This window comes from Macaca fascicularis, chromosome 19, assembly GCF_037993035.2.
Source record: "Macaca fascicularis isolate 582-1 chromosome 19, T2T-MFA8v1.1".
Lineage (NCBI taxonomy): Eukaryota > Metazoa > Chordata > Mammalia > Primates > Cercopithecidae > Macaca > Macaca fascicularis.
In genome coordinates, this window is record NC_088393.1 from 23683210 (window position 1) to 23790408 (window position 107199).

The 107199-nt window shown below is 39.8% G+C and overlaps 1 protein-coding gene across 1 annotated transcript; it reads left to right on the top strand.

The window, feature by feature from the left end:
* The first annotated feature begins 41232 nt into the window (after positions 1-41232).
* Positions 41233-91377, top strand: LOC135964385 (uncharacterized). Its single transcript, XM_015440454.4, is given in 6 exon segments — positions 41233-41410; positions 61497-61623; positions 62513-62608; positions 88224-90688; positions 90690-91030; positions 91032-91377. Coding segments are annotated over 6 exon segments (3315 nt in total). The 5' UTR covers positions 41233-41407; the 3' UTR covers positions 91315-91377.
* The last annotated feature ends 15822 nt before the right edge of the window (positions 91378-107199 follow it).

A 107199-nucleotide genomic window follows, 5' to 3' on the forward strand; every position in this document is an offset into this window, starting at 1 on the left:
TCTTCCCGTGACGGCCGCGTTGACCAGATGTCGGCCTCGAGCCTTGGCCTTGGCCTTGGCCACGAGCCTGAAAGGTTTAAGGTCGACCAGGTGGCTGTAGCCGGCAGCAGCACCACGTATGTCCAGCAGAGGGCGAGATGTTGGCTCACTGCAGCCTCCACCTTGCAGGCTCGCCCAGGTGATCCTCCCATCTCAGCTTCTCAAGTACCTGGGACTATAGGGATCTTCCTCTGTTTTTGTTAATTTGCTTTTGTTTTTGTTTGTTTGTTTGTTTGTTTTTTGCCAGTTTCCAGTTCGTTTCCACAATACTTTGAGTTGCTGTTTTAGTTTTTGTTGTTATTTTCTCTCTCTCTTTTTACATTTTCTTTTCTTTTTTTTTTTTTTTTTTTTGAGACGGAGTCTCGCTCTGTCCCCCAGGCTGGAGCGTAGTGGCCGGATCTCAGCTCACTGCAAGCTCCGCCTCCCGGGTTTACGCCATTCTCCTGCCTCAGCCTCCCGAGTAGCTGGGACTACAGGCGCCCGCCACCTCGCCCGGCTAGTTTTTTGTATTTTTTTTAAGTAGAGACGGGGTTTCACCGTGTTAGCCAGGATGGTCTCGATCTCCTGACCTCGGGATCCGCCCGTCTCGGCCTCCCAAAGTGCTGGGATTACAGGCTTGAGCCACCGCGCCCGGCCTTTTTTAAAATTTTATTATGCTCCTTGCGAAGTTGCTGTTGTTTTATATTTACTATTTTTTTTTTTTTTGAAGTGAAGTCTTCGCACTCTGTCACCCAGACTGGAGTGCAGGTTCGTGATCACTGCTCACTGCAGCTTCGACCTCCCTAACTGGGACTTACAGGGATCGCCCTCCAGCCTGGATAATGGAGACCCTGCCTGAGAAAGAGAAACAGAGACAGAGACCGGTTAAATACACACACACACACACACACACACACACACACACACACATTTTTAAAAAATTAAGTACAATTAATTGTTATCTTGATTACCTTTTATCTTTCTTCACTCCCATTTATTTTGTGTTATTGTTTGTAATAATTTTTGTTATTGTTTGTTATTTATTTGTCTTTTTTTTTTTTTTTTAAGGCAGGGCCTCACTCTGTCACGTAGGCTGCAATACAGTGGTACAATCTTGGCTCACTGTGGCCTTAAACTTTTGGGCTCAAACCATCTTCCCAGCTTAGCCTCCCCCCAAGTAGCAGGAACTACAGGCATGTGCCACCACACCTGGCTAATTTGTGTTTTATTTATTTATTGTAGAAATGGGGTTCCACCATGTTGCCCAGGCTGGTCTAGGCTAGTCTCAAACTCCTGAACTCAAGTGATCCATCCATCTTGGCCTCCCACAAGTGCTGGGATTACAGGCGTGAACCACCACGCCTCGCTCTATATCTATCTATATCTGTCTATCTTTTTAGTAGACATGTGATCTCCCTATGTTGTTCAGGCTCTGGTCAAATATATTTTTTAACTTTAATTATTATTATCATTATTTAATAGAGATGTTGTCTCACCAAGTTGCCCAGGAGAGTCTCAAACTCCTGGGCTCATGCTATCCTCCCACCTTGGCCTCCCAAAGTGCTGGGATATAGCCATGAGCCACCACACTCTGCTCCATCTATCTATTTATCTATCTATCTAATCTATCTGTCTCTATTCCTTTAGCAGATACGTGGTCTCACTATGTTGTCCAGGCTCTGGTTATATATATTTCTTTTTAAATTTCAATTATTATTTTAATAGAGGTGGGGTCTCGCCACATATCCCAGGATGGTCTCAAACTCATGGGCTTAAGTGATCCTCCCACCTTGGTCTTCCAGACTCCTGGGATTACAGGCATGAGCCACCTGGTTATATTTTTGATATGTTGATTCTTTGCAGTTCGTGTTCCAGTCCAGATGCGTAGTGATAGTAAAGGGATTGAAAACAAAAATTTTGACACAGATCAATCTCACGAACTTGCCTTTCCTTTCTAGTAGCACAAGCCTCATCAAGTGAAGTGCTCCTCATCTCTGGTGGTTTTAAATATTGTAGAAAGCATTGCCCTATTTAACTCCATGCACTGAAGATTTTTTCTAGTTCTGGAATACAAGTAAATCTTGATGTATGTCCTTGATCAACCACAAGAAAATCAATAAGGCTTTTTCCTTATTCTACCTCCCTTTCTTGAAAGGGAGGGCCTTGATTTGCATTGCTGCCTATGCACAGTGATTTGTCTAATTTTTGTTTTAACTGGGAGAAGACTGAGCCTGACTAGGCTGCAGGGCTGTAAGGCCCTGCCCCCAAATTAAAAAAATATTTAGGGGGTACATGTGCTTGTTTGTTAAATGAGCATACTGCATTCTGCTGGGGAGTGGGTTCCAGTGCAGCCAATATCCACATAGCAAACGTTGTATCTGATAGGTGATTTTTCATCCCTTGTCCCCCTCCCATCCTCCTCCCTTTTGGAGTCCCTGAATGTGTGTGCACTGTTTAGCTCCCACGTATAAGTGAGAACATGAAGTATTTGCTTTTCTATTTTGGAGTTAGTTCACTGAGTATAATGGCCTCCAGCTCCATCCATGTTGCTGTAAAAGACACGAAATCATTCCTTATGGCTGCACCATTGGATAATTTTTGCTTTGTTATTGGTCTGCCTTCCTTCCTTCCTTCCTTCCTTCCTTCCTTCCTTCCTTCCTTCCTTCCTTCCTTCCTCCCTCCCTTCCTCCCTCCCTCCCTCCTTCCCTCCCTCCCTCTCTTTCTCTCTCTCTTTCTTTCTTCTTTCCTTCATTTTTGTTTTCTTTTGTTTGTTTGGTTTTTTATCTCAAATTACACAGACCAAAATTTATTTTTTGAGACAGGATCTTACTCTGTCACCCTGGCTGCAGTGCAGTGGGCATGATACTAGCTCACTACAACCTCAAACCTCCTGCCTCAGCCTCCCCAGCCTCCTAAGTTGGGGCCCAGCATGATGTGTGGGTAACCACCTTGCCAAGTCTTTTTTTTTTTTTTTTTTAAGGAGATGGATTCACCCTCCCCATGTTGCTCAGTCTGGTTCTCAAACTCCTGGCCTATTTTAACTTTTTTTTTTTTTTTTGGCAGGGAAGAACGGGGCAACTGCTGCATAGCTGTTCTACATAGGGAAAATCTGTTTTTATGGGAAAGGGGAAAGGAGATACTTCTTGAAATTTTCCTCTTCAAATCCAGCTTCTGGTTGTTTAAATGAACATCTGTTGTAAACTAGAAAATATTGAAAAATAAGAACAAAGATAAAAAGCACAAAATAAAGTTTCTCTTGTCATCACCAAGGGTGTCCCTTTGACCAGAAAGGGAAGTTTTAGTACTCAATCATTCCTCTCTCTGAAACCACCATTGCAAAATTATAACCGAGACAGTGAAAAATATCTGACCTAACCAACTGTATTTTGTTTCTAACCTTCAAGTTGCCCTTGCTCATTCCTGGGAATAGGCTGAACTAACTTTGGAAAGAACTTCGTTTATAGATTATAGTTTAAAACAAAGATGATAATAACCCTTACAAAACAAATCTCCTTCTTGCCTGGGGACTAAACTGCCTTCATAGGACTAACAAATTAGTCACAAGATTAAAAATTATGGTTTAGGAGTCATGCAGTTGAAGGCTACAAGATTCTGACCCTCTAAACTGCTCCTAAGATCAGTGCTTGAAATATTTTGCAGACTCTGCACTTGATGGATCAGCTGGCACCACCCAGATTGATAAACTGGCTCATATGGTCTTGTGGCCTCCACCCAGGAACTGACTCAGCACAAGAAGACAGCTTGGACTCCCTATGATTTCACTTCTGACCTGACCAATCAGCATTCTCGACTCACTGGCCTTCCCCCACGCCCCAAATTATCCTTAAAATCTGTGATCCTCAAATGCTCAGGGTGACAGATTTGAGTAATAATAAAATTCCAGTCTCCCACACAGCCCACTCTTTGAGAATTACTTTGTTTGTTGCAATTCCCCTATCTTGATAAATTCACTCTGTCTAGGCAGTGGGCAAGGTTGGGATATTATGACACTAGAGATGTACAGAATTCCATTGAGAAGCAAAAAATTTATCGGGCTATCTAGTGACCTTGACCTAGGGAAACTGCCCAACGCTTATAAATATGTAATGTAGGGGCAAAGGGAGAGGTTTCCCTTTGGCCCTCTGAAGGTTCACTGAGAAATCAACTCATCAAAGGCAGATGAATAGGAGAAAAGGCAGACACGTTTCTGGGACATGTGTACAGAGCTTTCAGAATGAAGACCCCAAGACAATGGGGAAATTGTGCTTGGACTTTATTTATTTATTTATTTATTTATTTGAGATAGAGTCTTGTTCTGTCACCCAGGCTGGCGTGCAGTGGTGTGATCTTGGCTCACTGTAACCTCTGTCTCCTGGGTTCAGGTGATTCTCCTGCCTCAGCCTCCCAAGTAGCTGGGATTACAGGCTCGTGCCATCACACCCAGCTAATTTTTGTATTTTTTAGTAGACACGGGGTTTCGCCATGTTGCCCAAGCTGGTCTCAAACTCCTGACCTCGGGTGATCCGTCCACCTTTTATGGCATCAGCAGCATTAAAAAATATGTGTAGTTATTTCTTGAGTACCCCCTTTCCTTCTTTCTCTCTCTCTCTCTGTCTCTCTTTAAAATAAGGTCAGGCAGATCTAATCCATTTCCAAAGCCTGAATTCTTTTTTTTTTTTTTTTTTTGAGACAGAGTCTCACTCTGTTGCCCAGGCTGGAGTGAAGTCTCACGATCTTGGCTCACTGTAACCTCTTCCACCTCCCAGGTTCAAGCGATTCTCCTATTTCAGCCTCCCAAGTAGCTGGGATTACAGGTATGTGCCGCCACACCCAGCTAATTTTTGTAGTTTTAGTAGAGGCAGGGTTTCACCATGTTGGCTAGGCTGGTCTTGAACTCCTAACCTCAGGTGATCTGCCCGCCTCAGTCTCCCACAGTGCTGGGATTACAGGTATGAGCTATCGTGCCCCAAAGCCTGAATTCTTAATCCAACATTGGATCTCTATCCCAAATCCTGTAGAGAACCAGTAAGTTGATTTCTGGACTTGTATGCCTCATGGACATTACATATTAATAATGATCCAACCCTAAAGCCGGATTTGCTTCTTCCTCATTCAACTCAGCTGTGACCCAGACTTACTGGCTCAATAAACTGTACCACTGTTCACCTAGGATACTGGGAGAGTTTACTCAATCTGTATCTCCCCATGTCCTAAACAACCCATAACCAAGTCCTTCCATTCTTCCTCCAGTATGTATCTCCAAAAACTTCTTTCCATTTCCACAACTACCCATAGCCCTTTGTGGAGCCACTGGCTCTTTGGAAGGACATCGCAAAATTTGTTCAGGTTTTCAGGTGTGAGGCTGAAGCCTGCTAACATTCCTGCCCCGGATTTTGTGTCAACGAAAGTGTCTCTGCTGGGGGTATTGAGACCACACTCGCTAGGTTTGAATGACTCACGGGAAGGATGTATGGAACCCCACAAAACTGACACCCCCAACAAGGTCAGACATATACTACTGCATGGGCCAAGGCCTCCACCATAGATCACCACCGTTGTGAGCCTAAACTGCCAAAGGCACCAACTCCAGGGAGACTCTTGGGAAGCCAGCCTTCCTCTGCTAAAGTTGAAAGTCACAGGAACCTCCACCCACAAGGTCCCCACTGCACTGTGAAGATGCAAAGAGTGAGTGGGACAAAGAGAAGGCATGGAGGGGAGACTTCCTGGCCAGAATGAGTTTCCTAGGCTCTGGTCACCACGCCAGTGTCTCAGCCCATCAGACAGCACTCTTTCTCCTCCTCTGTCCACAGACCCCTGAAGAACACACACGGCAGGTGAGAAAACCAGAGTGTGAATAGAATAGAGTCTGACATTCTCCTTATGTGAGTGTATCCTGAGCACATAGACGGGAGGTTTATTTGATGGTGGCATCATTGTTTATCTGCAGCTGTATCCTAGGGAAGCAACTCTCCTGTTTTCTTTTTGTTTGTTTGTTTGTTTGTCTGTTTGTTTTTTTGAGACGCAGTCTCGTTCTGTTGGCCAGGATGGAGTGCAGTAGATCAATCTCGGCTCACCACAACCTCTGCCTCCCAGGTTCAAGCGATTCTCCTGCCTCAGCCTCCGGAGTAGCTGGGACTACAGGCACACACCATCATACCCGACTAATTTTTGTATTTTTAGTAGAGAAGGAGTCTCACTATGTTGGCCAGGCTGGTCTCGAACTCCTGACCTTGTTATCTGCCCGCCTCAGTCTCCCAAACTGCTGGTATTACAGGCATGAGCCACCGTGCCAGGCAATTCTCCTATTTTGATTGAATAGAACAAGAGCTAATTTCAGGAGGGAGGCTATAGAAAGCCCGATTCTCCCACAGGCTGCAGGCTAGAAATGAATATGGCTTCTTGGGCAGTGGGAATTCAAATGAATATGGCTTTTTGGACGGAGAGAATTCCTCTGGCCTTCACATTTTCGGGAGCATCTCTCCAATCCTCCCTTGAGGCCACAGAATACATTTCCCCGATATTTCCTCAAGTGCCCTATGTATCCTGTCAAGCGACCCAAGGATGACACATTGAGTTGAAAATCCACGTTGGTTATAACTGGAGATTTTAGATTCAGGCCACACCTCACTCTATGCCATAGAATGAGCGTTTCTAGAAGCTAAGCAGCAGAGCTGGGCTCCGGAGAAAGGAAAGGGCTGAGAAAAGCACAGGCGGAGAAGAGACCACTTTTCTTACAGGGGACTTCCTTATCCTGCCAACTCAGGGAAGCGGGGCCCCTTGTGATCCACTGCTGAAAGCCACCTCATGTTTGAAAAACGGATCCCTCCCAACTTCAGTGGAAGGACGTGACATGTAGCATGAGGGATTCTGTTCCTTCTGACGTGATCTGTTCCGTGGGGCTTATGGCTGGAGTTCGCGCACACCAATGGCTCCTTCTGCATTGGGTTCCATCATCTCTACCCTGGAACATGGGCCTTGGCGAATTCTGGCTCTTAAGTCGCTGTCCAAAACCCCATCCCGTGCTCAGGCGCCCTGAATGACAGTCTCTTCCACCTCTCCAGAAACGTTTCAAATCTATCCTCCATGCATGGTCACCTAAAAACGCAGAAGCACAGAACACTCAGTCGCCATTCACCTCACTGCTTTCAGAAGAGAATGCTCAAGGTCTCTTGCTGACTTTGTTTTTCTTTTTTTTAGACGGAGTTTCGCTCTTGTAGCCCAGGCTGGAGTGCAGTGGCGGGATCTCGGCTCACTGCAACCTCCGCCTCCTGGGTTCAAGCGATTCTCCTGCCTCAGCCTCCCAAGTAGCTGGGATACAGGTGCCCGTCACCATGCCCGGCTAACTTTTGTAGTTTTAGTAGAGACGGGGTTTTGCCAATTTGGTCAGGTTGGTCTTGAACTCCCGACCTCGGGTGATCCACTCGCCTCAGCCTGTCAAAGTGTTGGGATTACAGGCGTGAACCACTGCTCCCAGTCTCTTTCTGAATCTTGACTCTGCGGGGACTGCGCGTAAGGGAGACTCGCGTCCCCGCACACGGGCCTTCCTTAACCGAGGGGGACATGCCAGGCTGGACGTGTATCCTAGGAAGCCCCCGCTGGGAGCTCCTTCTCTGAGACTGGGTCCCGGAGCGTGGTGGAAATGATCGAGGTGCAGAAGTTGGAGGGTAGTGGCCCAGCTGCTTCTGTCCCAGGGGTGGCCGCGCGGGCCTGGGGGTGGCCATCTGGGTCCCAGCCCTTCCTTCCCTGTGGCGGGGGCGGGCGGGATGCATCCTGTTCCACCTCTGCGCCCTTCTCCTCCCCGTCCCCCTCCAGGTGGACCAGCAGACCGCGGGCACTGGTGGGAAAGTGGGCGGGCTTATGCCACCAGCCGCCCCCACTCGGCCTCCCGCGTCTAAGGCTCCAGCGGGGCGGGACAATCTCAGGTCGCGAGCGCCACACTTGGCTGCAGGGTGGACCTGGTGCGCCACTGCCTATGGCCACCGGCTGGTTTCTTAGTCCGGCCACCGGGTCAACCAGATGTGGACTGCGAGCCGCGAGCGTTGCACTTGGTCACCAGCTCGAAATATGGAAGGTCAACCTTAATATTTAATATCAAACATTTAAATATGTACGCACGGCAGTGCCTCCTAGATCCGGCAGAGGAGTGTGAACCGGACTCGCTGCGGCTTGGAACCCACGCCCCTACTCCCGGGCTTGCCCAAGTGGCCCTCCCATTTCTCTCTTCAGAAGAGGTGGGATTCCAGGCATCTTCCTGTGATTTTTTTATAGTTCCACTTCCATTTTCAATGGAATGGAAATGGAATTTCATTTGGAATTTCAAAGGAGTACTCAATGAGTACTCCTCAGTACTTTGAGTTGTTGCTTTTCCTTGTTCTCTGTCTCTTAACGCTCCTTCCTGCACATTAAAGTTGCGGTTTTGATTTCTTTCTTTCGTCTTCTTTTTCTTTTTTCTGAGTGAAGTCTTCTCACTCTGTCACGCGGGCTAGTGTGCAGTTGGGTGATCACGGCTCCCTTCGGCCTCGACCTGCCTGGGCTCAGGGGTTGCTCCCGTCTCAGCCTCCCAAGTGGCTGAAACTACAGGGATCCCTTGAGCCTGGGAGGTGAAGACTGCAGTGAGCCATAGTTGCGCCATTGCGCTACAGCCTGGGTGACAGAAGAACCTGCCAGAAAGAGAGAGAGGGTATAATTAATTGGGATCTTACTTACCTTTTGCCTTTGTTCACTCCATTAAAAAAATTAATAGTTTGTTCTTTCTTTGTCACTTGTTACTGTTTGTTTTTATTATTTATTTTTATTTTTAGACAGGGTCTCACTTTGTCACCCAGGCAAAGTGGTGTGATCTTGACTCACAGCAGCCTCAACCTCCCAGGTTCAAGCAATCCTCTCATTTCAGGCCCCCAACTCCCTAGTAGCTGAGGCTACAAGGACACGCCACCCGCCGGCTAACCTTATTTTGTGCTTTGTACATTTTATTTTTGTAGAGACAGGGTTCCACCATGTTTTCTGTGCCCAAGCAATCCACCCACCTTGGCCCCCCGCAAAGTGCTTACAGGCGTGAGCCACCGTGCCTGGCTTGCTCGCTCTATCATCTGTCATCTATTTATCTATTCTGTCTATCTACGTATCTATCTATCTATCTATCTATCTATCTGTCTATCTATCTATCTATCTATCTATCTATCTATCTATCTATCTACCTTTTTAGGAGAGATGTGTTCTCACTATGGTGTCCAGGGTCTGCTCACATATATTTCTTTTTTAACATTATTATTATTTTATGAGATGGCGTCTCATTGTGTCGCCCAGGCTGGAGTGCAGTGGTGGGATCTTGGCTCACTGTGACCTCTGCCTCCTGGGTCTAAGCAATTCTCCCACCTCAGCCTCCCAAGTAGCTGGGACTACAGGTGTGCACCACTATGCCTGGCTAATTTTTGTATTTTTAGTAGAGACGGGGTTTCTCCATGTTGGCCAAGCTGGTCTTGAACTCCTGACCTCAAATGATCCACTCACCTCGGCCTCCCAAATTGCTGGGATTACAGGCATGAGCCACCATGTCCATGCCGGTCATATTTGTTATGTGTTGATTTTTTTCGGTTTGTGTTTCAGTCTGAGTGCATAGTGATAGTACAGGGATAGAAAACAAAAATGTTGAGACAGATCAATCTCAGGAAGCTGTTTTTTTTTTTTTTTTGGTGGGTGGTTGTTTGTTTTTAGGGGCACAAGCCCCACTGAGTGAAGTACTCCTAATCTCTGGTGGTTTTGAATATTGTAGAAAGCATTGCAGTATTTATCCCTGTGCACTGAAGTTTTTTTCTTTTTTTTTTTTTTTTTTTTTTTTTTTTTTCTTTGAGACGGAGTCTCACACTGTTGCCCAGGCTGGAGTGCAGTGGCGCGATCTCGGCTCACTGCAAGCTCCGCCTCCCGGGTTCCCGCAATTCTCCTGCCTCAGCCTCCTGAGTAGCTGGGACTACAGGCGCCCGCCACCGCGCCCGGCTAATTTTTTGTATTTTTAGTAGAGATGGGGTTTCACTGTGGTCTCGATCTCCTGACCTTGTGATCCGCCCGCCTCGGCCTCCCAAAGTGCTGGGATTACAGGCTTGAGCCACCGCGCCCGGCCTTTTTTTTTTTTTTTTTTTTTTTTTTTTTGAGACGGAGTCTCGCGCTGTCACCCAGGCTGGAGTGCAGTGGCCGGATCTCAGCTCACTGCAAGCTCCGCCTCCCGGGTTCACGCCATTCTCCTGCCTCAGCCTCCTGAGTAGCTGGGACTACAGGCGCCCGCCACCTCACCCAGCTAATTTTTTGTATTTTTTAGTAGAGACGGGGTTTCACCGTGTTAACCAGCATGGTCTCGATCTCCTGACCTCGTGATCCGCCCGTCTCGGCCTCCCAAAGTGCTGGGATTACAGGCTTGAGCCACCGCACCCGGCCGAAGTTTTTTTCTAGTTCTAGAATACAGATGAATCTAGATGTATGGTTCTCGATCAATCACAAAAGGATCAATAAAACTTTTTCCTTATTCTACTTCTCTTTCTTGAAGGGGAGGACCTTGATTTGGATTTGCTACCTACAGACAGCAATTTGTCTATATTATTTTCTCTTCTTTTTCTTATCAGGAGGGCACTGAGCGGGAGAAAGCTGCAGGGCCACTTCCAATGACAGGAAAGGAAGTGTGTGCGACAATACACTGGGAGAGAAATCTGGGGAGGTGGCAGAGCAGGAAGCACCAGGAATCTGTCTGCCCACATAGGCAAAAGGGAAGCTGGCAGAATCTGTCTGATGGAGGGATTTGGGAACTCTGGAGTCTATGGGAGGCCTGCTGCTGCCAGGCGGAAGCCTGGAGGATACATTGTAATCAATGCCAGTTTGCACTAGCTCTTTGTTTCCCCCCTACCCTTTCTATGCTCCCCTCAGGCCCAAGTCACAGCAGTGGAAAGGCTGAAAGGCTTCTAAAGAGAGTATTTGGGAAGGTTCTCCTACAAGTCAGGTTCTTTAAGCTGAACCTATTTTATTTCTGGTCTCATATTCACCAGAATAAAGAAGATATTCCTTAATGACTTGATGGCCTTACTTTATTTTCTGCTCACAGGTTTGAGCTATAAAAACCAATTTTTCTTCACACATGAAAACTATGTATGTCAGAACATGCTTCTCTTAGTGTACTCTTGGGGGTATAGTTTAAACAGCAAATAAAATTTTGCATGTATGGAAGTTTCTTTTTATATTACTAACAGTACAAATATCTATCAATATCTTTACCTCTATGTCTTCTACTCTGTATGAATATAAAGAGCATGATAGTTTGATCTGGATATAGATATTTGTAGGTAGATAGATAAACACAAACATAAAATTATGAGTTTGTCTATGTCAATATTTATGTATACAAGATAAGTTCAAGAGACATTCTCCTCCAGCAAAAAAGTGATGTCGCAGACATAGACTTACGTTCACCTATATGATTCTATACCATCTCAGGCTGGAACCCAGCTATACAATGTCATGTATACAAATCAACAAAGCTGAGCATTGAGGGACATGGCCTAGGAAGTAAGCTTCCAGTACTGTTATGTAAGGTTTTATGTGTTATGCCCAGACCGTTTGTTCCCCAAAGAAGACCACCAGAGTCCAGAGTCAAAGCCAAGCGGCAAGGATCTTTTACTGCAAGTTCGAACTTGGTCCCTCCATTCCACAGCATACAAGAGGGCCTCGAACAATGCGAGTGCTTGCTTTTTATAGCCCGATGTAAACAGGGTATGTAAAGTTACAGGGGAACAAGGTAATTCTCTCGGTTACAGCATTACAATTGGTTAATATTATACATTTAGCATTTTTTTTTATTGGTTCCCGCTGCGTCCTTATCGGAGATTTCCCAGGTGGTGTTTTTCTGAAGTTTGAAAGAAATATGGAGGAATGTTTGTGCTGGGCTCAGGAAGTTGAGAGATATATGGTGGGTTGTGTTTGTGCGGGGCTCAGGGAGTTGGGAGATATGTGGAGGAATGTGTTTGTGCTGGGCTCGTGCTGGGTTCAGGGAGTTGGGAGATATGTGGAGGAATGTGTTTGTGCTGGGCTCGTGCTGGGCTCAGGGAGTTGGGAGATATGTGGAGGAATGTGTTTGATTCCTTTCATATGGAAAGCTTGGAATTTGAAGGCCCTGCTTTTTTCTTTTCACTGTATGCCTCTGTTGTTTATATCCACCATTTGGGGTCTTTCTTGATGCTTCTGCTTTCCCAAATTAGCTAAATGGCTGATTGTATTTGCCTGGGCTGACCTAATTGGCTGATTAAAATCACCTGAGCTTAGCTAATGGCTTATTGAATTCACCTGGTCTGGATGGGTAGGAAAGGAAAATGAACTTTGACCTACTTTTCTTCTGAGGCTTTTTTACCAGGCATAAGCATAAATGGACGTTAGCTAGATACACCTATGTGAACCATTCTGGGTGTATATGTTTCACTAATCACATATCATATCGATAAATACATATACAAAACAAAGCAAAACAAAGCTAGGTAAGAGGTCATTTATATTGGCTATTTTTCCAGACCAAGTGAATCAAATCAGCTTGTTAGCTCAGTGGTGATTTACCTAATCTAAACCATATATTGCATCACATTCTTCTTTTTTTTTTTTTTTGACAGAGTCTTGCTCTGTCACCCAGGCTGGAGTGCAATGGTGTGAGCTGGGATTACAGGCATGTGCCACAACGCCTAGCTAATTTTTGTATTTTTAGTAGAGATGGGGTTTCATCATGTTGGCCAGGCTGGTCTTGAACTCCTGACCTCGTGATCCACCCACCTCGGCCTCCAAAAGTGCTGGGATTACAGGCGTGAGCCACGGCGCCCAGCCACATCATTCTTATAAATGTGTAAATGTTCTTGTTACTTGGCACTCGAATGTTTTTAATTCAGGGTCTAATTAAACCTGCTCAGTGGAATTCTAACCATACAGCTAGGACAAGCCTGAGGTGTCTGACACCAGGGACCCTAGCCTTTTTCACATAGAAGCCTTAGCCTGGAGAATAAGAGCCACCATGGACACTTCAGCACATGTTCACTATCGCCTGGTTGAAATATGGCCAGGGTCCAGCTTTACATGACAATGAATGACTCCCCTGGCCTTAGTGCATTTTTATTTCCTAGAATAAACTAGAAACAATGTTTTCTTCATAGATGTCAAATGCAGCAGGTTCTATTTAAAAACATCCTTCGGCCTGGCGCGGTGGCTCAAGCCTGTAATCCCAGCACTTTGGGAGGCCGAGACGGGCGGATCATGAGGTCAGGAGATCGAGACCATCCTGGCTAATACTGTGAAACCCCGTCTCTACTAAAAAATACAAAAAACTAGCCGGGCGAGGTGGCAGGCGCCTGTAGTCCCAGCTACTCGGGAGGCTGAGGCAGGAGAATGGCGTGAACCCGGGAGGCGGAGCTTGCAGTGAGCTGAGATCCGGCCACTGCACTCCAGCCTGGGTGACAGAGCAAGACTCCGTCTCAAAAAAAAAATAATAAAATTAAAAAAATAAAAAAATAAAAAAAAAATAAAAACATCCTTCCATATGTGTGAGTCTACATATAGTTTATAAGACAGTTAATGGCCGGGTGCAGTGGCTCAAGCCTGTAATCCCAGCACTTTGGGAGGCCGAGACAGGCGGATTACGAGGTCAGGAGATCGAGACCATCCTGGCTAACCCGGTGAAACCCCGTCTCTACTAAAAAATACAAAAAACTAGCCGGGCGAGGTGGCGGGCGCCTGTAGTCCCAGCTACTCAGGAGGCTGAGGCAGGAGAATGGCGTAAACCCGGGAGGCAGAGCTTGCAGTGAGCTGAGATCCGGCCACTGCACTCCAGCCTGGGCGACAGAGCGAGACTCTGTCTCAAAAAAAAAAAAAATAAAAGACAGTTAAGATTATACATGGAGAAAAGTATTTTTTATCCCACTATTAGAATCAATACCTATCAATACTTCCATTTTGCACATTTTTGTTCTGTATGAATATACATACAAAGCTAAATATGTTTGCATATAGATATACATAGGTAGAAAGGTAAATAAAAACCCATGCAGGATTACATGAGTATGTTTATGTGAACATTCATGTATACAAAGCATGTTCTGAGAAGGCATTTTAAATGCTCTAGTATATATTAAGAACACAAATGTATATTAACTTCGGTACTCTATGGCACAATAACATCTCACAATGAAACAGAGCCAAGCAATGTTGTTTGTATAAATGTAAACAAAGCTTCAGGTTCAGGGAATAAGTCTAGAAAGTAAGCTGACTGTACAGCTATGTAATGCTATATTTCCAGGCTAGCATTTCAGGCTATTGCTCTGTTTCTCACTGTATCAACATGCTATTTACATTCACTATGTTGGGCCTGACTTGATGAATCTGCAGTCCCTATTTAGACACTTGCATAATTGGATCCACCTGAGTCCAGTTAATTAGCTTATTAAAGTTGCCTAGTTTGAGCTAATTGACTGATTGGATTCACTTGAGCTGAGCTAATTGACTGGATTCGGGCCGGGCGCGGTGGCTCAAGCCTGTAATCCCAGCACTTTGGGAGGCCGAGACAGGCGGATCACGAGGTCAGGAGATCGAGACCATCCTGGCTAACACGGTGAAACCCCGTCTCTACTAAAAAATACAAAAAATTAGCCGGGCGAGGTGGCAGGCGCCTGTAGTCCCAGCTACTCGGGAGGCTGAGGCAGGAGAATGGCGTAAACCCGGGAGGCAGAGCTTGCAGTGAGCTGAGATCCGGCCACTGCACTCCAGCCTGGGTGACAGAGCGAGACTCCGTCTCAAAAAAAAAAAAAAAAAAAAAAAAAATTGACTGGATTCACCGTTTCTAAAGAGAATGTGTAGAAAAATGACCTCTGGCCGGGCGCGGTGGCTCAAGCCTGTAATCCCAGCACTTTGGGAGGCCGAGACGGGCAGATCACGAGGTTAGGAGATCGAGCCCATCCTGGCTAACACGGTGAAACCCCGTCTCTACTAAAAAGTACAAAAAACTAGCCGGGCGAGGTGGTGGGTGCCTGTAGTCCCAGCTACTCGGGAGGCTGAGGCAGGAGAATGACGTGAACCCAGGAGGCAGAGCTTGCAGTGAGCTGAGATCCGGCCACTGCACTCCAGCCTGGGCGACAGAGGGAGACTCCGTCTCAAAAAAAGAAAAAAAAAAAGAAAAAAAAAAGAAAAATGACCTCTGATTTACTTTTATTTTGGGGCTGTTTTAGAAAAAATTACAGATTAACATTACCTAGACATATTTACATAACCCTGTGTGTTTGTATATGTTGATCTATCTATATATCTCATATTTATATCAAAATCTACAGAGAAATGTGTCCAATAAAACTCACTTTTTTTTTCAATGTTGAAGTAAATGCTCAAGTTATAGCCCTTGGCTTTTATTCTCTTACCCTAAAAGTCACTACTTCAGCAAAGAAAACAAAAATACAAAGATTGAGTCCTACGACACATTTAAAATGATTATTTGAATTTATGAAAGCTTTAAAGACAATTATTCAGCAATTTTCACATTTGAGTGAGGGCCTTTAAGCTGAGGCTATTTTCTTTCTGGTCCTATGTTCACCAGAAAGAGAAGGGTCACCCTTGACCTGGCAATGAATGTCTTTCTTAACCTTAGTGTATTTTTGTCTTTCAGAAGTAAACAACAAGGAATGATGCTTCCTTCCTTTGTATTTTTAGTAGAGATGGGGAATCACCGTGTTGGCCAGGCTGGTCTTGAACTCGTGACCTCGTGATCCACCCATCTTGGCCTCCAAAAGTGTAAAAAGCAGAAAGAAATATGTAAGAGCATAGTTCCATTTTTGCACTATTTTTTGTGTAGTTTATGGGAAAGTTAAGTTTATATATCTATAAAAGCATCTTTTTATGTCACTATCACTATCAATATCTATCAATATTTCCACTTTATACATCACTATTCTTATTTTTTATTGAGACAGGTTCTCACTCGGTCACCCAGGCTGGAGAGCAGTGGCGCCATGTAGGTTCACTACAACCTCTGTCCCCTGGGCTCAAGTGATCCTCCCACCTCAGCCTCCCAAGTAGCTGGGACCACAGGCATATACCACCACATCTGGCTCTTTAAGACCCTTGAGTCCAAGCAATCCACCCCCCTCAACCTCCTGAAGTACTAAAATTACAGGTGTGAACCACCGCACCTGGTCATACCTCATTATTTTTTATAAATATAGATACGAAGATGGATGCATCTGAATATAGACATAAGTAGAGAAACATATACACATATTCAGGATTATATGACTACATCTGTGTAAATATTAACGTATACACATTATGTTGGCCAAAAGACATTTTCAATACCTTAGTATGTATTATAGCTAAAGATGTAGAATTACTTCTCTACTCTGACACAATAGTATTCCAGAACGAAACATAGACATACAATGTTGTTTGTTTAAATGTAAACAAAGCTTCCCCTACATGAGAAAGATTTGGGAAGATGACAGTACCCTAATGTAACAGTTTATGATCATATTAGCATTTTATGGCCCTGCTTTTATTTTCAATGTATGAATGCGCTACTCCCATCAACCACTGTAATTCTGCCTTGAGGAATTCACCGTTGATGTTTTGATAATTGACTGGTTGGATCTATCGTTTTTAACTGGCTGATTGGAATCACCTGGCCTAAGCTAATTGTCTGATTTTACTCACCTGAGCTGAGCTAATTGACTAATTGGATTACCTGGGTTGAGCTAATAAATGATTGAAATCACCTGGGGTGACCTAATCAGCTGAATGAATTAACCTGTCTTGAGGGAAATGAGTAGTAAAATAATGTCTTACTTTTATTTTGAGGCTTCTTTACGAGATACACTCACAAATGGAAATTACATAGACATATCTGCATAACCCTGTGATTTATATGTGTTAATTCATCTTCATATTTTGTATCTGTACTTAAATCTACTAAAAAAACTATCCAAAGAAAACTTAAATTTTCTTTCAACATAGTGGACTAACTTTGAGTCACAGACTTTAATTTTTTTTCTCTACCTAAAAAGTTACTTCTCTAGCCAACAAAACAAAACAAAAAAATCCCCAAATTATCACGCTATGTCATATGTTCATACAAAAGAGCCCCTGAATTTCTGGAAGTTTAAAGAAAATTATTCAGCATTTGCAAGTTTGGGTAAGGTCTTTAAGCTGGGGCTAATGTATCTCTTGTCTCAGTTCACTAGAATGAAAAGGGTCATTCTTGGCAGTAAATGACTGTCATGGCCTTAGTACAGTTTCTGTTTACAGATGTGAGCAACAAGGGCCAATTCTTTCTTCATATACATTAAATGCAGCAGAATGTATGTCAGAGAATACCTCCATTTGTGTACTCTCGTGGATGTAGTTTAAAAGGCAAATAGGACTTTACGTGTATGGAAGTTTATTTTAATTGCTATCAGTGGAAATACCTATCAATACTTTCACCTTCTCTATCTTTATTCTGTATGAATATGTATAGAATGATAAATCTGGATATAGTTATACATAAGGCAATAAACACACATACAGAATTATATGTTTGTCTACATAAATGTTCATGTATACAGAAGACATTTTTTGAGAGGCATTTTTAATCTCCCATTCTGTCTGGAAGATGAAGACCCAGACTTACTCTCACCTATATGGCTCCATACCATCACAGACTGAAATGCAGACATATAATGTTATGTATAAATATCAACAAAACTTTATGTTAGGGGGCAAAGCCTGAGAAGGAAGCTTCCATTCCTGCCAAATAAGGCTTTATGTTGACCTTAACATTTTAGGGCCCTGCTTTTCTATTCACTCTATGACTGTGTTGTTCATGTCAGCCATTTTGTGCCTGCCTTGATGCACAAATTCGTTTTTCACATTTAGCTAATGGGCTATTCAGACTATCTCCGCTGAGTGGATTGGCCAACTGAATTTTCCTGGCTGAGCTAAGTGGCTTGTTGAATTCACCTGATGTGTAGGAGTTGTGAAGGAAAATGACTTCTGACATACTTTTTTCCTGAGACTTTTAACCAGACATGCATACACGGACTTTGCATGAACATACACAGGGGACCTATTCTGTGTGTGTATGTTTATCTATTCACTAATCTTATATTTTTATCTATATGTACAAAAAAAGCCCCCAAGATAAAAACAGGTCAGAAATACTTTGAATTTTCTTTCCCTCCAGGCCAGATGAATCCATTCAATTAACTCAGTGAAGATTGATCCAATCCAAGCCACACACATCACATTATTCTTTTTTTTTTTTTTTTTTTTTTTTTTGAGACGGAGTCTCGCTCTGTCGCCCAGGCTGGAGTGCAGTGGCCGGATCTCAGCTCACTGCAAGCTCCGCCTCCCGGCTTCACGCCATTCTCCTGCCTCAGCCTCCCGAGTAGCTGGGACTACAGGCGCCCGCCACCTCGCCCGGCTAGTTTTTTGTATTTTTTAGTAGAGACGGGGTTTCACCGTGTTAGCCAGGATAGTCTCGATCTCCTGACCTCGTGATCCACCCGTCTCGGCCTCCCAAAGTGCTGGGATTACAGGCTTGAGCCACCGCGCCCGGCCCACATTATTCTTATAAATGTAAAAATGTCCTTGTCACCTGGCACTCAGTTGTTTGTAATGTAGTGTCTCATTAAACCAGCGTAGTTTGGTTGTAGTCATGCATTTATGAGGAACCGGAGATGCCTGAAAACATTGAGCCTGACCTTTCTCACAAGAAAGCTTTGACATCACCAAAAAAATTTACGTTTGGCACTTCTGCGCACGTTCACTACTGTCTGGTTGAAATTTGGCCAAGTACCATATACCAATATATTTGTGTTCAACATGACAGTCTATCTTCTGAAAACAGACCTAATTTTGTTATTACCATAAAAACCATATTACAGCCACAAAGAAAAAAATACAAAAGTGTATTTTTACATCACACGCTCAGAGTTAAGAACAAGAGCCCTTTTCTTGATGAAAATTTAATAGGAAGAAATGAGCATTCTGAAATTTGAGTTATAGCCTGTGAAATGGGGCTAATGTATCACTGGAATAAAAAGATCATTCTTGGCCTAGCAGTGAATGACTTGCATGACCTTAGGGCTTTTCTAACTCCCAGAATTGAGCAATAAGGATCACTACTATATATACATGTGTGTGCGTGTATGTATATACACACATTTATACACATTAAATCTAACAGGAGGCATTTCACAATCTATCTTTATTTGTGTAGTATTCTAGACATAATTTACAGGACAGATAAGTCTATATATGCATTGAAGTTTTTTTTTTTTTACTTTCTGTATCAATACCTCCCAATACATCTATCTTCTATGTCTTTATTCTATTTGAATATAGGTACCAAGATGAATACATCTGAATATAGACATACATGGGTAGATTTTAAAAGACACAGAAACAGAATTATATGTCAATGAGGTAACTGACTGTAAATGTTACAGCAGCAGAGAGACTGCAGTGCCACAGACAGGGAACAGGTGTAGCAAATGAAGACTACTAAGAAGAAAGACGAATAAACTTCTTTAACTAAAAAATAAATGTCATGCACGTCCATGTGAAGAGACCACCAAACAGGCTTTGTGTGAGCAACATGGCTGTTTATTTCACCTGGGTGCAGGCGGGCTGAGTCCGAAAAGAGAGTCAGCAAAAGGAGATAAAGGTGGGGCCGTTTTATAGGATTTGGGTAGGTCAAGGAAAATTACAGTCAAAGGGCGGTTTTTCTCTAGTGGGCAGGAGTGGAGGTCACAAGGTGCTCAGTGGGGGAGCTTTTTGAGCCAGGATGAGCCAGGAAAAGGATATCATCATCTTAAGATAATATCATCGCTTAAGGCAAGGACCAGCTGTTTTAACTTCTTTTGTGGTGGAATGTCATCAGTTAAGGTGAGGCAGGGCATTTGCATTTCTTTAGTGATTCTCCAGTTACTTCAGGCCATCTGGGTGTGTACATGCAAGTCACAGGGGATGCGATGGCTTGGCTTGGGCTCAGAGGCCTGACAATAAACACCAAATTTCAGACAAGACACATCATAGGAACATGTTTGAAAGACACCCAGAATCTCTAGCGAAGACAATTGTTTTCAGACTATGCCAGGACAAAGCTATGTAATAAAGATTGTGACAGGTAACTTTTTAAAATATGTCCAAATATCAATTAAAGATTACAATGTATACAAAACAGGGCACTACATTCCCATTTTCTTTTTTTTTTTTTACATTTTTTTTTTTTTTTTTTTTTTTTTGAGACGGAGTCTCGCTCTGTCGCCCAGGCTGGAGTGCAGTGGCCGGATCTCAGCTCACTGCAAGCTCCGCCTCCCGGGTTCAGGCCATTCTCCTGCCTCAGCCTCCTGAGTAGCTGGGACTACAGGCGCCCGCCACCTCACCCAGCTAATTTTTTGTATTTTTTAGTAGAGACGGGGTTTCACCGTGTTAGCCAGGATGGTCTCGATCTTCTGACCTAGTGATCCACCCGTCTCGGCCTCCCAAAGTACTGGGATTACAGGCTTGAGCCACCGCGCCCGGCCTACATTCCCATTTTCAGAAAAAAACCTTTAAAAAAAGAAAATAAATTGGGCCCGGTGAGGTGGCTCACACCTATAATCCCAGCAGTTTGGAAGACAGCAAAGGGTGGATCGCTTGAGCCTCGGAGGACAGCATGGGCAACATGGCAAAACCCTCCCTCTACTAAAAATTTGTAACTATGCTACAATTATTATGAACATGCAAATAACTATGCAAATAACTCTTCATATGACCACGTATGTTAAAGTTTATATATGTGTTGCATTGTTTTTTATTAGTCTGTGTTTTTACTTTTATACTCACACCAAATTATTTTAATTTTGCAGATATGTAATAAGTTTTTAAATCAGGAACTGTAATGCCTTTAACATTGTTTCTTTCTTTGAAGATTGTTGGGTATTTTATTGTCTCATTGGATTCCGTATACTTTTGGAGTTGCTGTTTCTATTTCTTCAAAATGTAGTGTGAACTTTTTTTTTTTTTTTTTTTTTTTGAGACCGACTCTGGCTCTGTGGCCCAGGCTGGAGTGCAGTGGCCGGATCTCAGCTCACTGCAAGCTCCAGCTCCCGAGTTCACGCCATTCTCCTGCCTCAGCCTCCCGAGTAGCTGGGACTACAGGCGCCTGCCACCACGCCCGGCTAATTTTTTGTATTTTTAGTAGAGATGGGGTTTCACCTTATTAGCCAGGATGGTCTCGATCTCCTGACCTCGTGATCCGCCTGTCTCGGCCTCCCAAAGTGCTGGGATTACAGGCTTGAGCCACTGCGCCCGGCCTAATGTGAACTTTTAAAGAACATTTCATTAAATCTGTAGGTTACATTGAACAGTATGGATATCTTCAAAATATTTATCTCAACCTTTGAACAGGAGCGTGCTCATAAGTGTGTTAATATCTGAATATTAATAATTTTTTCAGTTTTTTTCTATTATTGTTTCATACTCTCATTTCATTTTGGTCATAGAAAGTAATCCATAAAAATTTAGTTTTAAAAATTATGTTAAGACTTCATTTTGGCCTAACAGGTGGTCTTTCAAGGAGAATGTTTTATGAGCTGTTTGGAAGGGTATGTATCCTGATGTTGTTGAGGAGTGTTCTCTATACCTCTGTTAGTAATGATTGTTTTAACTTGTCTTCAAGTTCTCTGTTGTCTTGCTATTGTTCTGTCTTGTTTTATTTTTATTATACAAATTGGGGTATTGAAATATGCTACTGTAGGCTGGGTGCCACGACTCACGCCTGTAACCCCAGCACTTTGGGAGGAAGAGGCAGGCAGACCACAAGGTCAAGAGATTGAGATCATCCTGGCCAACATGGTGAAACCCCATCTCTACTAAAAACACAAAAATTAGCTGGGGGTGGTTGTGTGCACCTGTAGTCCCAACTACTCGGAGGCTGAGGCAGGATAATCACTTGAACATGGGAGATGGAGGTTGCAGTGAGCCGAGATCGCACCACTGCACTCCAGCCTGGTGACAGAGCAAGACTCCATCTCAAAAAAAAAAAAAAACAGAAAAGAAAAAGAAAAGAAATATGCTACTGTAATTATATTATTCTCTATGTTTCTTCACTTCTGTCAATATTTGGCTTATATGTTTTGCAAGCCTAATGTGAGATAAACACACACACACACACACACACAAATTTGTTATAGGTTCCCAGTAAATAAATCTATTATTGTTTAATGACTTGTTTTGTCTCTGTGGAGTTTTGACTTAAAATACATTTTATAAAATATGACAGTTTTTGACTTAAGATACACCTCAAGGCCGAGTGTGGTGGCTCATGCCTGTAAAACTTTGGCAGGCCAAGGTGAGTGGATCACAAGGTCAAGAGATCGAGATTATCCTGGCCAACATGATGAAAACCCATCTTGACTAAAAATACAAAAATTAGCTGGCCACGGTGGTGTGTGCCTGTAGTCCCAGCTACTCAGAAGGCTGAGGCAGAAGAATCTCTTGAACCCCAGAGGCGGAGGTTGCAGTGGGCCGAGATCACACCACTGCACTCCAGCCTGGCAACAGAGCAAGGCTCCATCTCTAAATAAATAAAGATACAGCTAAAGTAACATTAATTGGACCTCTTCTGCTCTCATTTAATTAATATTTGCATGGAATATCTACATCCATCTTGCCACTATCAGTCTTTTTTATCATTAGATCTGATCTCTGCTGACTCTATTATACAAAGGCAAGTTGGATCTTGGTTTTTACAATTATCTAATTCCTTTATTAAAAGTATGTCTCTTAGGCCGGGCGCGGTGGCTCAAGCCTGTAATCCCAGCACTTTGGGAGGCTGAGACGGGCGGATCACGAGGTCAGGAGATCGAGACCATCCTGGCTAACACGGTGAAACCCCGTCTCTACTAAAAAATACAAAAAACTAGCCAGGCGAGGTGGCTGGCGCCTGTAGTCCCAGCTACTCGGGAGGCTGAGGCAGGAGAATGGCGTGAACCCGGGAGGCGGAGCTTGCAGTGAGCTGAGATCCGGCCACTGCACTCCAGCCTGGGCGGCACAGCGAGACTCCGTCTCAAAAAAAAAAAAAAGTATGTCTCTTAATTGGGAAGTTAATTTTATATACATGTTTAAATAATTTTCTGAACAGAAAGACTTAATAATGTTATTTTATCATTTTATTTGTGTCAGGCAGGGACCCGGACCCGACATGGCGGCGCCACTGAGCGTAGCAGGCCCTTTGTTCCAGCAGGCCCTTTGTTTCGAGACTTCCCTCCCTCTTTGAACACACCCTCAGACTTACATACATCAGAGGTTCCAGCTGGGCAGCCACACTCCCCCATGACCTGCAGCTCACCTGCATCCCACAAGTTCGTAAACAGCAGTTTTGGTTAACAGTTTCCAAAGACCCCTTCCTCGTGACCCTTACTCAACTCCTGCTTTAATAGTTTCAAGACCCCCTAGGCCCTGTTTGCACAACCAGCTTCCCTACCTCTCAGGCTATAAGAAGCCCCTACCCTCCTCCCTCAGTGCGACTTCCTCGGCCCACGCCTTTGGACTGAGGAACCTCGCCCACAAGCCCTAATAAAAGCTATTCTCACTGCCATTTGCCTTGTGTCTTTGTTCCTGGTTTGGCTCCAGCCTCAGTTTACCTTTACAATTTGATTGTTGTATCTTTGTCTCTCATTTTCTCTCTTTGAGTCTTCCTTTGTGTCATTTTGATTCTTGTATTGATATGCTTTATTCTTATTTTGTTTTGCTTATCTGTATTTTTTGTGATACCCTGAAAATCACATAAATCTCTACAAGATATAATAATATATTTTAATCTGGTAGAAGTTGAACTTCAGTTGCATACAAATATTTTTCTCTCAAAGTTTTTATTATTTTCTAAATTTTTTTGAAACTATGGAAAGTACTTAAAAATGTTTTCTGCACTATTATGATTATGCTAAGAAATTCCATTTTTTTGGTATGTGCATATCTATCCAAGAAAATAATGGTTTTTTTTTTTTTTTTTTTTTTTTGGCTGGGCTCAGTGGCTGACGCCTGTAATTCCAGCATTTTCAGAGGCCAAGGTGGGCAGATCAAGAGGCTAGGAGAAATGACATCTGTACTAAAAATACAAAATTTACCCAGGCATGGTGGCAGGCACCTATAATCTCAGCTACTTGGGAGGCTGAGGCTGGAGAATTGCTTGAAACTGGAGGGCAAGGTTGCAGTGAGCTGAGATCACGCCACTTCACTCCAGCCTGGGTAACAAGAGTGAAACTCCATCTCAAAAAAAAAAAAAAATATATATATATATATATATATATAAAATGTATATTTTTATATGATTATGTGTCATTTTCTTGAGTCATTTTATTTTCAGTAAAAGAAACTGCCTTCAGCATTTTTTTTTAAATTATACTTTAAATTCTGAGATACATGTGCAGAATGTGCAGGTTTGTTACACAAGTATACACGTGCCATGATGGTTTGCTGAACCCATCAGCCCATCATCTACATGAGGTATTTCTCCTAATACTATCCCTCTCCCAGCCCCTGAGTGTGACGTTCCCCTCCCTGTGTCCATGTGTTCTCATTGTTCAACTTCCACTTATGAGAGAACATGCTGTGTTTGGTTTTCTGTTCTTGTGTTAGTTTGCTGAGAATGATGGTTTCCAGTTTCATCCATGTCCCGGCAAAGAACATGAACTCATCCTTGTTTATGGCTGCATAGTATTCCATGGTGTATAAGTGCCACATGCTCTTTATCCAGTCTATCACTGATGGGTACTTGGGTTGGTTCCAAGTCTTTGCTATTGTGAATAGTGCTGTGTCTTTACAGTAGAAAGATTTATAATCTTTTGGGTATATACCCACTCATCGGATTGCTGGGTCAAATGGTATTTCTGATTCTAGATCCTTGAGGAATCACCACACTGTCTTCCACAATGGCTGAACTAATTTACACTCCCACCAACAGTGTGAAAATGTTCCTATTTATCCACATCCTCTCCAGTATCTGTTGTTTCCTGACTTTTTAATGATTGTCATTCTAACTGTTGTGAGATGGTATCTCATTGTGGTTTTGATTTGCATTTCTCTAATGACCAGTGATGATGAATTGTTTTTACATGTTTATTTGCAACATAAATGTCTTCTTTTGAGAAGTGTCTGTTCATATCCTTTGCCCACTTTTTGATGGGGTTGGTTTTTAAAATTTTTTCATGTAAATTTGTTTAAGATCTTTGTAGATTCTGGATATTAGCCCTTTGTCAGATGAATAAATTGCCAAAATTTTTTTCCCATTCTGTAGGTTGCCTGTTCACTCTGATGATAGTTTCTTTCGCTGTGCAGAAGTTCTTTAGTTTAATTAGGTCCCATTTGTCAATTTTGGCTTCTGTTGCCATTGCTTTTGGTGTTTTAGTCATGAAGTCTTTGCCTATGCTTATGTCCTGAATGGTATTGCCTAGGTTTTCTTCTAGGGTTTTTATGGTTTGGGGTGTTACATTTAAGTCTGTAATCTATCTTGAGTTAATTTTTGTATAAAGCATAAGAAAGTGGTCCAGTTTCAGTTTTCTGCATATGGCTAGCCAGTTTTCCCACCACCATTTGTTAAACAGGGATCCTTTCCCCATTCCTTGTTTTTTTCAGGTTTGTCAAAGATCAGATGGTTGTAGATGTGTGGTGTTATTTCTGAGGTCTAGGTTCTGTTTCATTGGTCTATATATCTGTTCTGATACCAGTACCATACTGTTTTGGTTACAGTAGCCTTGTAGCATAATTTGAAGTCAGGTAGCATGATGCCTCCAGCTTTGTTCTTTTTGCTTAGAATTGTCTTGGTTATACGAGCTTTTATTTGGTTCTATATTAAATTTAAAGTAGTTTTTTCTAATTCTGCGAAGAAAGTCCACGGTAGCTTGATGGGAATAGCATTGAATCTATAAATTACTTTAGGCAGTATGGCCATTTTCATGATATTGATTCTTCCTATCCATGAGCATGGAATGTTTATCCATTTTTTTGTGTCCTCTCTTATTTCCTTGAGCAGTAGTTTGTAGTTCTCTTTGAAGAGGTCATTCACATCCCTTGTAAGTTGTATTCCTAGGTATTTTATTCTCTTTGAAACAATTGTGAGCAGGAGTTCATTCATGGTTTGGCTTTCTGTTTGTCTATTATTGGTGTATAGGAAAGTTATAATTTTTGTGCATTGATTTTGTATCCTGAGACTTTGCTGAAGTTGCTTATCAGCTTAAGGAGATTTGGGGCTGAGATGATAAAGTTTTCCTTTTTTTTTTTTTTTTTTCTTGAGACGGAGTCTCGCTCTGTCACCCAGGCTGGAGTGCAGTGGCCGGATCTCAGCTCACTGCAAACTCCACCTTCTGGGTTTATGTCATTCTCCTGCCTCAGCCTCCCGAGTAGCTGGGACTACGGGTGCCCGCCACCACGACCGCCTAGTTTTTTGTATTTTTTTAGTAGAGACGGGGTTTCACCGTGTTAGCCAGGATGGTCTTGATCTCCTGACCTCGTGATCCGCCCATCTTGGCCTCCCAAAGTGCTGGGATTACAGGCTTGAGCCACCGCACCCGGCAAAGTTTTCCAAATATACAATCATGTCATCTGCAAACAGAGACAATTTGACTTCTTCTTTTCCTATTTGAATACCCATTGTTTCTTTCTCTTGCCTGATTGCCCTGGTCAGAACTTCCAACACTACATTGAATAGGAGTGGTGAGAGAAGGCATCCTTGTCTTGTGCTAGTTTTCAAAGGGAATGCTTCCAGCTTTTGCCCATTGAGTATGATATTAACTATGGGTTTGCCATAAATAGCCTTATTATTTTGAGATACGTTCCATCAATACCTAGTTTATTGAGAGTTTTTAGCATGAATGGGGTGTTGAATTTTATCGAAGGACTTTTCTGCATCTATGGAGATAACCATGTGGTTTTTGTTATTGATTCTGTTTACGTGATGGATTACATTCATTGATTTGTGTATGTTGAATCAGCCTTGCATCCCAGGGATAAAGCAAACTTGATTGTGGTGGACAAGCTTTTTGATGTGCTGCTGGATTCAGATTATCAGTATTTTATTGAGGATTTTTGCATCCATGTTCATCAGGGATATTGGCCTGAAATATCCTTTTTTTGTTGTGTCTCTGCCAGGTTTTGGTATGAGGATTATGCTGGCCTCATAAAATGAGTTAGGGAGGAGTCCTTCTTTTTCTATTGTTTGGAATAGTTTCAGAATTGGTACCAGCTCCTCTCTGTGGTAGAATTTGGCTGTGAATCCATCTGGTCCCAGGCATTTTTTTGGTTGGTAGGCTATTAATTACTGCCTCGATTTTAGAACTTGTTATTGGTTTATTCAGAGATCCGACTTCTTCCTTGTTTAATCTTGGGAGGGTGTATGTGTCCAGGAATTTATCCATTTCTTCCAGATTTTCTAGTTTATTTACATAGAGGTGTTTATAGTATTATCGGATGGTAGTTTGTATTTCTGTGGGATCAGTGGTGATATTCCCTTTATCATTTTTATTGTCTATTTGATTCTTCTCTCTTTTCTTCTTTATTAGCATGGCTAGTTGTCTATTTTGTTGATCATGTCAAAAAACCAGCTCCTGGATTCATTGGTTTTTTTGAAGGGTCTTTTGTGTCTTTATCTCCTTCAGTTCTGCTCTGATCTTAGTTATTTCTTGTCTTCTGCTAGATTTTGAATTTGTTTATTCTTGCTTCTCTAGTTCTTTTAATTGTGATTTTAGGGCATTGATTTTAGATCTTTCCTGCTTTCTCTTGTGAGCATTTAGTGCTATAAATTTTCCTCTAGACACTGCTTTGTCTGTGTTCCAGAGATTCTGGTATGTTGTGTCTTTGTTCTCATTGGTTTCAAAGAACTTATTTATTTCTGCCTTCATTTTGTTATTTACTCAGTAGTCATTCTGGAGCAGGTTGTTCAGTTTCTATGTAGTTGTGTGGTTTTGAGTGAGTTTCTTAATCCAGAGTTTTAATTTGATTGCACTGTGGTCTGAGAGACTGTTTGTTATGATTTCTGTTCTTTTGCATTTGCTGAGGAGTGTTTTACTTCCAATTATGTGGTCAATTTTAGAATAAGTGGGATGCTTTTCAGCATTCTTTGTATGTAGGGCTTATGCAGTGCCAGTGTGCTTTTTCAAAATGTGGTTATTTTGAAAGGTTTTTCTCTTTTTATTTGGCAGGACAGATTTGCTGATGGTATTATTCTAACTTAAAAGTAAACGTAAAACAGGAAAACCTAAAAGTATATATAAATTAAACACAAGAACTGGGCACCGTGGCTCACACCTGTAATCCCAGCACTTTGCTGGAGGCCGAGGTGGCTGGAATACCTAATGTCAAGAGTTTGAGACCACACTGACCAACATGATGAAACCCCGTGTCTACTAAAAATACAAAAAAATTAGCCAGACATGATGGTGGGTGCCTGTAATCCCAGCTATTCAGGAGACTGAATCAGGAGAATCACTTCAACCCAGAAGGTAGAGGTTGTGTTGAGCCGAGATCGTGCCACTGCACTCCTACCTGGATGACACAGTGAGGCTCTATCTCAAAAAAAAAAAAACAAAAAATATAGCAAGATCCTTTGGGAGGCCGAGGTGGGTGGATCACTTGAAGTCAGGAGTTCAAGACCAGCCTTCCCAACATGGCAAAACCCTGTCTTTACTAAAACTACAAAAAATTAGCTGGGAGTGGTGGCAGGCGCCTGTAATCCCAGCTACTCGGGAGGCTGAGGCAGGAGAATTGCTTGAACCCGGGAGGTGGAGGTTGCAGTGAGCCAAGAACTTGCCAGTGCACTCCAGCCTGGGTGACAAGAGTGAGACTCCATCTCAAAATAAATAAATAAATAAATAAATAAATAAATAAATAACATATTCTTGCTCAAGAGTTAAAAAATTTAATTTTGTTAAGATGTCAATACAACCTATAGTGGTAAACAAATTCGATGTAATTTCTATAAAAATACTAATAGCACAGGTTGTTTGAACAGAAATATTCTTTAAAGTTTTTAAATTTGATTATGAACTATAACTAGCCAAACACCCATGAAAAAGAGGAGCCAATATACTTTCTCATTTCAAAACATATTAAAAGCTATAACAAAACAATGTAGTAATGACACAAAGATGGATAAACAGATGAAAAATCAGAATAGGGAGCCCAGAAATGAACCCTTCTGTAAATAAGCAATCTTCCACAAAGCTGTCATGAACACACAATAAAGAAAAGATAATATCTTCAAAAATTAATGCTGAAAACTGAATATCTGCACTGATAAAGCTGGATTCTTTCCTTGAACCATATGAAAAAAAATTTAAATAAAATACTTAGATATAAAAAATAGCTAACAAATCTCTTAAAAAAAACGTGGAGAAAAGACGTGACATTGGCCTTGGAATCATTTTCTTAAATGACATTAAATGCATAAGCAACAAAGAAAAGAACAGAAAAATTTAACTGAAATATACTTAGAAATTTTTGAACATCAAAAAAAAAATTCAAGAGAGTGACAAGGCCTCCTAGGAAATCAGTGAAAATATTTGCAAATCACATGTGATAGAAGTTAATATTCAGAATATATAAGCAACTCTTAAAACTGAACAATAAAGTTGAATAATGGGATTTAGAAATGGAAAACTAATTAAACTAAATTTTTATCAAAAAATTACAATGAAAGACAAAATAACTTCACATCCATTAGAAGAGCCACTAACAATTTTTTAAGAAAACCAAATCTGTTGATGATGCTATGAAAATGAAACCTATGTTAATTGTTGGCGGAAAACAAAGATGCAGGCATTATTTTAAAATGTTACAAATGTTCCTCAGATAATTAAACATAAAATTATAACCAATTATAGCAATCTTATTTATAAATTTATTTCCAAAGTATGCAACACAGAACCTGGAAGAGATATTTAAACGTTTATGCTTATTGTACCAGAATTCACAAAAGTCAAAAGGCTGAAACAACTTAGATGTCCCTTGATTTATAAATACATCAAAAAAAAATTTAACATATACAGACATGGAACATTATTCAGGCTTTTTTTTTTTTTTTTTTTTTTTTAGACTGAGTCTCTCTCTGTCGCCCAGGCTGGAGTGCAGTGGCCAGATCTCAGCTCACTGCAAGCTCTGCCTCCCGGGTTTACGCCATTCTCCTGCTTCAGCCTCCCCAGTAGCTGGGACTACAGGCGCCCACCACCTCGCCCGGCTAGTTTTTTGTATTTTTTAGTAGAGACGGGGTTTCACGGTGTTAGCCAGGATGGTCTCGATCTCCTGACCTCGTGATCCACCCGTCTCGGCCTCCCAAAGTGCTGGGATTACAGGCTTGAGCCACCGCGCCCGGCCTACTCAGGCTTAAAAAAGAAAATCTTGTCACATTTTAAGGTAAATTTTGAAAATATTATGTAACGTGAAATAAACCAGTAACAAAATGATAGATACTACATGATTCCATTTACATGAGACAAGTTAAATAGTCAGACTCATAAAAACAGAAAGTGGAAAGGTGTTTGCCAAGGGCTGGAGAAAGGGTAAAATGGGCAGTTGTTACTTAGTGGGTATTGAGTTTTAGTTTTACAAGCTGTAGAACTTCTAGAAGCCTTTTGCATAACCAGGTGAATATACTTTAACATACCTGAAATGCACAGCTTTTTTTTGACAGAGGGTCTCACTTTGTCACCCAAGCTGGTGTGCAGTGGCAAAATTATGGCTCACTTCAGCCTCAAACTCCCAGGATAAAGTGCTCCTTGTCCCTTGATCTCTCAGGTTGCTGGAACCACAGGTGCACACCACCATGGATTGTTATTTTAAAGTTTTTTGTGTAGAGCAGGTCTTTGCATGTTTCCCCTGCTTGTCTCAAATGTTTGGGCTCAAGTGATCCTCCTGTTTTGACCTCTTAAGTTTCTGGGATTACAGAGGTGAGCCACTACCATGCCTGGCCATAAAATGTACACTTAAATAGATTTTTAAATAATCAATTTTATGTTATCTGTTTTAAAAAAAATTATTTTAGAAGGAAAACTAAATGCAGAATTATAAATATTTTCTAAAATTACCTTCAAATCACAAAAGTGTTTCTCTCACACAAAGGAAATATATATTCATTATTAAACACAGGGTGAAAATAAGATTATTTCCACAACTGCTCAGACAAGATAAAACCACCACTGAAAATCAACTAAGAAAGAATATATACAAGATAAGCCATAATCATAATTGGGGTCATATTTATAGATAAAAACAGAAACATATAATCTGATGGTGATAGACATATGGCTAATTCATTTCTTAACTAAACCCTACATTGACTTAAAGTGCACAAACAGAATTGCAAATTGTCTAGAATTACAATATGTAAGTAAAACAAAAAAACACAGTACACTGATATTAAGAAACTGACACTGAAAAGCACACCTATAGAACTGCAAAATAATAATAAAAGTAATGTTTACTCATAAGATCTGGTATGCAACATTGATGTACCATTAAAAAAACTGTCTAGATAACTACAATATTTGACTGTATCTGTGTACTCATGGAAGGCAGGTATTTTGAATCATCGACATGTGCTGCATGGCAGTAAAATTTAAGAGAAATTGCAATATAATCATAAATAGAAGATTCTAATGATAAGCTTTTAATAAATAAGCATTAAAGAAAACTAGAGGTAAATTTCATAAATGTCATGTTTATATATGCTATTCTTACACAATATATGCTACATATATTCTTAAAGAATCTATGCTATTCTTACACAAAATGAAACTGCTGTAATTTAACTTTAGAAGCAAAGAATAGTCTTACCGGGGCTGGGCGTGGTGGCTCAAGCCTATAATCCCAGCACTTTGGGAGGCCGAGACGGGCGGATCACGAGGTCAGGAGATTGAGACCATCCTGGCTAACACGGTGAAACCAGGTCTCTACTAAAAAGTACAAAAAACTAGCCAGGCGAGGTGGCGGGCGCCTGTAGTCCCAGCTACTTGGAAGGCTGAGCCAGGAGAATGGCGTAAACCCGGGAGGTGGAGCTTGCAGTGAGCTGAGATCCCGCCAGTGCACTCCAACCTGGGCAACAGAGCCAGACTCCGTGTCAGAAAAAAAAAAAAAAAAAAAAAAAAGAATAGTCTTACCTTGCTTAATAAATAAAAAAAAAAAATCTTGCAGAATATAATTAAAGCATCTGATATATAAAACAAATATCTGGGAAGAACTTACTTTATTATTTAAATATAAGCTGAAGAAAGTGAATGGAAATCATATAATTCCTTTCTGTCTGCAGCAAACTTAAATGTATAACTAAATATTTTAGTAAATATGGAATGCCTACTAATTATCTAATTTACTTCAGGCATAACACGTAAATTCTAACATGTCCTAAATGTCTGAATCTAAAATAACAGAGAAATTTGAAATAGAAAATAGAAAGTAAAAATGTATAGGGAGAGCAACATCAGTAAAATAATAATAATAATAAAAAAGGTGACCTATTTTCTTTTTTTTTTCCTGAGATGGAGTCTCTCTCTGTCGCCCAGGCTGGAGTGCAGTGGCGCAATCTTGGCTCACTACAAACTCCGCCTCCGGGGTTCAAGCAATTCTTCTGCCTCAGCCTCCCGAGTAGCTGGGATTACAGGTGTCCACCATCATGTCCAGCTAATTTTTGTATTTTTAGCAGAGACGGGGTTTCACCATGTTGGCCAGGATGGTCTCGATCTCCTGACCTTGTGATCCACCCACCTTGGCCTCCCAAAGTGCTGGGATTATAGGTGTGAGCCACCATGCCCGGCCAGGTGACCTATTTTTTTATCCCCTGATAGCAAAAAACTTGTGAGCCATCCCTGACAAAAATGTCTTTATGAAAGATCCAGGCATCCTGGCTCATACCTGTAATGATAGATACATAATACATTGAGGTTGAAGAATTTCTTCAGGCCAGAATTTCAAGACCAGCCTGTATTATGTAAAAAGACTTCATCTCTCAAACAAGTACCTTCAAAAGAGCTTTGAGATCCAGGGATGGAGTTGCCAAACCCTCCTAAAGCCCAAGATTGAGGAACATTCTTTTTAGGAGACAGGCTTCTATTAAGGTGGCAAACTACAGAACCTCTGTTCTTGGCTATAGACCAAAAAATAACCAACCCAACTTGCTCCCACTGAGAATTCTGAACTTACCCTATAACCATTCCAAACTCCTCCCAGTCAAAACCTGGGAGAGCTTCTGCTCTTCCAGAGGCCTGGAGGAAAACACCCATTTGTAGCCATACAGTTTAACATTTTACTTCTAGCTCCAAGCCACAGTTCATGGCCAATTCTGCTGAAGTAGAATCCCACACAGTGACCTGGGAAGATGCTCTCTAGTACTCAGTGAAAGGCGTCCTCATCCACATCCTGATGTAAGACCCACCATATGCAGATATGACTGCAACAACTTCCCCTAGTGTCTGCTCTGCAGATGAATGTCCTGAAGGATATTCAGTCTTCCAATAATAAAATGGGAATTACCACTACCCAAGCCTTTTGTAACAAGCCAACTAAAGGTAAATCCTCTGTAGACGCAGCAGCCTTGTGACCAACCTACCACCTCTGCCTATTACAAATGAAGAGGTCATCCTATAAATATGGGATCTTTGCCTCTTGTAACCAGTTTATATAAACTTGAAGAGGTTTTCGTTCAATGAAATTTTCAAAAACCAATGCAAAGCAAAACTATATTGTGCCCATTGTCAATGTTTCCATTTTAACATAACCCTGGAAGTATGTAGCAGAAGAGTTAGGCAAAAATACATTGTTTAAAGCCATTGAAATTGAAGACAAGTAAGTAAAGAGTTGCTGTTTGCAGATCATATCATATTATATATTTTTAAAAAACCATAAACGGTAAATTTAAGGCCAGGCATGGTGGCTCATGTCCGTCATCCCAACACTTGGGGAGGCCAAGGCAGGCAGATCACCAGAGGTTAGGAATTCGGAACCAGCCTGGCCAATATGGTAAAACTTTGTTTCTACTGAAAACAGAAAAATTAGCCACGCATGGTGGCGGGCGCCTACAGTTCCAGCTACTCAAGAGTCTGAGGCAGGAGAATCACTTGAACCTGGGAGGCAGAGGTTGCAGGGAGGCAGAGGTTGCAGTGAGCCAAGATCACGCCACTGCACTCCAGCTTGGGCAACAGAGTAAGACTCCATCTCAAAGAAAAAGAATATATTTTAGCCTAAAATATTAACTCCATGCTTCAGAAAGATAAATTTTCTTGTTTCACCTAAGTTGTACCTTAAGAAATGCAATGAGATAGACAACAACATAAAAATAGTGGGGGACTTTTATACGTTACTTACAGCATTACACAGGTCATCATGAGAGAAAGTCAAACAAACAAACAAACAAAAATCAATGGGCTTAAACTATACCTTAGAACAAATGGACTTAACAGATCTTTACAGAATATTCTACCCAGCAACTGCAGAATATACATTTTTTTCATCAGCACATAAAACATTCTTCAAGATAGACCATACGATAGGTCACAAGACAAGTCTGAATTTTTTTTTTTTTTTTTTTTTTTTGAGACGGAGTCTCGCTCTGTCGCCCAGGCTGGAGTGCAGTGGCTGGATCTCAGCTCACGGCAAGCTCCGCTTCCCGGGTTTACGCCATTCTCCTGCCTCAGCCTCCCGAGTAGCTGGGACTACAGGCGCCCGCCACCTCGCCCGGCTAGTTTTTTTTTTGTATTTTTAGTAGAGACGGGGTTTCACCATGTTAGCCAGGATGGTCTCTATCTCCTGACCTTGTGATCCGCCCATCTCGGCCTCCCAAAGTGCTGGGATTACAGGCTTGAGCCACCGCCCCGGCCTTTTTTTTTTTTTTTTTTGTAACAGCGTCTCACTCCGTCACTAAGGCTGGAGTGCAATGGTGCAATTTTAGCTCACAGCAACCTCTGCCTCCCAGGTTCAAGGGATTCTGCTGCCTCAGCCTTCCAAGTAGCTGGGATTACAGGCACATGCCGCCATGCGTGCCTGCTTTGTATTTTTAGTAGAGATGGGGTTTCACCATATTGGCCAGGCTGGTTTTGAACTGCTGACCTCAGGTTATCTGCCTGCCTTGGCCTCCCAAAGTACTGGGATTAAAGCGTGAGCCACCATGCCCAGCCCCTGAATAAATTTAACAATATCAAAATTTTATCAAGTACTGTCTTAGACCGCAGTGGAATAAAATTAGAAATCAATTCCAATAGGAACACTCAAAACCATACAAATACATGAAAATTAAATAACCTGCTCCTGAATGACTGTTGGATCCACAATGAAATCAAGATGGAAATTAAATAACTCTTTAAACTGAATAATAGTGACACAACATATTAAAACCTCTGGGATACAGCAAAAGCGGTGCTAAGAGGAAAGTACATAGCATTAAATACACACATCAAAAAGTTCAAAACACCACAATAAACAACCTAAGATTACACCTCAAGGAACAAGAGAAACAAGAACAAACCAAACCCAGCAGAAAAAAAAAAAAAAAAAAAAAAAAAAAAAAATCAGAGCAGAACTAAATAAAATTGAAACTTAAAAAATATAAAAGATAAATAAAACAATAAACTAGTTATTTGAAAAGATAAACCAAATTGATAGACTATTGGTGAGATTAACCCAGAAAAGCAGAAGGAAGATCCAAATATGCTCAATAAGAAATAAAAGATCATTCTGAGTTTTTGGCCAGGCGCGATGGCTCAAGCCTGTAATCCCAGCACTTTGGGAGGCCGAGATGGGCAGATCACGAGGTCAGAAGTTTGAGACCATCCTGGCTAACACGGTGAAATCCCATCTCTACTAAAATATACAAAAAACTAGCCAGGTGTGGTGGCCAGCGCCTCTAGTCCCAGCTACTCGGGAGGCTGAGGCAGGAGAATGGTGTAAACCCGGGAGGCGGAGCTTGCAGTGAGCCAAGATCCGGTCACTGCACTCCAGCCTAGGCGACAGAGTGAGACTCCATCTCAAAAAAAAAATAAATAAAAAGAAAGAAATAAAAGATCATTCAAAGCTACTATGAATACCTTTACATGCTCAAACTAGAAAATCTAGAGGAATTCCATAAATTCCTGGAAATATACAACCCTCCTAAATTAAACCAGGAAGAAATAAAAACTCTGAACAGACCAATAACAAGTAGCAAGATTAAACTACTAATAAAAAATTGCCGCTGGGTGCAGTGGCTCATGCCTGTAATCCTAGCACTTTGGTAGGATGAGGCGGGTGGATCACTTGAAGTCAGTCTGCTAGGGATGCAGAGATGATTTAACATAGGTAAGTCAATACATGTTATCCACCAAATAAACAGAATTAAAACCAAAAATTATATGATTATCTCAAAATACACAGAAAAATCATTTGGCAAAATCCAGCATCCCTTTATGATTAAAATCCTCAGCAAAATTGGGATAGAGGGAACATATTGTAAGGTCATAAAAGCCATCTATGACAGGCCAGGTGTGGTGGCTCACGCCTGTAATTCCAATACTTTGAGAGGCAGAGGTGGGCGGATCACCTGAGGTCAGGAGTTTGAGATCAGCCTGGCCAACATGGTGAAACCTCATCTGTACAACAATACAAAAATTAGCCAGGAATGATGGCGGGTGCCTGTGGTCCCAGCTACTGGGGAGGCTGAGTCCCAGAGGTGGAAATTGCAGTGAGCGGAGATTGTGCCGTTGCACTCCAGCCTGGGCGACAGAGCAAGACTCCGTATGGAAAAAAAAAAAAAAAAAACCAAAAAAAAACCATCTATGATAAACAGCCAACATTACACTGAACGGGAAAAAGTTGGAAGGATTTTTTCTGAGAACACAAGACAATAATGCCCACTCTCACCACTTCTATTCAACATAGTAATGGAAGTCTTAGCCAGAGCAATCAGAGTAAAGCAAAAAATAAACAGCATCTAAATTGGTAAAGAGGAAGTCAAACTGTCACTGCTTATCAATGATATAATTGTATAGCTGGGAAACCCTAAACACTCATCTAAAAAGCTTTTAGGGCTGGGTGCAGCGACTCAAGCCTGTAATCCCAGCAATTGGGGAGGTGGAGGCAGGAGGATCACCTGAGGTCAGGAGTCCAAGACCAGCCTGGCGAACGTGGTAAAACCCCGTCTCTACCAATAATACAAAAATTAGCCAGGCGCGGTGGCAAGTGGGTGTAATCCCAGCTACTAGGGAGGCTGAGACAGGAGAATCACTTGAACCCAGGAGGTAGAGGTTGCAGTGAGCTGAGATCATGCTACTGCACTCCAGCCTGGGCGACAGAGTAAGACCTTGTCTCAAAAAGAAAAAAAAAAAAAAAAAGAAAAGAAAAAAAAGCTTTTCGATCTGATACGTAAATTCAGTAAAATTTCAGGATACAAAATCAATGTGCACAGATTAGTGGCACTGGTGTACACTAACAGTGACCAAACTAGGACTTAAATTAAGAACTCAACTCATTTAAAAAGAGCTGCAAAAAAAATAATAATTAGGAATATGTCTAACCAAGCTGGTGAAAGATCTCTACAAGAAAAATTACAAAATGTTGCTAAAAGAAATCACAGACAATGGAAACAAATGGAAACATATTTCATGCTTATGGATGGGTAGCAATCCTATTGCAACAATGATAAACCAACCAAAAGCAATCTTCAAATTCAATGTAATTTCCATCAAAATAGCATTATTATTCTTCACAGAACTAAAAAAAATCCTAAAATTTATATAAAATAAAAAGAGAGCCTCCATAGTTAAAGCAAGAAAAAAAAAAAAAACCCCAAAAAAACCAAAAACACACACACAAAAATCTGAAGGCATCACATTATCTGACTTCAAACTATACTACAAGGGTATAGTTACCAAAACAGCATTGTATGGGTATAAAAATAGACATTTAGACCAATGAAACAGAATAGCGAAACCAGAAATAAACCCAAATACTTACAGCCAACTGATCTTTGACAAAGTAAACAAAGATATAAAGTGGGGAAATAACACCCTATTCAATAAATGGTGCTGGCATAATTGGGAAGCCACATATTGAAGAATAAAACTGGGTCTTCGGCTGGGCACAGAGGGTCACACCTGTTATCCCAGCCTTTAGGGAGGTTGAGGTGGGTGGATCACGAGGTCAGGAGTTCAAGACCAGCCTGGACAAGATGGTGAAACCCCGTCTCTACTAAAAATAGAAAAAAAATTTAGCTGGGTATGGTGGCGGGTGCCTGTAATCCCAGCTACTCGGGAGGCTGAGGCAGAGAATTGCTTGAACCTGGGGGGCAGAGCTGAGATCACGCCACTGCACTCCAGCCTGGGCGACACAGCGAGACTCCGTCTCAAAAAAAAAAAAAAATATGGATCTGCATCTCTCACCTTATAAAAAAATTAACTCAAGATGGATCAAATACTTTAATCTAAGACCTGAAACTACCCGAATTCTAAAGCCTTGGAAAAACTCTTCTAGACATTGACTTGGGCAAAGAGTGCATGACCAAGAACCCCAAAGCAAATGCAACAAAAACAAAGACAGATGTGACTTAAACAATTCTCAAAAGAAAATATACAAATGGCCAACAACAACAAAAAATACTGAACATCACTGATGATTAATGATCAGGGAAATGCAAATCAAAACCACAATGTGATACCACCTTACTCTTGCAAGAATGATCATAATTGGCTGGTCATGGTGGCTGATGCCTGTAATCCCAGCACTTTGGGAGACCAAGACTGGTGGATCACCTGAGGTCAGGAGTTCCAGAGGAGCCTGGCCAACATGGTAAAACCCCGCCTCTACTAAAAACACAAAAATTAGCAGGGTGTGATGGCTTATGTCTGTAATCCCTGCTGCTCCGGAGGCTGAGACTGGAGAATCGCTTGAACCCGGGAGGCGGAGGTTGCAGTGAGCCGAGATCGCACCACTGCACTCCAGTCTGGGCCAGAGAGCGAGACTCCATCTCAAAAACAAACAAACAAACATACAAACAGAAAAGACCATAATTAAAACATCAAAAAATGGACCAGGCACGGGTGGCTCATGCCTGTAATCACAGCAAACTCCCTCTCGGAAAAAAAAAAAAAAGAAGAAAAGAAAAGAAGGGATAAAACCCCAAATGTTGTGTGTCCTCACTTATGAGTGGGAGCTAAGCTATGAAGATGCAAAGGCATAAAAATTATATAATGGGGCCAGGCGCGGTGGCTCACGCTTGTAATCCCAGCACTCTGGGAGGCCGAGGCAGGCAATCACCTGAGGTCGGGAGTTCAAGACCAGCCTGACCAACATGGAAAAACCCTGTCTCTACTAAAAATACAAAATTAGCCGGGCATGGTGGCGCATGCCTGTAATCCCAGCTACTCGGGAAGACTGAGGCAGGAGAATCGCTAGAACCTGGGAGGCGGAGGTTGCGGTGAGCCGAGATCGCGCCATTGTACTCTAGCCTGGGCAACAAGAGCGAAACTTTGTCTCAAAAAAAAAAAAATTAAAAAATTAAAAATTAAAAAGAATTATATAATGGACTCTGGACATACAGCGGGAAGGGTGGGAGAGGGAGTGAAGGATGAGAGACTACATATTGGATACAGTGCACACTGCTTGGGCGATTGGTGCACCTAAATCTCAGAAATCACCACAAAAGAACTTATCCATGTAACCAAATACTACCTGTACCCCAAAACTACTGAAATATAACAATTTAAGACAAAAATAAAACCCCCCAAACCCCATAAGTTGAAGTTTATATGCTTTGGCTTTTTTTTCCAGAAATGGTCTCACTCTGTCACCCAGAATGGAGAGCAGTGGCTTGATCAGGGCTCACTGCAGCCACAACCTCCTGGGCTCAGGCAGTCCTCCTACTTCAGTCCCTGAATAACTGGTACTACAGGTTCAGGCCACCATGCTAAATTAGCTGGGCGTGGTGGTGGGCGCTTGTAATCCCAGATACTCGGGAGGCTGAGGCAGAAGAATCGCTCGAACCCAGGAAGGCGGAGGTTGCAGTGAGCTGAGATCAAGTCATTGCATTCTGGCCTGGCTGGCAGAGCAACATTTGTCTAAAAACAAAAAAAGATAAAAATAAAGATTGTTTCAAGTTAAAAAAAAAAAATCTAATAAAATAGAAAAAGTTAAAAAATTATAAGAGATTATAAGGCCGGGTGCCATGGCTCATGCCTGTAATCCCAGCACTTTGGGAGGCTGAGGTGGGCGGATTGCCTGAGGTCAGGAGTTTGAGACCAGCCTGGCCTCAACATGGTGAAACCCTGTCTCTACTAAAAAAACAAAAATTAGCCAGGCATGGTGGCAAGCGCCTGTAATCCCAGCTTCTAGGGAGGCTGGGGCAGAAGAATTACTTGCACCCGGGAGGTGGAGCTTTCGGTGAGCTGAGATCGCGCCACTGCACTCCAGCCTGGGCAGCAGAGGGAGACTGTCACAAACAAACAAACAAACAAACAAACAAAAAAGAGATTATAAAATTTATGTGAAAGAGTGTTCAAAAATGACAAATTTGATGGATTTATTTATCAGATTTTACTAAAATTAGGTTTAGGTTTTTTTTTGTTTTATTTTTTGAGATGGCGTTTCACTCTTGTTGCCCAGGCTGGAGTGCAATGGCCGGATCTCAGCTCACTACAACCTCCACCTCCTGGGTTCAAATGATTCTCCTGCCTCAGACTCCTGAGTAGCTGGGATTACAGGCGCCCATCACCACACCTGACTAATTTTTGTATTTTTAGTGGAGAAGGGGTTTCACTACGTCGACCAGGCTGGTCTTGAACTTCTGACCTCAGGTGATCTACCCGCCTCGGCCACCCAAACTGATGCCATTAAAGGAGTAAGCCATCACGCCCGGTCTTCAGTATTGATAATACACTATTACTAAAGTAAAAATTGATTTACTGTTGAACAAAAATTTTATGTATTATTAACATGGCAGTAAACTATATTTGTTCACATTTTGAATACATTTAAAAATAGAGTAAAGAAGAGAAAGAATTTTCCCATGCTCTGGGGTGGGCCCGGCTCAGCTCAGGGAGGAAGCCCTGCCTGGAAAGGCTGCAGCCTTTTGTTATCAGAAGCATGTGATAACATCTTCTGTCACTCAGGGCCTGAAGGGGCGGGGCCTTAAACATCATCCAATCAGGGACGCTGGGCTGGGACCGTCCAATCAGGCATGCAGCTGGAGCAGACAGGGCGACTTCCGGGATGTGGTCGGACCTTTGGCTCTCGCCGCAGCCGGAGGTCAAGGTGTGGTGCTTGCTGCTGTGTGTCTTCTCCTCCTAGAGGCCCAGCTTCTGTGGTCCTGTGACCTGCAGGTATTGGGAGATCCACAGCTAAGTCGCCAGGACCCCCTGGAAGCCTAGACATGGTGAGTGTGCCGGGTCCGACATCCGGAGAGAGTGGCCGGGGCTGGTTGGAACCAGCTGTGGCGGGACTCAGGCCTCCCCGCAGTCAGCTCCACAATTTGTGCCCGAAGTTCTCCTTGCCTAGCTCCACCTCAGTCCGCTTCAGCCATAAGATGGCGGCTGCGCTGACACCCGGCCCCCGAGTGTCCTGTCTCTAACCTGCGCTATAACTGTGCCCTGGCCTGGAGACCTCTTGGGGCAGCTCTGCACCCGCAGCGCGGAGTCTCTCCCATATGTGCAGGGACCATGGGAGGGTCGTCAGAGGAGAATCCTGACTCCGCGTGTGGGTTCATGAATGGGAAGAGGTTTGGTTCGTGAGGTTCCCAGCTCCTGTTTCCTCTTATTAAAAATTTACGGAAGTCAGCGCACAAATATAAAATAATTTATCCAAAGAGTGATTCCAAAATTGTAGAGCACCCAGCTGTGGGTTGTAGTTTATGGTCTATTGAAGGGATTTGACGGAAGAGTTTTATAAGGCGCATAATGAAGAAAACCAAATTCAATAATTGGTTAGGTACAGTTAGGTAGTTTCTTAGTTTGTACTATCAAGATGGAAATTTCTTGATTATGTAGTCAGAGATTAATTGGCAGTTTATAGTTTCTTAAGCCTGAATTTTTTCCCCCAATATAGTAATTTACAAAAAGTGCATTTGAATTAGTTTTTTTTTTGAGACAAAGTCTCACTCTGTCGCCCAGGCTGGAGCGCAGTGGCACCGTCTGGGCTCACTGCAATCTCCGCCTACCAGGTTCACGTGGTTCTCCTGACTTAGCCTCCCAAGTAGCTGGGATTACAGGCATGCGCCACCACGCCCCCTTAACTTTTTTTTTTTTTTTTGAGAAGGAATCTGGCTCTGTGGCCCAGGCTGGAGTGCAGTGGCGCCATCTCGGCTCACTGCAAGCTACGCCTCCCGGGTTCACGCCAGTCTCCAGACTCAGCCTCCTGAGTAGCTGGGACTACAGGCACCCGGCATCACGCCCGGCTAATTTTTCTATTTTTAATAGAGACAGGGTTTCACTGTGTTAGCCAGGATGGTCTCGATCTCCTGACCTCGTGTTTCACCCGCCTCGGCCTCCCAAAGTGCTGGGATTACAGGTGTAAGCCACCGCGCCTGGCCGGATTAGGTTTTTTAAAAGTAGAATTTAGGAACTAGAGCCTCTTCAGTCTAACTGCCTATTTGCACACCCCACAAGGAACTGCTGTTTCCTTGCATTTTTCACATGTGTCCCAAGCAGGGCCTCAAGTCTATCCCCCATCCCCTATTTCTCCAGCCTGACTCTGGCTTGCAGTAAAATACTTAATTTCCTCTTCCTTCTGACATTCCCAAATGCCAGTTTCCCCTCCCTTATTCATATTATCAACTATTTGTCCTTTAGTGTACATTTTGATACCTGTTTTAATCATTTTTTTGACAAAGCATTTGATGGCACATTTAAAAAAAATTGTTTTCTGTTTGTAAATATTTTTTCTTCTGTTTTCCCTAGACACAGATATCAGAATGTTTTGGGGGTCAAGGTTTCCCTTTGGAAACTTTATAGGGAGATGTGTCCTCAGCTACCCTTCAATTTTTTCTTGGACCTGAGATTCAGTACTGTCTGGGGAAAAACCAGGATACCCGCCATGGCTATGTCTGCGAGAGTGTCTAGTGAATATCAGTTCCTGGGTCATTTTCTCCCCTAAGACAACCTGAGGTATGGAGTGGAGCCTCTTAAGAATGCAGGTGTTGGCCGGGCGCGGTGGCTCAAGCCTGTAATCCCAGCACTTTGGGAGGCCGAGACGGGCGGATCACTAGGTCAGGAGATCGAGACCATCCTGGCTAACAGGGTGAAACCCCGTCTCTACTAAAAAAAATACAAAAAGCTAGCCGGGCGACGTGGCGGGCGCCTGTAGTCCCAGCTACTCGGGAGGCTGAGGCAGGAGAATGGCGTAAACCCGGGAGGCGGAGCTTGCAGTGAGCTGAGATCCGGCCACTGCACTCCAGCCCAGGGACAGAGCGAGACTCTGTCTCAAAAAAAAAAAAAAAAAAAAAAAAAAAAGAGCAGGTGAATGCCCTTTGACTGAGAGGCATCTTCTGGTGCGCTGTTTTTTTGGAAAGCTACCCCCTTGAGATACTAATATTGTCTTTACCCAACCCAGCTTCCATTTCTTGGAGACGTGTTGCTGTTCAGACAATCAGATGCTGGTAGTGAAGGGGAAACCAAAATAATTTTTGCCCCTGGATTCTCTTAGGGGACAGAAAAATAGTGATAGAAAAATGGTAAAAAGTTTGTGAAATAAAATAGCACTCCAAAGACAAAGAAAAAAAACTGATCCCAGTGAGATGGTGCAAGAACTTGCAAAGTGAAATATACCTGGGGCACTCACTGGGGCAGAGTTTGTTCAGAGTCTCCTGAGAGAATGATTATTGAGCACTTAAGTGAACAGGATGGGGTGGGAGAATCTCTAAGGTAATTGGATGGCCTGACTTGACACACGAGTCAGACAAATCTGTACCTTGAAATGATTAAGTGATTTCTTCACTTATTTTGACCAGGTTTTTGTGTGTGTGTGGTTTTTTTTTTTTTTTTTTGACAGTGTTTTCCTCTGTCACCCAGGCTGTATTGCAGTGGTGCAATCTCTGCAGTGCTACTTTTTGTATTTTTAGTAGAGATGGGGGTTTGCCATGTTGGCCAGGCTGTTTGAGCTCAAAATTCTGACCTCAAGTAATCTGCCCACCTTGGCCTCTCAAAGTGCTGGGATTGCAGGTGTGAGCCACTGTGCCCGGCTGACCTCAGTTTTTTAACTGTAAATTGCATTTTATTAGTAGGGTTTGAAAGGTAAGAAAATATTTACAAAGGGCATAAAAGAGGTGAGTTTCAGAAAATAATACGTAATTATATATTTGTTGAAAATTCTCATTCACCTTTTTCTCAGAGTGAATTTAGAAGTTTTCTCAGGTTTGTTTTGTTTTGTTTTGTTTTTTGTTGAGACAGAGTCTCACTCTGTCACCCAGGCTGGAGTGCAGTGGTGGGATCTCAGCTCACTGCAAACTCTGCCTCCCAGGTTCATGCCGTTCTCCTGATTCACTCTCCCGAGTTGCTGGGACTACAGGTGCCCACCACCATGCCCAGCTAATTTTTTTGTATTTTTAGCAGAGACGGGGTTTCACCTTGTTAGCCAGGGTGCTCTCGATCTCCTGACCTCATGATCCGCCTGCCTTGGCCCCCCAAAGTGCTGGGATTACAGGTGTAAGCCACTGTGCCCAGCCTTCTGGTGTGTTTTTTATGGCTGAATGATTTCAAACAGAATTCCATCTAGCTTTTAGAATGTTAGCTACTGAGAAAAAAAATAAGAAAAATTGTTCTTCCATTTCGGCTGTAGAGAATTAATATATTTCCACAAGCAAATGTGGTAGATAATTGGGGAGTTACATAGATTCGTGAAAACATCAGTTTCTTTTTTTGCAGGGTGAATTTGCTAAAGTAAATATCTTTGTTCTATATCCTGTTATTTCGATTTCTGAGTTTAATGCTAATTTTTTTTTTTTTTTTGAGACGGAGTCTCGCTCTGTCACCTAGGCTGGAGTGCAGTGGCCGGATCTCGGCTCACTGCAAGCTCCACCTCCCGGGTTCACGCCATTCTCCTGCCTCAGCCTCCCGAGTAACTGGGACTACAGGCGCCCACCACCTCGCCCGGCTAGTTTTTTTTGTATTTTTTAGTAGAGACGGGGTTTCACCGTGTTAGCCAGGATGGTCTCGATCTCCTGACCTCGTGATCCGCCCGTCTCGGCCTCCCAAAGTGCTGGGATTACAGGCTTGAGCCACCGCGCCCGGCCTTAATGCTAAATTTTATGTGATGAAACTTGGTACCTCCTAGAAGTGTTCCCATATAACTAATTGTTTACCACATGATTTTTAATACAAAAAGTAAAATAATACTTTATTGTCCAAAAGAAATAAATACCTTTCTTTCTCTTACTGAGGTACAAAATACAAGCACCTTAAAATTTTCTTATATGTTTTTGGATCATTTTGCTGGATTTTTTCAAACACTTAGTTTCAAAAACTAAGTGAATGACTCTGACATGGTAATTAAAGCTTGAGACCAATGACTGCAAACTGAGGTTAATTTTGAGCCAGCAAAAGGAGGTTATTAAAGACCCAGTTAGTTCCTTCTGGAAAGCCTTTCCTGCAGATGTCCCAGCCTGCTTACCCCAGCGGTGGAAGAAGCCTCCATAGTGAGAGAAGCTACAGAGCCCTGCAAAGCTGGGGCCCCACAGGCAGATGCAGTTAAGGTTAAGATAGAAAGGGTTTGGTAGTGTCTTACTGAAGATAAAATTGTTACTGTTTTGAGGCAGTTTTGAGAGGTTTTAAACCAGTTACATGTATGTTAAAAAAAAAAAAAAATTGAATTCCAAAGGAGTATGGCAACAGGAGGAAGTACCAACTATAAGATCTTTAAGGATTGCAAAGATTAGGCAGAAAAGGGCTTTTTTTCCTAAGGATAAGAAAATAAGTTTAGAAAAAAGGTGAGGGGAATGTTTAAATGAAGGTTGAAATAATCAGGTTTTAGATCAGAGAATGTTTTACCCTGAAGTCAGTGTGTTCTTAGGAGGGATATAAAATGAGGTTGTATGGTGGCTCAGACTGAGCATAGCTCAGAGTTCAGGAGCCTGTGGGAAGAAAATAAACTTAAGTGAATTTTGATTAAGAAGTATTTTATGTTGACCACTGAAGACAAATTCAGCTGCTTTTTTAATGAGAAAAAGAAGAAAATATGCGAGTGTTTTCCTGGCTGTGTATTAGGTAAGTAAAGAGAGCACCATCTAAGTCATAATGGGAAGGGTGTGTCTTTTCATAAAGTGTTCCTGGAGAACACAGAGGATAGAGAATTTTATTAATCACAGCTGTTTATTGTCTATGTGCTTCATCTTTTCCCACCTCTTTTCTTGGTTCTATACTTTTCTTCCATTTGGCTTTTTGGGAGTTGTATATTTTATTTGAAACCAGTAAATAGGCTGGGCGCGGTGGCTCAAGCCTGTAATCCCAGCACTTTGGGAGGCGGAGACGGGCGGATCACGAGGTCAGGAGATCGAGACCATCCTGGCTAACACGATGAAACCCCGTCTCTACTAAAAGATACAAAAAACTAGCCGGGCGTGGTGGCGGGCGCCTGTAGTCCCAGCTACTCCGGAGGCTGAGGCAGGAGAATGGCGTGAACCCCGGAGGCGGAGCTTGCAGTGAGCCGAGATCCGGCCACTGCACTCCATCCAGCCTGGGCGACAGAGCGAGACTCCGTCTCAAAAAAAAAAAAAAGAAAAAAAAAGAAACCAGTAAATATAACTACAGTGTTCTGCTGAGTTCTGTGAGTAACTCTATCGGGTTACTGAATTTCAAAAAGGTTATGGGAGTCCCCAACTTTTAAACAGTAGGTCAGAAGCATAGATGAGCCCATGGAGTTTGTGACTGGCATCTGCAGTGAGGACAATGTTGTGGGACTGAGCCCTGAATCAGGGTCTATGCTGACTCTGGGTGGTGTCAGAATTCAAGTGGTAGACAATGAGTTGATGTTGGAGAATTGTTGGTGTTCATCAAACTCTGCAGATATGGTGCCAGAAGAAAAATAGCACAGACTTCTGGCCTGGAATGAAACTCTAGGTGTCTGGGAATGGGAGGCTCTGCTCTCCTCTACACAGGCTGTCACACTGCCCCTTGTTCTTTGATTTCAGATCTCCTCCCAGGGTAACAGAGGACTGAAAACTTAGAGGAGATCTGATGACAAACCCCTTTTTGCGAAAGCTGCCAGCAGAGGATTTCCACCCACTCACAAACACTAGACATTGATGTGTCCACACCCCTCTCAGGACAAGGCACCACCCTCAGGAATTTTACCACAGCATTTTTGACCCTAGTGGTTTTTTTGGCCAAAAACCTACAAAAGTATCTACAAGTCTCCTGGCATATCTCTGTTTTCAGACACTGAATCTGCAGTAGCGACCTGTTTCTCCACCAGCCTAGGGTTGTCGACCACGTGTTCATAATCTTATCTCCCTGCACAGCCCCACCTGAGCCACTATCTATTGCGCAGACCAGTCTGTCCACCTGCATTGCAGTCTCTCTAACCCAGGGACTTTTTTTTCTTTTAACTTTTATTTTTGATTGGTTCAGGGGTACACATGCAGGTTTGTTGTACAGCTAAAATTGTGTCATGGAAGTTTGGTGTGCAGATTATTTTGTCACTGCAGTACTAATCATAGCACTAAAAAGGTACTTTTTCTGACCCTTTTAGTCCTCCCACCCTCCATCCTCAACTAGGCCTCAGTGTCTTTTTTTCCCCTCTGTGTTCATTTGTTCTTGTTATTTAGCTCTTACTTATATATAATAACATGCATTTGGTTTTCTGTTTCTGCATCAGTTTTCTTTTTCTTTTTTTTTTTTTTTTTTGAGATGGAGTCTCGCTCTGTCGCCCAGGCTGGAGTGCAGTGGCGCGATCTCGGCTCACTGCAAGCTCCGCCTCCCGGGTTCACGCCATTCTCCTGCCTCAGCCTCCCGAGTAGCTGGGACTACAGGCGCCCACAACCGCGCCCGGCTAATTTTTTGTATTTTTAGTAGAGACGGGGTTTCACCGTGGTCTCGATCTCCTGACCTTGTGATCCGCCCGCCTTGGCCTCCCAAAGTGCTGGGATTACAGGCGTGAGTCACCGCGCCCGGCCTTCTGCATCAGTTTTCTAAGAATAATGATCTCCAGCTTCATTCCATGTTGCTGCAAAGGACATAATCTTTTTTTTGTTGTTTTTTTGTTTTTTTGTTTTGTTTTATGGCCACACAGGATTTCATGATTTCATGATGTTTATGTACCATTATTTGTTTGTTTGTTTTGAGATGGAGTCTTGCCATGTCACTCCTGCTGGAGTACAGTGGCATGATCTCAGTTCACTGCAACCTCCACCTCCCAGGTTCAAGCAGTTCTTCTGCCACTGCCTCCCGAGTAACAAGGGTTGCAGGTGTGTGCCACAACACCCAGCTAATTTTTGCATTTTTAGTATAGATGAGGTTTTACCATGTAGGCCAGGCTGGTCTCAAACTCCTGACTTCAGATGATCCGTCGCCTTGGCCTCCCAAAGTGTTGGGATTACAAGTGTGAGCCATTGCACCTGGCCCATATTTTGTTTTTATTAGGTTTTTTGTGTCTTGTTATATTTGGAGACAGGGTCTCACTCTTTTTCTCAGGCTGGAGTGCAGTGGTGTGGTCTTGGCTCACTGAAACCTCAACTTCTCAGGCTCAAGCTATCCGCTTCTACCTAAGCTTCCCAAGTAGCTAAGAATAAAGGCTTGTGCCACCATGCCTAGCTAATTTTCTTTTTGTATTTTTTTGTATTTTTTTTTTATAGATGGGATTTTGCCATGTTGTCCATGCTGGTCTCAAACTCCTGAGCTCAGGCAATCCACCTGGCTCGGCCCCCAAAGTGCTGGATTACAGGCATGTGCCATCATATAACCATACCATATTTTGTTTATCCAGTCTACCAGTGATAGGCATTTAGGCTGATTCCATGTCTTTGCTATTGTGAATAGTGCTGCAATGAACGTGATTGTGCATGTGTCTTTGTGATAGAATAATCTGTATATTTTTAGGTATATACCCAATTGTGAGGTTACTGGGTCAAATGGTAATTTTGTTTTTAGTTTAATGAGGAATCACCACACTGCTTTTCACGATGGTTGAATTATGATAATGGCCATTCTCACTGGTTTGAGATGATTTCTTGTTGTGGTTTTCTTTTGCATTTCTGTAATGATTAGTGATGAGCATTTTTTTATATGCTTGTTAGCCACATGTTTGTCTTCTTTTGAAGACAAGCATCTTCTTAATGTTTTTATCTTTTAAGTGAGGTTTTTTTTTTCTTGTAAACTTGTTTTAGTTCCTAATGAATTCTGGATAGCAGACCTTTGTCAGAAGCATAGTTTGCAAGTATTTTCTATTATTCTGTAGGTTGTCACTTTACTGTGTTGATACTTTCCTTTGCTGTGAAAAAGATCATTAGTTTAATTAGGTCCCATTTGTCAATTTTTGCTTTTGTTGCAATTACTTTTGATATCTTCAATATCTTTGCCAGTTTCTATGTCTAGAATGGCACTTCTTACCTTCCAGGGTTTCTTTTTTTATATGCATAATTTTTCAGATTAACATTTAAGTCTTTCATTTACCTTGAGTTGATTTTTTTATATGGTGTTATAAAAGGATCCAATTTCAATCTGCTACATAGTGGTAGCTAGTTGTTCCAGCACCATTTATTAAATAGGAAATTCTTCCCACATTCCTGTTGTCACCTTTGTTGAAGATCAGATGGTTTAGGTGTGTAGCATTATTTCTGGGCTCCCTATTCTGTTACATTGGTCTATGTGTTTGTTTTTGTACCGGTACCATGTTGCTTGGTTTACTGTAGCCCTATTGTATAGTTTGAAGTCAGGTAATGTAATGCCTCCAACTTTGTGGTTTTTGCTTACGATTGCCTTGGCTATTCAGGCTCTTTTTTGGTTCCGTGTGAATTTTAAAATTGTTTTTTTAGTTCTGTTAAAAAATATTTTGGTGGTTTGATTAAATTAGCATTACATCTGTAAATGTATTTCAGCAGTATGACCGTTTTATGATAGTGATCTTTTTTATTCATGAGCATAAAGTGGTTTTCCATTTGTTTGTATCATCTCTGGCTTCTTTAAGCATTGTTTTGTAATTCTTGTCATAGAGATCTTTTCCCTTTCTGGTTATCTGTATTTCTAGATATGTTATTCTTTTCTGTGGCAGTTGTGAATGGGGTTGTGTTTTCCATTCAGATTTGGCCTAGATGTTTTTGATATATAGGGTTGCTACTAATTTTTGTACATTTCTTTTGTATCCTGAGACTTTACTCAAGTTGTGAGTTTAAAGAGCTTTTCTGCTTAGAGTATATGGGTTTCCAGATGTAGAATCATGTTGTTTGCAAATAGGGATAGTTTGACTTTCTCTCTTTTTGTTTGGATGCCTTTTATTTTTATCTTTTGCCTGATTGCTGTGGCTAAGACTTTCAATTTTATGTTGAATAGGACTGTTGAGAGAAGGCATCCTTGTCTGGTGCCAGTTATCAAGAAGGAATGCTTCCAGGTTTTGTCCATTCAGTATGTTGGCTGTGAGTTTGTCATAGATAACTTACTATTTTGACGTATGTACCTTCAATGCCTAGTTTGTTGAGGGTTTTTAACATGAAAAATGTTAAATTTTATTGAAAGCTTTTTGTGCATCTATTGAGATAGTCTTGTGGTTCCTCTCTTTAATTCTGTTTATGTGATGAATCACATTTATTGATTTGTGTATGTTGAACAAACCTTGAATCCCCAAAATAAGCCATAGTTTATCACAGCGGGTTAGCTTTTTGATAAGCTGCTGGATTTGGTTTGCCAGTAGTTTGTTGACGATTTCTTTTTTTTTTCTTTTTTTGAGATGGAGTCTTGCTGTGTCACCCAGGCCGGAGTGCAGTGGTGTGATGTTGGCTTACTGCAACTTCTGCCTCCCAGGTTCAAGTGATTCCCCTGTCTCAGCCTCTTGAGTAGCTGGGCTTACAGTTGTGTGGTACCATACCCAGCTAATTTTTTTGTGTTTTTAGAAGAGACGGGGTTTAATCGTGTTGACCAGGCTGGTCTTGAACTCCTGACCTCAGGTAGTCAGCCCATCTTGGCCTCCCAAAGTGCTGGGATTACAGGTGTGAGCCACCAGGCCCAGCCGTTTGTTGAAGATTTTGGCATCAATGTTCATCAAGGATATTGGCCTGAAGTTGCCTTTTTTTTTTTTTTTTTTTTTTTTTTTTATCTCTGTTAGGTTTTGGTGTCAGAATGATGCTGTTCTTACACAATGAGTTGGAGAGGAGTTTCTTCTTTTTAATTTTTTGATTTTGTTTTAGTAGAAATAATTTAATTTTTTGAAATTGTTTTAGTAGGAATAATATCAGCTTCTATTTGTACATCTGGTAGAATTCAGCTGTGAATATGTCTGGTCCTGAGCTTCATTTGATTGGTAGTTTATTTATTACTCTTTCAATTTTTTGAGCTTATCTATCTATTTAGGGCTTTGATGTTTTTGTGTGTATTCAGTCTTGGGAGGATGTATTTGTTCCAGAACTTTTTCATTTCTTCTAGAGTTTTGTTTTGTTTTTTTATGTGCATAGTATGTTCATACAGACTTCAGTATATATATATATTTTTTATTTTATATTTGCTTACGTGCATAGTATATTCATAGACTTCAGTATATTTTTGTGGGGTCAGTGGTAATGTATCTTTTTCTCATTTCTAATTGTGTTTATTTTTATCTTCATTAATCTAGCTAGTAGTTTATTTACCTTTTTTTAAAAAAATAGATTGAATGCCTGGATTTCTTGATATTTTGTAGTTTTTCATGTCTAAATCTCCTTCAGTTCAGATCTGATTTTGGTTATTTCTTGTCTTTTGCTAGCTTAGTGGCTGATTTGCTTTTGCTGCTCTCAGTCTTTTGTTTATGTTGTCAGGTTGTTAAACTGAGATCTAACTTTTTGATGTGAGGATTTAATGCTATAAATTTTTCTTGTAATACTGCCTTAGCTGTATTCCAGGGATTCTGGTATGTTGTGTTTTTGTTCTTATTTGTTTCAAAAGACTTCTTGGTTTCTGCTTTAATTTCATTATTTACCAAAAAGTTATTCAAGTGTAGGCCATTTAATTTTTATTCAATTGTATGGTTTCCAGTTGTTTTATTGGTATTGAATTATATTTTTCTTAAGCTATAGTCTGTGTGTGTGGTTTGCATCATTTTGGGATTTTTGAATTTGCTGAGAATGGTTTTATTTCTGATTGTGTGGTCAATTTTAGAGTATGTGCCACGTGGTAATGAGAAGAATGTATATTATGGTATTTTTAGATGAAGAGTTCTGTAGATGTCTATTAGGACTATTTGGTCAAGTGTTGAGTTCAGGTCCTAATATTGTTGTTAAATTTTTTCTTCAATGATATGTCCGTTAGTGCCTGTGAGATGTAGTCTCCGATTATTACTGTATCAGATTCTAAGTCTCTTCATAGGTCTCTAAGAACTTGCTTTATTCATGTGAACCCATGGATTTTTTTATAACACCTTTCTCTCTTCTGCTTCCCCCCCATAAACGTCCTTTCAAGTGCACACAGTGTGCAAAATTCAGATGTCTAAGAGTTCAAGAACTTGTCCAGAGACCTGGCTGTTTTAAGAGAAAATACAAATTTACAACAAGAGGCTTTATTCTCATATGTGAAAATAAGGGAGGATAACTTGCTGATTTTTAAAAAAGGGTTTAGATTATGTGTATATATTTCTTCTGCTTTTTGAAATATATGTAAATCATATTAACAATGAAACAAACCTTTTGTCATTCTTTTTGACTCAGAATTGTCTTTATCTGGGACCTGAGATTCATTGCTTTCTTTTTGTCTTGGCAAAAGGTTATTATTTTTTTTTTTATCTTTAGTCTTTAAACTAGACACAGATTTGTTCAGAGTAAACTTCATTTCAAGAGCATTAAAACGTTGAGTACGAAGATCGGAATAAATTTAAAATACAGAATAATATAGACTAAAAGATACTGAGTAAGTTCTTTGGCAGAAACCTGATTATCCAAGATGATTATTTGCAGGCTGACATACTTACACTGCAAAAGCCAGAAGAGTTCAGTGTATAAACTGAACAGTGGAGTCTGTTGTACTTGGGTTACTTTAGTACAGTTAGTGCAGTTATGTGTAGTGTTTGTTGACAACCTGCATTCAAATAAATTAAACAGTATTTTCTACAATAGTATGAATATAAGGCCACAATGTTTACTTTGAATTCCTTAGTTATTTTAATATTGTTATTCATACTTTTGAAATACAGTGTTTTAACTGAATTATAGTTCAGATAATTTTTTAAAATCTTACCTTATGACAAGTACATAAAATTCGTCATACTTATATATGTATATCTGATATCCAAAGAAATTTACCATTAAATTGTTACAGTAGATATTAGTCTGACATGCTTATTAATTTATCCAATAGTAGTAATTATAGGTAAGCATAATTTTAGTGTCATATTTTACCAAATTAGTATGCTGCTATTACGGGACAAATAAAGACAGGTGATATGGCTACCCAAAATCCATAATAGCTCTCCAGTTAGCTATGTTGTAAGCTCTAATATATTCTACTATATTAACACAGATTTCAATGTTTTATAAAAAAGTGCTGGTGGAAGCTGTCAGATATATTCCAATATAGATCTCACATTCAATGGTTAGGAAATAAGAGAGCAGCAGAGATGGAAGATAAATCTTTTAAAATTCTGCTGAGAACTGGGCATGGTGGCTCATGCTTCTAATCCCAGGACTTTGGGAGGCCAAGGTGGGTGAATCACCTGAGGTCAGGAGTTTGAGACCAGCCTGGACAACATAGTGAAAACTTGTCTCTACCAAAAATACAAAATTAGCTGGGTGTGGTGGCACATGCCTGTAGTCCCAGCTATTTGTGAGGCTCAGACAGGAGAATCACTTGAACCCAGGAGGCAAAGGTTGAGGTGAGCCAAGATCACACCATTGCACTCCAACCTGGGCAACAAGAATGAAACTCCATCTCAAAAAAAAAAAAAAAAAAAAATTCTGCTGAGAATATGCCCCCTTTATTCAATAATGCTCATGTTTCTCTTGCTGAGAGTAGCTATGCACTTTGGGTGTTTGGAGAGAAATTCTTCTTAGGGAGGTATTTTCTGGCTGACTTGATCAATCTTATCTCCAATCTCAGTTTTTTCTTAAGACATTTTAACTTTTTTTGCTCAATATAATTTTTCTCAGAACAAGAGCTGTTTTTCTCTCGAATGCATTGCGTGTCTGTTTCAGAAACCCTATTAGTATCCCATGGTATCTGTGAAAGACGTGGGCTGTCACAGTCAGAACTCTGAGAGCTATCTCTATCTGGAGTCATGCTAAAACACAGCAGTATTTTTTTTCATGTCACCATTATAAATAAAAACTGAGGGCCGGGCGCGGTGGCTCAAGCCTGTAATCCCAAGCACTTTGGGAGGCCGAGACGGGTGGATCACGAGGTCAGGAGATCGAGACCATCCTGGATAACACGGTGAAACCCCGTCTCTACTAAGAAATACAAAAAACTAGCTGGGCGAGGTGGCGGGCGCCTGTAGTCCCAGCTACTCGGGAGGCTGAGGCCGGAGAATGGCGTGAACCCGGGAGGCGGAGCTTGCAGTGAGCTGAGATCCGGCCACTGCACTCCAGCCTGGGCTACAGAGCGAGACTCCGTCTCAAACAAAAACAAAAACAAAAACAAAAACAACAACAACAACAACAAAAAAAACTGAGACTGAAACACTGCTCCCTTTTCTATTATTGTGAAGGTGCAATTCTACCCAGGAGGTCTGCAGACTCTCCTCCTGCTGCTCAGGCTTCACTCTGATGTGGCACCGGAGTGCTGCTGTGGCAATTGGGATTCAACTAAGATGTGAGTTTCCAACTGTGAGCCCTGTGCTGTGGGCCGTGCCTCAGTGGCAGATGGTAGGGGTCAAGAGAATACACTAGCCACCAGGAGAGGGAAACAGGAGTGCTCAAGCCCAATGCTCGGGAAGTAGAGAGCTATTACTTTAAAATTTAAATAGCCAAAAAGATAGCACCCGAATCAACAATTTTTGTAGAAGAGTCAAAGTCTACCTTCACCAGACACTGGGGTTCAAGTTGCACAACTACCTCCAGTCATGAAGATGTGAAAAGTTTATTTTTTCATTGATTATAACCATTTAGCATTCATGGATGGCCTTCCCAACTACCAGGTGAATTTAGGATGAACTATGTGTGACATGGTGCTGTAAATTCTACTTGTAGACGAATTATGGTGATTGTCTTTCTGTCTTTGCAATGTCTTGAGCAAATTGACTGTATTGCATGTCACATTCACATGTAATTGTATCATAAAACAGTTTTCTTTCTGTTCTGTTATTGTGGAGTTCCTTTGGGGCTAAAGAAAATTTTACTTTTAATTATATTTTCCAAACCCAGTCTAGAATTACCAGACATAATGTAAACACATAAGGTACCAACTAAGCTTTACTCTAGATGGGCCTTTTTGGCTTCCAGTCAATTCACAATTGTGCAGTGAAGTACATGCTGTCCCCTAAATATGCAGGTGGAATTGTGTCTCTGCCTACTTGGTATCTATCATCCTCTACAGTCACTTTTAGAGAGGCTAGACCAGATGTCTACAAACTTCGTAGGTCAGATATTAACCATTTTACCTCTTCTGATGACTTGTGTCTTCAGACTTGAAACTGATTCAGTGACCATCTGTCACCGAAACCCAATCAGTAAAATATGTTCATTGAGTAGACCTGTAGACATGAGAATCTCCATTTCTCCCTCCTTCCTCATGCTAAAATGCCCACAAATGTTCAGGTAACATTTACCTTGAATATTGCTGCTACTTTACCCATGCAGGGCCTGAATTTGCAGCTCCAAATTCTAAATCTAGGTCTTGAGAATTGAGACGGAAAAAACAAGTTTTTATCTGAGGAATGCAAGTCCTTTTAGGTATCAAACTCAGAGAAACATTAAAATGAGAGCACAGTCATGTTTCTCTCCCTTTTTTTTCAGCTATATATCTCTTGAAACTGTTCACTGTTGCCACAAGTAGCTATAAATTAAACTAATTCCACACTGGACACTACATTCCATATCCTTAACCTTGATGTATATCCAATCAGTTATTAAAGTTATTTCTTTACATAAATAAGAATTTCTCACAACCAATTTTGTATCAGTGAGCACTCACTGTTCCTTTTTTTTTTTTTTTTTTTTTTTTTTTGCCTTTACAAATCCACTTGTAAGTGCTGCTAATCAAAGTGTAGGTTTCAGGCAACTTGAATATTTTGTCTCAAGTTAAAATCCTTAAGCTTGACCCAAATAAACTGTCTGCTTTTGTTCATGTCGTGTCAGCTTTTTTAAGGTAAACTATTATTTAGAATGTTCTAGAGCAGCCTCTATGAGGGAATCTCTCCTTTGATTTCACTTTACTTGCTGTAACACCCAAAAATGCAGAGTGAGGTTGATTTCACCTAGAATTTGCAAATAAGGTCTGGGTGACCTCTGCCTGGGATTTACAAGGCAGGGCCGGACTTTGGATTTAGAATTTATAGAAAACCAACAGGAGGCATTTTCTGCATTGTGAGATATCAACATAGACATTTTTAATTCCTCTTTTGAGAGTGTGGCTTTTTGAACTTTTCACATCTTTTTCATTAACTTGCCATAGTTATGTGAGAGGCTCCAGGGGTAAATAGAATCTGATGGCAGAATCTGTAAGTGTAAACAAGCATCTTAAGGCCACAAAGTATCCAGAGCCACAACCACAACTATACCTACCTGTAAAATGTGATACTGGAGTAAAGTATTCTTGTCCAGGACAGTTAGCAAATCAGGATGGATGAGCCAGGTTCTGGAGTTCAACCAAGGCAGTTCCATTTTTTATTTAGAATCATCCTGAGTCTTCTCTGCCTGGCTTATCAGTGGACCATCAGCCCCAGGTCACTGGGAACCCTCTCACAATCACCTGTGAATCTTTGAGACATTTGAGAATGTCCAGAACAGAATTGTGTCAGGCTGACAAGAGTGATTAATTCTGCTTCTGTCCCAGTGTGAGAGAAATGAGTCATCCTGTGTTTGTTTTGCCCCTTACACAAGAAGTATCTTTGATTGGTACCCAGATGAGAGTTTTTCCAGTTCCCTGGTACTTGGGTAAAAAATCAGGAGGTCTGGAGGCTCAAACAGATAAACTAATTGCTTTCATTTCATATAGTCATTAAAAAAAATAGATGAAGCAGGCCAGGTGCAGTGGCTCATACCTGTAACCCCAGCACTTTGGGAAGCCAAGATGGGTGGATCATCTGAGATCAGGAGTTTGAGACCAGCCTGGCCAACATGGTGAAATCCTATCTCTACTAAAAATACCAAAAGTAGCTGGGTGTGGTGGCTCATGCCTGTAGGCTTGGCTACTTGCAAGGCTGAGGCAGGAGAATCTCTTGAACCTGGGAAGTGGAGGCTGCAGTAAGCCGAGATCCCATCTTTGCACTCCAGCCTGGGCAACAAAGTGAGACTTCATCTCAAAAAACAGAAAAAGAAAAGAAAAATAGATGAAGCAGTCATAGTTCCTACCATCCTGGCAGTTTTAGCCTAGACTAGCAACTGGAAATATGGTTGAAATATACATCAGATGGTGGGTACAGTAAATAGACGTGTGCAAAAAATTGGGGCTTTATTTGGGCCACTTTCTTTATACTGTGGCTTCTGATGTCTACACCTGAACTTAGAAGAGTCGTCATTATTATTTGTGTTTATTTTAGCCTGCTAAGAATACTTTTCTTTTTTTTTATTTGAGACAGAGTCTCGCTCTGTCGCCCAGGCTGGAGTCCAGTGGCGCGATCTCGGCTCATGGCAAGCTCCTCCTCCCGGGTTCATGCTATTCTCCTGCCTCAGGTTTCTGAGTCGCTGGGACCACAGGCGCCTGCCACCACGCCCAGCTAATTTTTTTTTTTTTTTTTTTTTTGTATTTTTAGTAGAGACAGGTTTCACCGTGTTAGTCAGGATGGTCTCGATTTCCTGACCTTGTGATCCACCCACCTCAGCCTCCCAAAGTGCTGGGATTCTAGGCGTGAGCCACCGCACCTGGCCAGAATACTTACTTTTCTTCTAAAAAAATTATTCTAGATAACCTTAAGGGATTTTTAAAAATTGCTTATTAGCATATAATATAAAATTTGAGGGCAGTGGCAAAAAAGATTAAAATTATACAAACTCAGACTTAGGTTTACTTAAGTAAGCTTTAAAAAAATGAACTGACAATACCCCCCAGTGGCACAGAGAACTTAATTGTACATCGGCTGTACACTCTGCCCCAGCCCTGTTCATATTCACCCTTTTTAGAGTCCTTATTTATGTTTGGCTCTACCCTGGCGTCTTGCCTCACAGAACTGATTAGAAGAGATCAGAGTTTTGGGTCATGAATCCTGTTGCCTTTTTAGAGCTGCTGCTCAACATTTTTTGCAACCCAACAGATAAATGGGAAATATAAAGTATGTATTACAGGATCTTACTTTTCAAATTTTTTATTAAAACCAGTGCTTGCAGAAACATTATTTAGCAACTTGTTTTCTGTTCCTGCAGATCTAGTAGTTGATTCACAAGTCCCAAGAAAGTAAGTGTAAACACAATAAAAATTTATCTAAATTGCATTAAACTCTTTCCATCTGTATCTCTTTCATCTGTCTATATTTACCTTTTATTCTTTGCATTTTTTGAAAAAATCAATGACAGAACAACAGAAATAGAAATAAAAATGCTGGGTCCTTTAAAGTCTTGGAATTATTGAACACGTAGTATCGACTCACAGGGTGTTACTAGGATTAAACCACATAATGTGCTATCACAGTGCTCTGTAACATCCTATTGAGCACATAGTACCTGCTTAATAAACATTGCATTAGTACATGTGCACATGTTGTTTTCCAAATGCAGACTTACTCAGAAATTGCTACCTTCTGTTTTCTCTGTAAACTTTAGAGTCAGCAAAGAATATAATACTTTAGAATGAAGAATGATTGTCTTCATTTGTACCAGAAGTATTTGTGTTGTGACAAGAGTGCTAGGTTATCAGCCCAGGCTTCTAATGAGTGTCACCTGGTCATTTTGCAGAACTCTCTTTACTTGTGCCCTGTCCGTGGATTCTGTTTATTGTTCTGGTGGAAGCCACCATGTTATTTTAATTAAGTGGTTCATGTGACTCTAAGGTGAGGTCAGAATCAAGTATGAGGAATTCAAAATACATTCATGAGAGTTAAGTTCCATCTTTGCATTAAAGGGTGGTTCAAGAACCCGTTCTGTTTGGATTTGGTAGGGACAGGACAGCGTGGCCCGTATTTCCAGTATTGTAGTGGAAATTGCTGGTGCCTGTGTCAGGGGATGGCTCCTGAGGACAAAATAAAAGTGTATTTTTATCTCTGTGGAGCTACTCATTGTTTCTCAATCTCTTCTCCTATAAAGGACAGAAATGGGTGGAGTTTCTCTGTCTTGGTTCTTCTGCCTGTGGATGTGGTGACAGCAGGTAGACCTGTGGTGCTGACACTTTTAAAGGCATGTTCTCAAGATGCAGGTATAATTTGCCCAGAGAATTTTATCTGAGAAATAATCCTAGAGAAGGAGGAGAAAGAGGAAAAAATGGCCTTTTTTTTTTTTTTCAGCTAAATATGTCTCAGATCAAGATCTGTGTCCACTCTGCTTCCTCCAGGAAACAAGTTTGTTACTTGCAAACCTGTACTTCTCTACTTGTGTTTTTCCTCCCTAATGAGTTTGTCTTAACTACTTTAAAAAATTCTTACAATAATCAAAGTCTCTGAAAAATATATTTTTCTATATACCAGAGCCTTCTCTACATTATGGCTTCTTATATGTCATGCAGAAATCTCACTATGAATTTATAATCTGCAATATTAAAAATGTCCCTTTGTGGCTGTTGAACATGGGAAGGTGTAGATACTCCAAATTCCTGTTGGGGAAAACCTGGGGTTTTTAGCGAAGACAGAGAACATGTAATATTGAGGTTTCATCTGTGTTCTTTATTATGTCTATGCAGTATAGGATTAAGAAAATACCCATTGAAGCAGTATGGTATTTATTACCCAGAAAATTATAAAAAATTTGATAGGAGATAGCTGCTCTTTACAGTGCTAAAGAAAGACTATTTAAAATCACTATTAAAAATTACAGAACATGGGAGATACCTGTATCTTGAACTTTCCATAAAACTAATGTTTCCTTATGGTTAAATTCAGACTATAATTTACCTTTCAGGGGGCAGTATCTCAGCAGTAATGCTGTGTCCTTCTGGGTGCATCAGGACATTATAAAAGTTTGTTCTAGTGTAGTTGATGTTAATAAATCACTTAGTTGATAAGCTCTCTGATACATGTTTTACTATAGAATTAATTATTTTTCTCTTCATTGTTAAGTATCTTTATGCAGCTGATGTGAACAAACCACCACATTTAATATGGCAGCTGCCCTTCTTTCTTAGGTTTCCTTTGCATTTGTCTGTTTTTGGAAAATGAAGGCTCTCATCTTCATTTACAAACCAGAAAAACACAGGGTCATTCAATTACTGGATATTTGACAAAATAGTCTTTTTGGGCCAAAAACATTGGCATACTGATGAGCTTGTTAAAAATTCAGCAACTCAGACTTTATCCCTGATCTTCTGAAAAAAAAAAAAAAAATCTGCATTAATAGGATCTCCAGCTTATTGTACACATAAAAATTTGAGTGATAGCTTCTAACTCAACATGTCTATTCCATCTGAATAATATACAAAAGTATGTCCATCTGAAAAATACACACAATTAATTCTTTTTTTTTTTTTTTGAGATAGAGTTTCACTCTTGTTGTCCAGGCTGGGGGGCAATGGTGCGATCTCAGCTCACCGCAACCTCCGCCTCCTGGATTCAAACGATTTTCCTGCCTCAGCCTCCCAAGTAGCTAGAATTACAAGCACAAAGCACCATGCCCAGCTAATTTTGTGTTTTTAGTAGGGACGGGGTTTCTCCATGTTGGTCAGACTGGTCTCAAACTCCCGACCTCAGGTGATCTGCCCGCCTCTGCCTCCCAAAGTGCTGGGATTACAGGCATGAGCTACCATGCCCGGCACACGATTAATTCTGTATGATGTAAATGTAGCACTCAAAATTGTACATGTTAGTGTTTATGCCCTCAATTTTATACTTTATTGTCCGGAAAAATACACTATATACACTGGTGTTATGGATCTTATAACACTTTGTTTTCTCAGAGTTAGAGAATACATTAGAGAATATTTCTAGTTGAAAACTATTTTATTGAATTATTTCAGTCACTCTTAGAAGTCAGAACCAGCTCTGTTTACTCTCTCCGTTTTACGTTGAGTCAAATTAAAAATTATGCCCATGACCACTTGTAAATAAGTGTGTTTGTGTGTGTTTTCCAGGGATCATTGACATTTCGGGATGTGGCCATAGAATTCTCTGTGGAGGAGTGGCAATGCCTGGACACTGCACAGCAGAATTTATATAGGAATGTGATGTTAGAGAACTACAGAAACCTTGTCTTCCTGGGTGAGAATAACTTTAATACGCAATTCCTAGTATACGCGATAGGTTTCATTTTGCTGCGGACTTTATTGGCCTGAACAAAGGAGGTTGAATGCAGGAATAAAGACAAAGACGGCACCAGGGGACTCCTTGCTTCTAGTGAACAAGGGCCGTGAACTTCTATAGCTCTTCATATTTATTGAGTAAAGGAGATAGGGAGAAGGGGGAGGTTGTGGTCAGCTGCTTGACTTAGTGACTGTATTCTTTGAACAGTACTCTCCAGATGTTCCAGTAGTTAACCTCAAGGAGCATGGCACCAGGGAGTGACTGTCCTCAGTGTACCTTCTGGCAGCATGAGCAGAAGCAAGTTTGCCCACATTCTGCATTCATGACAAACAATTTGCCGTTTGATTCATTCAAGTCCAGTGGAATGCTGAGTTGGTCACAGCCCTCAGGCTTTCGACTCCCAACAGCATTGCTCTTTTGTATAATTTCTTTTTGGTAATTTATGCTTCAGATTTCTGTTTTCAAGAAAATCATAGGGAGTTTTCCATAGAGAAAAAAATTTCAAGATATTTCATCTTGACCTGAACTTACCACATTCTTGAGCTCCTCTCTGTCCTTCACTTTAGATTAATGGTAATTTCAAAATTTTACTGGCATAAAATATTATTGCTCACACTTTAAAATCTAATTACCACCACCAATTTTTAATTCAGTAGTACCAGGTGATAAAAGTAAGAACCCACAAAATTAGAGTATTTTCTAAATATTTAGAAATTTCTGTTGTAATTTAGTATTTTGGGATAAATGTATTAGAATATTGTATTAAATCCTCTTTACTGAGCACATTATTAAGTTGTTAATTGGAGAATATGAGCAAGAGGCATGTTACTTATTTTTAATAAAACAGGTATTGCTGTCCCTAAGCCAGACCTGATCATTTTTCTGGAGCAAGGAAAAGAGCCCTGGAATATGAAGAGACATGAGATGGCAGAAGAACCCCCAGGTAGGTGAGAGTGAATACAGACAACGTGGATGACAGGTCCAAAGTCAAGAAGAAAGCAAGTCCTTAAAGTGATATGGGAAGCAGTGTTCCAAAAGAAATAGTTTCTGGAAAGCCTAATTTTTATTTTTATTTTTAAATTTTCTCTCACACAGGGGCATCTTCTCTCTTTTGCTTTTAAAATATCTAAGAATTCTTCTTTCCCTTCAGTAATCTTCCTTCAAGTTTACAGTGACAGCCAAAGTACTGTTCATGGCATACAAGAGAGTGTGCAATCTGAGTTTTTTCGTTTTTGTTTTTGTGGACACACAGATGTTTGCATAATTTTAAGACACTCCACGTTAGACTATCTTTTAAGTTCTCTTTTTCCATCATCTCTGAAATGTATGAGAGTAGTGATTTCTGTATTATTGGGTGTTTTTTGTTCATTTTTCTGCACATTTCATCCTGTTTTTATTATAGTCTTGAAATATAGTTTGAATTATAAAGTATGATGTCCTTCTGCTTTTTTCTTTTTCTTCAAGATTGCTTTGGCTATTCACAGTTTCTTGTAGTTTCAGGTAAATTTTATGATTGTATTTTTCATTACTGTGAAAAAAAACCACTGGAATATTGATAGAAAGTTTATTGAATCTAGAGATCACTTTGGATAATATGGTGTTTTAGCGTTTATTCTTTGAATCGATAGAGAAAATGTATTTAAATTTATTTGTGTTCTCTCATTTTTCATTGATAAATCTTTCACTTGAAAAGTTTTTCAGTTCCTCGGTTAAATTTGTCCTCAGATATTTATTATTTTAGTGCTATTTTAAATAAGATTGTGTTCTTCCTCTATTTTATCAGATAGTTTAAGTGTATGGAATCATAACTTGTATGTTAATTTTATATTTTGCTAATTTACTGAGTGTATTTATTAGTTTTAAAAGGTTTTTAGTGTACTGTTTATGGTTTTTTTTATAGAGAACATTGCATGATCTAGTTTTACTTGTCTTCAATTTCAATGACTTTAAAAATTTTTTGACTAATTTTTCTTCCACATACATCCAGTGCTGTGTTAAAATAGAAGCTTTGACGATGGGCACAATATACTTTTGCGTTGGTGTCTCAATTTGAAGGAGCAAACACCTCAAAGTTTTGATAAACTGGTTTCAGAGGGTAAAAATCTTCCTTTCTTGGGCCCCCAGGGTGATAGAATGCCCTCTGGGTTTGTAGTAGAGCGGGGTTGTAGCTTGGTCACAAGGCTGCTGGCTCTGCACTAGGGTCAGCTTATCATAAAGGACTTGGGTAGTTGTAATTCCCATTTTACTTTTGGACACAGTAAATATCCTTCAGGACTTTGCTCAGTAGGATAGATGCTAGGGCAGGTTTCTGCAGTCAGGTCTGCATATGGTGGGCTTTATATTAGGATGTGGATTAGTATGGCTTGTACTGAGTACCAGAGAGGATTTCTGAGGTCACCGTGGGTTTCCACATAGGCAGAACTGGCGATGAACTGTGGCTTAGGAAGCTGGAACTGAATCATGGAACTGTTATTGGGACCAAGGTCTGCAGGCCTGCCAGCTTGGCTCTAAATGGGTATCTCTCCAGGCTTCTGGAAGACCAAGACCTCTCACAGACTGTAGCTGGGAGAAGTTTGGGATGCTTACAGAGTAAGTTCAAAATTCTCAGTGGGATGGAGTTGGGTGGGACATTTTCTGGTCTGTAGTCAAGAGCAGGGGTCCTGTAGTTTGCCACCTAAATGAAAGCTTGCCTTCTGAAAAGGGTGCTCCTCAATCTTGGGCTCAGCAAAGTTTCACAATTCCCTCCCTGGATCTCAAAGCTCTCTTAAAGGCACTTATTTCCGAGATGGGGTCTCACTGCATAACCCAGGTTGGTCATAATATTTTGGCCTGAAGCAATTCTCCAACCTTACTGTACCATGTAGCTGTCATTACAGGTACTAACCATGATGGCTGGTTCTCTCATTAAGACATTTTTGTCATGGATGACTGACAAACTTTCTTGCTGTTGAGGGTTAAGCAAATAGGGCACCTTTTTCTTTTTATCTGCTTCTAAGAGTGTAAATGCTTTATATCTGTCTATCTCTTACAATCTTTGTCTTTTTGTGGCTGACATTTCATTTTGCATAACGTTATCAAGATTTATCTTTATAATTGGTAGACTGTTTTCTGCTTTTTGAAAACTGAGTGATATTCCAGTATTTTTATATTTCAAATTGTATTTACTGAATGATTTGGTGATGGAAATTTGCATTGCCTTTACCTGTTAGCTTACAGTAATAATTATTGCTATGTAAATGACTCCTCATATGACCATACATGTTAAAGTATATATATATGGGTTGCATTCTATTTCATTAGTTTAATTTTCATCCTTATACCAGATTGTTTTAATTCTGTAACTTTGTAATGTCTTTTGAAATCAGGAACTTTAATGCCTGCAACATTCCTTTATTATTATTATTATTTTAAGACTGATGGGAACTTTATTGCCTTTGGGGTTCGATATACTTTTGGGGTTGCTGTTTCTGTTTCTTCAAAAATACAATGAGAAATTTGAAAAACATTTCATTAAATTTGTAGATTACATTGACCAGGATTGACCAGGATGAACATCTTTATAATATTAACTATCACAACCTATACATAAGAGCGTGCTCGAGTGTTTTGTTAACTTCCTATGTGTGTGTATATATATATATGGTTTTTTTTTTTTTTTTTTGAGACGGAGTCTTGCTCTAACTCCAGGCTGGAGTGCAGTGGCACGATCTCGGCTCACTGCAACCTCTGCCTCCTGGGTTCAAGCGATTCCTTTGCCTCAGCCTCCTGAGTAGCTGGGACTACAGATGTGTGCCACCAAGCCTGGCTAGTTTTTCACATTTTAGTAGAGACAGGGTTTCACTATGTTGGCCAGAATGGTCTTGATCTCCTGACCTCGTGATCCACCTGCCTCGGCCTCCCAAAGTGCTGGGATAACAGACGTGAGCCACCATGCCTCACATTTTTTTTTTTTTTCCAGTTTCTGTCTATTATTGTTGTATACTTGCATTTGAGTTTAGTCATAGAAAATAATTCATAAAATTTCAGGTTTAAAAAATTTGGTAAGACTTCTTTTTTGGCCTAAGAGGTAGTCTATCAAGAAATGTGTTGTATGAGCTATTGAGAAGGGTGTGTATCCTGATGTTGAGGAGTGCTCTCTATACCTCTGTCAGAAATATTTGTTTTATACCACCTTTAAGTAGTCTGTTTCCTTATTAATACTCTATTTTGATTTTTTTTAAATTATACTTTAAATTCTGGGGTACATGTGCAGAGCGTACATGTTTGTTACATAGGTATGCACGTGCTCTGGTGGTTTGCTGTACCTATCAACCTGTTATCTACATTAGGTATTTCTCCTAATGTTATTCATCCACTAGCCTCCCACCCCACCACAGGCCCCGGTGTGTGATGTTCCCCTTCCTGTGTCCCTGTGTTGTCGTTGTTCAACTCCCACTTATGAGTGAGAACATGCTGTGTTTGGTTTTCTGTTCTTGTGTTAGTTTGCTGAGAATGATGGTTTCCAGCTTTATCCATGTCTCTGCAAAGGACATGAACTCATCCTTTTTTATGGCTGCACACTGTTGCGTGGTGTGTATGTGCCACATTTTCTTTATCCAGTCTATTACTAATGGGCATTTGGGTGGGTTCCAAATCTTTGCTATTGTGAACAGTGCTGCAATAAACGTATGTGTGCATGTGTCTTTATAGTAGAATGATTTATAATTTTTTGGGTATATACCCAGTAATAGAATTGCTGAGTCAAATGGTATTTCTAGTTCTGGATCCTTGAGGAATTGCCACATTGTCTTCCACAATCGCTGAACTAATTTACACTCCAACCAACAGTGTAAAAGCATTCGTACTTCTCCACATCTTCTCGAGCATCTATTATTTCCTGACTTTTTAATGATCACCATTCTAACTGGGATGAAATGGTATCTCATTGTGGTTTTCATTTGCATTTCTCTAATGACCCGTGATGATGAGCTTTTTTTCATATGTTTGTTGGCCACATAAATATCTTTTTTTGAGAAGTATCTGTTCATATCTTTTGCCCACTTTTTGATTTTTTTTTTTCTTGTAAATTTGTTTAAGTTCTTTATAGATCCTGGATATTAGCCCTTTGTCAGATGGATATATTGGAAAATTTTTCTCCCATTCTGTAGGTTGCCTGTTCACTCTGATAGTTTCTTTTGCTGTGCAGAAGCTCTTTAGTTTAATTAGGTCCCATTTGTCAATTTGGCTTTTGTTGCCATTGCTTTTGGTGTTTTAGTTATGAAGTCTTTGCCCATGCCTGCATCCTGAATGGCGTTGTCTAGGTTTTCTTTTAGGGTTTTTATGGTTTGAGGTGTTACATTTAAGTCTGTAATCCATCTTGAGTTAAATTTTCTATAATGTATAAGGAAGGGGTCCAGTTTCAGGTTTCTGAATATGGCTAGCCAGTTTTTTCAACATGATTTATTAAATAGGGAATTCTTTCCCCATTGCTTGTTTTTTTCAGGTTTGTCAAAGATCAGATGGTTGTAGATGTGTGATGTTATTTCTGAGGCCTCTGTTCTGTTGCATTGATCTGTATATCTGTTTTGATACCAGTACCATACTGTTTTGGTTACTGTAGCCTTGTAATATAGTTTGAAGTCAGGTAGCATGATGCCTCCAGCTTTGTTCTTTTTGCTTAGGATTGTCTTGGCTATATGACCTTTTTTTCTGGTTCCATATTAAATTTAGTTTTTTCAAAATCTGTGAAGAAAGTTAGTGGTAGCTTGATGGGGATAGCATTGAATCTAGAAATCACTTTGGACAGTATGGCCATTTTCACGATATCAGTTCTTCCTATCCATGAGCATGGAATGGTCTTCCATTTGTTTGTGTCCTCTCTTACTTTCTTGAGCAGTGGTTTGTAGTTGTCCCTGAAGAGGTCCTTCACATCCCTTGGTAGTTGTATTTCTAGGTATTTTATTCTCTTTGTAGCAATTGTGAATGGGAGCTCAGTCATGATTTGGCTCTCTCTCTATTATTGGTGTATAGGAATGCTTGTGATTTTTGCACATTGATTTTATATCCTGAGAGTTTGCTGAAGTTGCTTATCAGCTTAAAGAGATTTTGGGCTGAGACAATGGGGTTTTCTAAATATACAATCATGTCATTTGCAAACAGAGAGAATTTGGCTTCCTCTTTTCCTATTTGAATACCCATTATTTCTTTTTCTTGCCTGATTGCCCTCATGAGAACTTCTAATACTATGCTGAATGGGAGTGGTGAGATTTAATTTAACATCCAAGTTAAATTAATCCTCCTCACCACGGATACCCCCCTCACTTAGGTGTCCCTTGTTCACCATCCTCCATGAAATCAATATCCCGCACAAGAGTGCTACTCTCCTCGCTCCGGGCCCATAAATCGTGGGGGTAGCTATAATGAACTGTATCTGGCATCTGGTTCTTTACCTCAGGGCCATATAACTAAGATCGTCCACATGTTCCCCTTAAATAAGACATCTCGATGGATCACGGGTCTATCACCCTTTTAACCAGTCACGGGAGCTCTCCATGCATTTGGTATCTTTTATCTCTGGTCTGCACGCGACCCCATCGCAGAAAGCTGGTCCCACCACAACACGTCCCGCAGAACCTGTCTTTGATTCCTAGTCCATGCCATTATTAATCGCACCTACGTTCAATATCCTAGCCCCACATAAGTTTTACAAGGTGTTATTTAATTCATGCTTGTAGGACATACCAATAATTACCATGTAATCCATTTTCAATCACACTGCAAATAACGCAGGAAACTATCAACAAACCCCCCCATCCCCATTTCTGACTTCTTCTCCAAAAATTCACTCTTGCCAAACCCCAAAAACAAAAGCTTTCACACACCTAGCCAGAGATCGCGTTTTCATCTTTTAGGTGTGCACAACTTCAACTGCCATTTCCTCAACTAACACAAAATTACTTCATTTTACCCCTCTTAACTTCATCCCACTCCTTCTCTTTCCTACTTCCTTGCTCTCATGCACTTGTTCACTACTAAATATGGGCCCTCATTGTCACAACCCGAAAGACAGCACCTCACAACTATACTTCTCTCCGTGCTTATGTAGCTTAATTCACCTAAAGCAAGACACTGAAAATGTCTAGACGGACTTGCACACCCCATGAGCAAATAGGTTTGGTCCTGGCCTTCCTATTAGCTCTTAGCAAGATTACACATGCAAGCATCCCTGCCCCAGTGAAGACACCCAATAAATCACTACGATCATATGGAGTAAGTATCAAACATGCACAATGCAGCTCAAGACACTTTGCTCAGCCACACCCCCACGGGAGACAGCAGTGACAAACCTTTAGCAATAAATGAAAGTTTAAGCTATGCTACAATCTAGGGTTGGTCAATTTCGTGCCAGCCACCGTGGCCATACGATTAACCCAAGCTAATAAAAACCGGCGTAAAGGGTGTTTTAGATCTAGTCAAATAAAGCTAAACTCCATCAAAATTGTAAAACCTTAGCTGATGTAAAATAAACTACGAAAGTGGCTTTAAAATTTCTGAACACACAATAGCTAAGACTTAAACTGGGATTAGAGACCCCACTATGCTTAGCCCTAAACTTCAATAGTTAGAACAACAAAACTACTCGCCAGAATACTACAAGCAACAGCTTAAAACTCAAAGAACTTGGCGGTGCTTCACATCCCCCTAGAGGAGCCTGTTCCGTAATCGATAAACCCCGATCCACCCCACCATCTCTTGCTTAGCCTATATACCGCCATCTTCAGCAAACCCTAACAAGGTCGCAAAGTCAGCATAACTGTCCCCGTAAAAACGTTAGGTCAAGGTGTAGCCCATGAGATGGTAAAAAATGGGCTACATTTTCTACCCCAGAAAACCCTATGATAACTCTTAGGAAACCTAAGAGTCCAAGGAGGATTTAGCAGTAAATTAAGAATAGAGTGCTTAATTGAACCAGGCCATAAAGCACGTACACACCGCCTGTCACTCTCCTCAAGTATATTTAAGGACTAACTTAACTAAACACCCCAACATTTATATAGAGGAGATAAGTCGTAACACGGTAAGTGTACTGGAAGGTGCACTTGGATAAATCAAAGCATAGTTTAACACTAAAGCATCCGGCTTACACCCGGAAGATCTCAATATCATTTGATTGCCTTGAGCTAATACTAGCCCTAAACCAATCTAAAACTAATACCAAACTAACATACACCAAACCATTTACCAACTCAAAAGTATAGGCGATGGAAATTCTATCCTGGTGCTATAGACACAGTACCGTAAGGGAAATAAAAAACATCAAACAAGCACAAAATAGCAAAGTTTCACCCCTGTACCTTTTGCATAATGAATCAGCTAGAAACAATCTCACAAAGAGAACTAAAGCCAGACTCCCTGAAACCAGATGAGCTACCCAAAAACAGCTGAAAGAGTGCACCCGTCTATGTAGCAAAATAGTGGGAAGATTTATGGGTAGAGGTGACAAGCCTACCGAGCCTGGTGATAGCTGGTTATCCAAGATAGAATTTTAGTTCAACCTTAAGTTTACCTGCAGAACTACCCAATTCCCCTGTAAACTTTATTGTTAGTCTAAAGAGGGACAGCTCTTCAGACATTAGGAAAAAACCTTGTATAGAGAGTAAAAAATCTGACCTCCATAGTTGGCCCAAAAGCAGCCATCAATTAAGAAAGCATTCAAGCTCAACATCAATTATATAAAAATTCCAAACACACCACTAAACTCCTTATTCCACATTGGATTAATCTATCATTTCATAGAAGCAACAATGCTAATATAAGTAACATGAACATTTTCTCCGCCACATAAGCCTAAATCAGACCGAAAAACTTCACCGATGCTTAACAGCCTAACACTAACAAACAGAAACAAGTCAGTATTACTCACACTGTTAACCCGACACAGGCATGCTTTAAGGAAAGGTTAAAAAAAGTAAAAGGAACTCAGCAAACTTAACCCCGCCTGTTTACCAAAAACATCACCTCTAGCATTACCAGTATTAGAGGCACTGCTTGCCCGGTGACACATGTTCAACGGCCGTGGTACCCTGACCGTGCAAAGGTAGCATAATCACTTGTTCCTTAAATGGTGACTCGCATGAATGGCATCACGAGGGTTCAACTGTCTCTTACTTTCAACCAGTGACATTGACCTGTCTGTGAAGAGGCGGACATGAAACAATAAGACGAGAAGACCCTATGGAGCTTTAATTTATTAATGCAATCAAACCTATACAAATCCATGGACCCTTACACCACCACACCTGCATTAAAAATTTTGGTTGGGGTGACCTCGGAGCATAACTAAACCTCCGAACAGCCTACGCTAAGACTACACAAGCCAAAGCGAACCAGCACCTGTAATTGACCCAATGACTTGACCAACGGAACAAGTTACCCTAGGGATAACAGTGCAATCCTATTCCGGAGTCCATATCGACAATAGGGTTTACGACCTCGATGTTGGATCAGGACATCCTAATGGTGCAGCAGCTATCAAGGGTTCGTTTGTTCAACGATTAAAGTCCTACGTGATCTGAGTTCAGACTGGAGCAATCCAGGTCAGTTTCTATATATTTCTCCCTGTACGAAAGGACAAGAGAAATAAGGCCCACTTCATAAAGTGCCCTCATTCCATAGATGACCTAATCTCAATCTAACAAAATAACACCAACCCAACCCAAAAACAGGGTTTGTTAAGATGGCAGAGCCCGGCAATTGCATAAAACTTAAAACTTGACAATCAGAGGTTCAACTCCTCTTCTTAACACCATGTCAACAACAAATCTCCTACTCCTTATTATATCCGTAATGGCCGCCATAGCATTCCTCACACTCATTGAACGAAAATTACTGGGCCACGTACAACTACGCGAAGGACCAAACACCATTGGCCCCTACGGGTTGCTACAACCTTTCGCTGACGCCATAAAACTATTCACCGAAGAACTCTTAAAACCTTCAACATCTACCACCATTCTCTACATTACCACACTAGCCTTGGCCTTTTCCATTGCTCTTCTCCTATGAACTCCCCTTCCCATACCTCATCCACTAATTAACTTCAATCGAGGACTTTTATTTATTCTAGCCACATCTAGTCTAACTGTCTACTCCATTTTATGATCAGGATGGGCATCAAACTCAAACTATGCACTTATCGGAGCACTACGAGCCATCACCCAAACAATCTCATATGAAGTCACTCTTGCTATTATTCTCTTATCAGTCTTACTAATAAGCGGCTCATTTAATCTTCACATACTTATCACAACACAAGAACACCTCTGACTCCTCCTACCATCATGACCCCTAGCCATAATATGATTCACCTCCACATTAGCTGAAACAAACCGAGCTCCTTTCGACCGCATAGAAGGAGAATCGGAACTAGTCTCAGGCTTTAACACTGAATATGCCGCAGGCCCATTCGCCCTGTTCTTCATGGCTGAGTACATAAATATTATTGTAATAAATGCCCTAATAACCACAATCTTCCTAGGCACATTATACTCTATTCATTCCCTAGAACTATTTACAACGTGCTTTACCACCAAAACACTTCTTCTAACCTCATTATTTTTATGATTCCGAACAGCATATCCTCGATTCCGCCATGATCAACTTATACACTTACTATGAAAAAATTTCCTCCCACTTACACTAGCTCTTCTCATATGGTATATCTCAACACCTATTGCAGTCTCCAGTATTCCTCCGCAAACCTAGAAATATGTCTGACAAAAGAGTTACTTTGATAGAGTAAATGATAGAGGCCCTAATCCTCTTATTTCTAGGATTATAGGTATCGAACCTACCCCTGAGAACCCAAATTTCTCCGTGCTACCTACCACACTGCATCCTAAGTAAGGTCAGCTAAATAGCTATCGGGCCCATACACCGAAAATGTTGGTTATACCCTTCCCGTACTAATTAACCCACTAGCCCAACTTATTGTCTACCTCACCATAATCACAGGCACTCTCATTACAACGCTAAGCTCACACTGATTCCTCGCCTGAGCAGGCCTAGAAATAAATATACTAGCTTTCATCCCAATTCTAATCAAAAAAACAAACCCCCGTTCTACAGAAGCCGCTATTAAATATTTCCTAATACAATCCACCGCATCTATAATCCTCATAATAGCAATTATCTCCAACAACCTACTCTCCAGATGCTGAACCACAACAGACGACATCAACCAACTTTCATCTCTAGCCATGACAACAGCCCTAGCCATAAAATTAGGAATAGCCCCCTTCCACTTTTGAATCCCAGAAGTCACCCAAGGGACATCTTTAGTTTCTGGCCTCCTCCTCCTCACATGACAAAAACTAGCTCCCATCTCAATTATATACCAAATACATTCTTCAACCAATACAAATATTCTCCTGACCCTCTCTACTCTATCTATTATAATAGGCAGCTGAGGAGGCCTTAACCAAACACAACTATGCAAAATCATGGCATATTCTTCAATTACTCACACAGGCTGAATAATAACACTAACCTACAACCCAAATATCACAATCTATTACCTAACCATATACACTATTATGACAACTACCGCATTCCTAACTCTCAACCTAAACTCAAATACCACAACTCTTATACTATCCTGCACTTGAAACAAACTAACCTGACTAATACCATTAATATCAATCACCCTCCTATCCATGGGAGGCTTACCCCCACTAACCTGTTTCCTACCCAAATGAATTACCATTCAAGAACTTACAAAAAGCAATAACTTCATCATCCCCTCCATTATAATTACCATAACCCTACTCAACTTATACTTTTACATACGCCTAATTTATACCACCTCCATAACAAAACTCCCTACATCCAACAATACAAAAATAAAACGACAGTTCGAAAATACAAAACCCATACTCCTCATCCCCCCACTCATTATCCTCACCACCCTCCTCTTACCAATTTCTCCACTAACCCTAGTCATCCTCTAGAAGTTTAGGTGAAGTAAGACCAAGGACCTTCAAAGCCCTCAGTAAGTTAAACCACGCTTAATTTCTGAAATATATAAGGACTGCAGATTCTACTTCACATCAAATGAATGCAAATCAATTACTTTAATTAAGCTAAGCCCTTCTGGATTAATTGGACTCAAACCCATAAAATGTTAGTTAACAGCTAAATACCCTAACCACTGGCTTTAATCTACTTCTCCCGCCGCAGGGAAAAAAGGCGGGAGAAGCCCCGGCAGAAATTAACTGCTCCCTTGAATTTGCAATTCAACATGAAAATCACCTCGGAGCTGGTAAAAAGAGAACTTTAATCTCTGTCTCTAGGTTTACAGCCTAATGCTTACTCAGCCATTCTACCCCCCTCCCCCACCTATGTTCGCCTACCGTTGGCTGTTCTCAACAAACCACAAAGATATTGGAACCCTTTACCTACTGTTCGGCACATGGGCTGGGATCATAGGCACAGCTCGAAGCCTTCTTGTTCGAGCTGAACTGGGTCAACCAGGCAGCCTATTAGGCAACGACCATATCTACAATGTTATCGTTACAGCCCATGCGTTTGTCATAATTTTCTTTATAGTTATACCCATCATAATCGGAGGTTTTGGAAACTGATTAGTACCACTAATAATTGGTGCCCCCGACATGGCTTTCCCCCGCCTAAACAATATGAGTTTTTGACTTCTCCCCCCTTCCTTTCTACTATTACTGGCATCTGCGGCAGTAGAAGCCAGTGCTGGGACAGGTTGAAGAGTTTATCCTCCTTTAGCAGGAAATTTCTCCCACCCAGGAGCTTCCGTAGATCTAACTATCTTCTCACTTCACCTAGCAGGCATCTCCTCCATCCTAGGGGCTATAAACTTCATTACCACTATTATCAACATAAAACCCCCTGCAATATCTCAATATCAAACCCCCTTATTCATCTGGTCAGTGTTAATCACAGCCATCCTTTTACTCCTCTCTCTACCAGTACTAGCTGCCGGCATTACTATATTACTAACAGACCGTAATCTAAATACCACTTTCTTTGATCCTGCCGGAGGGGGGGGATTCTATCTTGTATCAACATCTATTCTGATTTTTCAACCACCCCGAAGTCTATATCCTCATTCTACCTGGATTTGGGATAATCTCTCATATTGTGACATATTACTCCAGAAAAAAAGAGCCATTTGGCTACATAAGTATAGTTTGAGCTATAATGTCAATTGGGTTTTTAGGCTTTATTGTATGAGCCCATCATATATTTGCAGTAGGAATAGGTAGACACACGAGCCTACTTCACTTCCGCCACTATAATTATTGCAATTCCCACTGGCATTAAAGTCTTCAGCTGACTTTCCACGCTTCACGGAGGCAATATCAAATGATCTCCCGCAATACTTTGAGCTCTAGGCTTTATTTTTCTCTTTACCATAGGGGGCTTAACCGGTATCGTGTTAGCAAACTCATCATTAGACATTGTACTACATGATACGTACTATGTTGTTGCACACTTTCACTATGTACTATCAATAGGAGCTGTATTTGCTATCATAGGAGGCTTCATTCATTGATTCCCCTTATTTTCAGGCTATACTCTAGACCAAACTTATGCCAAAGCCCACTTCACCATCATATTTGTAGGTGTAAATTTAACCTTCTTCCCACAACATTTCCTCGCCTTATCCGGAATACCCCGATGCTACTCTGACTACCCCGATGCCTATACCAGATGAAATATCTCATCCATAGGCTCCTTCATTTCCCTAGTAGCAGTAATACTAATAATCTACATAACCTGAGAAGCCTTCGCCTCAAAACGTAAAGTCTCATTAATTGAACAGCCCTCTACCAACCTAGAGTGACTGCATGGTTGCCCTCCACCCTACCATACATTTGAAGAACCAACCTACATTAAACTAAAGGAAAAAGGAAAGAATTGAACCTCCTAAAACTGGTTTCAAGCCAGCCCTGTGACCTCCACAACTTTTTCAATAAGATATTAGAAAAACTATTTCATCGCTTTGTCAAAGCTAAATCATAGGTTAAACCCTATATATCTTATATGGCTCACTCAGTTCAACTAGGCCTACAAGATGCTATATCCCCTATCATAGAAGAATTAATTGCTTTTCATGACCACACTTTTATAATTGTATCCTTAATTAGCTTTCTAGTCCTATATGCCCTGTCTTCAGCTCTCACAACAAAACTAACCAACACCAATATCACGGACGCCCAAGAAATAGAAACCATTTGAACCATCTTACCCGCAATCATTTTAATCTTAATTGCTCTTCCATCCCTGCACATCCTATATCTAACAGACGAGATCAACAACCCCTCTTTTACTATTGAATCAATTGGACACCAATGATACTGAACCTACGAATACACAGATTACGGAGGATTAATCTTTAACTCTTATATACTCCCCCCATTGTTCTTAAACCCAGGAGACCTTCGACTTCTAGAAGTTGACAACCGAGTAGTTCTCCCAATTGAAGCCCCTGTCCGAATAATAATTACATCTCAAGACGTCCTACACTCGTGAACAATTCCTACTCTAGGCCTAAAAACAGATGCAGTTCCTGGACGCCTGAATCAAACCACATTCACCGCTACACGACCAGGTGTATACTATGGACAATGCTCAGAAATCTGCGGTGCTAACCACAGCTTCATACCCATTGTCACAGAATTGATTCCACTAAAAATTTTTGAGATAGGGCCTGTATTTACTCTATAGACCCCCCCCCACATCTCACTCCATAACTCTCTGTAAAATATTCTTATAATACACTGTACAGCTATCCTAGCATTAACCTTTTAAGTTAAAGATCGAGAGAAATACCCTCTCTGCAGTGAAATGCCTCAACTAGATACATCCGTATGGTTTACTATCATCATAACTATACTCCCCACGCTATTTCTTATTATACAATTAAAACTACTAAACACAAACTACTACCCACCTCCCCTACAAAAGAATCCCAATACACAAACCTACAATAACCCCTGACAATTGAAATGAACGAAAATCTATTTGCCCCATTTACCTCTCCAACAATCCTAGGCCAACCTGCTGCAGTACTCATCATTTTACTCCCTGCGCTACTATTTCCAACCTCCAAACACCTTATTAATAATCGACTAATTACCATCCAACAAAACCTAATCTAACCCTAAAACAAATAATAATATCCCATAATACCAAAGGACAAACCTGGTCCCTAATACTAACATCTTTAATTATTTTTATCTCAATAACCAATCTTCTCGGACTTCTACCCTACTCATTTACACTCACCACCCAACTATCTATAAACCTAGCCATAGCAATTCCCCTATGAGCAGGGACAGTAATCATAGGCCTTCACTTCAAAACTAAAAGCTCTCTGGCCCACTTCCTACCACAAGGCACACCCACTCCCCTTATTCCTATACTAGTAATTATTGAAACAATCAGTCTATTTATGCAACCAGTTGCCCTAGCCGTACTCTTAACCGCCAGTATCACAGCTGGCCATCTACTAATGCACCTAATAGGAAGTGCTGCACTAACATTATCAACCATCAACCTCCCTATCACCTCACTAATCTATGCACTTCTAGTACTATTGACCATTCTAGAAATCGCAGTGGCCCTAATCCAAAGCCTATGTCTTCACAATATTAATCATCCTTTATCTACGTGATAACACTTAATGACCTACCAATCTCATGCCTATCACATAGTTAAACCTAGCCCCTGACCACTAACAGGGGCTCTCTCAGCCCTGTTAACAACATCAGGCTTAATTATATGATTTCACTTTTACTCCACCACTCTACTAATGCTAGGCCTACTAACCAACGTGTTAACCATATACCAATGATGGCGTGACATTATTCGAGAAAGCACCTACCAAGGCCACCATACAATACCTGTCCAAAAAAGCCTTCGTTATGGAATAGTCCTTTTTATCATCTCAGAAATCCTCTTCTTCACCGGTTTCTTCTGAGCATTCTACCACTCGAGCCTTGCTCCCACCCCGCACCTAGGAGGACGCTGACCACCAACAGGAATTACTCCCCTAAATCCCCTAGAAATGCCCCTTTTAAACACCTCCGTACTACTTGCATCAGGAGTTACAATCACCTGGGCCCACCACAGCCTAATAGAAAGTAATCGAAAACAAACAATCCAAGCTTTACTCATTACAATCCTACTAGGCATCTACTTCACCCTACTACAAATTTCAGAGTACTTTGAAGCGCCCTTCACTATTTCCGATGGTATCTATGGCTCAGCATTCTTTATCACCACAGGCTTCCATGGACTTCACGTCATCATCGGATCTACATTCCTTATTACCTGCCTTATCTGTCAACTATTATACCACTTCACATCAAACCACCATTTTGGATTCGAAGCCGCTGCTTGATATTGACACTTTGTAGATGTGGTCTGATTATTCCTTTATATCTCTATCTACTGATGAGGATCCTACTCTTTTAGTATAATTAGTACAGTTGACTTCCAATCAGCTAGTTTCGATACTATTCGAAAAAGAGTAATTAACCTAGCATTAGCACTGACAATTAATACTCTTCTGACCCTCCTACTAATAATTATCATATTCTGACTACCCCAGCTGAACTCTTATGCAGAAAAAACCGATCCTTACGAATGTGGCTTTGACCCACTAAACCCTGCCCGCATTCCCTTCTCCATAAAATTTTTCTTAGTCGCCATTACCTTCCTACTATTTGACCTAGAAATTGCCCTACTACTACCCCTACCATGAGCTCTCCAAACAACAGATCTTCCAACCATGCTTAAATCATCAGTTACACTAATTATTGTCCTAACCCTAAGCCTAGCCTACGAATGAACTCAAAAAGGACTGGATTGAACTGAATTGGTAAGTAGTTTAAACAAAACAAATGATTTCGACTCATTAGATTATGATAACCATACTAACCAAATGCCTTTCATCTATATAAGTGTTACACTAGCATTTATAATCTCACTCCTAGGTATGTTAACCTATCGCTCACATCTAATATCCTCCCTATTATGCCTAGAAGGAATATTATCATCACTGTTTATTATAAGTACTCTTATAGCTTTAAACATGCACTCCTTACTAGCTAACATTATACCCATCGCCCTACTAGTATTTGCTGCTTGCGAAGCAGCAGTCGGTCTTGCCCTACTAATCTCAATCTCTAACACATATGGTCTAGACTATATCCACAACCTAAATTTACTTCATTATTAAAAATAGTTATCCCCACAATTATACTACTACCAACAACGTGATTTTCCAAAAATAGCATAATCTGAATTAACCTTACCGTACGTAGCCTAACCATCAGTATTATCCCCTTATTATTTTTCAACCAAACCAGCAACAATCTCCTCAACTACTCAATCCATTTATCTTCCGACCCTCTAACGACACCTCTCCTAATATTAACTGCCTGACTCCTGCCCCTTATGATTACAGCAAGCCAATATCACTTACATAATGAATCCCCCTCACGAAAAAATTCTCTCTCTCCATGTTAATTTTCCTACAAATCTCTCTAATTCTAACATTCATAGCCACAGAACTATTCATATTTTATATTCCATTCGAAACCAGTCTCATTTCTACCCTAATCATCATCATCCGATGAGGCAGCCAAGCAGAACGCCTTAACGCAGGCACATATTTCCTATTCTATACACTAACTGGCTCTCTCCCCCTACTCATTATGTTAATCTATACCTATAATAGTTTGGGTTCACTAAACATCATGCTACTCACGCTCATGGCTCAAAAACTAACAACCACTTGGTCCCACAATCTTACCTGACTAGCATGCATAATAGCCTTCATAGTAAAAATGCCCCTGTACGGCTTACACTTACGACTCCCCAAAGCCCATGTTGAAGCCCCCATTGCTGGATCAATAGTCCTTGCCTCAGTACTCCTAAAACTAGGTGGCTACGGCATGATACGACTCACCTCTATCCTTAACCCTACAACAGAACATATAACCTACCCCTTCCTTATACTGTCCCTATGGGGCATAATCATAACAAGCTCTACCTGTCTTCGACAGACAGACCTAAAATCACTCATCGCATACTCCTCCATAAGCCACATAGTCCTAGTAATCATAGCCTCCCTCATTCAAACCCCCTGAAGCTTCATTGGTGCAACTGTTCTTATAATCACCCACGGACTCACCTCATCCATATTATTTTGCCTAGCAAACTCAAACTATGAACGAACCCACAGCCGCATTATACTACTTTCCCGAGGACTCCAAATACTATTTCCATTAATAACCTTTTGATGATTTGCAGCAAACCTTACCAACATCGCCCTACCCCCTACTATTAACCTAGTAGGAGAACTCCTTGTAATAATAACCTCATTCTCCTGATCATACATCACCATTACGCTTACAGGACTTAATATGCTAATTACAGCCCTCTACTCCCTCTATATATTTACCACAACACAACGAGGAATACGTACATATCACACTACTAATATAAAACCTTCCTTTACACGAGAAAGCATACTAATATTCATACACCTTTCCCCTATTATACTCCTGTCCCTTAACCCTAATGTTATTCTAGTTTTCACCTCCTGTAAATATAGTTTAGCCAAAACATTAGATTGTGGATCTAACCATAGAGGCCTGCCACTTCTTATTTACCGAGAAAGCTAGCAAGGGCTGCTAACCCATGTCTCCGTTTTTAATAAATACGGCTTTCCCAACTTTTGAAGGATTACAGTTATCCATTGGCCTTAGGAACCAAAAACATCAGTGCAACTCCAAATAAAAGTAACAACCATGTACACCTCCATTACCATAACAATCCTAACCACTCTAATTCTACCAATTGCTATTACCTTTATTAATCCCAACAAAAAGCACCTATACCCATACTACGTAAAAACAACTATGATATATTCTTTCACCATTAGCCATCTCCCCATAATCTTGTATATTCTCCTGGACCAAGAAGCAATTATCTCAAACTGACATTGAATAACAATCCAAACAGAATTAACACTAAGCTTCAAATTTGATTACTTCTCCATAATATTTATCCCAATTGCACTATTCATTACTTGATCTATTATAGAATTCTCACTATGATATATAAGTTCAGACCCAAACATTAATCAATTCTTTAAGTACCTTCTCACATTTCTCATCACCATACTAATTTTAATCACTGCCAACAACCTCTTTCAACTTTTCATTGGCTGAGAAGGCATAGGAATTATATCCTTCTTATTAATTAGCTGATGGTACGCTCGAATAGAAGCCAACACAGCAGCCACTCAGGCAATCTTATACAACCGTATTGGCGATATCGGCTTTATCCTAAGCATAACATGGTTCGTCCTACATTACAACTCATGAGACTTTCAACAAATGTTTATCCTAAACCCCAACCCAAATCTTCTCCCACTAATAGGTATTCTCCTGGCAGCAACAGGAAAATCAGCCCAATTTGGTCTTCACCCTTGACTACCTTCCACCATAGAAGGCCCAACACCAGTCTCAGCTCTACTCCACTCCAGCATGATAGTTGTCGCCGGAGTATTCCTGCTCATCCGTTCCACCCTCTAATAGAAAATAATACATTAATCCAAAGCCTTACATTGTGCCTAGGAGCCATTACCACCATATTCATAGCAGTTTGCGCCCTAACACAAAACGATATTAAAAAAATCGTAGCCTTTTCCACCTCAAGCCAACTGGGCCTCATAATAGTTGCTATCGGCATCAACCAACCATACCTAGCGTTTCTACATATCTGCACCCATGCCTTCTTCAAAGCTATATTATTCATCTGCTCTGGATCCATTATTCATAACCTAAACAACGAACAAGACATTCGAAAAATAGGAGGGTTATTTAAAACAATACCCCTTACTTCAACCTCCCTATTTATTGGCAACTTAGCACGTGCAGGCATACCCTACCTCACAGGCTTCTACTCCAAAGACCTCATCATCAAAACCGCAAACATGTCGTATACCAATGCCTGAGCCCTATCTATCACTCTCATTGCCACATCCCTAACTAGCGCTTACAGCACCTGAACTATCTTTATAACCCTAACAGGACAACCCCGCTTCCCAACCTCAATCTATATTAACGAGAACGACCCCACCTTATTAAAACCAATCAAACGCCTCACTATCGGCAATATACTAGCAGGATTTCTTATCACCAACGATATCTCCCCTACTTCACTCCCCCAACCAACAATACCTCACCATCTAAAACTCTCAGCCCTATATCTAACCACCCTGGGCTTTCTAGTAGCCCTAGACCTTGCCCTTATAACCAACAAACTTAAAATAAACATGCCATCACACACATTTAAATTCTCCAACATATTAGGATATTACCCTATCACAATTCACCATATAACCTCCTACCAAAATCTACTTATAAGCCAAAACCTATCCTTCCTCTTACTAGACTTAACCTGACTGGAAAAATCTATAACCAAAACAATTTCACATATCCACACTACCATCTCCACCATCACAACCACCCAAAAAGGCATAATCAAACTTTACTCCCTCTCCTTTCTTATTCCCCTCATTCTAACTTTATTCCTAATAACATAATCTATTACCCCGAGTAATCTCAATAATAATGTATACACCAACAAACAACGTTCAACCAGTAACCACTACCAATCAACGTCCATAGTCATACAAAGCACCTGCACCAATAGAATCCCCTCGAACTAACCCCGACCCCTCACCCTCAAAAATCACCCAATCCCCCATACTATTAAAGTTAACCACCACCACTAAATCATCAAAATCTCTAACTCATAAAATTAAACCCACCTCCATCGCTAATCCTACCAGAAAACTCACAAAAACCTCAAGCCCCGATCCCCATGTTTCAGGATACTCCTTAATAGCCATCGCCATAGTATACCCAAAAACAACTATCATACCCCCCAAATAAACTAAAAACATCATTAAACCCATATACGCTCCCCCACAATTCAAAATAATCACACAACCAACTATACCACTAACAATTAATGCCAACCCTCCATAAATAGGAGAGGGTTTAGAAGAAAACTCCACAAACCCCATAACTAATAATACGTTTAACAAAAATAAAATATATGTCATTGTTCTCACGTGGACTCCAACCATGACCAATGATATGAAAAACCATCGTTGTACTTCAACTACAAAAACATTAACGACCCCAATACGCAAATCCCACCCAATCCTAAAAATAATTAACCACACCTTCATTGACCTACCCACCCCACCTAACATTTCTATATGATGAAACTTCGGCTCACTTCTTGCAACCTGCCTAATTCTACAAATTATTACAGGACTATTCCTAGCAATACACTACTCACCAGACACTTCCTCCGCCTTCTCCTCAGTCGCACACATCGTCCGAGAGGTAAATAATGGCTGAATCCTTCGCTACCTCCACGCCAACTGTGCCTCCATACTCTTCATCTGCCTTTTTCTACATGTAGGCCGAGGTCTCTACTACGGCTCCTTTCTTCTCACAGAAACTTGAAACACTGGCATCACACTTCTACTCATAACCATAGCAACAGCCTTCATGGGCTATGTACTCCCATGAGGCCAAATATCATTCTGAGGCACCACCGTAATTACAAACCTACTATCAGCAATCCCATACATCGGAACCAATCTCGTCCAATGAGTTTGAGGTGGATATTCTATTGAAAACCCCACCCTCACACGATTCTTTACCCTTCACTTTATCCTACCTTTCATTATCACAGCCTTTACTACTCTACACCTATTATTTCTACACGAAACAGGATCAAATAATCCCTGCGGAATTTCCTCTCACTCCGATAAAATCGACTTCCACCCCTACTACACAATTAAGGACATCCTAGGCCTAGCCCTCTTTTTCACAACCTTAATAACATTAGTATTATTCACACCTGACCTTCTAAGCGATCCAAACAACTACATCCCAGCCAACCCCCTAAGCACGCCTCCACACATTAAACCAGAATGATACTTCTTATTCCCGTATGCAATTCTACGATCCATTCCTAATAAACTAGGAGGGGTGTTAGCACTCCTCCTATCAATCCTTATCTTATTATTCATACCCACTCTCCACAAATCCAAACAACAAAGTATGGCATTCCGCCCACTCAGCCAGTTCCTATTTTGACTCCTAATCACAATTCTACTAACTCTTACCTGAATCGGAAGTCAACCAATAAGCCAACCCTTTATGACTATTGGACAAGTAGCATCCGTAATACATTTCACCACAATTCTAGTCTTAATATCACTTGCCTCCCTAATTGAAAACAACCTGCTCAAATGAACCTGCCCCCGTAGTATAAATAAATACACCAGTCTTGTAAACTGAAAATGGAAAACTTCTCCCTAGGGCAACTCAGAAAGAAAGTACTTAACTTCACCACCAACACCCAAAACTGGCATTCTAACTTGAACTACTTTCTGTCTTTTATGGTATGCAAGCTTTAAATGCAACTTAAGTATTAAACATTTCAATAAACTTTTATGTAAATCGTGCATTACTGTTAGCCAACATGAATACTATATAGTACTATATATGTTTAACTGTACATAGCACGTATTCTTACATACTTACTAAACACAGTCCCACAACATGCTTACAAGCAAGCACTCTAATAGATCAATCAACTGTAACACATAACAACAAGACTCAAAGCTCAAGCATCACAACCCGAATATCAACTAACCTATTGTTCATTTACAGTACATAGTACATTAAATCGTTCACCGGACATAGCACTTCCAAGTTAAATTAATCCTCCTCACCTCCTTGTCTTGTGCAGGTTTTCAAAGGGAATGCTTCTGGTTTTTGCCCATTCAGTATGATATTGTCTGTGGGTTTGTCATAAATAGCCCTTATTATTTTGAGATACGTTCCATCAATACCTAGTTTATTGAGTTTTTAGAACGAATGGGGTGTTGAAATTTATCGAAGGCCTTTTCTGCATCTATTGAGATAATCATGTGGTTTTTGTCATTGGTTCTGTTTATGTGATGGATTATGTTTATTGATTTGCCTATGTTGAACCACCCTTGCATCCCAGGGATGAAGCCAACTTGATCATGGTAGATAAGCTTTTTGATGTGCTGCTGTATTCAGTTTGCCAGTATTTTATTGAGGATTTTTACATCCATGTTCATCAGGGATATTGGCTTGAAATTTTTTTGCTGTTGTTGTGTCTCTGCCAGGATTTTGTATCAGGATGATGCTGGCCTCATAAAATGAGTTACGGAGGCTTCCCTCTTTTTCTATTGTTTGGAATAGTTTCAGAAAGAATAGGTCAGCTCGTCTTTGTACCTCTGGCAGAGTTCAGCTGTGCATCCATCAGGTTCTGGACATTTTCTATTGGTAGGCTAATAATTACTGCCTCAGTTTCAGAACTTGTTATTGGCCTCTTCAGGATTTATTTTATTTTTATTTTTTGAGGGTTTTTTTTTTTTTTTTTTTTTTTGTCGCTCTCTCCTTCTGTTCTGCTCTTAGTTATTTGTTATGTTCTGCTGGGTTTGAATTTGTTTGTTCTTGCTTCTCTAGTTCTTTTAATTGTGATTTTAGCATGTCTATTTTAGATCTTTCTTGCTTTCTCTTGTGGGCATTTAGTGCTGTAAATTTTCCTCTAGACATTGCTTTGTCATAGTCCCAGAGATTCTGGTATTTTGTGTCTTTGTTCTCATTGGTTTCAAAGAACTTTTTAAGTTCTACTTTCATTTAATTATTGACCCTGTAGTCATTCAGGAGCAGGTTGTTCAGTTTCCATGTAGTTGTGCGATTTTTAGTGAGTTTCTTAATCCTGAGTTCTAATTTGATTTCAGTGGTCTGAGAGACTGTTATGATTTCCATTCTTTTACATTTGTTGAGGAGTGTTTTGCTTCCAATTATGTGGTCAGTTTTACAATAAGTGCGATGTGGTGCTGAGAAGAATGTGTATTCTGTTGATTTGTGCCAAAGAGTTCTGTAGATGTCTATTAGGTCTGCTTGGTCCAGAGTTGAGTTCACATCCTGAATATCCTTATTAGCATTCTGTCTCATTGATCAGGCTAATATTGACAGTGGGATGTTAAAGTCTCCCACTGTTATAGTGTGGGAATCTATGTCTCTTTGTAGGTCCCTAAGAACTTGCTTTATGATTCTAGGTGCTCCTGTATTGGGTGCATATATATTTAGGATAGTTATCTCTTGTTGTTGCATTGACCCCTTTACCATTATGTAATGCCCATCTTTGTCTCTTTTGATCTTTATTGGTTTAACGTCTGTTTTATCAGAGACTGGGATTGCAACCCCGGATTTTTTTTTTTTCTTTCCATTTGCTTGGTAAATATTCCTCCATCCATTTATTTTGAGTCTATATGTGTCTTTGCACATATAGACTGAAATACAGCACTTAGATGGATCTTGACTCTTTATTCAATTTGCCAGTCTGTGTCTTTTAATTGGAGCATTTAGCCCTTGTATTTAAGGTTAATATTGTTATGTCATTATGATGCTAGCTGGTTATTTTGCCCATTAGTTGATGCAGTTTCTTCATAGTGTCGATGGTCTTTACAATTTGGTATGTTTTTGCAGGGGCTGGTACCAGTTGTTCCTTTGTGTGTTTAGTGCTTCCTTCAGGAGTTGTTGTAAGGCAGGCCTGGTGGTGACAAAGTCTCTCAGCATTTGCTTGTCTGTAAAGGATTTTATTTCTCCTTCACTTATGAAACTTAGTTTGACTGGATATGAAATTCTGGGTTGAAAATTCCTTTCTTTAAGAATGCTGAATATTGGCTCCCCACTCTCTTCTGGCTTGTAGGGTTTCTACAGAGAGATCCACTGTTAGTCTGATGGGCTTCCATTTGTGGATAACCCGACCTTTCTCTCTGGCTGCCCTCAACATTTTTTTCATTTCAACCTTGGTGAATCTGGCAATTATGTGCCTTGGGGTTGCTCTTCTCAAGGAGTATCTTTGTGGTGTTCTCTGTATTTCCTGAATTTGAATGTTGGTCTGTCTTGCTAGGTTGGGGACATTCTCCTGGATGATATTTTGAAGAGTGTTTTCCAACTTGATTCCATTCTCCCTGTCACTTTCAGGTACCCTAATCAATCGTAGATTTGGTCTTTTCACATAGTCCCATATTTCTTGGAGGCTTTGTTCATTTCTTTTTATTCTTTTTTCTCTAATCTTGTCTTGCTTTATTTCATTCAGTTGATCTTCAATCTCTGATCTCCTTTCTTCTGCTTTATCGATTCAGCTATTGATACTTGTGCATGCTTCACGAAGTTCTCATGCTGTGTTTTTCATCTCCATCAGGTCATTTATGTTCTTCTCTAAACTGGTTCCTCCTGTTAGCAATTCGTCTAACCATGTCATAAGACTGTTTGCAAATCACTTTTATCTTGCAGCTCCCAAAATTCTCTTTTTGTCTGTAACTATTGAAATTGTGATTATAAATATGTTTTTGTTATAAATGTATTTGTGTGTATCGTAATTTGCTTTTTGAGCTTTTTTATTTTTACATAGTTTTTCTTAATTTTAGAATCTTTCAATTATTTTTGTATTTTTATCACCACAATTTAGATATTTTTGTTCTTATCCTCATTTTTCTAACTTTTTATAGTCTTTTGTGTTCCTGTTTCATGCATTATTATTCCATTTTAAAAATTAGTATATAAATTTTTAGTGGTTTCTTTCTGAAATTTTAATAATATTTTTGGTGGGATTATGTTGCCCTATTTTGTATAGATTGTATGTAATCTTTGAGATTTGGACATTTAAAAAGGTTACCTGTCACAAAATTTATTAATGTAGCTTTGTCCTGGCATAGTCAGAAAGCAATGGTCTTGACTAGAGATTGTGTGGGTCTGTCAAACATGTTCTTCAGATTTGTGTTGTCTGAAATTTTGTGCTTACTTTTAGTTTAAAGAGATTATGTTTCTCCTGAAAAGTAATTACCTGGTACACCTGTTCTGTCTCTGCAGCACTGCAGTGCTCTGCTGCAGTGTATTTACCTTTGGTCTCAGCAGACTCAAAATGAAAGTATACCATCATTGATTTCAGCAATTTATGTCATGGGAGACAGAAAGCAGTGTGTGGAAAGGCCAGTAGAAGACAGAAATTAAATTGTACATGCCAATATTTTACTTTCCTTTAAAAAAAAAGCCAGAAGTTACAATTTACTTCTGAAGGGACTAGGTAATACTGAGGAGCAGAAAGAGTTGTAATGGGTAAATGTAACAAACTTTTCTTTTTTTCTATGTGGTTCTTTGCATTGGGTTTAATTCAGACACTGTACACACTTAACTCATGTATAAATTATCCACATATGTATTTTGGTCTGTATGTTTTCATTACATTTATATGTCTGTGAAGAATTAGGGCCTGTGTCATATTGCAATGTAATCTTACTTATGTAGTCTGAATAATTTTATAGGTTAGATTTGGAAACTGTATTTATCTGAGTCTAATAAGTGGACTAATTTGTTATTTTTATTTCTTTTCAGTTATATGTTCTCATTTTGCTCAACACCTTTGTCCAGAGCAGGGCATAGAAGATTCTCTCCGAAAAGTGATATTGAGAAGATGTGAAAAATGTGGACCTGAGAATTTACAGTTAAAAATTGGTTGTACCAATGTGGATGAGTGTAAGGTGCACAAAAAAGGTTATAATAAGCTTAACCAGAGTTTGACAACTACACAGAGCAAAGTATTTCAATGTGGCAAATATGTAAACGTCTTTCATAAATGTTCAAATTCAAAAAGACATAAGATAAGGCATACTAGACAGAAGCTTTTGAAATGTAAGGAATATGTCAGATCATTTTGCATGCGTTCACACCTATGTCAACATAAAAGAATTTATACCAGAGAGAATTCCTACAAATGTGAAGAAGATGGCAAAGCCTTTAACTGGTCCTCAACCCTTACTTATCATAAGAGAATTCATACTGGAGAGAAACCTTACAAATGTGAAGAATGTGGCAAAGCCTTTAGTAAGACCTCAACCCTTACCAAGCATAAGGTAATTCATGCTGGAGAGAAACCCTACAAATGTGAAGAATGTGGCAAAGCTTTCAACCTGTCCTCAGATCTTGTGACACATAAGAGAATTCATACTGGAGAGAAACCCTACAAATGTGAAGAATGTGGCAAAGCTTTCAACTGGTCCTCAAGTCTTATGGTACATAAGAGAATTCATACTGGAGAGAAACCCCACAAATGTGAAGAATGTGGCAAAGCTTTCCAGCGGTCCGCAAACCTTATGGTACATAAGAGAATTCATACTGGAGAGAAACCCTACAAATGTGAAGAATGTGGCAAAGCCTATGGTAACTTGTCAACCCTTACTAAACATAAGGTAATTCATACTGGAGAGAAACCCTACAAATGTGAAGAATGTGGAAAAGCCTTCAGCTGGCCCTCAAGCCTTATTGAACATAAGAGAAGTCATGCTGGAGAGAAACCCTACAAATGTGAAGAATGTGGCACAGCTTTCTACCGGTCCTCAAAACTTAGTGAACATAAGAGAATTCATACTGGAGAGAAACCCTACAAATGTGAAGAATGTGGCAAAGCTTTCAACCGGTCCTCAAACCTTACGGAACATAAGAAAATTCATACTAGAGAGAAACCCTACAAATGTGAAGAATGTGGCAAAGCCTATGGTAACTTCTCAACCCTTACTAAACATAAGGTAATTCATACTGGAGAGAAACCCTACAAATGTGAAGAATGTGGAAAAGCCTTCAGCTGTCCCTCAAGCCTTATTGAACATAAGAGAATTCATGCTGGAGAGAAACCCTACAAATGTGAAGAATGTGGCAAAGTTTTCCAGCGGTCCGCAAACCTTACGGTACATAAGAGAATTCATACTGGAGAGAAACCCTACAAATGTGAAGAATGTGGCAAAGCCTATGGTAACTTCTCAACCCTTACTAAAGATAAGGTAATTCATACTGGAGAGAAACCCTACAAATGTGAAGAATGTGGAAAAGCCTTCAGCTGGCCCTCAAGCCTTATTGAACATAAGAGAAGTCATGCTGGAGAGAAACCCTACAAATGTGAAGAATGTGGCAAAGCTTTCAACCGGTCCTCAAGACTTAGTGAACATAAGAGAATTCATACTGGAGAGAAACCCTACAAATGTGAAGAATGTGGCAAAGCTTTCTACCGGTCCTCAAAACTTACGGAACATAAGAGAATTCATACTAGAGAGAAACCCTACAAATGTGAAGAATGTGGCAAAGCCTATGGTAACTTCTCAACCCTTACTAAACATAAGGTAATTCATACTGGAGAGAAACCCTACAAATGTGAAGAATGTGGCAAAGCCTTCATCTGGTCCTGAAGACTTAGTGAACATAAGAGAATTCATACTGGAGAGAAACCCTACAAATGTGAAGAATGTGGCACAGCCTATGTTAACTTCTCAGCCCTTACTAAACATAAGATAATTCATACTGGAGAGAAACCCTACAAATGTGAAGAATGTGGCAAAGCCTTTAGTAAGGCCTCAACCCTTACTGCACACAAGACAATTCATACTGGAGAGAAACCCTACAAATGTGAAGAATGTGGCAAAGCTTTCAACCAGTCCTCAAACCTTACAGAACATAAGAGAATTCATACTGGAGAGAAACCCTACAAATGTGAAGAATGTGGCAAAGCCTATGGTAACTTCTCAACCCTTACTAAACATAAGGTAATTCATATTGGAGAGAAACCCTACAAATGTGAAGAATGTGGAAAAGCCTTCAGCTGGCCCTCAAGCCTTAGTGAACACAAGAGAATTCATGCTGGAGAGAAACCCTACAAATGTGAAGAATGTGGCAAAGCCTTTAGCTGGGTCTCAGTCTTCAATAAACATAAGAAAATTCATACTGGAAAGAAATTCTACAAATGTGAAGAATGTGGTAAAGAGTTCAACCAATCCTCACACCTTACTACTCATAAGAGAATTCATACGGGAGGAAAAACCCTACAAATGTGAAAAATGTGGCAAAGCTTTCAATTAGTTCTCAACCCTTACTGAACATAAGGGAATTTATACAGAAGGGAAACCCTACAAATGTGAAGAACGTGGCAGATTTTTTAACTCTTCCTCAATCCTTACTAAACATAAGGTAATTCATACTGGAGGGAATTCCTACAATTGTGTGGAATGTGGCAAAGCCTTTAACCAGTCCTTAAGGCTTACCACATATAAGACAACTCATACTGGACAGAAACCATACACATGTGAAGAATGTGGGAAAGCCTCTAACAGATCCTCAATTCTTAACAGACACAGGCTAATTCATACTAGAGAGAAACTACAAACCTGAAAGATGTGACAATGCTTTTGGCAACACCTGAAACTTTTCTGAGTATAAAAGAAATCATACTGGTGAGAAATCCTAGAAATGTGAAGAATGTGACAAAGCCTTTAAATGGCTCTCACACTTGATTGTAGGTAAGATAACTCATATTGGAGAAAACTAGTGTGAACAATGTGGCAAAACATTTAACCAATGCTCATGCCTTTTTGCAAAGGAAAGCATTTATACTAGCCTGGGCAACAGAGGGAAACTCTGTCTGGAAAAAAAAAATCATTAATATCTTCTCACATCTTAGTCAATATCAGAGAGTTCATACTAAATAAAAGCGTCAAAAGTGCAATTGGTGTCAATAGATCTTTCAGAAAATATAAGCCCTTAAATTACAGAAGAATATTTATTTTGAGGAAACACATTACAAATATAAAGAGGATTGTAGTACCTTTACTTGTATCACAGGTTTTATTGTACACATTTTGTACTACAGGAAAACCCTGAGGTAGTTGTTCCAACTTTGCTCAACATCAGGGAATTTATATTGAAGAATAACCCTGCAAATTTAATGAATTTGGAAAAACATTTTTAAAAAAACTACAGATTATAAAACACAAAAGTTTATACTAAAATATATTTTTGCAGATACAGTAAATATTTTAAAAATTTAATCCAAAATTAAGTAAAGAGAATCCACAGTAGAAATACCTGTCTCTCAAACTTCAGACATTACACTTACTCAGATTGCTGAGTATAGGAAAAAATTCAAAACTAAAGTTGATAAAAAGAAAAATTATTTGTAAGTAACTTTAAAAGAAGTAGATCTTTGAAGAGTTATAATTTCATTTAAAGTATACTTTTGTCCTGAAAATATAGATTTTTTTTTTTGCCAGACACAGTGGCTTACACCTGTAAGGCCAACACTTTGGGATGCTGAGGTGGGCAGATCACCTGAGTTGAAGACCAGCCTGGCCAACATGGTGAAACCTCATGTCTACTAAAAAGAAATACAAATATTAGCGAAGCATGATAGTGCACACCTGTAGTCCCAGCTACTTGGGAGGCTGAGGCATGAGAATCACTTGAACCTGGGAGCCAGAAGTTGCAGTGAGCTGAGATGTTGCCACTGCATTGCAGCCTGGGTGACAGAGCGAGACTCTGTCTCAAAAGACAAAAAAAAACAAAAACAAAAACAGCTTATTTGGAAACTGAATACTGATGGAATTCAACTCTTTAATTACTTCATGCTATTTCATCGTTTCTGTTGTTTTCACATGTAAAAGCCTGTGATCAGTTCTTTCTGCATCGAAGATTTGGGAGACTTTTATTAGGTGGTCATTATTTATTACCTTTCTTATGGATGACTGAGGACATTAAAATGTAAGATGCATGATGAAAATCTAAGTAGAAAAGCTATTTGTGGTTAACTTATAGAATTGAGTGATGTATGAGGTAGGCGTTCAGAGTAATATTCTTTTTTTTTTTTTTTTTTTTTTTGAGAGGGAATCTCGTTCTGTTGCCCAGGCTGGAGTGCAGTGGCATAATCTCGGCTCATTATAAGCTCTTCCTCCCAGGTTCAAGCTATGCTCCTGTCTCTGCCTCCCAAGTAGCTGAGATTACAGGTACCCATGACCACATCCAACTAATTTTTGTGTTTTAGTAAAGGAAGGTTTCACCATGTTGACCAGGCTGGTCTTGAACTTTTGACCTCAAGTGATCTGCCTGCTTTGGCTTCCCAAAGTGCTGTGATTATAGGTGTTAGCCACTGCACCCAGCCCTAAGTAATATTCTAATACATTATTATGAGAGAAAATCGTTCTTATAGTTTTTTTTTTTTTTTTTTTTTTGAGACGGAGTCTCGCTCTGTGGCCCAGGCTGGAGTGCAGTGGCCAGATCTCAGCTCACTGCAAGCTCCGCCTCCCGGGTTTACGCCATTCTCCTGCCTCAGCCTCCCGAGTAGCTGAGACTACAGGCGCCCGCCACCTCGCCCGGCTAGTTTTTTGTATTTTTTAGTAGAGACGGGGTTTCACCGGGTTAGCCAGGATGGTCTCGATCTCCTGACCTCGTGATCCACCCGTCTCGGCCTCCCAAAGTGCTGGGATTACAGGCTTGAGCCACCGCACCCGGCCATTACTTATAGTTAAAATTAAATCAAAATAATTAGTATGTCATTTTACTAATTGTACTTTTATGTGATAAAACTACAGTTTTAAAGTTTTAAATTGTGTGTTAATTTTTTAATTTAACATTGATGACATGTTAAACACTGTTATACATTCAGCAAAGTGTTATTATGCCACTAATTTTAACCTATTCCACCTTTCTCAAGGGTGTATTTAAAAGATGCTAACAATACACTATTTGGTAACATAATAGACTAACATTTCTAGTATTCTTCTTTTTCAATGTACATAATATGTGTATATATTTATGTCATATATGGTATATTTTGGTACAGTCATACAATGTATAATAATCACATTGTGATAAGGTATCTATAACCTCTGGCTTTTATGTTTTGTATTACAAACAATTCAATTCTACAGTCTTAGTTACTCTAAATTGTACAGTTAAATTGTTATTGACTACATGGTTATTTTTATGGTATCATAAAAATTATATATAAACATAAATAAAATCAATATATTCCTGAGTCCTGAATAATTTTCGAAACTTTATTATGTATTTTTTGAACATGTGGCCTCTGCCTGAGAGCACATAATGGAGTTTTAGTTTTGACTTACATACAGTTAAATATACACATCTATTAGTCTAAAGATATAACTTAGGTTTAAGGAGCAAGGGTGTTTGAGTATAAGTTTGTAACTGTTTTCAGAAGTAAAGGGCAATATTGAAACAAAGCAAAGCATTTTAACAAGATGTCTAATTTACTAGAAAACAAAAATCCTCAAAAATGCTAAAAGCAAATGTATACTCTGCTTTGTATTCAGTTTATTACACTATCTTATAGCTTATGATTTAGAATCTTTCCATGCAAATTTTCTGTTTTTACTTGCATGATACTCATTCTAGACCCATAATCTTTTTTTTTTTTTTTTTTTTTTTTTTTTTTTTTTTTTTCTGAGACCAAGTTTCCTTCTTGTTGCCCAGGCTCGAGTGCGATAGCATGGTCTTGGGTCACTGCAACCTCCGCCTCCTGGGCTCAAATGATTCTCCTGCCTCAGCCTCCCGAGTACCTTGGATTACAGGCATGTGCCACCACACCTGGCTAATTTTTGCATTTTGCGTAGAGATGGGGTTTCACCATGTTGGCCAGGTTTGTCTCGAACTCCTGACCTCAGGTGATCCAGCCGTCTCAGCCTCCCAAAGTGCTGGGATTACAGGTGTAAGCCACCATGCCCAGCCTAGACCCATAATCTTTTTGTTTCCTGTTTTTTTTGTTTTGTTTTGTTTTATAGTTTATGAAGTATTTATTATCTGAGCTCATTTGTAGTTATAAGAATAATTTTTATAAAATTTCATCATGCACACAAAATTATTTTTAGAAGTAATTCCACAATTTGTGTATTATTACATTTTATTTAGTTAAAACATTCCATTAGCTTCTAGAACCCTATATAAGCTTACTTTTCTTTAATTATTCCCTTAACTTCCTATAAGTGACATAAGTAAATTTTATTTATTGAGTCAGTTTGTTTCAGTAAGTACTAGGGAAGCTTCATAAGTCATGTGGATGCTTTTATATATAAATGTAGCAAACAAACATGATGGTGTGCAGTGTATAACAGATGCTCCATAATTAGTCATAAATATTCCTGCTAAAGTTAGTTTGTAACTTCAGGTCAGAGATGGAAAATACCAATTGCAAAGAAATAACATTTATTCTTCATGTGAGAACATTTTTTCCAGGCTGCAAAGCTGAATCTTGCTGAATTTAAAGAGAAATGCTTCATTCATGTCCTAATTATCTAAGTTTTATCCTTTTATGTGCATTCAAACCATATATGCATCACAGACCTTCTTTTTCTGTGTTACGACTACAGTTTTCTCACTGTTGTTTTCCTGCCATGTGGTTTCACACGGCATGTTGTAGGTTTTAAGGAGGACATTGGTATTTTTTAATGCACTGAAAAATTGGTTTTGACTGGAAAGTTTGCTTATAAATATAACTTTAAGATTGGCTAATTAACATAAAAGACATACATTGTCTACCGAAGAGAGGATTAAATCATCATGGTGTTTCTTTGTAAAAGAAAAATGTTAGGCTTTTATACAAAGTGTGGCAAATATGTAATTTGCTAGAACATACATATAAAAATTAAATTTTTAAGAGAATTAATAGTGAGCAATTTTAAATTTAGTTATTTAGGATGTACTTACAGAACAACTTACATTTCCATGCAAAATCCTCTATTTAAAGTGTGAATGTTAAAGACTGCAAAACAATAAAATAACTGCTGTAAATTTGGAATAATACTTATTTTCTATATTGATACTACAATTTGGAGAAATTTATCACTCATTTTTTAAAGAAATGTTTTAGTGGTTGAAGTTTAGTCTACAGTTTATATTCTTAGTCACCTAACTGTAGTGATCTCCTAGATGATTTTCTCTGAAAACGTTTGGAGATAATGGCAGCTTTTGGATTAAAACATTTCCTGTTAGTTTGCATGCAAACCAGTTTACTGTGATCACACAGTGGCCAATCATGTGAGCATAAGCAAGCCTGCCCTTTTCGTGTCTTTCATACTATTCCCATAAGCACCAATAACTTCAGGTGCCCCAAGCTTAAAATAAAAGTCCTAAAGTCTTTGACTTCTCCCATGTACTGTGCTGGGTTCAGAACATACTGTTAAACATCAAAGTTCCTGTGGTTATGACTGACAAATGAGAAAACAGCAAAGAGACAGACAGTATTTGAAACATTGTTATTCTTAACTTGACAAATAAAATGTGTATTTCATTAAACAACATTTTGAAGTATATATATACATTGTCAAATGCTTAGAACTAGGTAATTAATACTTTATCTTATATTGTTAACATTTTTATGGTTAGACAACATGAAATTTTAAACATTTTTCAAAAATACAAATACATTATGAACTATAGTCATCATGCTGTACAATAAGTCTCTTGAAATTATTTCTTTTATCCAAGTATAATTATGTATTATTTGACAGGCATCTTTCAATCCCCCCATTTCTTCTAAATACCTTGGCATTTGGTGGTCACCAGTTTACTCTACATCCATGAGATTAACTTTCTTAGAATCCATGTGTAAGTGAAATCATGAGACATTAATCTTTCTGTGCTTCCCTTATTTCAACTAATATAATGTCCTCCAGGGTAATCCATGTGATTGAAAATAATAGAACTGTTGATTTTATATATTTTAAACGTGAAGAGTGCTGCAAACAACCTAGAAGTGCAAATGTTTCTTCATTCTAATTTCATTTGTTTTGGATATACAGTGGTGCAATTCTTACATGGTAGTTTGATTTTTAACTTTTTTAAGAAAACTATTTTGTTTTTCATAATGGCTGTCCTCACTTACGTTCAAACAAACAGTGTGCAAGCATTTTCTTCTCTTCAGAATTCTACCAACACTTTTTCTTCTTAGAGTCCTTCTAACAGAAGTGAGTTGGTATCTCATAGTTCTTTTTTTTGCTTGCCTTTCCCTGATAATAATTGACGTTGAGCATGTTTTTAATATATCTGTTGGCCGTGTGTATGTCTTTTTCTGAAAAATATTTAAGCCTTTTTCTCATTTTTAATAGTTATTTGTTTTTTGTGGTATAGTCATTTGATTTTGTTATATAGTTTTGATATTAATCCCTTATCACATTTATGATTTGCAAACATTTTCTTCCATTTTTTGGTTTCCTCATCCTGTTGATTGTATTATATTCCGTGCAGCAGTTTTTAAATTTAAAATAATCTGATTCATCTATGTTTTCAATTTGCTCCTTGGGATTTGAAATCAAATTTTAAAAGTCACTGCCCAACCAGTGTTACAGGGCTTTCAATCTATGTTGTTTATAGTAGTTTCAGAGTTTTAGATCTTATATTTAAGTATCTAATTTATTTTGTGTTTTTAAGTATCTAATTTATTTTGTGTTTTTATTTTATTTAAGTATCTAATTTATTTATATATGGTATTAGTTGAGGGTCTTATTATATTCTTGTATATCTGGATGTAAAGTTTCTCAACACCATTTATTGAAGATGCTGCCTTTTCCCTAAGAAATTGCCACCATTATTTAAAAATCAGATGGCTGTAAATACATCAATATATTTCTGGTTTCCTTTTTCTTCTCTACTCGCTTGTGTGTTTTAATTCAGGTACCACACTTTTTTTTTTTTTACTATAGCTTTTTAGTATATCTCAAAGTCAGATACCTTCACTTTTTCTTTTTTTTTTTTTTTTTTTTTTTTTTTTTTTTTTTGAGACGGAGTCTTGCTCTGCCGCCCAGGCTGGAGTGCAGTGGCCGGATCTCAGCTCACTGCAAGCTCCGCCTCCTGGGTTCACGCCATTCTCCTGCCTCAGCCTCCCGAGTAGCTGGGACTACAGGCGCCCGCCACCGCGCCCGGCTAGTTTTTTGTATTTTTTTAGTAGAAACGGGGTTTCACCGTGTTAGCCAGGATGGTCTCGATCTCCCGACCTCGTGATCCGCCCGTCTCGGCCTCCCAAAGTGCTGGGATTACAGGCTTGAGCCACCGCGCCCGGCCACCTTCACTTTTTCTATTGCTTGATTACTTTGGCTATTCAGGGCCTTTTGTGGTACCCTATAAATTTTAGATGTATTTTTAAAAATTTGTTAATTATGTCACTGGTATTTCGGTAGAGGTTGCATTATAGCCGTACATCATTTTGTATAATAAAGATGTTTAACAATATTAGTAACGCCAATTTATGATTAATATTTTTCCAATTGTGTTTAATTTCTTTAATTTCATTTAATGATAGTTGTCAATGTATAGAAATTCTACTGACACTTGTATGTTGCTTTTGTATTCTGCAAGTTTAATACATTTATTAGTCCTACTAATTTTTAGTAATGTCTTAGGCTTTCATTTACTTAAAATTATGTATAGAAATAAAAATTACACCAGAATAATTTAACATTTTTTCTAATCTCAGTGCTTTGATTTTTATTTTCTAATTTTTCTTTCCTGGATAGTTAGTACTATGTTTAATAAGACTGAAGAAAGTGGGCATTTTTGTCTGCTCTTAGAGTAAAAGCTTACAAGATTTCCCTGTTTAGTATGTTATTAGCTGTGCTTTTTGTGTGTATGTGTGTGTTATATGTGGCAATTATTGGCTTGAGGTTCATTTGTCCTATACCTCCTTTTTTCAGAAATTTATGAAGAAATGTCGAATTTTGTTAAACTCTTATTTGGCATTTATTTAAATGTTAGAGATGAGAAATCACATCTGATTATACATAGATTTAAAAATATCTTCAGGCCGGGCGCGGTGGCTCAAGCCTGTAATCTCAGCACTTTGGGAGGCCGAGATGGGCGGATCACGAGGTCAGGAGATCGAGACCATCCTGGGTAACAAGGTGAAACCCCGTCTCTACTAAGAAATACAAAAAATAGCCGGGCGAGGTGGCAGCGCCTGTAGTCCCAGCTACTCGGGAGGCTGAGGCCGGAGAATGGCGTGAACCCGGAATGCGGAGCTTGCAGTGAGCTGAGATCCGGCCACTGCACTCCAGCCTGGGCTACAAAGCGAGACTCCGTCTCAAAAAAAAAAAAAAAAAAAAAAAATCTTCAGAGACTTCTGTGAACATGCATGCAAAGTAGAAAATTTAGAGAAAATAGATAAACTCCTGGATATACAAAACTTCCCAATATTGACAGAAAATAACAGAAGTCTTTAACAGAGCAAAAATGTAAAATGTGTAATGACATTGAATAAGTAATAATAAAACTACTAACCATAAAAAGCCCTGGATCATATGAAACCACAGCCATATTTTACTACATATACAAAGGTAAGCTGGTCCTAATCCTACTGAGTATTCCAAAAAATCAAGGTGGCATTTCAACCTAATTGCATGAAATCAGTGAATTATGTGAAACAAATCTAGTGAAAACATAACAAAGGAAACTACAGGTCAATATTCTGGGTGAACGTTGGAACAATAATCCTCCATGAAATACTAGCAAACTGAATTCAAAAGCAAATCAAAGTTATTTTGCTACTATCATGTGAGCTTTGTTCCATAAATACAAAGATGTTTCATCATATGCAAGTCAGTAAGTGTGATTCACCATGTAAAGATAATTAAAAGAAAAAATATTTAATTAACACAGTAGGGGCAGAGAAAGCATTCAAGAAAATCCAATATTGACTCAAAAATATTCTCAACACACTAGAGATTGATGAGACATACCTCAAAAGAATGAGAGTCATCTATGACAAATCCTTAACAAACATACTAAAAAAGCAAAAAGTAGATGCATTCTCCATAAGAATAAAAATAAGATGAGAATATCCATCCTAAACAGTCCTACTGAACATAGTAATGGAGTCCTAGCCAGAAAAATAAAAGGAATCCAAATAGCAAAGGAAGTCAAATTATCTTTATTGATGATATATTTCTCTACCTAGAATACTTTAAGGATTTCACCAAAAGACTCCTAAGCCTAAAGACTTCAAAAAAAAATCTCAGAATACAAAATCAACACAAATACATAGAATTTTATATGCCAATAATAAACTGAGAACAAAATTTAAAAAAGAGCTCTATTTACAATAGCCACACACAAAAAAATTACCTAGAAATACATTAAGTCAAGGGGGTAAAATATCTCTACAAAGAACTGCAATGCTGAAAGAAATGAGAGAGAATGCAAATAAATAGAAAAATACTGGATGCTCATGGATTCAAATAATATAGTTAAAATGGTCATTCTGTCTAAAGCAACCTACAGATTATGTGCTGTTTTTATCAAGACTATCCATGACGCTTTTTTATAGAATTAGAAAAACTATTCTAAATATATATACAAAAGAATTAAAGAGTTCAAATAGCCAAGACAACTTCAGACTAAAAGAATAAATCTGGGCCAAGTGTGGTGGCTCACGCCTGTCATCTCAGTCCTTTGGGAGGCTGAAGAGGATGGATCACCTGAGGTCAGGAGTTTGAGACCAACCTGGCCAACAAGGTGAAACCATTGTCTACTAAACACAAAAAATCAACCAGGTTTATCACCGAAACAAGTGCTCTTCATCATCATAAAAGTAAGAAGAGCATTGCCTGCTTTCTTGGAAGCAGCTGACCTGTTTTCTACTGATACAAAGTGGAGAAGGCATTGAAATAGTGAAAGAGGATGATATAAATTGAATACTTATATGAAATACAGTTTATAATAAAAAATAGCATTTGGTGTTGTACAACTGTAGATGAGACTATTAACATGAGGTCATATTCTTATTTCTATTGACAAATTACCTTCATTTACAATATTCTTGTTTCAGAAATATTCTTTTTTCTGCTCTATATTTGCTAGCTTTTGGTAAAATCTTACCTGAACTCAATAGAAATAAAATAAATCCATTCTACCACAAGCATTTTATTATTGCTGCATATACTTATTTTGCTTAAAATACGTTAGCTTTTGTTGAAAGATTTATAGTTTTGTTTCCGAGCGTTGTTTATTTCTGAGAAGTTGCTTTCATTATAGAAAACTGCTATTCTCAGCTCAAATCACCTTGACTAATAGCAAGTGAAACTGATGTGTGGATGAGAAGAAAATGTGTCTTCTCTGCATCTCTTTTTTAATCAATTGGCTGAAGAAAGAGAATGCAGATAGAAGGTGAACCAAAATATAATCCCTGAAAGACCATGAAAAAGTCCTCTTAATCAGGAAAAAAAAAAAGGAAATGGTGATTTGAGCAGAATATATATTATTTTGCAAAGCCTCTGAAATTTCAGTATACAACCTTCATTGCTTTAATAAATATGTTATTCTTTCAGTTGTAATTCTTCAGGAAGTAATTCAATTCCCTGGTGATTTAAAAAAGAGAAGAATAACTTATTTGTTAAGGTAAGAGATGTAGGAAAGACTCATTACTTTTGACCAACATCTCCTCCACCTCCAGCTTCAGGCAATCATCATTCTACTCTTTGCTTTTATGAGTTTGAGTTTTTTTTATTTTCCAATTTAAAACTTTTAGTTAAGAAGTAGACTTTAATGTCGAAAACACAAACTTGGGGAGGGCAGAAAGATCACACACAAGGCCGCCACTTCACACCTGGAGTGAGTTTGAATTTTTTAATACTCTACATAGAAATGAGATAATTTTTTATTATTTTGTGTGTGTGCTGGCTTATTTCACTTAACCTAATGTCTTCCAGGTTCATCAATGTTGTTGAAAATAAAAAGACTTTTTAAAAAAATTTTTCTTCTTTGAAATATATTTTTAAAATGACCAAATAAAGTCTAAGTGAATTAAGTATAGCTCCTAGCATAACTCACAGTTAATTTTAATTGACTGTCGTCTCTGTAGAAATATTTTTTATCAGCATTTTTTAACATACAACTAGAACTCAACTAACAGTCATTATGTGTCACAAAAATGAATCAGTTTAGAAGCTATGTTAATAATGAGACAATTGACTTCTGGTACCCAATTCAGAACAACTACAAAAGGAGTGGAGAACAGATTTCAACTGTGATGCACAATCTTATTCATTGGCTTGGTAGCTGAGTGCAGTGTTAAGGATTGTAAAGTCACTATTAAGTGGAAGTAGATCATCATAAAAGTCTTCATTCTCATCATCATCTCACTGAGTAAGGTTGCTTTCTTTTCTGCAATTGTGTTTAAAACTGTCCAAAGAGACTTTCCAAATGCTTGGTTTCTGTCTGGAAGTTTCAAATGAGGCTTTTGGGTATGCATCTTTTTCTAGTTTTGCACAGCTACAGAGGCTTCAGGAAACTTCCCATCGTGGTGGAAGGCAAAGGGGAAGCAAAGACTTTCTGGTTGTGGCTGGAGAAAGAGCTACAATATGCTAACTGGTCTCACTCGGGATGTTCCTCACTTTCAGGATAGGTGGGGTGACCCAGCAATCATATGGACACTATCCTTTGCAGTGTCCCTCAAACTTTGGTTGCATCAGAATATCTGCAAGGCTTGCTAAGGCACAGACTGCTGAGCCCACCTCCAAGACTTCTTTCTTTTTAAGAAATAAATAGCATTCCCTTGTGTAAATATATCACTTTTTAAAATTCATTCACCTGTTGATGGACACTTAGGTTGATTTCATACCTTAGCTATTGTGAGTAATCCACTTTTTTTCTTTTCTTATTTATTTATATATCTCTTTTTTATTTCTAGAAACATTTTAATTTTATACTATATAAGTTTTTAAAAATTTTTTTGGATCAAGGCCATTACTTTGTTATTAACATAATTTGAGACAAAATAACAATAAAAATCAACATTGATTAGTGAAAACAATTTTCTAGCCCTTAGTAATCATTTTCTCTCCCAGCTGACATAAAAGTTGAATCTTTGTGTCATTTCTCACAGTTGTAACAAAGTAGCTTCTGATTAAATTGGTCTGCATATAATTTTGTAAAATTTTACTTTTTTAATCTAAAAATTAAACTTCTCTATTACCAGAAAAGTTATTTTTAATAGGTATTATTTTACTCTATTATATTTAAATTCTTCAGGAAAACTAAGCTGACAAGGAATGCACTCAAATTTTTTTGAAAAATAAAATGCTTAAGAAACGTTTATTACAGAATCTAAAACTGAAAATATTTTTACATTCTTAGAGAACTTCTCTCAAATCCTTCAAGTTACCTTCTTCTGACAGTAGATATATATTTTTCTGTATTGCTATAATACAGCATTGGCTGTCCTTTGTGGTCAACTCCATCATTTTTATTCTATTGCGCAGTATTTATGTTATGCATTTTATATTTTATTATGTTTTCTTTTTTAATTATACTTTATGTTCTAGGGTACATGTGCACAACGTGCAGATTTGTTATATATGTATACATGTGCCATGTTGGTGTGCTGTACCCATTAACTCATCATTTACATTAGGTATGTCTCCTAATGCTATCCCTCCCCCCTCTCCCCACCCCACGACAGGCCCTGGTGTGTGATGTTCCCCTTCCTGTGTCCAAGTGTTCTCATTGTTCAGTTCCCATCTATGAGTGAGAACATGCAGTGTTTGGTTTTCTGTTCTTGTGATAGTTTGCTGAGAATGATGGTTTCCAACTGCATCCATGTCTCTACAAAGGAATGAACTCATTCTTTTTTATGGCTACATAGTATTCCATAGTGTATATGTGCCACATTTTCTTAATCCAGTCTGTCATTGATGGACATTTGTGTTGGTTCCAAGTCTTGCCATTGTGAATAGTGCTGCAATAAACATACGTGTGCATGTGTCTTTATAGCAGCATGATTTATAATCCTTTGTGTATGTACCCAGTAATGGGATGGCTGGGTCAAATGGTATTTCTAGTTCTAGATCCTTGAGGAATCACCACACTGTCTTCCCCAATGGTTGAACTAGTTTACAGTCCCACCGACAGTGAAAAAGTGTTCCTATTTCTCCACATCCTCTCCAGCACCTGTTGTTTCCTGACTTTTTAATGATTGTCATTCTAACTGGTGTGAGATGGTATCTCTTTGTGATTTTGATTTCCTTTTCTCTGATGGCTAGGGATGATGAGCATTTTTTCATGTGTCTGTTGGCTGCATAAATGTCTTCTTTTGAGAAGTGTCTGCTCATATCCTTTGCCCACTTTTTTATGGGGTTGTTTGTTTTTTTCTTGTAAATTTGTTTGAATTCTTTGTAGGTTCTGGATATTATCCCTTTGTCAGATGAGTAGATTGCAAAATTTTTCTCCTATTCTGTAGGTTGCCTGTTCACTCTGATGGTAGTTTTTTTTGTTTGTTTGTTTTTGTTTGTTTTTTTTTTTTTTTGCTGTGCAGAAGCTCTTTAATTAGATCCCATTTGTCAATTGTGGCTTTTGTTGCCATTGCTTTTGGTGTTTTAGACATGAAGTCCTTGCCCATGCCTATGTCCTGAATGGTATTACCTAGGTTTTCTTCTAGGCTTTTTATGGTTTTAGGTCTAACATTTAAGTCTCCAGTCCATCTTGAATTAATTTTTGTATAAGGCATAAGGAAGGGATCCAGTATCAGCTTTCTACTTATGGCTAGCCAGTATTCCCAGCACCATTTATTAAATAGGGAATCCTTTCCCCATTTCTTGTTTTTGTCAGGTTTGTCAAAGATCACATGGTTGTAGATGTGTGGTATTATTTCTGAGGGTTCTGTTCTGTTCCACTGTTCTATGTCTCTGTTTTGGTACCAGCACCATGCTGTTTTGGTTACTGTAGCCTTGTAGTATAGTTTGAAGTCAGGTATTGTGATGCTTCCAGCTTTGTTCTTTTGGCTTAGGATTGTCTTGGCAATACGGGCTCTTTTTTGGTTCCATATGAACTTTAAAGTAGTTTTTTCCAATTCTGTGAAGAAAATCATTTGTAGCTTAATGGGGATAGCATTGAATCTATAAATTACCTTGTGCAGTATGGCCATTTTCATGATATTGATACATGAGCATGGAATATTCTTCCATTTGTTTGTGTCTTCTTTTATTTCATTGAGCAGTGGTTTGTAGTTCTCCTTGAAGAGGTCCTTCACATCCCTTGTAAATTGGATTCCTAGGTATTTTATTCTATTTGAAGCAATTGTGAATGGGAGTTCACTCATGACTTGGCTCTGTTTCTCTGATACTAGTCTGTAAGAAAGCTTGCAATTTTTGCACATTGATTTTGTATCCTGATACTCTGCTGAAGTTGCTTATCAGCTTAAGGAGATTTTGGGCTGAGATGATGGGGTTTTCTAAATATACAATCATGTCATCTGCAAACAGGGACAATTTAACTTCCTCTTTTCCTAACTGAATACTCCTTTTTTTTTTCTCCTGGCTGATTGCCCTGGCCAGAACTTCCAACACTATGTTGAATAGGAGTGCTGAGAGGGCATCCCTGTCTTGTGCCAGTTTTCAAAGGGAATGCTTCCAGTTTTTGCCCATTGAGTATGATATTGGCTGTAGGTTTGTCATAAATAGCCCTTATTATTTTGAAATACGTTACATCAATGTCAAAGTTATTGAGAGTTTTTAGCATGAAGGGCTGTTGAATTTTGTCAAAGGCCTTTTCTGCATCTATTGAGATAATCATGTGGTTTTTCTCTTTGGTTCTGTTTATATGCTGGATTACGTTTACTGATTTGCATATATTGAACCAGCCTTACATTTCAGGGATCGATGAAGCCTACTTGATCATGGTGGATAAGACTTCTGATGTGCTGCTGGGTTCGGTTTGCCAGTATTTTATTGAGGATTTTTGTATCGATGTTCATCAGGGATATTGGTCTAAAATTCTCTTTTTTTTTTGTGCCTCTGCCAGGCTTTGGTATCAGGATGATGTTGGCCTCATAAAATGAGTTAGGGAGGATTCCCTCTTTTTCTATTGATTGGAATAGTTTCAGAAGGAATGGTACCATTTTGTACCTCTGGAAGAATTTGGCTGTGAATCCGTCTGGTCCTGGACTTTTTTTGGTTGGTAGGCTATTAATTACTGCCTCAATTTCAGACCCTGTTATTGGTCTTTTCAGGGATTCAACTTACAATCACACCTGCAGGAAAGTCCAAGGATGAGGTTAGAAATTCCATATGTGCCCAGGTTCTAGGCATGAGAGTCAACACCTGCTGGATGTTGGATCTATTTATTTATTTGTTTGTTTTTGTTTGTTTGAGATGAAGTCTTACTCTTGTCCCCAGGCTGGGGTGCAATGGCGTGATCTCAGCTCACTACAACCTCCACTTCCCGGGTCCAAGAGATTCTCCTGTCTCAGCCTCCAGAGTAGCTGGGATTACAGGCGCCTGCCACCACACCTGGCTAATTTTTGTATCTTTAGTAGAGACGGGGTTTCACCACATTGGCCAGGATGGTCTTGAACTCCTGACCTCCAGTGATCCGCCCACCTCACCCTTTCAAAGTGCTGGAATTACACGCGTGAGCCGCCGTGGCCAGCCTTGGATGTTGGATCTAAGTGTGTGAGTCACAGTCTCAATGGTTGACAGAATTTTTGCAAGCGAGCCACAATGTATTCTGCAGACTTGTCCTTTCAGTGCAGTCACAGCCTCACATGTGTGCTGAATCTTGGTCTGGGGGTCACCAACCCACCTGTGGACCAGATCCACATATGAGAGTCAATTCTCTAACTTTTGACAGCCTCTTTGTGTGATATTCAGAACCTCGACAGTGGGATGTATTTATGTGGGAGAAGGACAATCTTTACTGCTGCCTGGGTGTGCATTCGAGAAACACTGTCTCACCTGTGTGCTGTGTTCTCTTATGACACTCTCTGTGTCATAAGATTTGGCAACATTCTACAAACGGCTGGATAAAATAAAGCAGAGTGTGCCGTTCAGCGCGGCCGCCATGTATGTCTTGTCCTGTGTTGTCTTGTGTGTTCATTCCTTTGTTTAGGAAACACGCGGACCCCAACAAAGGGGAGTATTACAGCCCTACCCCTTGAGTGAAACTGTAGGTCTTTTTATTTTTACCTCAGTCTGGTTCATGGTATGTTTTTTATTTTAAGAGAATGCAATTTTTTTTGTTGTTGTTTGTTTTTTCCAGAAAAATTTCCCTCACAGCAATGATTGCCAATGCCAAGGCACCTAGCACAGTGCCTTGCTCAGTGGGTACTCAGTATATATGGAACTGGGTTGATTGAGGCACAAAACCAACAGCAAGATTGGTTCAGTGAAGAAGAATAGTTTAGTAATACTGGTTAGACTAAAAGGCCATGACTTAGCAGCAAACATTTTTACATTCATTTGAGAAATAATTTACAATTAGGTCACCAAAAAATGTTAATTTACAGTGGTGGCATTTAAGCTTGGCTGCACTCTGTCATCACCTATACAGATTAAAATCACACTGTTGCTCAGGTTCAACTCAAGCAATTCTGATTTAATTAGGGTGAGGCAACCTGTGTTTAGGGGATTTTTTAACACCACCCCACCCCTCTCTGCCTTGCCCCAAGTGATTTTTAACGTGCAGTCTGGGATGTGAACAATTTGTTCAGGGTGAGGGATGGATTCACTGTGTGTGATTTCCATATGTGCTGCTGAGATTTGCCCCATGGCTGCTT